This window comes from Pseudophryne corroboree, chromosome 9 (assembly GCF_028390025.1).
Source record: "Pseudophryne corroboree isolate aPseCor3 chromosome 9, aPseCor3.hap2, whole genome shotgun sequence".
In the NCBI taxonomy this organism is placed as follows: domain Eukaryota; kingdom Metazoa; phylum Chordata; class Amphibia; order Anura; family Myobatrachidae; genus Pseudophryne; species Pseudophryne corroboree.
The window spans coordinates 166318966-166463144 of record NC_086452.1 but is presented as its reverse complement, the minus strand read 5'-3'; the positions used below and the strand labels follow the sequence as shown (position 1 = coordinate 166463144).

Sequence of the window (144179 nt, the reverse complement as noted above, 5' to 3'; positions counted from 1 at the left end):
ATTCATCTTTATATACATCAACCTGCTTCTGTAGTTTAGTAATCCAACTCTCAGTCTTATCATTCGTCAATGTTTGCATAGACTGTGATTCAAATTTTTTTATCTCATCACGTATTTGAGTTAATTCAGACCCTACTTGTTCAATAACAAGCAACATAAGGTCAAATGCACATTTGTTTAGCACACCACACCATTTGCTACAGAAGGTGGCGCTGTTTCTTCCAATAGTTGGAACATTATTGACTCGAAAACCACGTGGTATTTTCTTTGATCTAAAATACTCTGAAAGAAACTGGCCATGTAGTACCAGGTCAGTTTCACGTCTTTTAAGACGTAACAATCTATAAAATAGATCCACGGGTTTTTCACTTGGCAAGGTACCAAATTCAGTTTTCTCAAAAAGAACTTTTTCAGCGTCATCATCTGTTAGCGAAATTAGTGTGTGCTCTGCTTCAAATAACAAACCCTCATCAAATGCTATATGGGTTTGTGACATTTTTGTATATATAACCAGCAATTTATCACATGTACAGTATATAAGGAGACCCAGCAAGACGGTGACCACAACAAATAATCAATTCAGCTCCACCACATAAATATTAAAAATAGGTATGACCAACCATAAATAACAGTTGCTCATTGGAAAAAAGAAAAACAATATTTACACCAAAAATGCAAAACATTCAATGGGTGCAGGAAAAATATGCCTTTCAGCATATCATATCCAGGAAGAAAAAGTCCACCAAGTGGTTTTTTAGACAAACAAGGTGGGAATGGAGAACAACCTCACTCCGTAAGAGGAAGAGGCCGCACCCAAGGGGACGAAGGGGACGAAGGAAGCGGAAATGAATCTAATCTTTAACTTATCTGATCATGAACTGACCCCTGATGAGACTTCATTGTTGGCAAAAGGGCTGAGCTTCATTCCTACAGTTAAACATGATGACTTTGATTTTTGTATTGACCAGTTTAAATTTGGGCGTAAACTTCGCCTTAGGGAATTTTTTGGTGATGGCAATCAGACAACAGTCCCTGATGATTTTAAGAAACCCAGTCAATTTGACCCCCCATCTGTAAACCCGAGCATTAAGGCCTTTTCTAGGGTTGTTGAGAAAGAGGTAAGAACAGGAATTAGGACCATGGGTTTTGACAACCTTAGTAAGGGTGAACGTATAGCTCTGAGGACATTGAGAGAAAATGAAAATGTGGTTGTACGTCCCGCAGATAAGGGTGGGGCGATTGTCCTACAGAACTGGTCATCCTACGACAAGGAGGTCAGGCGACAATTGGGAGATGAGTCTGTATATAGTCTATGTGATATTAATCCAATGGCTAAGGTGAAAAAGAAGATTGATTCATGTATTTCACATGGACTGCAAAATTATTGGATTGATGATAAGATTGCTGAATATTTGAAAGTAGATCACCCAAAATGTCCTTACTTGTATACCCTGCCCAAGGTCCACAAGACCCTTGTGGACCCACCGGGTCGTCCTATAATCTCGGCCCAGGACTCGGTATTACAACCTGTTGCGAGATATGTTGATAAGTTTTTGCAACCAGTTGTTTCTAAAATTCCTGCATGTTTAAGGGATACTGGGGATTTCCTATTGAGATTAAAGCAAATAGATGTGTCTGATGTGGAGGATATTTATCTGGTTACATTGGATGTGGTATCGTTATATACCATCATCCCCCATGATGATGGTATTAGGGCAGTACGTGAGGCACTTGTGGCCTTTGGACATCAGGGCCCTCCAGTGGAATTTATTTTGGACCTGTTAGGGTTGGTATTGAAGGAAAATCATTTCCTATATGCTGGTGCATATTATAGGCAGGTGTCAGGGACCGCGATGGGTTCTAACCTGGCACCTGCCTATGCTAATATTTATATGCATGATTTTGAAACCACACACATATTGCCTACATTTAGTGATTATATTAAATGTTATTACAGATTCATTGATGACATATTTTTGCTTTGGTCCGGTGGACTAGATGAGTTTTGGCAGATGGTGACCACCCTAAATAGTCTAGGGACGCCTGTTAAATTTTCAGCCAGGATAGAGGATGCTAAAATTGACTTTCTTGATGTCACTGTTTATAAGGATGTCAGTGGGTTGTGCACTACACTTTTTCGAAAAGAGACCGACAGGAATAGTATTCTCTATGCCACAAGCCACCATGCACCGAGCCTGAAGGCAAGCTTGCCTATTTCACAATTTATGAGAATACTACGGATCAATACTGATGTTACACTTGCAGAGCAGCAAATTAATGAAATGAAAATACGTTTCAAGGAACGCGGGTATGCCCATAAGATGATTGAAGATTGTCTTTACAAGGCACGCAGAAATATTATACAGCATTCTGGTTCATCTGAAAAGTGCATGAATAATCGGATGATATACTGCAGTAAATACGATGACAAAGCCGGCTGTGTGAAACGAGCCTTCAGACGAAATTGGAGGATTGTGGCCTCGGACCCCAAGCTGGGGCGGGATCTACAACAACAACCAATGATGGCATATCGCCGTGGTGCGAATTTGAAACAGCTCCTTATGCGCCCCTTGCTAAATCCCGGAAAAGCTAATAGGGATACATGGTTGAAATCCGCACGCAAAGGTTGCTTCAAGTGCTCTGACTGCACGACATGTAGATCTCTGATTCCAGGTGCCTCCTTTCCCCACCCGCATAGTGGGCGTCCAATATACATCAAACATCGGCTGCATTGCCTTATGGATCATGTGATCTACCTGATTATATGCCCATGTGGGCTAGTATATGTTGGTTTGACACAACAGTGTTTTAGAGAACGAATGGCGAATCACCGATATTCAATAAGACAGGCAATCATGACGGGACAGTCGGATAAACCAGTGGCAAAACATTGGCTGGAGATGGGACATCAGATTCCTATGCTACGTTGTCGTATTATTGATTGGATCCCCCCATCGATTAGGGGAGGGAATAGAATTTTGGAATTGCACAAACGTGAATCTGAATGGATTTTCCGTCTTGATACACTAGCTCCTAGGGGCTTGAATGAGCAAATGAATCTAAAAATTTTTTTAGGCTAGTGAAAATGGCGTCCCTATAGTGAAATATCTCTATATCAATTTTTTATTTGATATTTAATTTTGGTTACAGCTCCACCGCATTTTTTATGTATGCACCTACATATGTATGTGAGTACCCAATTTTGGGTGTACATATGCGTAGGGGTGCATATATTTTTAATTATATGTTATGTATGTGTGTGCTTTATATGTTTTTTAAAAAAAAAGTATGGAATATTAAGCTTTGCTGGTTGTCATTGGCTAGCCCTGGAATGCCCATAGATGTCTATTAATGTCTGCCATACTGTTCAGGTATATTGGCGGTGTTGTTATTAATTTTTTCCTTGAAGATACTTTTATTATATGTACCTAGTGATGCAGTAATGTATCGCTGATGGTATCATGGATAAACGGTCACGTGATACTGTGAGACGTGTATGTAGGAGTCCGGTATCAATATGCGTTTCATGCCGGTGGTTGAGACGCATAGATCACGTGACCGGAACCGGAACTAGACGCGGATGCGTTCCACTTGGTGTTTGAAACGCACGCCGCGCCTGTGATTGATTTTGGCGGCATTCAGGGCACATAAAAGACAGCCAGCAATGGGGTATGACACTTCCGCTGTGAATAACTCTGCTGTTGTGGATTCTAAATGGGCATACTTTGCTGTAAAGCTTGAAAATGGTCCGGATGGACCGAAACGTCGCTGCTGCTACCTTATTGCCATGCAAGTGATTACACCTTGCATTTCTATGTTGTGAGTACCAAATAAAATCCCTTGTTGAAGCTTGTATAAGCCTGGAGAGTGCCTACTTTTTGGACAATATCAAATTATATATATATATATAAAATAAGATTTTAAACCTACCGGTAAATCTATTTCTCCTAGTCCGTAGAGGATGCTGGGGACTCCGTAAGGACCATGGGGTATAGACGGGCTCCGCAGGAGATAGGGCACCTAAAAAGAACTTTGACTATGGGTGTGCACTGGCTCCTCCCTCTATGCCCCTCCTCCAGACCTCAGTTAGAGAACTGTGCCCAGAGGAGATGGACAATACAAGGCAGGATTTAGCAATCCAAGGGCAAGATTCATACCAGCCCACACCAATCATACCATGTAACCTGGAACATACATAACCAGTTAACAGTATGAACAAACGACAGTAACGGTCCAAGACCGATGTCAACTGTAACATAACCCTTATGTAAGCAACAACTATATACAAGTCTTGCAAAGTTTCCGCACTGGGACGGGCGCCCAGCATCCTCTAAGGACTAGGAGAAATAGATTTACCGATAGGTTTAAAATCTTATTTTCTCTTACGTCCTAGAGGATGCTGGGGACTCCGTAAGGACCATGGGGTTTATACCAAAGCATCCAATCGGGCGGGAGAGTGCGGATGACTCTGCAGCACCGACTGAGCAAATGCTAGGTCCTCATCAGCCAGGGTATCAAACTTGTAGAATTTAGCAAAAGTGTTTGACCCCGACCACGTCGCCGCTCGGCAAAGTTGTAAAGCCGAGACGCCTCGGGCAGCCGCCCAAGAAGAGCCCACCTTCCTAGTGGAATGGGCCTTAACCGAATTTGGTACCGGCAATCCAGGCGTAGAGTGAGCCTGCTGAATCGTATTACAGATCCAGCGATCAATAGTCTGCTTTGAAGCAGGAGCGCCAATCTTATTGGCCGCATACAGGACAAACAGAGCCTCTGTTTTCCTAATTTTAGCCGTCCTGGCAACATAAATTTTTAAGGCCCTGACTACGTCCAGGGATCTGGAATCCTCCAGGTCACCAGTAGCCACAGGCACCACAATAGGTTGATTCATATAGAACGACGAAACCACTTTAGGCAAAAATTGCGGACGTGTCCTCAATTCAGCTCGATCCACATGAAAAATCAAGTAGGGGCTCTTGTGTGATAGAGCCGCCAATTCTGACACTCGCCTTGCTGATGCTAAGGCCAACAACATTACCACCTTCCAGGTAAGAAATTTCAATTCAACCTTGTTAAGCGGTTCAAACCAGTGTGATTTTAGGAACTGCAACACCACGTTCAGGTCCCATGGTGCCACTGGAGGCACAAAAGGTGGCTGGATGTGCAGCACTCCCTTTACAAACGTCTGGACTTCTGGAAGAGAAGCCAATTCCTTCTGAAAGAAAATCGAGAGGGACGAAATCTGTACCTTAACCGAGCCTAATTTCAGGCCCATATCCACTCCTGTCTGTAGGAAGTGGAGAAGACGACCCAAATGAAAATCTTCCGTAGGTGCATTCTTGGTCTCACACCAAGACACATACTTTCGCCAGATACGGTGACAATGTTTTATCGTCACATCCTTCCTAGCCTTCATTAAAGTAGGGATGACCTCTTCCGGAATCCCCTTTTTTGCTAGGATTCGGCGTTCAACCGCCATGCCGTCAAACGTAACCGCGGTAAGTCTTGAAATACACAGGGCCCCTGCTGCAACAGGTCTTCCCTCAGGGGAAGAGGCCAGGGGTCTCCTGTGCGCATCTCTTGTAGATCCGAGTACTAAGCCCTTCGAGGCCAGTCTGGGACAACGAGTATCGTCTGTACTCTTCTTCGTCTTATGATCCTCAACACTTTCGTGATGAGAGGAAGAGGAGGGAACACGTAGACCGAGTCGAACACCCACGGTGTTACCAGTGCGTTTACTGCTACTGCCTGAGGGTCCCGAGACCTGGCGCAATACCTACGAAGTTTTTTGTTGAGGCGTGACGCCATCATGTCTATTTGAGGAGTTCCCCAAAGACGTGTTACGTCTGCAAAGACTTCTTGATGAAGTCCCCACTTTCCCGGATGGAGATCGTGTCTGCTGAGGAAGTCTGCTTCCCAGTTGTCCACTCCCGGAATGAAGACAGCCGACAGAGCGCTTACATGATTTTCCGCCCAGCGAAGGATCCTTGTGGCTTCCGCCATTGCGACTCTGCTTCTTGTCCCGCCTTGGCGGTTCACATGAGCCACTGCTGTGACATTGTCTGATTGAATCAGAACTGGTAGGTTTCGAAGAAAACTCTCCGCTTGTCGAAGGCCGTTGTAAATGGCCCTGAGTAACAACACATTGATGTGTAGACCGGACTCCTGGTCTGACCAAAGACCCTGAAATTTTTTTCCCTGTGTGACCGCTCCCCATCCTCGGAGGCTCGTGTCCGTGGTAACCAGGATCCAGTCCTGAATCCCGAACCGGCGACCCTCCAGCAGGTGAGCACTCTGCAACCACCACAGGAGGGACACTCTGGTTCCTGGGGACAGAGTTATTTTCCGATGTAAATGCAGATGGGACCCGGACCACTTGTCCAGAAGGTCCCATTGAAAAGTCTTTGCATGGAACCTTCCGAAGGGAATGGCCTCGTAGGCCGCCACCATTTTCCCCAGAACTCGAGTGCATTGGTGAACTGACACCCTTTTCGGTTTTAGCAGGTCTCTGACCATGTTCTAGATGTCTTGGGCTTTCTCTATTGGGAGGAAGACCCTCATTTGTTCTGTATCCAGTATCATACCTAGGAACGGTAGACGAGTTGTCGGAATCAACTGTGACTTCGGTAGATTAAGAATCCAACCGTGTTGCTGGAGCACTCTCAGAGAGAGCGCCACACTGCTCAGTAATTTCTCTCTTGATCTCGCTTTTATCAGGAGATCGTCCAAGTATGGGATAATTGTGACTCCATGCTTGCGCAGGACCACCATCATTTCCGCCATTATCTTGGCGAAAATCCTCGGGGCCGTGGAAAGTCCAAACGGCAACGTCTGAAATTGGTAATGACAATCCTGTACAGCGAATCTCAGGTATTCCTGATGGGGGGCATATATGGGGACATGAAGGTACGCATCCTTTATGTCCAGAGACACCATAAACTCCCCCTCCTCCATGTTGGCTATTATCGCTCTGAGTGATTCCATTTTGAATTTGAATCTTTTTATGTACAGGTTTAGGGATTTCAGATTCAAAATCGGTCTAACCGAACCGTCCGGTTTCGGGACCACAAATAGGGTTGAGTAGTAACCTCTTCCCTGCTGGTGCAGGGGAACCTTGATTATCACTTGCTGTATACACAGCGTTTGAATTGCAGCTAACACTACATCCCTTTCCGATGTGGAAGCTGGTAGGGCCGACTTGAAAAATCGGCGCGGGGGCACCTCCTCGAATTCCAGTTTGTAACCCTGTGAAACTATTTCCAACACCCAGGGATTCAGGTCCGATCTGACCCAGGCCTGACTGAAAAGTCGAAGACGTGCCCCCACCGATGCGGACTCCCTCAGGGGAGCCCCAGCGTCATGCTGTGGGTTTTGGAGCAGCCGGGGAGGACTTTTGTTCCTGGGCACCTGCCGGAGCAGGTGCTCTCTTGCCTCTTCCCTTACCTCTGGCGAGGAAAAAGGATCCCCGACCTCTTTTGGACTTGTGCGACCGAAAGGACTGCATCTGATAAGGTGTTGCTTTATTTTGCTGTTGGGGAATATATGGTAAAAAATTTGATTTACCTGCTGTAGCTGTGGAAACCAGGTCCGTCAGCCAATCCCCAAACAATACATCACCCTTATAGGGTAGTACTTCCATATGTTTTTTGGAATCCGCATCACCCGTCCATTGGCGAGTCCATAAGGATCTTCTCGCGGAGATAGACATGGCATTGGCCCTAGAAGCTAGCAATCCAATGTCCCTTTGAGCATCCCTCATAAATAAGACTGCGTCTTTTATATGGGCTAGAGTTAGGAATATAGTATCCTTATCCATAGTATCAAATTGATCTGTCAGCTCATCTGTCCAAGCTGCAATTGCGCTACACACCCATGCCGACGCAATCGTCGGTCTTAGCACAGCACCCGTATGAGAATAAATACCCTTTAAGGTAGTTTCTTGCCTGCGATCTGCAGGGTCCTTAAGGGCCGCTGTGTCAGGAGACGGTAGCGCCACTTTCTTGGACAAGCGCGTCAGGGCCTTGTCCACAGTGGGGGGTAATTCCCAAATCTCCCTGTCCTGCTTAGGGAAAGGGTATGCCATAAAAAATAAGATTTTACTTACCGATAAATCTATTTCTCGTAGTCCGTAGTGGATGCTGGGACTCCGTCAGGACCATGGGGAATAGCGGCTCCGCAGGAGACAGGGCACAAAATTTAAAAGTTTGACCACTAGGTGGTCTGTACTGGCTCCTCCCCCTATGACCCTCCTCCAAGCCTCAGTTAGGATACTGTGCCCGGACGAGCGTACACAATAAGGAAGGATTTTGAATCCCGGGTAAGACTCATACCAGCCACACCAATCACACCGTACAACTTGTGATCTGAACCCAGTTAACAGTATGACAAACGTAAGAGCCTCTGAACAGACGGCTCACAACAATAACAACCCGATTTTTTTGTAACAATAACTATGTACAAGTATTGCAGACAATCCGCACTTGGGATGGGCGCCCAGCATCCACTACGGACTACGAGAAATAGATTTATCGGTAAGTAAAATCTTATTTTCTCTGACGTCCTAGTGGATGCTGGGACTCCGTCAGGACCATGGGGATTATACCAAAGCTCCCAAACGGGCGGGAGAGTGCGGATGACTCTGCAGCACCGAATGAGAGAACTCCAGGTCCTCCTTAGCCAGGGTATCAAATTTGTAGAATTTTACAAACGTGTTCTCCCCTGACCACGTAGCTGCTCGGCAGAGTTGTAATGCCGAGACCCCTCGGGCAGCCGCCCAAGATGAGCCCACCTTCCTTGTGGAATGGGCCTTGACAGATTTAGGCTGTGGCAGGCCTGCCACAGAATGTGCAAGTTGAATTGTGCTACAAATCCAACGAGCAATCGTCTGCTTAGAAGCAGGAGCACCCAGCTTGTTGGGTGCATACAGTATAAACAGCGAGTCAGATTTTCTGACTCCAGCCGTCCTTGAAATATATATTTTCAATGCTCTGACAACGTCCAGCAACTTGGAATCCTCCAAATCGCTAGTAGCCGCAGGCACCACAATAGGCTGGTTCAGGTGAAACGCTGAAACCACCTTAGGCAGAAAGTGAGGACGCGTCCGCAGTTCTGCCCTGTCCGAATGGAAAATCAGATATGGGCTTTTATACGATAAAGCCGCCAATTCTGACACTCTCCTGGCTGAAGCCAGGGCCAGTAGCATGGTTACTTTCCATGTAAGATATTTCAAATCCACCGATTTGAGTGGCTCAAACCAATGGGATTTGAGAAAATCCAAAACTACATTAAGATCCCACGGTGCCACTGGGGGCACAACCGGGGGCTGTATATGTAGTACTCCTTTTACAAAAGTCTGGACTTCAGGAACTGAAGCCAATTCTTTCTGGAAGAAAATCGACAGGGCCGAAATTTGAACCTTAATGGACCCTAATTTGAGGCCCATAGACAATCCTGTTTGCAGGAAATGTAGGAATCGACCCAGTTGAAATTCCTCCGTCGGGGCCTTCCTGGCCTCACACCACGCAACATATTTTCTCCAAATGCGGTGATAATGTTGTGCAGTCACCTCCTTCCTGGCTTTTACCAGGGTAGGGATGACCTCTTCCGGAATGCCTTTTTCCCTTAGGATTCGGCGTTCAACCGCCATGCCGTCAAACGCAGCCGCGGTAAGTCTTTCCACTCCCGGGATGAACACAGCTGACAGTGCTAACACATGATTTTCTGCCCAGCGGAGAATCCTTGCAGCTTCTGCCATTGCCCTCCTGCTTCTTGTGCCGCCCTGTCTGTTTACGTGGGCGACTGCCGTGATGTTGTCCGACTGAATCAACACCGGCTGACCTTGAAGCAGAGGTTTTGCCAGGCTTAGAGCATTGTAGATTGCTCTTAGCTCCAGTATATTTATGTGAAGAGACGTCTCCAGGCTTGACCACACGCCCTGGAAGTTTCTTCCCTGTGTGACCACTCCCCAGCCTTTCAGGCTGGCATCCGTGGTCACTAGGACCCAGTTCTGTATGCATGGAATCTGCCGAATGGAATCGCTTCGTAAGAAGCTACCATTTTTCCCAGGACTCTTGTGCATTGATGCACAGATACTTTTCCTGGTTTTAGGAGGTTCCTGACTAGATCGGACACCATAAAATCCCCTTCTTCCAGATTCGCTATCACTGCTCTGAGTGACTCCATCTTGAACTTGAATTTTTGTATGTACAGGTTCAGAGATTTTAGATTTAGAATCGGTCTTACCGAGCCGTCCGGCTTCGGTACCACAAATAGCGTGGAGTAATACCCCTGTCCCTGTTGTAGGAGGGGTACCTTGACTATCACCTGCTGAGAATACAGCTTGTGAATGGCCTCCAATACCGTCGCCCTGTCGGAGGGAGACGTTGGCAAAGCAGACTTTAGGAAACGGCGAGGAGGGGACTTCTCGAATTCCAACCTGTAACCCTGAGATACTACCTGCAGGATCCAGGGGTCCACCTGCGAGCGAGCCCACTGTGCGCTGAAATGTTTGAGGCGACCCCCCACCGCCCCTGAGTCTGCTTGTAAGGTCCCAGCGTCATGCTGACGCCTTTGTAGAAGCCGGGGAGGGCTTCTGCTCCTGGGAAGGAGCTGCTTGTTGCAGTCTCTTACCCTTTCCTTTGCCTCTGGGCAAATAGGAATGTCCTTTTGCTCGTTTGTTCTTATAGGAACGAAAGGACTGCGGCTGAAAAGCCTGCGGCTTTTTCTGCTGGGAGGTGACCTGGGGTAAAAAGGTGGATTTTCCGGCCGTTGCCGTGGCCACCAGATCCGATAGACCGACCCCAAATAATTCCTCCCCCTTATACGGCAATACTTCCATATGTCGTTTGGAATCCGCATCACCTGACCACTGGCGCGTCCATAAACTTCTTCTGGCAGATATGGACATCGCACTTATTCTTGATGCCAGAGTGCAAATATCTCTCTGTGCATCTCGCATATAAGAAATGCATCCTTTAACTGCTCTATAGTCAGTAAAATACTGTCCCTATCCAGGGTATCAATATTTTCAGACAGTGACTCCGACCAAGCCACGCCAGCACTGCACATCCAGGCTGAGGCGATTGCTGGTCTCAGTATAACACCCGAATGTGTGTATATACTTTTTAATGTATTCTCCAGCCTCCTATCAGCTGGATCCTTGAGGGCGGCCGTATCAGGAGACGGTAACGCCACTTGCTTTGATAAGCGTGTGAGCGCCTTATCCACCCTAGGAGGTGTTTCCCAGCGCGCCCTAACCTCTGGCGGGAAAGGGTATAATGCCAATAACTTCTTTGAAATTAGCAGTTTTCTATCTGGGGTAACCCACGCTTCATCACACACTTCATTCAGTTCCTCTGATTCAGGAAAAACTATCGGTAGTTTTTTCACACCCCACATAATACCCCTTTTTGTGGTACTTGCAGTATCAGAGATATGCAAAGCCTCCTTCATTGCCGTGATCATATAACGTGTGGCCCTACTGGAAAATATGTTTGTTTCTTCACCGTCGACACTGGATTCAGTGTCAGTGTCTGGGTCTGTGTCGACCGACTGAGGTAAAGGGCGTTTTACAGCCCCTGACGGTGTCTGAGACGCCTGGACAGGTACTAACTGGTTTGCCGGCTGTCTCATGTCGTCAACCGACTTTTGTAGCGTGCTGACACTATCCCGTAATTCCATAAACAAAGCCATCCATTCTGGTGTCGACTCCCTAGGGGGTGACATCACCATTACAGGCAATTGCTCCGCCTCCACGCCAACATCGTCCTCATACATGTCGACACACACGTACCGACACACAGCAGACACACAGGGAATGCTCTGATAGAAGACAGGACCCCACTAGCCCTTTGGGGAGACAGAGGGAGAGTTTGCCAGCACACACCCAAGCGCTATAAATATATATAGGGACAACCTTAATAAGTGTGTTCCCTTTATAGCAGCTCAAATATTATAAATATCGCCAATAAGTGCCCCCCCCTCTCTTTTTTACCCTGTTTCTGTAGTGCAGTGCAGGGGAGAGTCCTGGGAGCCTTCCTTGCAGCGGAGCTGGGCAGGAAAATGGCGCTGTGTGCTGAGGAGAATAGGCCCCGTCCCCTTTTCGGCGGGCTTCTTCTCCCGGTTTTTTTGGAACCTGGCAGGGGTTAAATACATCCATATAGCCCCAGGGGCTATATGTGATATATTTTAGCCAGAATAGGTATATTACATTGCTGCCCAGGGCGCCCCCCCCAGCGCCCTGCACCCTCAGTGACCGCTGGTGTGAAGTGTGCGGAGAGCAATGGCGCACAGCTGCAGTGCTGTGCGCTACCTCATGAAGACTGAGACGTCTTCTGCCGCCGGTTTCTGGACCTCTTCTCTATTCGGCATCTGCAAGGGGGTCGGCGGCGCGGCTCCGGTGACCCATCCAGGCTGTACCTGTGATCGTCCCTCTGGAGCTAGTGTCCAGTAGCCTAAGAAGCAAATCCATCCTGCACGCAGGTGAGTTCACTTCTTCTCCCCTAAGTCCCTCGTTGCAGTGAGCCTGTTGCCAGCAGGACTCACTGAAAATAAAAATCCTAACAAACTTTTTCTAAGCAGCTCTTTAGGAGAGCCACCTAGATTGCACACTGCTCGGACGGGCACAAAAACCTAACTGAGGCTTGGAGGAGGGTCATAGGGGGAGGAGCCAGTACACACCACCTAGTGGTCAAACTTTTAAATTTTGTGCCCTGTCTCCTGCGGAGCCGCTATTCCCCATGGTCCTGACGGAGTCCCAGCATCCACTAGGACGTCAGAGAAATTATTTTGGGGATCTGCGGTCTCTTATCCGGAGTCTCCCAAGCTTTTCCAAAGAACTCATTTAATTCATGAGATGTGGGAAAATTAATAATCTGTTTCTTTTCCTTAAACATGTGTACCCTTGTGTCGGGGACCGAGGGTTCATCCACAATATGCAACACATCCCTTATTGCCACAATCATACACTGAATAGTTTTAGTCACCCTAGGGTGCAATTTTACTTCGTCATAGTCGACACTGGAATCAGAATCCGTGTCGGTAGTAGTGTCTTGTGTTAAGGGACGCTTTTGAGACCCCGACGGGCGCTGAGACGGTCCAATTTGAGGATTGACCGCCTGATGTCCCCCCTAAACCAGCCTTATCAAGCCTTTTATGTAAAGATGCCACACTTGCATGCAACGTATGCCACATGTCCATCCAATCTGGAGTCGGCACAACCGACGGGGACACACCACTCATTTGCTCCACCTCCCCCTTGGAGAAGCCTTCCGCCTCAGACATGTCGACACACACGTACCGACACCCCACACACACAGGGAGTTACCTATAAGGGGACAAAACCCCAACCAGGCCCTTAGGAGAGATAGAGTATGCTAGCACACACCCAGCGCTTAAAAACACTGGAATATATGACCAGATAGCGCTGTTCTATGTTTATAATTGTAATCTCCACTCACTGCGTCGCCAAAGTGCCCCCCTCCTCCTTTTTCCAACCTGTGAAGCTCAGCAGGGGAGAGAACAGGGAGCCAGCGTTTTCTCATGCAGCCTCTGTGGAGAAAATGGCGCTGGTTAGTGCTGAGGATCAAGCCCCGCCCACCCGACGGCGGGCTTCGGTCCCATCATCATATACTAATAAAATGGCGGGGGTCCGCGGATTTACTGTCCCACAGCCTAATCCATCGTATTTATGGCCAAATTGAGGTTTATTGCTGCCCAGGGCGCCCCCCCCCCCCTGCGCCCTGCACCCTTCAGTGCCTGCTTGTGTGTGTGCGACTGGGAGCAATGGCGCGCAGCTTACCGCTGCGCGCTTACCTCATGAAGATCTGATGTCTTCTGCCGCCTGAAGTCTTTTTCTCAATACTCACCCGGCTTCTATCTTTGGCATCTGTGAGGAGGACGGCGGCGCGGCTCCGGGATGAACCCCAGGTGAGACCTGTATTCCGACTCCCTCTGGAGCTAATGGTGTCCAGTAGCCTAGAAGCAGTGCCCAACTTTACAAGCCAGCTCTGCTTCTCTCTCCTCGGTCCCACGATGCAGGGAGCCTGTTGCCAACAAGACTCCCTGAAAATAAAAAACCTAACAAAATTCTTTTTCCACAGAAAACTCTGGAGAGCTCTCTGCAGTGCACCCATTCTCCTCTGGGCACAAGATCTAACTGAGGTCTGGAGGAGGGGCATAGAGGGAGGAGCCAGTGCACACCCATAGTCAAAGTTCTTTTTAGGTGCCCTATCTCCTGCGGAGCCCGTCTATACCCCATGGTCCTTACGGAGTCCCCAGCATCCTCTAGGACGTAAGAGAAATATATATATATATATAGTGAACCTTGGTGAACCTATTGTATCAGGCAATGCGGTACCTCAAGTAACTAGAACTTTGCATTTTGTCTTAACTTAGTTGTACTTATTCAGTAACAAATTTTAAACTTTGGGTCATTCGTGCCCATGGCCTGATTAAGGGTTCCAGCCACCCTAGGCTAATACAGAAGTGGCTGCCCCTCTCCTTTCTCCATCCCCACCACCTATTTTTTCACTCATATTCAGCTAAAAATCACCCCTTACGCACTACACCACTACACCAATAACACACAACACCACATTATTTCACACTGCAATGCCTCTTACAAGTTATGCACAACACCATAATGCCCCTTACAGATTTTCTCACACATATTTTTCACATATATATATATATATATATTTATATATACACACACACATGTATAATAAGAATTTACTTACCGATAATTCTATTTCTCGTAGTCCGTAGTGGATGCTGGGGACTCCGTCAGGACCATGGGGAATAGCGGGCTCCGCAGGAGACAGGGCACATCTAAAAAGCCTTTTAGGTCACATGGTGTGTACTGGCTCCTCCCCCTATGACCCTCCTCCAAGCCTCAGTTAGGTACTGTGCCCGGACGAGCGTACACAATAAGGAAGGATCTTGAATCCCGGGTAAGACTCATACCAGCCACACCAATCACACCGTACAACTTGTGATCTGAACCCAGTTAACAGTATGATAACAAAACGAAGTAGCCTCTGAAAAAATGGCTCACAACAATAGTAATAACCCAATTTTTGTAACAATAACTATGTACAAGCATTGCAGACAATCCGCACTTGGGATGGGCGCCCAGCATCCACTACGGACTACGAGAAATAGAATTATCGGTAAGTAAATTCTTATTTTCTCTAACGTCCTAGTGGATGCTGGGGACTCCGTCAGGACCATGGGGATTATACCAAAGCTCCCAAACGGGCGGGAGAGTGCGGATGACTCTGCAGCACCGAATGAGAGAACTCCAGGTCCTCTTTAGCCAGAGTATCAAATTTGTAAAATTTTACAAACGTGTTCTCCCCTGACCACGTAGCTGCTCGGCAAAGTTATAATGCCGAGACTCCTCGGGCAGCCGCCCAGGATGAGGCCACCTTCCTTGTGGAATGGGCATCTACATATTTCGGCTGTGGCAGGCCTGCCACAGAATGTGCAAGCTGAATTGTACTACAAATCTAGCGTGCAATAGACTGCTTAGAAGCAGGAGCACCCAGCTTGTTGGGTGCCTACAATATAAACAGCAAGTCAGACTTTCTGACTCCAGCCGTCCTAACTATATATATATATATATATATATATATATATATATATATATATATATATATTTTTAGGGCCCTGACAACGTCTAGTAACTTGGAGTCCTCCAAGTCCCCAGTAGCCGCAGGCACCACAATAGGTTGTTTCAGGTGACAACGCTGACACCCCTTTAGGAAGAAACTGGAGACGAGTCCCAGTTCTGCCCTGTTCAAATGGAAAATTCTAATATGGGCTTTTGTAAAACAAAACCGCCCATTCTTTTTGACAATCGCCTGGCCGAGGCCAGGACTAACAACATGGTCACTTTCCATGTGAGATATTGGTCAACAGCATGGTCACTTTCCATGTGAGATATTTCAAATCCACAGATTTGAGCGGTTCAAACCAATATGATTTTAAGGAATCCCAACACTATGTTGAGATCTCACGGTGCCCCTAGAGGCACAAAAGAACTGTATATGGAATACACCCTTTACAATCTGGACTTCAGGAACTGAAGTCAATTTTTTCTGGAAGAAAATCTACAGGGCCGAAATTTAAATCTTAATGAACCCCAATTTGAGGCTCAAAACACTCCTGTTTTCAGGAAGTGCAGAATCGACCTAGTTGAATTTCCTTCGTGGAGCCTTCCTGGCCTTACCCACGCAACATATTTTCACCACATGTGGTGATGACGTTGTGCGGTCACCTCCTTCCTGGCTTTGACCAAGGTAGGTATGACCTCTTATGGAATGCCTTTTTCCCTTCAGAATCCGGTATTCAACCGCCATGCCGTCAAACGCAGCCGCGGTAATTCTTGGAAAAGACATGGTACTTGCTGAAGCAAGTCCCTTCTTAGCTCCCCAGGCCCTTAGTCCTCTGTGAGCATCTCTTGAAGCTCCGGGTACCAAGTCCCTCTTGGCCCATCCGGAGCCACTAGTATAGTTCATACTCCTCTATGTCTTATAATTCTCAATACCTTGGTTATGAGAAACAGAGGAGGGAACCCATACACTGACTGGTACACCCACGGTGTTACCAGAACATCCACAGCTATCGCCTGAAGGTCTCATGACCTGGCGGAATACCTGTCCCGTTTTTCGGGCGGGACGCTATCATGTCCCCCTTTGGTCTTTGCCAACGGTCCACAATCATGCTGAAAAACTTCCCTATGAAGTTTCCACTCTCCCGGGTGGAGGTCATGCCTGCTGAGGAAGTCTGCTTCCCAGTCGTCCACTCCCGGAAAGAACACTGCTGACAGTGCTATCACATGATTTTCCGCCTAGCGAAAAATCCTTGCAGTTTTGTCACTGCCCTCCTGCTTCTTGTGCCGCCCTTTCTGTTTACGTGGGCGACTGCCGTGATGTTATCCCACTGGATCAATACCGGCTGACCTTGAAGCAGAGGTCTTGCTAAGTTTAGAGCCTTATAAATTTGCTCTAAGCTTATTTATGCAGAGAGAATTCTCCAGACTTAATCACACTTCCCTGGAAATTTTTTCCCTGTGTGACTGTTCTCCAGCCTCTCAGGCTGGCCTCCGTGGTCACCGGCATCCAATCCTGAATGCCAAATCTGCGGCCCTCTAGAAGATGAGCACTCTGTAATCACCACAGGAGAGACACCCTTGTCCTTGGATATAGGGTTATCCGCTGATGCATCTGAGGATGCGATCCGGACCATTTGTCCAGCAGATCCCACCTAAGAGTTCTTGCGGGAAATCTGCCGAATGGAATTGCTTCGTAATAAGCCACCATTTTTACCAGGACTCTTGTGCAATGATGCACTGACACTTTTCCTGGTTTTAGGAGGATCCCGATTAGCTCGGATAACTCCCTGGCTTTCTCCACTGGGAGAAACACGTTTTTCTGGACTGTGTCCAGAATCATCCCTATGAACAGTAGACGTGTCATCGGAAAAAGCTGCGATTTTGGAATATTTAGAATCCACTCGTGCTGACGTAGAACTACTTAAGATAGTGCTACTCCGACCTCCAACTGTTCTCTGGACCTTGCCCTTATCAGGAAAGCGTCCATGTTTCCTTTTAAGAAAAATCATCATTCCGGCCATTACCTTGGTAAAGACCCGGGGCGCCGTGGACAACCCAAACGGCAGCGTCTGAACTGATAGTGACAGTTCTGTACCAGGAACCTGAAGTACCCTTGGTGAGAAGGGCAAATTTGGACCTGTAGGTAAGCGTCCCTGATATCCAGTGACACCATATCGTCCCCTTCTTCCTGGTTCGCTATCACTGCTCTGAGTGACTCCATCTTGATTTGAACGCTTGTATGTAAGTGTTCAAATATTTCAGATCTCACCGAGCCGGTTGGCTTCAGTACCACAATATAGTGTGGAATACTACCCCCTTCCATGTTGTAAGAGGGGTACTTTGATTATCACCTGCTGGGAATACAGCCTGTGAATTGTGTGAGGGGGAGATGTCTCGAATTTCCAATGTACACCTGGGATACTACATGTAGGATCCCGGAGTTCCCTTGCGAGTGAGCCCCCTGCGTACTGAAACTCTTGAGATGACCCCCTACCGCACCTGAGTCCGCTTGTACGGCCCCAGCGTTATGCTGCGGACTTGGCAGAAGCTGTGAGGGGCTTCTGTTCCTGGGAATGGGCTGCTTGCTGCAGTCTTCTTCCCTTTCCTCTACCCCTGGGCAGATATGACTGGCCTTTGCCCGCCTGCCCCTATGGGGACGAAAGGACTGAGACTGAAAAGACTGTGTCCTTTTTTGCCGATATGTGATTCGGGGTAACAAAAAGTGGATTTTTCAGCTGTTGCCATGGCCACCAGGTCCGATGGACCGCCCCTTTATACGGCAATACTTCCACATGCCGTCTGGAATCTGCCTCACCTGACCACTGTCGTGTCTTCGTCTGGCAGATATGTAAATCACATTTACTCTTGATGCCAGAATGCAAATATCCCTCTGCGCATCACGCATATATAGAAATGCATCCTTAAAATGCTCTATAGTCAATAAAATCTTGTCCCTGTCAAGGGTATCAAAATTTTCAGTCAGGAAATCCGACCAAGCCCCCTCAGCGCTGCACATCCAGGCTGAGGCGATTGCTGGTCGTAGTATAACACCAGTATGTGTGTATATACTGTCATGATATTTTTCAGCTTCCTATCAGCTGGCTTCTTGAGGGCGGCCGTATCTAGAGACGGTAACGCCATGTTTTTATAAGCGTGTGAGCGCCTTATCCACCCTAAGGTGTGTTTCCCAACTCGCCCTTACTTCTGGCGGGAAAGGGTATACCGCCCATAACTTTCTATCGGAGGAACCCCACGTATCATCACACACTTCATTTAATTTATCTGATTCAGGCAAAACTACAAGTAGTTTATTCACACCCTACAAAATACCCTTATTTGTGGTACTTGTAGTATCAGAAATATGTAACAGCTCCTTCATTGCCCTTAACATGTAACTCGTGGCCCTAAAGGAAAATGACGTATGTTTCTTCACCGTCGACACTGGGGTCAGTGTCCATGTCTGTGTCTGTCGACCGACTGAGGTAAATGGGCGTTTTTACAAGCCCCTGACGGTGTCTGAGACGCCTGGACCGGTACTAATTTGTCCGCCGGCCATCTCATGTCGTCAACCGTCTTGCAGCGTGTTGACATTATCACGTAATTCCATAAGTAGACCATCCATTCCGGTGTCGACTCCCTAGAGAGTGACATCAACATTACAGGCAATTTGCTCCGCCTCCTCACCAACATTTTCCTCATACATGTCGACACACACGTACCGACATACAGCACACACACAGGGAATGCTCTGATAGAGGACAGGACCCACTAGCCCTTTGGGGAGACAGAGGGAGAGTTTGCCAGCACACACCAAAAGCGCTATAATGTATATAACAACCCTAGAAGGTGTTGTTTCTATATATGCGCTCTTAATATATCATTATATCGCCAATTTATGCCCCCCTTCTCTTTTAACCCTGTTTCTGTAGTGCAGTGCAGGGGAGAGTGGGAGTCTTCCTCACCAGCGGAGCTGATCAGGAAAATGGCGCTGAGTGCTGAGGAGAATAAGCTCCGCCCCCTTTTCGGCGGGCTTTTCCTCCCGGTTTTTTAATAACTGGCCTGGGTTAAAATACATACATATAGCCTTAATGGCTATATGTGATGTATTTATTTGCCAAATAGGTATTTATATTGCTGCCCAGGGCGCCCCCAGCAGCGCCCTGCACCCTCCGTGACCGTGTCAGTGAGCCGTGTGACAACAATGGCGCACAGCTGCAGTGCTGTGCGCTACCTCTCTGAAGACTGTGCAGTCTTCTGCCGCCTGTTTCCGGACCTCCGTTCCGCCGTCTTTCTTCAGCGTCTGTAAGGGGGATCGGCGGCGCGGCTCCGGGACGAACCCCAGGCTGACCTGTGTTCCGACTCCCTCTGGAGCTCAGTGTCCAGTAGCCTAAGACTTCAATCCTCCTGCACGCAGGTGAGTTGCCAGTCTCTCCCCTAAGTCCCTCGTTGCAGTGATCCTGTCGCCAGCAGGAATCACTGATTAGAAACCTAAAAAAAAACTTTACTAAATAGCTCCTTAAGAGAGCCATCCAGTTTGCACCCTTCTCGGACGGGCACAAAAACCTAACTGAGGCTTGGAGGAGGGTCATAGGGGGAGGAGCCAGTACACACCATGTGACCTAAAAGGCTTTTTAGATGTGCCCTGTCTCCTGCGGAGCCCGCTATTCCCCATGGTCCTGACGGAGTCCCCAGCATCCACTAGGACGTTAGAGAAATATACAGTATATATATTTTTAATACATATTTTTATCATACAGATTACATAATGATTGTGTAGGGCTGTCATGTCTCCTCAATATGCGAGACCTTGGCGAGGAGCTGCTGGTTACGTACAGGAGCGGAGGTGGAACAGGGGGAGTTGGGCTGAAGCTGTGACAGAGGGGAAAAGGAGGTGGAGGACAACTGAGAAGGGAGAGCGGAGTGGGAGGCATGGAGACTTCGGTGACCCGGCAGCGGTTACCCTAGTGTGTGTGTGTATATCTGTGTATCTATCTATCTATCCATCTATATATACATGCACACCACACATATATAATTATACTTACATAAGCACACATATGTATGTATATACATACACAAACATCATAGCAACATTCACCTTTGTGCTGCAGTAGTGGCACTGGGTTTGGTCGGTCTAACTGGCTGGTGGCTGCAGTGCTGGGGCTAGCCTGGCTGGGAGCAGCAGATACTGTTACTCCTCGGCCTCCCTGCTTGGTGCAGGCCTGGCTGGGCGCGTCAGCAGATGATGTCCCTCCCCGGCCTCCCCGCTCATATGTCTGCAGGCTCTGGGAACACAGGCGGGTATGGTGCGTGATGTCACGATGCACGTGACCTTTTTGGGGTGAGTCCGCAGGCGAGGTTGCCTTGCGTGAAATCCAGCCCTGGTGCCGGTGCTGAGGCCCCCCCCAGTACCTAGCGCTCCAGTCAGCAGCCTGATCAGCCTATTGGTTGCCCTGGTCTCACACATTATTAAAAACAATACCTTGAGGGCTAAAACACACGAGCCGGCTTTTGCTGGATGGCTTTTTCCCGTGCCGGCATTGTAATGAACAGTGGGGGTAATTCCAAGTTGATCGCAGCAGGATATTTTTTAGCAGTTGGGCAAAACCATGTGCACTGCATGGGGGACAGATATAACATGTGCAGAGAGAGTTAGATTTGGGTGGGTTATTTTATTTCTGTGCAGGGTAAATACTGGCTGCTTTATTTTTACACTGCAATTTAGATTGCAGATTGAACTCACCACACCCAAATCTAACTCTCTCTGCACATGTTATATCTGCCTCCCCTGCAGTGCACATGGTTTTGCCCAACTGCTAAAAAATTTCCTGCTGCAATCAACTTGGAATTACCCCCAGTGTGAGGAGTAGTGTCCTTACACACTGCACGGCCCCGGCTGCCGGGTTGCAGCCAGAACTATCCACTGGAAGGTCCGGCTGCCAGGCCGGCGCCGGGCCTTCTTTGCAGTCAGTGAACCGTGTGTGTGAAGGGGAGCTTTCACACACAACGGTTTTTTTCCAAGCCGTGTCTAATGCTGCGCATGCGCACATCATCACACACGGCTCAAAGCTGTTGTGTGTGAGAGACTCCGCCGGTTTCTCCCGGATGGCAAAAAGCCGGACAAAGTTTGTCAGGCTTTGTGTCATCCGGGAGAAACCGGCGTGTGTGTTACAGCCCTGAGGCCTCACTCGTCTCAAATGACTGCCCTATGGCGGTCATTCCGACCCGATGGCTTGCTGCAGTTTATCGCAGTGCAGTGATCGAGTCGGAATTGCGCATGCTGGACGGTCGATGGCCATCGTTCTGCCTGATTGACAGGCAGAGGCGGTCGCAGGGCGTGAGGGGGCTGGACGGCGGCGTTAAGCTGCCGTTTAGGGGGCGCGTTCCGGCCAACGCAGGCGTGGCCGGACCGTTGGGGGGGATGGGCGGGCCGCTGCAGCTGCGTGACTTCTCATGCAGTCGCTGCGGCCAGTGGCAGCGACGATCAAGTATCACTATTATTCATGTACAATGCAAAATAGTCTTATTCTAACCTGACTGAAGACTATTTTGCGCTGACACCCTGTATGCAATGAGGCCACGAACCCTTCCCATTTCTGTGCACGCAGAGTCTCTATTTTGGGGGTCTGGGAAGTGATTGGGATGGTGGGAGCCCAAAGCAAACTGTTGTACCTGAGGCCACCACTCACTAGTTCGCCCACCGGCCCTGTACTTGATATCATGCCGAAACTATAGTGGTTGATACATTTGGCCCATCACATTTAAATAAAAAAAAAAATAGAAAACATCTGCTACGTATTTGTAGTTATTAGCTCCTACCCAAAGCTTAAAAACCTGCAGAGCCGGCCAAAATACAAGTAACTTAAATGCGGAGGAAGTGGAACCCTGTTATTCCCATCTCCCGCACACACTGCAATCACTTATGTAAATCGCTGCTGCACCCTGCTGCTCTCCCGCGCTCAGGCGGCTACACCGGCGTATTCTCAGACAGTCACACTCAGTACAGTGACAAAGAGAATGCTGTGGGGGCGGAGAAATGAGACACCCACGTGACATCGCTATTTCATCGCCGCCAATAGCGTTAAGGGCGGGGACACCGTGACGTCACCCTGCCGCCATTTCTTCAGCCTGTAAGAGGAAGTAGCTCCTCCATTTGCTTCGCACTTCTCACAGGACAGGCAGGCAGCTGAAGAGCTCGGACTAGACCGCACTGCGCCCATCCATTCAGGAAACTCAATCAGCCCCGCACAACGTCTGCTTCAGGTGAGTACCGGCCCCATACTGTTCCGTGTTCCCCGGCGGTTAGCGCGGCTACAGGCGAGGCAGCTTATCTAACATGGCGGCTGGGTTCGCGCCCTGTCCTTGCGCAGCGGTCGGTGACTTATGAGGCCGCCGCCTGGCATTTCATTTCGTTTTGAGCCACCTTGTTGGGGAGCTGTCCGCTGGAATGTCCTTATGCCCCGTGTTAATACCCAAGTCATCTCCCCGCTTGGCGCCTGTTTTCCCGCTGAAATGTGCGCGCTCAGTTTCTGTGCTGGCCTGATGGGCGCCACGTTTTCCCCCCGTCTCCACCGCATTTATCATTCGGACTGTGGATTCACCCGCGCCGAGTAGCCTTGTGCGTGCACGGTGCGCCATTGTGTACTGCGTGTCCCCTGGTAAAATGGCGGCCGGGCCTGTAGTACGCCCTTGCGGTTTTCTTTCGATTTCGGTGGACGCTAGTGATAAATCGCGCGCCTAAAAAAAAAACACCGCCCTCTGTACCCGCATCGCTGTGTGCGCGGTGATCCGCTCCCGGCAGTCTCCTCTGCGCTCGTAGGACGCCCACACATTCTTGCCGTAGGGGGATGTAACGGTGCTGTGCAATCGGCATGTGCACGTGGTGCGTGGCCATTGTCTGTCTTCCCTTCCCCCACTAATGACTCTTACCATGTGACGCCTGTAAAACATCCTATCTTCTTTCTATATCAATGTTTTTTTCTATAATCTGCCTTCTTTCCTCCTCAAAATTGCATCAGCCACAAGTAAATTACCTTAAGGATGGATGGTTTTCAAAGTAGGAAAGTGTGGCCCTTGAGTGCAGGTAATGGGGATTTTTAATATCCTTTTTCTTTGAGTTTCCCAATTTTTGCACATAAAACCTGATACCCTTGGTATTCTATACTCTGGCTGTACTCCCATAGTGTTGATTTAAATTACATATTTACCTGCCTGATTTCCATTTTAAAGTGAAGGAAATTGCAGGGCGATACACAGTATTTATAATTTGATCCAGTTTGGGTACAAATGTGAAAAGTGCTGACCCAACAGACATTTTACACCTTTCAGGTCTCAACTTCAGGAGGTAATGTGTCTTCGTGTGGTTATTTATGCCACTCATTTCAAGTGCCCCATTGGGTGCGATCTAGTTGCAGCTTTGGGGAAAAATCAGTTGGCAACCACCCCCATAAGTAAGAATTTCATTTCCCTCTGCTCTTTAGGAGGCTCTTGGAACCTCTGTTAAATGTTCAATCTCTTCTCTTTTTTTTTTTTTTTGGGGGGGGGGATAAATATCCTAGTGGTGGTTAGCACCCTTCACTTACCATAGGCCCCTATAGTAATACTTCACCTGCCTCTGCAGTGGCATTTGATCTGTCTACCCCATCCCTCCATTTAAGAATAGGCAGAATGTATCTCCTTACCTAAAATCACAGGGAGACTGTCGGCGACAATAAAACTGGCTGCAGTTCCAGAAGGCTTAAGGACCCCCACTCTTATTTGGTCTTTAAAATACATATATATATTTTTTTAAAGACACCTCTCCACTTGCATTTATTCCTCATAGTCCACATATGCCTATTTGCTGCCATGACATGTCTTCATGCCCTCAGCCCTCCAGGGGGTTTTAATTGTAAACGTTGCATTTGTTTCTGACTTAACACTACCTCTTGACAAGTTTGCCTTTCGAATACTGTTGGCTAGCAGGTTTGCTTTGCTGGTATAGTCCTCTGATTTCCAGTTGATTTTATGTTCAAGACTGCTTACTGAGTTACTAAAGACTTGTTAATCCTTGTTTTCAGGCATGGAACGTGAATATGGGCATGGCTCTTATGGCCGTAGTATGGACAGCTTTGCAATGGATAACTCCGGTGACAGGTAAATGTTCTACATTTGTAGCCCTAGGAATTCTGTGGTTCTTGACAGCGCTATATCCCCCTAGATGTGTAGCTATGACTTACAAGTGGCAACGGCCATATAAATATTTCAGTTTGTTTTGCATTTATGTAAAAAAGCATTTGTTTCTTCTAGTTACACCTGCCATAGGCACACAATGCATGTGCTTTTTACTTGATACTTTGTCACTTTATTTTTGGTTTATCTGTTACAGCATTACTTAAGCCGTATATATCTGAATTTGGCATAAAAATGCTGAGTATTTTTACACTTAACAATGCAAGCCTAATAAGCTGCAGTACACTGTCTTAAGATACTTCAGGGTTTGTAGCTAAAACTAACTGAATATGATGAGTGTGGTAAGATGTTAAAGGGTCTACAGGATACAAATGGTAATTGAGGTGATATATAAGAAACTGTTAAAAAAACTATCATAAATAGCTGCCGCCTGCGACCCCCCCCTCTCCCCGTGATGTGCCTGCTTAGCATCCTTATGATTTCTTTATATTGCACATAGTACTTTATGGTGAAGGTTTGGTTCACATCAGACTCTGCCCCATTGGAGCTTATAGTTTTTAATAATTGCTACAACATAATAGCTTAATAGCAATAACATAATAGCCAAACAACTTCATCTATAATTTTTCAAATTTTCATGAAGTGGTTATTTTTAAACTGCTGCTAGGTAGCATAATGTTTCGTTTGTTGCAGACCCTCCTGTATTGGTGCTACTGCTCATGTTTAAAATAACCGTAAAAGCTTGACTGCATAATTTGCTATTAACAAATATAATATTATGGGGTTTACTGCTTGCTTTGAGTTGTCTGAACAAGCGGTAAAGTCCTCTAAGCAAATCATTATTCTACATATTGACTCTGGCACTGCCAAGATGTACACTTTTTTTATAAGTAATCCAGGTTACTTGAGCATTTGTATGGTATTTATAATAGTGTTGCTGAATTTCAATCTTGCACACCTCTTTTGCTAGCTTTGGGGCCAATTCAGATTTGTTGTGTCTAAAAATCCTGTCTAAACAAGACAATTCAGGTGTGTCTGAGCACCCATGAGCATTGCGCATGTCTTGCCCAAACTCCATGCTTTGGATGCCCAAAGTGTGGCGTTAACCCATTTAATTTATCCCCCCCCCCACCTCAGGGTGCTGCGAGAGAGTGTTCTCCTACAGCCCAGGGGCCCAGCGGCCATGAACACTTGAATTGCTGACGTTGATGGCACCCTCTTGTGGTGGCCACGCAATAAGCAATTGAATCTGCCTCTTAGTGTCTTTATAGGCAGTTATAAATTGGGATAGCTTAAAATTGCCCGCTTTATTTTTTATTTGTAGTGCTAGCTATCCTGTTAGAATTACATAGTTAAATTCCTACAGTAGTTAAAAACTGCAACTCTTTACTATAAAATATTCTTTCTCTCCAGTAACTTTAACTGCAAAAACTCTGAGTTCAGTACTGGCTTATCTTCATAAAATTTTCTTGGCATATATTAACTAACATGTTTTAGCTAGAGTTTTAAACAATGTTACTTACAGTATAAATTTTGTGCACCTGCTTTATAATGTATGTATTGCATAATATTTTTAAAATTGCTTTTAGGTACACTACATACGCCTACAAATTTGTCTTTTATAGAAGGAAACTGGAGCTTCTTTTGATGCATTAGGGTGTGTACACATGGTGAGATTTTCTTTCGATTTTGACTATATAGTCAAAATCGCAAGAAAAGTTAGTGCAGATCGCAAGGTGAAAGTCACCTTGCGATTCCGATGCGTGGTCCCGCCAGGTCAGCATCGCAAGAAAAGATCGACTGCAGGCAAGTCGATCCTTGCTAGATCGGTGTACTATCTAGTTCATCTCGCATGTCAATGACATCTCACATAAGCCAAAATCGTAAGCACACAGTCCATATCTCAGTTAGTCAAAATCGGTGGTGCTGTGCTTCGCAAGTGAAAATCGGGCATAGCAAGGATCTCACCGTGTGTACACACCCTTAGAATGAAAATGATAGTAATGTGATACATTGTGTATTTTGAGTGTACATTGAGTTGTCAACTATCTTGGCTATTTCTAAATAGACTCCCCAAATCTGGACGTGCTGTAACATTTACCTTGGCAATATGACTGCCTGAGGATAATGTATCAGGCAAAACTTAAGATGTCTTATTCCTTTATACAGACTCTGCAATATGTCAAAATTATTTTGGTGTATCAATATTCTGATGCATCTAATCTGTCCTCGGTTCATTCCTAATGACAAACTTTCCAGATTTTGGGAGGTTATCTTAACATGAACTGCCTAAATATATTAGGTTAGTTAATGTACTTAATGTTTGAGATTTTACTGTAAAGTTGATAGATGTCAACTGATGCTTTGTGTTCTGCTTTGTTTAACTCTGGTAAGCTTACATCTATTTTTCTCCTCACGTCAATTTTTCCAGGTTTGGACCTTATGAGTCTTTTGACTCCAGGTCTTCTGTGGGTGGGCGAGATCTGTACAGATCTGGCTATGGTTATAATGAATCCGATCAAGGCTACGGAGATAGTTATGATGATCGATATGAGAACCCGTACCGGAGTAGCGTTGACTCTTTTGAAGGTAGAAACCAGGGCGGGTCTAGCTGGGATCCGTCTTTCACACGAGCAAAAGTGAGGACTGGGTTTATGGAGGACAGAGGAAGAGACACTTACTCTTCCTACGGTGGTTTTTCTTCACCCTATATGAAGCCTGCAGCAGTAGGCTCTCGGGGAAGAGGAATGCCTGCTTACCCCGACGGTGCATTTGGCGGCAGAAGCAATGATGCTTTTGGAGGACCAGCAGCAGGCAGAGGCCGTGGCAGAGGAGGAGTAAGTACAGAATCTTCTCAGATTCTTTTTGACAGTCACTTTGAATTATTTCCAGACCAGAACTTTAAAATGGCATATTGTCCATATTATTGTATTGCAAATATGCTTAGAAGCTGATAATGTTCTCCCAGTCTAAATGTTGACTTTTAAAGAAGTAATGCTTTAAAGGTTAAATTGGGAGTTTTGCCAGTTCGGTAAATTCTTTCCATGTGAAAGAAAAATTAAAGTACTATATAATATTATGTTCTAGACATTTACAAGGAAACATCTTCCTTATTAGAGCATAACTAAAATTTGTGAAAGGTTACAAGTAGACCTTTTTGAAGTTCTGAGTAGGTTAAAGGTGCAATGTATTATGACTTATAATCAGAAATTGTTGTACAGTAGTCCGAGTTTCACTGAGGGCTATTTTTTCCTCTGAAAATATCACTGTTTTTTTTTTTTAAGTGGAGCCGTATAAAAAATGAACACCTAAAATTAATATATTTTGGTGTAAATTGACAAAGTCCCACTTGTATATACAGTTCTTGTGGGATCTCTGATGGCTGTTGGTCTGCTGCTCTCTGAAAAGTGATCTCATTAGGGACTTCATTGCGATGGGAGAAATTCTAATTTTGCATGAAAGCAGCCATTGGACACCCCTGCAGATCTGGCAAAAGAGTAGGATATGTTTATCCTTAAACACAACCTGCAGTTTTAAATGATCCTTTTTGAGTTAACCTATAGTTGTGGTTAATCATCTTAGATTCTTGATATTTGACTTAGTATTTATTTTTATTTTTTTTTCTCAGTTTGAGGTACACATCCCTCTAGGAACTGCAAAGTACAAGTACTTTCATTCCATGGTAGTGTTTCCAAGCTAGCCCTACATTCTGATCCTTGTTTATTGCTCGGGTTAACTATTTCAGTATGTAAAATGCATTGCACCTTTAATAAGTTTGCTAAACTTGTAATGTATATTTTTATCTTTCCCCCCCCCCCCCCCCCCCCCCTTTCCTGGATTATTTTTGGGGGCATGTATGGAGACTTTGGGTTTTTATTTTGTTGATTTGATTCCCTCCTCCTGGGTTCTTAATTTGCTTAAATGTTTCTTTTCTATAGCCCCCTTTAATGACTAGAGTGGTTTGGCACATTTCCAGTGCCACTCTGTTACTTTAAAGGGGTGACTTGGAAAAACAAGTTTCACCTGTGTAACATTATTACACCCTATTTTCAGCAAACTGGTCGTGGTATGCGCAGACCTGGGGGGGCTGATTATAAAGCCCAGTCTATGTCTGGTGGAATGGCAAGAGGTTTAAAGAGAAAGATGGGGCAACCTTTCAAGCAGCCTGTAGGCTTTAACAAAAAACAGAAACTCTCAAAGCCTGGAGGAAATCCAAATGCTAAAGCTACACCTGCCCCCGGTAAGTTCAGGTTTTAGCTAAGTTATTAATTTTTAAATTACTTAAATGGATGTTAAACTTGCTAGTGATTTCTACATGATTCTATCTTATTAAACCAGCTTTGCTGTCTGTACAGGTATGGCTAGTTTCTCATAGGTTAGTCTTCACACTAGGCTTATTTTTAGCTGTGCCCTGCCTGATTCTTTTTTTTTTTTTTTTTTTTTTTTTTTTTAGGGCAAAATGCCCCCTGGCCTTTTATCGGTGCCCTGCTAAAACAGCCTTCTGTTGCTATGCTGCCACCATGTGCATGGCATCTATTCACATTAAAGGGAGAGTTTGTGGGAAGCCCAGTACCTTCATAAGTGCTGGGCACTCCCCCTTTAGTGACATTGATGGCAGTGCATGATGCTAATGGGGCTGCACTGCCCCTAATGGTGGGGCTGCACCCCCTTTTCACGTGCATGTTGCCCCTGTGCCCAACCTTCATCCTAGTGGTGACACTAGATGGTTATAGTGGATTGCAATTCTGTCAGTATGGGAAGGGTATGATATACTGCTTAATACAAACTATTAAAGTTTGTACTTCTAAAGGAGTCCATGCTTAAATTGCACTGCAGATATGAAATGTGTATTAAACCGAAACCCTTTCTCCAGAGCCTGTTGATCCTGAAGAGGAAGAAAAGCGACGAACAGAAGCAAGAAGAGAGAAGCAAAGACGTAGAAGAGAGAAAAACAGTGAAAAATACGGAGATGGGTACAGGTCTGCCTTTACTACTTAGCTATGTGTTTAGTTTAATGGGGAATTCAAAGTTTAAATAGTAATATGCAGCTGTTGCTGCTAAATAAATCATTGGTAATGCCATTTACTTGGTGGTTCTGCAAACGCCGTTCCAGTTTGGTGGCATTTCCTTTGTTTAGAATTTCTACTGATTATCCCCTTTAAGCTATACACATCATTTCTAAAGAGGCATTAACACCTGTCCTTCATAGTACATGAATGTGGTTAATCTTGGTAGTTTAGCATTTTAAAGCAAACATAATTGGTCAAGTGAGAAGCTGTGGCTTGGGTCCCCCCCCCCCCCCTCTCTTAAAACTAGTTTTGTTGAACAGTCAAAATAAAAACCTTGTAGGTTGTGTATCCTGTTGGCAATCCATGTTGGCGAAGCTCCAGTCAGTAAAGCACAGCAATCCTAGAATACTGGTGTTACTGTCTCTTTAGAGTGAACCTTTCAAATCTTAAAGCTGCCCCCAAAATTTACCAATCTACACAAACTTTAAATGTGTTACTGTCATTATTTGAGAGAACAAATCTGAATGCAGCTTTGACAGGTTCACATTAAGGCTAGCCTTGTTTGTACCATGTCTTTGCAGTGCTTACCTGTATGATTCTCTTTTACTAACCAAATGCTTTTTTTTCAGAATGGCCTTCACATGTTCATTCTGCAAGTTTAGATCATTTGATGAAAAGGGTATTGAAGAGCATTTGGAGAGCCCAGCTCACCAGGAGATGCTGGATCATATTCAAAAACAAACCAAATTTGACAAACCTGTTATGGAGTTCTTGCATGTAAGTCATATAACAATTTTCAATGAAGACTCTTGTGGTTTTTAATAAGTAAAGAACATGTGAATACACTACAAATTGTAATAGCATGTACATCTTGCATTCGAGGCACTTTGACTTATTGGTATAAAAGGGCTATACAACTCCATAATTCAGTATTTAGGGTAATGGGCATTTGCTCCTACCTGTCTGTCCCCCAGTTTTGTTCTGTTACTGTAGTTCTAATTTTAAAGCGCAACAGAATATGCTGCTCTATATACGACTGTAAATAAACATGGTAAATCTTCATCATGTAATCTGCAATGAATGTACAAGCATTCCATACAACATTGAACAAGGTTTAATTATATTAAAGCCCCACGGCTCAAGTCTATTATTTCTCAGATCTATGGGTGGCTTGTGACTAGGTTTGTACTATTTCCCCAATGACTAGGGTAAATGTCTGATGCCTACAGGAAACATGTAAGGGATGGGTCAGGAAAAGCTCCCCCCCCCCCCCCCCCTCCTTTTTGAAGTCTTGATGGACAAATTGTGACAATATAGTAACAGTCCAGGGTCTGATATAACATGTATCTGAGTCTTAAGGTGTGCAAACTAAACATTGTTTGCATCCTGATGCGACGGGAGCCAGCACTGGCAAGTGCATACACACTTGCTGGAGGGTGGCAGTCCTTGTTAGTGATGTCTTCTGTTGGCCAATACATTGTACTGCTGCTAATTGAGGCAATATATTGGCTGATGTATCTAAGTGCGTACCTAGCTTTATAGTAACCTAGTGAGGTTGAAAAGAGACAAAATAAAATGCCCATCAGGTTCAATTTATATTCTAGATTAAGCTGAGCTCATTGTGTCCCTGCTGAAGTAAACTTTTTCGGATTCATTCACTATAATTCATATACCTCCTAGATTATAAATATTTTTATTTTTTTATGCTATAACATTGGTCATCTTAATTAGAAATGTATCCAATCCGATTATTGAATGTATTTACAGAGTCTGCCATTACCACCATCTCTGGCAGTGAGTTCCAAATCTTTATTGCCCTAACTGAAGAACCCTTTCCTATGTTTATGGAATTTTCTCTCCTTTAGCCTGCATGCCCATGTGTCCTATACAGAGTTTTATTAAGCAAATCCCCTGATATCTCCTTGTATTGACCCTTTAAATATTTGAAGATATTACTAATGTCTCCTCTTAGACACCTATTTTCTTATAATCTAGTGCCTCTAGCCCTTTAATCAATTTAGTAGCTCACCTTTTGAAGTCTTTCAATTTCCATATTTTTTTTATTTTTTTATAATGTGGTGCCAAAAATTGAACACTATATTCCACATATTCCAGGTGAAGTACCAGTGACTTGTACAGCGGCAGGAGTTCACTCGTCCCTTGTCTCAATTCCGTTTAATGCATGCTAGGGCCATACTTAAATATAAGCTGCCTTCTGTTAAGTCGTGCTATTCTTCCTTTAGTCAAGTAGCAGTTGGTAGGGTTATAACTCAATATTGCTTTGAAACTGTGCCTGTTTGGCTTTATAAATAGCTAATGAACTTTTTTTCTTATGTAGGAGTGTATTGTAAACAAGTTCAAGAAGACTGCAGCACGTAAAGCACAGTCCACCCAAAATGAGGCCGCAAAAGCTCCAGAGAAAGATATTATGGAAGGTAACACCAGCTAATTGATCTCTTCAAATTGTGCCAGTTGTAGCACAAAACTGCAACATGCAGTAACTTTTCTATGAGTAATAACATTCATACTAAGGCAGATTCTTCATTATTTATACAATTTTTATTTTCCCCGCAGCATTTCAATTGTTATACTGTTCAAGCACCCAGCAGCTGCGGAGGCCTGAGGTTTAGCTAGTTAAACCCGGTCTCTTTGGACGCTCATTCATATCACGCCCAAACAATTGAACAGTGACCATTGAATTGGCCCTTAAGAGACGGGCTGTTTAACCTGTATTTAACACTTTACTACTGAACCAACTTGTTAAACGGTTTGCCTACTTCTTGCAATGTGTCTTATAGCGTGACCTCTTTTCTTCTAGGAGTTACTGCAGATGACCACATGATTAAAGTTGAAACTGTGCACTGCAGTGCTTGCAGCATCTACGTTCCTGCTTTGCATAGTTCTGTGCAGCTGCACCTCAAATCTGTTGATCACTCAAAGAGCAAATTGGTAAGACTTTCTCATTTGTCCACTAGGGGACACTGGCAGATAACACTAGGGATATACTGTAGAGCACAGGTTCTCAAACTCTGTCCTCAGGACCTCACACGGTGCATGTTTTGCAGGTCTCCTCACAAAATCACAAGTGAAATAATTAGCTCCACCTGTGGACCTTTTAAAATGTATCGGTGGGTAATTAATACACCGATACACCTGCAAAACATGAACTGTGTGGGGTCCTGAGGACAGAGTTTGAGAACCACTGCTGTAGATGGTGGCTGGTAGGGAGCTTGCACTTTGAATTAAGAAGTGAAAAATGCACATTCCCATATCCCAATCACCTCTCACTTTTTACCTCTGTAGTCAAAGGAAACCTTGAAGTTACTGTAATACCTAGCTAATGTGCATGATTTCAACAAGACAATGGTTTGCTGGGGGGAAATTTTACCACTTTAACCCCCTTAGGAGAAACTTTTGAGAATCCCTGCTTAGTGGGTGGCTGCAAATAACTTGTTTCTAGGCCACCCAGTAGATATACAGGGGGAGTTCACAAACTGCCACATTTTCCTGAGCACAATGGTGATGCACTGTAAATGGCAGTCTGACAAACATTCTGCCTCATAACTCCGAAACGAAAGAACCAATTACAACACCAATATTCTGCAAATCTACGGACAAAGACCTTTAATTTGGTAGGACTTGCCCTGCCTAGATGGCTGCGTCATAGAAATATCTCAGTCCTCCAGCTATCAAATTATACATGTAGCTCATACATGAGATGAAACTGTACCTTTGAGTTTGCTTTCTAAGTGCAAAACACTAAAAGAAATGAGTTTTGTTTTACCTCTGATCTTGCTTTAGAAGTAAGGTAATGTGCCACTACAGCATTCTTGGTGCCTATGCATACATTGCATTTGCCAGAATGTTTAATGGAGCCTAACTTTGCAGTTTACAATGTTTCAATATTTTTGCATTTTGGGAAGATAACTGAACTAGTATGTGTTTTCAATATACACTGGGCAGTGTAACGTGGTTTCCTGCTGGAGGGTATTTAAGCTTCCTATTGTAAAGCATTTTAAGGAATTAACATGATAATGTACTATAGATGTTGGAGTAGCAACTGTAGTGCATTCTATTGCACGAGTTAAATGTCCACATGTTCCTGTAACTTTTTTTTTTCTCTCTCTCAGGCATATAAAGATCAAATAAAAAGAGAGAGCATTTTGACTGCAACAAGCATACTGAACAACCCACTTGTGAAGGCAAGATATGAACTTTATTTGAAGGTAAGCTAAAATACTTAACTATCCCAAAATAGTCACTTGTATGAGTTATTTTGTATGTACCGTGGAAGTCTGTATAACTGTTGGGGAGAGGTGAGGGATTTGACACTAAAATTCCTTCCTTGGTGAATGTACAAAGTTATTGCTGTGGCAGTGTTGCCAGGGAGAATATTGATGGGTTGCTGTCTGGCCAATCGGACAATATCTTATGCCAGGCCGTTCTGTGTAATGAAGGTCTGAATGAGGTGTCGATCTGTCCTTTTACATGTGTACGGCCAATTTTGCATGGTACTGGCTGAAGAGAATTCGGCCTGACCATCAGGATGATTGGTTGTCTTTCTAATGTGCAGCTAGTCTTAAAGAACTGAAGCTTTCTTTGGTACTTTGTTTCAAATGTCCTGTCTGGCATAAGAACTAATAAAAAAATTTTCTCCAGGGTGAAAATCCATTTGAGATTCAGACTGAGGAAGCCGCCCAAGCTGAATCTGCTGCTGAGGAAGCTGCTGAAGAGGTCCCTGTCGATACTGGTGCAACTGAAATTACAGGAGAACAAGAAACTGAAGACTTTACTGCAGACCCACTGTCGACTTCTGATGATATATAGTGATCGAACACTACTTGATGGCTGAAAGATCCCTCCTTTTTAAACTGTTGTGCCATCCTATTTTTAAATCTGGGCTTGTGGGCAATGAGTTTAAAGTTTTGTATTTGCAAAGAAAATACTTATCCTTGTTTAAATTTCTGCATATTCATAAAGAATTTAATTTCTTTCAACTTTTAAGCTGTTAATCTTATGTTTGTTGATTGCCCACCCTGATGTTAAAATATCAGTTTTAGTTTCAGTTACCTAGGTCCTAGTATTTTTTTAACCTGAAAATGCTGTGAAGTCTTGAAATGAATTTGTACAATGTTGGACAGTTAGTGTTTATCTTGTAGTTTGTGACACCAAAGTAATGTGGCAGTGTAAAATTTCTTTTTTACATTTTATTTTTTTTCTATTTTTGTTTGCTACTTAGATCATTGTGTCTGAGAACAAAATAAATCTCAACCCTAAACCTAAGTTACTTTATAGCTTGTACAAAATTCTTCATCTTTAAATACTTTGATCAAGAGGTACATGAAAAGGGGGTGGTAATGAACAAACATTCATGCATTGACAATGTAGCATCTGTTGCAGTGAATCAGACCTAATTTTTAACTAAGGCCCTTCACACCTAACATCCATGTCATGGTAACCACTTGAGTATGATGCAAACCACAGGGGGGAGGGGGCTGGGACATGGCCAAAACCAACATCCTAAGGGCTAATGGTTCATAATACCAGCTGACAGGACATTAAGCTCCTGAGGCACTGTTTCACAAACCACATAGTGTGCACACTGGCAGCTAGTTGCCACCTCTTAACAGATGCTGAAGAGATGCAGGTACGGTGAGTATTACACTGGGGTCCCGATTAGCGGGTCCCCAGTGACTAATGGCAACATGACAGATGCAACGGTCACAGGCTGCGGTGCCCACTGCATACCTCACTGGCAGTTAAAAAAAAAAAAAAAAAAACTTCCACAAGGTGTGTAAACATAATACTGCTGCTGCGGATAACAAGGCTGCATAGACTGCTCCTCAAGACCTGACTGAACCTGTTGTACTGGTACCAGGGGCCTCATAGAATGGGGGGTAGTGGATCAGTGGTAGCAACACTGTTACCAAGCAAATTAATAAAAATTACAGTGTGGTTCTGCTTTGCTGTGTACTGGTCCCTTCTTTCTCACACCAGGGGCTGTCTGGTTGGTGTGTACTACAGTGTGGTTTATTTCAATTTCCACAACAATGTCTAGAGAAGGTTGTGTACTTCATGTAACTTTACACATTCCTCTGATCTCTTGTGAACAATGGGGCAGATGTATTAACCTGGAGAAGGCATAAGGAAGTGATAAACCAGTGATATGTGCAAGGTGATAAAGGCACCAGCCAATCAGCTCCAATATGTAAATTAACAGTTAGGATCTGATTGGCTGCTGCCTTTATCACCTTGCACATATCACTAGTTTATCACTTCCTTAACCTGGAAAAGGCATAATACATCTGCCCCAATGTTCCTTGTCCTCTCAGGGTATTAGTATACAGGCACCTGACCGGTTAGAATCATTTTAAAGGCATTCATAATATAAATACAGAACTAGCTGCAGCTAGACCAGAACGACTGGTACCTAAACAATCTTTCTCATACGTCCTAGAGCACAGGTTTGCAAACTGGGCAGCAATAAGTATACCTTTTGGCAATATATACACATAATACAGTCTGGAAAACTATCTGTGTAAACCCCCCGCCATTTTTAGTCAAACAGGACAGGGGGGGGGGGGACACATAAATTTAGGCGCAAAATTTGTATATACAGCAGCTACTGGGTAAACACTGAGTTGTAGTGTAATCCCTGGGTTATATAGCACTGGGGTGTGTGCTGGCATACTCTCTCTCTGTCTCTCCAAAGGGCCTTGTGGGGGAACTGTCCTCAAATAGAGCATCCCCTGTGTGTGTGGTGTCGGTACGCGTGTGTTGACATGTCTGAGGTAAAAGGCTCCTCTAAGGAGGTGATAGAGAGGATGTGTGTGAGAGGGTGTCTCCGTCGACAACGCCGACACCTGTTTGGATATGTGTAAGTGCTAAGGTGAATTTATTGCACAAAAGGTTAGGGAACAGACAGGAAATCTACCCATGTCTGTCCCTATGTCACAGAGACCTTCAGAGTCTCTCAATGCTCACTATCCATAATAACAAACACTGGTATCGACATGGAGTTTAACTCCACTGTCGACTACGATAATGCAAAGTTACAGCCAAGATGGCTATAAGGTATTCAATATATGATTATTGAAATAATAGATGATTTGCATATCACTGATGACTCATCTGTCCCTGACACAAGAGTACACATGTTTAAGGGGAAGAATGCTGAGGTAAATTTCCCTCCTCTCATGAGGGAAAAAAAGCGGGAATCTCCAGACAAGAGACGGCAGCTTCCCACAAGAGAATTCTCGGGCTGTATCCTTTCCCCACTAGGGCCAGGATATGTTGAGAATCTTCCCCTGGGGTGTCCTGTTTGCACAGACGGTAGCACTTGCTATTCTCAGGGATCCTGCAGATAGCATGCACATTCTAGTATACTACCCAGACCGGCGATTGTGTCGGCATGGGTTTATAGCGCTGTGGCAGCGTGGACAGAGATGAGACCCTAGTATGCAATATAAATATATTAAAGATGATGTCTTAAGTGATAGATATATAGTTATAAAGCATGCCCAAAGAGACATGAGTATACTGGGTCCTAGAGTCAAAGCTATGTCGATCTCTGCTTGACGTGTCCTGTAGAATATGCATTGGACAGATGATGCCGACTTAAGAGGCATATGGAAGGCTTAGGTTTGTGTGGAGAAGGGTTCTCGGGCCTGGTCTCCACAGCTATAGCTGGTAATTCTGCTAGTTTGCCTTATAGTCCTGCACAGCCTAAGAAAGCATGACATTATTAAATGCAGCCTTTCGTATAGAGAAACAAGAAAGTCTGTGGGGCGTCCTTTCTCGTCAGAGCCGGGCAGCTAGTTCCCAAGAACAGAAGTCCTCCCCGGCCCCTACAAAAATCCACCAATGTCGCTGGGGCTCCACAGGCGGAGCTAGGCCCGGTGGGGACACGCCTTCGTAAGTTCAGCCACAAGTGGGTTCACTCCCTGTTCGATCCCTGGGCAATAGATATTGTGTCTCAGGGATACAAACTGGACTGTGAGAAGATGCCCCCTCACCGACGGCCCTGCGGGCTTCCCCCCAAGAGAGGGAGCCAGTGTTATCTGCAATTCACAAATTGTATCTTTAACAGGTGGTGGTCAAGGGTCCCCTCCTTCAACAAGAGGGTGTTATTATTGACCATGTTGTAATCCCGAAACCAGACGGTTCGGTCAGACCCATATTGAATTAAAAATCCCTGAACATATACCTGAGAAGGTTCAAGTTCAAGATGGAATCGCTAAGAGCGGTCAGTGCAAGCCTAAAAAGGGGGAGACTTTATTGTGAATCGGGACATAAGGGATGCATACCTTCAGGTCCCCATTTATCCACCTCATTAGGCGTACCTCAGAATTGCGGTACGGGATTGTCATTACCAATTTCAGATGTTGCCGTTTGGTCTCTCCACGGCCCCGAGAATATTCACCATGGTAATGGCGGATATGATTGTGCTATTGCGGAAGCAAGGTGTCACTATTATCACGTACTTGGACGATCTCATAAAAGCGAGATCAAGAGAGCAGTTGCTGAACAGCGTATCACTTTCTCTGGAAGTGTAACGGCAACACGGCTGGATTCTATATATTCCAAAGTCGCAGTTGGTTCCTACAGCTCATCTGCCTCTCCTAGGCACGATCCTAGACACAGACCAGAAAAGGGTTATCTCCCGATAGAGAGAGCTCAGGAGCTCATGACACTGGTCAGGAAACTATTAAAACCAAAACAGGTGTCAGTGCATCACTGCACTCGAGTCCTGGGAAGGATGGTGGCATCATACGAGGCCATCCCCTTAGGCAGGTTCCATGCGAGGACCTTCCAATGGGACTTACTGGACAAGTGGTCCGGATCACCCCTTCAGATGCATCGGTTAATCACCCTATCCCCCAGGGCCAGGGTGTCTCTCCTGTGGTGGCTGCAGAGTGCTCACCTTCTCGAGGGCCGCAGATTCGGCATTCAGGACTGGATCCTGGTGACCACGGATGCAAGCCTCCGAGGGTGGGGGGCAGTTACACAGGGAAGAAATTTCCAAGGTCTGTGGTCAAGTCAACTGACTTGCCTTCACATCAATATCCTGGAACTAAGGGCCATATACAACGCCCTAAGTCAAGCGGAGATCCTGCTTCGTGACCAACCGGTTCTGATCCAGTCAGACCGCAGGGGTTCATGTAAACCGCCAAGGTGGCACAAGGAGCAGGGTGGCGAGGGTAGAAGCCACCAGAATTCTTCGCTGGGCGGAGAATCAAGTAAGCGCACTGTCAGCAGTGTTCATTCCGGGAGTAGACATCTGGGAAGCAGACTTCCTCAGCAGGCACGACCTCCACCCGGGAAAGTGGGGACTTCATCAGGAAGTCTTCACGCAGTTTGCAAATTGATGGGAACTGCCTAAGGTGGACTAGATGGCGTCCCACCTCAATAAAAAGCTAAAAAAGGTTTTACGCCGGGTCAAGGGACCCTCAGGTGATAGCTGTGGTCGCACTAGTAACACCGTGGGTGTTCCAGTCGGTCTCTGTATTCCCTCCTCTTCCTCTCATACCCAAGGGCTGAGAATTGTAATAAAAGGAGGAGTGAAAACAATATTCTTTGCTCCGAATTGGCCAAGAAGGACTCGGTACCCGGAGCTGCAGGAAATGCTCTCAGAGGACTCAGGGCTTCTGCCTCTCAGACAGGACATGTTGCAACAGGGGCCCTGTCTGTTCCAAAATTTACCGCGGCTGCATTTGACGGCATGGCGGTTGAACGCCGGATCCTAGCGGAAAAGGGCATTCCGGATGCAGTTATTCCTACGCTGATAAAGGCTAGGAAAGACGTGACAGCAAGACTTTTTCACTGTTTATGGCGAAAATAGGTTGCTTGGTGTGAGGCTGGGAAGGCCCTACAGAGGAATTCCAGCGGGGTCAATTCCTGCACTTCCTACAGTCAGGAGTGACTATGGGCCTAAAATTAGGATCCATAAAGGTCAAGATTTCGGCCCTATACATTTTCTCTAAAAATGAACTGGCTACACTGCCTGAAGTTCAGACGTTGTTCCGGGGGTGCTGCATATTCAGCCTCCTTTTGTGCCACCGGTGGCACCTTGGGATCTTAACGTTGTGTTGGATTTCCTGAAATCCCACTGGTTTGAGCCACTTAAGACCTTGGAGCTAAAATATCTCACGTGGAAAGTGGTCATGCTATTGGCCTTAGCTTCGGCTAGGCGTGTGTCAGTATTGGCGGTTTTGTCATGTAAAAACCCTTATCTGATCTTCCATATGGACAGGGCAGAATTGAGGACTCGTCCCCAATTTCTTCCTAGGGTGGTATCATCGTTTCATTTGAACCAGCCTATTGTGTTGCCTGCGGCTACTAGGGACTTGGAGGATTCCAAGTTGCTGGACGTAGTCCGGGCTTTGAAAATTTATGTTTCCAGAAAGGCGGGAGTCAGAAGGTCTGACTCGCTGTTTATTCTGTATGCAGCCAACAAGATTGGCGCTCCTGCTTCGAAGCAGACTATTGTTCGCTGGATCTATAGCACGATTCAGCTGGTTCACTCTGCGGCTGGATTGCCGCATCCAAAATGGTGAAAGCTCATTCCACAAGGAAGGTGGGCTCTTCTTGGGCGGCTGCCCGAGGGGTCTCTGCTTTACAGCTTTGCCGAGCTGCTACTTGGTCGGGGTCAAACAAGTTTGCTAAGTTCTACAAGTTTGATACCCTGGCTGAGGAGGACCTTGAGTTTGCTCATGCGGTGCTGCAGAGTCATCCGCACTCTCCCGCCCGTTTGGGAGCTTTGGTATAATCCCCATGGTGCTTACGGAGTTCCCAGCATCCACTAGGACGTCAGAGAAAATAAGAATTTACTCACCGGTAATTCTATTTCTCGTAGTCCGTAGTGGATGCTGGGCGCCCATCCCAAGTGCGGACTCTCTGCAATACATGTATATAGTTATTGCTTAACTAAAGGGTTATTGTTATGAGCCATCTGTTACTGAGGCTCAATTGTTGTTCATACTGTTAACTGGGTATGGTTATCACGAGTTGTACGGTGTGATTGGTGTGGCTGATATGAGTCTTACCCTGGATTCCAAATCCTTTCCTTGTTATGTCAGCTCTTCCAGGCACAGTTTCCTTAACTGAGGTCTGGAGGAGGGGCATAGAGGGAGGAGCCAGTGCACACCAGATAGTACCTAATCTTTCTTTCTCTATCGTCCTAGTGGATGCTGGGGTTCCTGAAAGGACCATGGGGAATAGCGGCTCCGCAGGAGACAGGGCACAAAAAGTAAAGCTTTAGGATCAGGTGGTGTGCACTGGCTCCTCCCCCTATGACCCTCCTCCAAGCCTCCGTTAGATTTTTGTGCCCGGCCGAGAAGGGTGCAATCTAGGTGGCTCTCCTAAAGAGCTGCTTAGAAAAGTTTAGCTTAGGTTTTTTATTTTACAGTGAGTCCTGCTGGCAACAGGATCACTGCAACGAGGGACTTAGGGGAGAAGAAGTGAACTCACCTGCGTGCAGGATGGATTGGCTTCTTTGGCTACTGGACATTAGCTCCAGAGGGACGATCACAGGTACAGCCTGGATGGTCACCGGAGCCTCGCCGCCGGCCCCCTTGCAGATGCTGAAACAAGAAGAAGGTCCAGAATCGGCGGCATGAAGACTCCTCAGTCTTCTTAAGGTAGCGCACAGCACTGCAGCTGTGCGCCATTTCCTCTCAGCACACTTCACACGGCAGTCACTGAGGGTGCAGGGCGCTGGAAGGGGGGCGCCCTGGGAGGCAATGAAAACCTATTTTTGGCTAAAAATACCTCACATATAGCCTCCGGGGGCTATATGGAGATATTTAACCCCTGCCAGAATCCGTTAAGAGCGGGAGACGAGGCCGCCGAAAAAGGGGCGGGGCCTATCTCCTCAGCACACAGCGCCATTTTCCCTCACAGAAAGGCTGGAGGGAAGGCTCCCAGGCTCTCCCCTGCACTGCACTACAGAAACAGGGTTAAAACAGAGAGGGGGGGCACTAATTTGGCGTTAGAAATATATAAAAAAGATGCTATAAGGGAAAACACTTATATAAGGTTGTCCCTATATAATTATAGCGTTTTTGGTGTGTGCTGGCAAACTCTCCCTCTGTCTCTCCAAAGGGCTAGTAGGTCCTGTCCTCTATCAGAGCATTCCCTGTGTGTGTGCTGTGTGTCGGTACGTGTGTGTCGACATGTATGAGGACGATGTTGGTGAGGAGGCGGAGCAATTGCCTGTAATGGTGATGTCACTCTCTAGGGAGTCGACACCGGAATGGATGGCTTATTTAGGGAATTACGTGATAATGTCAACACGCGGCAAGGTCGGTTGACGACATGAGACGGCCGACAAACAATTAGTACCGGTCCAGACGTCTCAAAAACACCGTCAGGGGTTTTAAAACGCCCGTTTACTTTAGTCGGTCGACACAGACAGGGACACTGAATCCAGTGTCGACGGTGAATAAACAAACGTATTCCTTATTAGGGCCACACGTTAAGGGCAATGAAGGAGGTGTTACATATTTCTGATACTACAAGTACCACAAAAGAGGGTATTATGTGGGATGTGAAAAAACTACCGTAGTTTTTCCTGAATCAGATAAATTAAATGAAGTGTGTGATGATGCGTGGGTTCCCCCCGATAGAAAATATGGGCGGTATACCCTTTCCCGCCAGAAGTTAGGGCGCGTTGGGAAACACCCCTTAGGGTGGATAAGGCGCTCACACGCTTATCAGAACAAGTGGCGGTACCGTCTATAGATAGGGCCGTCCTCAAGGAGCCAGCTGACAGGAGGCTGGAAAATATCATAAAAAGTATATACACACATACTGGTGTTATACTGCGACCAGCGATCGCCTCAGCTTGGATGTGCAGAGCTGGGGTGGCTTGGTCGGATTCCCTGACTAAAAATATTGATACCCTTGACAGGGACAGTATTTTATTGACTATAGAGCATTTAAAGGATGCATTTCTATATATGCGAGATGCACAGAGGGATATTTGCACTCTGGCATCAAGAGTAAGTGCGATGTCCATATCTGCCAGAAGATGTTTATGGACACGACAGTGGTCAGGTGATGCAGATTCCAAACGGCACAAAGGTGTATTGCCGTATAAAGGAAGAGGAGTTATTTGGGGTCGGTCCATCGGACCTGGTGGCCACGGCAACTGCTGGAAAATCCACCGTTTTTTATCCTAAGTCACATCTCTGCAGAAAAAGACACCGTCTTTTCAGCTTCAGTCCTTTCGTCCCTATAAGAGTCATATCTGCCCAGGGATAGAGGAAAGGGAAGAAGACTGCAGCAGGCAGCCCATTCCCAGGAACAGAAGCGTTCCACCGCTTCTGACAAGCTCTCAGCATGACGCTGAGACCGTACAGGACCCCTGGATCCTACAAGTAGTATCCCAGGGGTACAGATTGGAATGTCGAGACGTTTCCCCTGCGCAGGCTCCTGAAGTCTGCTTTACCAAGGTCTCCCTCCGACAAGGAGGCAGTATGGGAAAAAATTCAGGAGCTAAATTATGGCCTCTGCCGCTAAGAAGGGACTTGTTTCAGCAAGTACCATGTCTGTTCCAAGACTTACCGCAGCTGCGTTTGACGGCATGGCGGTGGAACGCCGGATCCTAAGGGAAAAGGCATTCAGGAAGAGGTCATTCCTACCCTGGTCAAAGCCAGAAAGGAGGTGACCGCACAACATTATCACCACATGTGGCGAAAATATGTTGCGTGGTGTGAGGCCAGGAAGGCCCCACGAAGAAATTTCAACTCGGTCGATTCCTGCATTTCCTGCAAACAGGAGTGTCTATGGGCCTCAAATTGGGGTCCATTAAGGTTCAAATTTCGGCCCTGTCGATTTTTCTTCCAGAAAGAATTGGCTTCAGTTCCTGAAGTCCAGAAGTTTGTCAAGGGAGTATTGCATATACAACCCCCTTTTGTGCCTCCAGTGGCACTGTGGGATCTCAACGTAGTTCTGGGATTCCTCAAAACACATTGGTTTAAAACCAGTCAAATCTGTGGATTTGAAGCATCTCACATGAAAAGTGAACATGCTCTTGGACCTGGCCTGGACCAGGCGAGTGTAAAATTGGTGGTTTTTTTTTCTCAAAAAAGACCATATCTGTTTGTCCATTCGGACAGGGCAGAGCTGCGGACTCGTCCCCAGTTCTCTCCCTAAGGTGGTGTCAGTGTTTCACCTGAACCAGCTTATTGTGGTGTCTTGCGCCTACTAGGGACTTGGAGGACTCCAAGTTGCTAGATGTGGTCAGGGCCCTGAAAATATAGGATCCAGGACGGCTGGAGTCAGGAAAACTGACTTGCTGTTATCCTGTATGCACCCAACAAACTGGGTGCTCTTGCTTCTAAGCAGACTTTTGCTAGTTGGATGTGTAATACAATTCAGCTTGCACATTCTGTGGCAGGCCTGCCACAGCCAAAATATGTAAATGCCCATTCCACAAGGAAGGTGGGCTCATCTTGGGCGGCTGCCCGAGGGGTCTCGGCTTTACAACTTTGCCGAGCGGCTATTTAGTCAGGGGCAAACACGTTTGTAAAATCCTACAAATTTGATAACCTGGCTAAGGAGGACCTGGAGTTCTCTCATTCGGTGCTGCAGAGTCATCCGCACTCTCCCGCCCGTTTGGGAGCTTTGGTATAATCCCCATGGTCCTTTCAGGAACCCCAGCATCCACTAGGACGATAGAGAAAATAAGAATTTACTTACCGATAATTCTATTTCTCGGAGTCCGTAGTGGATGCTGGGCGCCCATCCCAAGTGCGGATTATCTGCAATACTTGTACATAGTTACAAAAATCGGGTTATTATTGTTGTGAGCCATCTTTCAGAGGCTCCGCTGTTATCATACTGTTAACTGGGTTCAGATCACAGGTTGTACAGTGTGATTGGTGTGGCTGGTATGAGTCTTACCCGGGATTCATAAATCCTTCCTTATTGTGTACGCTCGTCCGGGCACAGTATCCTAACTGAGGCTTGGAGGAGGGTCATAGGGGGAGGAGCCAGTGCACACCACCTGATCCTAAAGCTTTACTTTTTGTGCCCTGTCTCCTGCGGAGCCGCTATTCCCCATGGTCCTTTCAGGAACCCCAGCATCCACTACGGACTCCGAGAAATAGAATTATCGGTAAGTAAATTCTTATTTTTAGGGTGCCCAGTCTCCTGTGGAGCCCGTCTATTCCCCATGGTCCTTACGGAGTTCCCAGCATCCACTACGGACTACGAGAAATAGAATTACCGGTGAGTAAATTCTTATTTTTTTAGTGAACTGGCTCCTCCCTCTATGCCCCTCCTCCAGACCTCAGTTTAGAAATTGTGCCCGGTGAAACTGGAGGCATGCTAGTGGAGATCTACAGAGTTCTGCTGGAAAAGACTTTGTTAGGTTTTTATTTTCAGGGAAGCTGCTGACAACAGCTTCCCTGCTTTGTGGGACTGGGGGGGGGGGGGGGGAGATGGAGTAGGAACCAACTTCCTGTGTAGTTCCATGGCTCTGCTCCCGCTGACAGGACACCATTAGCTCCAGAAGGGTACTGAACCTAGCCTGTGCCTGGCTCCCGCTCACTCCCACAGCACTGCTGCCACCCCGTAACAGAGCAAAAAGTCAGAGTGGTGAGTATATCACCAGAGACCTGCAGAGAGGGGCCCTCTGCTCATTGTTGGCGGCAAAAGGTACAGCACAGCGGTGGGATGGCTGCGCTGACATGCATCTCCATAACACTATAAGCCCTTTGTGTGCAGGGTGGGGGCGCCCTGAGCTGCATGATAAATCCTACTCTTACTGGCAAAATATAAAACACAAGTACAGCCTCTGGTTTTACACAACTCCAGCCAGTATAAAAATAATTGTTTCTGAGGCAGAATCGTGCCAATACAAGGGCGGAGCTTCTCAGGCTTGCCAGCACTCACTCAGCGCCATTTTATCTTGCAGATACAGAGAAAAGACTGAGATGCTGTTTTCCTCCTCCACAACGCTGCTGAACAAGTACCAGGGTGTTATAGATAGGGGGGGGTGTATAGTAAATTAGGTGAGCGAGCCTAATATTGAATTTCTCTTACGTCCTAGAGGATGCTGGGGTCCACATTAGTACCATGGGGTATAGACTGGTCCACCAGGAGCCATTGGCACTTTAAGAGTTTTTAAGAGTGTGGGCTGGCTCCTCCCTCTATGCCCCTCCTACCAGACTCAGTTTAGAAAATGTGCCCGGAGGAGCCGGTCACAGCTAGGGGAGCTCCCCTCAGCTTTCCTAATGAAGTTTAGTTTAGAGTTTTTTATTTTACAGGGAGGCTGCTGGCAACAGCCTCCCTGCAGCGTGGGACTAAGGGGATGGGGGGGGAGTGCAGTGTCCACCCTGCGGGGTCTGAGCTGCTGACTGGACACTGAGCTCCAGAGGGGCTGATCGGTAGCCGCCGCAGGGGAACCGCTCACCCCAGCAGCATGCCGCCGACCCCTTACAGAGCTGAAGCAAGTGGTGAGTTAGTCACCGACCCCCCTAGCAAGCGGGGGGCCGGCGTGAAGATGGCGGCAACGGGACGGTACCAGAGGCACACTGTGAGGGGTGCCCTGGGCCAGTGCTTACCCCTCACACTGGTCAGCAAGCCTGTCGGGGTCCAGCACAACTCCTCAGGCCAGTTTAAAATTCAGAAAAGCGGGAAGTTGGTGCCATGAAGGCGGCGGAGCTTCTCAGAGCGGACCCTGCAGCGTTCCAGCGCCATTTTCCTGCATGCTGTAGCTGAAGGAAGATCCTGGTCCCTCCACAGCAGCTCCAGATTATTGTAATACGGTACCAGTGGGTTGTAGAAGGGAGAAGAGGCTGATTGTTTGACTGTGTGTCGTATTAAGGAGCACAAGTCAGCGCAGATAAGGGGTTTCTCCTTGTGTTAAGGGCTGGTGTGGGTTGGCTCCAATCTCTGTCTTTCTCTTGCCATTCTTGGGGGGGGGGGGGGGGGGGCACTCTGTCTTACCCCAACCTGTGGGTGTTTGGTGGTCACCAGCAGCAATGTCCAGGGATACAGTGTCATATGCTGCAGAGGATTTATCCTCACAGGATGATCCCATTCCATGTAATCAGGTTAGCACTGGTTTAGCACAGATTCCAGCAAGGGAACCAGAGTAGTTTTCCTCTATCAAGACTTGGATTTCCCAGATTTCTGACAGGGTTGCCAGTAATGAGTGCAACCCAGGTATTGCAGTCCTCTATGGCTGTATGGCCCTTGTCTGGTACCTTCGGTGACCCCACTATATTCCCCCACAAACGTGCGCTTGTGCAGATAACACATGACGACACGAATACCGATTCTGACACTACAGATGGTGATGGGGATGTATTGCGGGGGTCCTCATCTCTTGCAAGGGCGGTACAGTTGTTGACAGAGGCTATCAGGGATGTGTTAAATGTTAATGATACCACACTTGAGCAGGTTGAGGAGGCTTTCTTCACTGAAAACAAGAAAGTCTCGCTAACCTTCCCTGCGTCAAAAGATCTGAATGCTATATATGAAAAGGCCTGGGTGAATCCTGAAAACAAGTTTCAGATCCCTAAGAGGATTCTGGTAGCTTTTCCTTTCCCTGAGGAGGATAGGAAAAAGTGGGAAAACCCGCCAATTGTTGACGCATCTGTATCCAGACTCTCCAAGAAGGTGGTTTTACTGGTGCCGGGATCTACCGCCTTAAAAGAGCCAGCAGATAGGAAAATTGATAATACTCTGAAATCAGTGTACACTGCTTCAGGGCCATATTACTTCCCACTATCGCTAATGCATGGATTGCGAAGGCAATAGTGAAGTGGTCGGCTACCTTAATTGAGGATTTTGATACAATAGATAGGGATGACGTTGCATTGTATTTACGCAACATTCATGATTCTGCAGGTTTTATGGTTGAATCCGTGAAAGACCTGGGTTCCATGGCTGCGGGAATTTCTTCCATGTCTGTTTCAGCTCGTCGGGGACTGTGGCTCCGCCAGTGGTCGGCCGACGCGGAATCCAGTAGGAGTGTGGAGTCGCTGCCCTATACAGGCCAAGCTCTCTTTGGGGAAGCCCTAGACGCGTGGATATCTACCGCTACAGCGGGTAGGTCTCCGTATCTTCCCTCAGCAGCACCTGCTCCGAAGAGATCCTTCTCCTCAGCTACGCAGCAGTCCTTTTGGCCCAACAAGACCAGAAAGGCCAAGTGATCCAATACCTTCTTCAGGGGAGGTAAGGTTAAATCCAAGAAGCCTTCCGCCGCAGGTTCCCAAGAACAAAAGCCTGCTCCAGGTACTCCAAAGTCCTCCGCATGACGGTGGACGGTAAGGCCTGAAGGTGGGGCCTGTGGGAGCGAGACTCAAACAGTTCAGTCATGTCTGGGTATCGTCCGGCCTGGATCCCTGGGTATTGTGTCTCAGGGATACAAGCTGGAATTTCAAAGTCTCCCTCCTCACCGTTATTTCAAGTTGGGCTTACCAACTCTGTTGGAGGACAGCACTGTGCTTCAAGACGCTGTCCAAAAGCTGGTGGAGGCACAGGTCATTGTGCCGGTACCACCGCACATGCTGACAAAGGGTTACTATTCGAACCTTTTCCGGGTACCAAAACCGGATGGTTTGGTCAGGCCCATTCTGAACCTAAAATCATTGAACCCCTTTCTAAAGGAGTTCAAGTTAAAGATGGAGTCTCTCAGGGCGGTGATATCAGGTCTGGAAGACGGGGAATTCCTGGTGTCATTGGATATCAAGAATGCGTACCTTCACATTCCGATCTGGTTGCCGCATCAGGCTTATCTCCGCTTCGCATTGCTGGACTGTCATTTTCATTTCCAGGCCCTGCCATTCGGCCTCTCAACAGCACCATGGGTGTTTACCAAGGTGATGACGGAAATGATGATGCTACTCCGCAAGCAGGGTGTGAACATCATTCCTTATCTGGACAATCTCCTGATAAAGGCATCGTCCAGGGAGAAGCTGTTGCAGTCCATTGTTCTCACAACACGACTGCTCCAGAGTCACAGGTGGATTCTGAATTTCTCTGACGTCCTAGTGGATGCTGGGAACTCCGTAAGGACCATGGGGAATAGACGGGCTCCGCAGGAGACTGGGCACTCTAAAAGAAAGATTAGGTACTATCTGGTGTGCACTGGCTCCTCCCACTATGACCCTCCTCCAGACCTCAGTTAGATTTCTGTGCCCGGCCGAGCTGGATGCACACTAGGGGCTCTCCTGAGCTCCTAGAAAGAAAGTTTATTTTAGGTTTTTTATTTTACAGTGCGACCTGCTGGCAACAGGCTCACTGCATCGAGGGACTAAGGGGAGAAGAAGCGAACCTACCTGCTTGCAGCTAGCTTGGGCTTCTTAGGCTACTGGACACCATTAGCTCCAGAGGGATCGACCGCATGGAACTGGCCTTGGTGTTCGTTCCCGGAGCCGCGCCGCCATCCCCCTTACAGAGCCAGAAGCAAGAAGAGGTCCGGAAAATCGGCGGCAGAAGACATCAGTCTTCACCAAGGTAGTGCACAGCAGGGACGTGCAGTCAGGGGAGGCAGTGCCTCCCCTGTCATGATTAAAATAATATAAAGAAGATGCAAATATCACATTCTACTTTGTATTATTTTAATCATTTAATAATTTTTACCTGACACTGCAGCTAAATCTGTATGGGAGGCAGCGCTCTCGCTGCCTCCCAGTGACAATGATAAAGTGTCTGAAGAGGGGGGCGGGCAGGGGGCGGAGCCAAGTCACGGGCTGGAAAAGCCCATTGAAAAATGACAGGACAGCGGCACCAGCACAGTTGCCTCATTGACAGGGGCTGTGCCTTCAGGCTACATGAAGGCACACCCCTGGCAATCATTGGACAGCGGCAGGGGGTGGGCTGGGACGGACGTGCAGGGAGCCAGTTGCCTCCATTCCGTTTGGCCGCATGTCCCCGCTGCTCACAGCCGCTTCTCGCTTAGCAGGATCCGACAAGCGGGAGCTTCTGTGTGCTTCTCAGCCCCGGCCCTCTGTCTTGGTCCCCCCTGTGCTGGACAGTCTGACTTCCCTCCTGGCTGGCCCCCGTGCTGATCTCCAGCGCCCCCCCCCCCCCCCCCGCTCCTCTTGGCCTGCAGTCACAGTGTACAGACATGGAGCACCGGGTCAGGAGCCTGCAGCAGCGGCGGAAGATGGAATCATGTAAGTGGCTGCACTAAATTACACTACATTACAGTACACTATACTACACTACATTACACTACATTACAGTACACTATACTACACTACATTACACTAACTTACAGTACACTATACTACACTACATTACAGTACACTATACTACACTACATTACAGTACACTATACTACTCTACGTTACACTACAGTACACTATGCTACACTACATTACACCCTAAGGGTAGAGGGGGGATGTAAAGTGCTCTACCTGCCGTTATGTGTAAAAAAGAGACACAGGCTGCCGTAATGTGTAAAAAGGGGGAATCTGTCCGCCGTAGTGTGTAAAAAGGGGACTCTGTCCACCGTAATGTGTAAAAAGGGGATGCTGGCTGCCGTAATGTGTAAAAAGGGGAAATCTGTCCGCCGTAGTGTGTAAAAAGGGGACGCTGTCCACCGTAATGTGTAAAAAGGGGACGCTGGCTGCCGTAATGTGTAAAAAGGGGACGCTGTCTGCCGTAATGTGTAAAAAGGGGGGGCGCTGTCTGTCATAATGTGTAAAAAAGGGGACACTGTGTTCCGTAATGTGCAAAATGGGGAGCGCTGTCTGCCGTAATGTGTAAAAAGGGGACGCTGTCTGCCGTGGAGTGTAAAAAGGGTATGCTGTCTGCCATTATGTTTAAAAAAGGGGTCGCTGCCTACCGTAATGTGTAAAAAAGGGGAATCTGTCCGCCGTAATGTGTAATAAGGGGGACGCTGTCTGCCACAATGTGTAAAAAGGGGGATGCTGTCTGCCGTAATGTTTAAAAAGGGATCTCTACCTGCCGTAATGTGTAATAGGAGGCTGTACCTGCCGTAATGTGTAAAAGGGAGCTCTGCCTGGCGTAATTTGTCTAAGTGGCGCTACTGTGCAGCGTAATTTGACTAATGGAAGCCCTGGACAACAAAATTGCATTCATGTCCTCCTCCCACTCCCAGTCCCAAACATTTATTATTATATTTTTTTCTATAAAAATGTACAATATATCCCAAGTATGATGAGCAGGCAGGCAGCGGGCATTGGCGGTAGTGGCGGCATCGGACTGAGATGCAAATTAGTGGCGGAGGACTGGGTCAGTTGATGGTGGGCGAGTTTGTAAGCCATTGGCGGTGGCAGCAGGCATCGGCGCAGGGGCAGTAGCGGGCATTGGCTCAGCGGCGGTAGGGGTCATCGTCAGGATTCGGCGGACATTATTGCTGTAGTGCCTCACCAGCCACTGACATCACCGCACGCCACTGGCGCACAGCACTGCAGCTGTGCGCCATTGCTCCTCATACACACTTCACACTCTGGTCACTGAGGGTGCAGGGCGCTGGGGGGGACGCCCTGAGCAGCAATAAAAACACCTTGGCTGGCAAATATATCACAATATATAGCCCCAGAGGCTATATATGTGATAAATACCCCTGCTAGAATCCATAAAAAAGCGGGAGAAAAGTCCGCAAAAAAGGGGCGGAGCTATCTCCCTCAGCACACTGGCGCCATTTTCTCTTCACAGTGCAGCTGGAAGACAGCTCCCCAGGCTCTCCCCTGTAGTTAGCAGGCTCAAAGGGTTAAAAAGAGAGGGGGGGGCACTAAATTTAGGCGCAATATTGTATATACAAGCAGCTATTGGGAAAAATTCACTCAATATAGTGTTAATCCCTAAATTATATAGCGCTCTGGTGTGTGCTGGCATACTCTCTCTCTGTCTCCCCAAAGTGCTGTGTGGGGTCCTGTCCTCAGTCAGAGCATTCCCTGTGTGTGTGCGGTGTGTCGGTACGGCTGTGCCGACACGTTTGATGAGGAGGCTTATGTGGTGGCAGAGCAGATGCCGATAAATGTGATGTCGCCCCCTGTGGGGCCGACACCAGAGTGGATGGATAGGTGGAAGGTATAAACCGACAGTGTCAACTCCTTACATAAAAGGCTGGATGACGTAACAGCTGTGGGACAGCCGGCTTCTCTGCCCGCGCCTGCCCAGGCGTCTTAAAGGCCATCAGGGGCTCAAAAACGCCCGCTCCCTCAGATGGCAGACACAGATGTCGACACGGAGTCTGACTCCAGTGTCGACGAGGTTGAGACATATACACAATCCACTAGGAACATCCGTTACATGATCCCGGCAATAAAAAATGTGTTACACATTTCTGACATTAACCCAAGTACCACTAAAAAAGGGTTTTATGTTTGGGGAGAAAAAGCAGGCAGTGTTTTGTTCCCCCATCAAATGAGTGAATGGAGTGTGAAAAAGCGTGGGTTCCCCCGATAAGAAACTGGTAATTTCTAAAAAGTTACTGATGGCGTACCCTTTCCCGCCAGAGGATAAGTTACGCTGGGAGATATCCCCTAGGGTGGATAAGGCGCTCACACGTTTGTCAAAAAAGGTGGCACTGCCGTCTTAGGATACGGCCACTTTGAAGGTACCTGCTGATAAAAAGCAGGAGGCTATCCTGAAGTCTGTATTTACACACTCAGGTACTAGACTGAGACCTGCAGATAGTGCTGCTGCAGCCTGGTCTGTGACCCTGTCAAACAGGGATACTATTTTGCGAACATAAGAGCATATTAAAGACGTCGTCTTATATATGAGGGATGCACAGAGGGATATTTTACCGGCTGGCATCCAGAATTAATGCAATGTCCATTCTGTCAGGAGGGTATTAGAGACCCGACACTGGACAGATGATGCTGACTTTAAAAGGCACATAGAGCCTTATAAGGGTGAGGAATTGTTTGGGGATGGTCTCTGGGACCTCGTATCCACAGCAACAGCTGGGAAGAAAATTTTTTTACCTCAGGTTTCCTCACAGCTTAAGAAAGCACTGTATTATCAGGTACAGTCCTTTCGGCTTCAGAAAAGCAAGAGGGTCAAAGGCGCTTCCTTTCTGCACAGAGACGAGGGAAGAGGGAAAAAGCTGCACCAGTCAGCCAGTTCCCAGAATCAAAATTCTTCCCCCGCTTCCTCTGAGTCCACCGCATGACGCGGGGGCTCCACATGCGTAGCCAGGTACGGTGGGGGGCCGCCTCAAAAATTTCAGCGATCAGTGGGCTCGCTCACAGGTGGATCCCTGGATCCTTCAAGTAGTATCTCAGGGGTACAAGCTGGAATTCGAGGCGTCCCCCCCCCCCGCCGTTTCCTCAAATCTGCCTTGCCGACAACTCCCTCAGGTAGGGAGGCTGTGCTAGAGGCAATTCACAAGCTGTATTCCCAGCAGGTGATAGTCAAGGTGCCCCTACTTCAACAAGGACGGGGTTACTATTCCACACTGTTTGTGGTACCGAAACCGGACGGTTCGGTGAGACCCATTTTAAATTTGAAATCCTTGAACACATACATAAAAAAATTCAAGTTCAAGATGGAATCGCTCAGGGCGGTTATTGCAAGCCTGGAGGAGGGGGATTACATGGTATCCCTGGACATCAAGGATGCTTACCTACATGTCCCCATTTACCATCCTCACCAGGAGTACCTCAGATTTGTGGTACAGGATTGCCATTACCAATTCCAAACACTGCCGTTTGGACTGTCCACGGCACCGAGGGTCTTTACCAAGGTAATGGCAGAAATGATGATACTTCTTCGAAAAAAGGGAGTTTTAATTATCCCGTACTTGGACGATCTCCTTATAAAGGCGAGGTCCATGGAGCAGTTGTTGGTCGGAGTAGCACTATCTCGGGAAGTGCTACAACAGCACGGATGGATTCTATACATTCCAAAGTCACAGCTGGTTCCTACCACACGCCTACTGTTCCTGGGGATGGTTCTGGACACAGAACAGAAAAAAGTGTTTCTCCCGCAGGAGAAAGCCAAGGAGCTGTCATCTCTAGTCAGAGACCTCCTGAAACCAAAACAGGTATCGGTGCATCACTGCACACGAGTCCTGGGAAAAATGGTAGCTTCTTACGAAGCAAAATTCCATTCGGCAGGTTCCATGCAAGAACCTTTCAGTGGGACCTCTTGGACAAGTGGTCGGGATCGCATCTTCAGATGCATCGGCTGATAACCCTGTCTCCAAGGACCAGGGTATCTCTACTGTGGTGGCTGCAGAGTGCTCATCTTCAAGAGGGCCGCAGATTCGGCATACAGGACTGGGTCCTGGTAACCACGGATGCCAGCCTTCGAGGCTGGGGGGCAGTCACACAGGGAAGAAATTTCCAAGGACTTTGGTCAAGTCAGGAGTCGTCCCTACACATAAATATTCTGGAACTGAGGGCCATTTACAATGCCCTAAGTCTGGCAAGGCCTCTGCTTCAAAACCAGCCGGTACTGATCCAATCAGACAACATCACGGCAGTCGCCCATGTAAACCGACAGGGCGGCACAAGAAGCAGGATGGCGATGGCAGAAGCCACAAGGATTCTCCGATGGGCGGAAAATCACGTCTTAGCACTATCAGCAGTGTTCATTCCGGGAGTGGACAACTGGGAAGCAGACTTCCTCAGCAGACACGACCTACACCCGGGAGAGTGGGGACTTCATCCAGAAGTCTTCCAACTGTTGGTAAACCGTTGGGAAAGGCCACAGGTGGACATGATGGCGTCCCGCCTAAACAAAAAACTAGATATTGCGCCAGGTCAAGGGACCCGCAGGCAATAGCTGTGGACGCTCTAGTGACACCGTGGGTGTACCAGTCGGTTTATGTATTCCCTCCTCTGCCTCTCATACCAAAGGTACTGAGAATAATAAGAAAACGAGGAGTAAGAACGATACTCGTGGTTCCGGATGGGCCAAGAAGAGCTTGGTACCCAGAACTTCAAGAAATGATATCAGAGGACCCATGGCCTCTACCGCTCAGACAGGATCTGCTACAGCAGGGGCCCTGTCTGTTCCAAGACTTACCGCGGCTGCGTTTGACGGCATGGCGGTTGAATTCCGGATCCTAAAGGAAAAGGGCATTCCGGAGGAAGTCATTCCTACGCTGATAAAAGCCAGGAAAGAAGTAACCGCAAACCATTATCACCGTATTTGGCGAAAATATGTTGCGTGGTGTGAGGCCAGGAAGGCCCCAACAGAGGAATTTCAGCTGGGTCGTTTTCTGCACTTCCTACAGTCAGGAGTGACTATGGGCCTAAACTTGGGTTCCATTAAGGTCCAGATTTCGGCTCTGTCGATTTTCTTCCAGAAAGAACTGGCTTCACTGCCTGGAGTTCAGACATTTGTAAAGGGAGTGCTACATATTCAGCCCCCTTTTGTGCCTCCTGTGGCACCTTGGGATCTCAACGTGGTGTTGAGTTTCCTAAAATCACATTGGTTTGAGCCACTTAAAACTGTGGATTTGAAATATCTCACGTGGAAAGTGGTCATGTTATTGGCCTTGGCTTCGGCCAGGCGTGTGTCAGAATTGGCGGCTTTGTCATGTAAAAGCCCTTATCTGATTTTCCATATGGATAGGGCAGAATTGAGGACTCGTCCCCAGTTTCTCCCTAAGGTGGTATCAGCTTTTCACTTGAACCAACCTATTGTAGTGCCTGCGGCTACTAGGGACTTGGAAGATTCCAAGTTACTGGACGTAGTCAGGGCCTTAAAAATGTATATTTCCAGGACGGCTGAAGTCAGGAAAACTGACTCGCTTTTTATCCTGTATGCACCCAACAAAATAGGTGCTCCTGCTTCTAAGCAGACTATTGCTCGCTGAATTTGTAGCACAATTCAGCTGGAGCATTCTGCGGCTGGATTGCTGCATCCTAAATCAGTAAAAGCCCATTCCACGAGGAAAGTGGGCTCATCTTGGGCAGCTGCCCGAGGGGTCTCGGCTTTACAACTTTGCCGAGCTGCAACTTGGTCAGGGGCAAACACGTTTGCTAAATTCTACAAATTTGATACCCTGGCTGAGGAGGACCTTGAGTTCTCTCATTCGGTGCTGCAGAATCATCCGCACTCTCCCGCCCGTTTGGGAGCTTTGGTATTATCCCCATGGTCCTTACGGAGTTCCCAGCATCCACTAGGACGTCAGAGAAAATAAGATTTTACTCACCAGTAAATCTATTTCTCGTAGTCCGTAGTGGATGCTGGGCGCCCATCCCAAGTGCGGATTGTCTGCAATACTTGTATGTAGTTATTGCCTAACTAAGGGTTATTGTTGAGCCATCTGTTGAGAGGCTCAGTTATATTTCATACTGTTAACTGGGTATAGTATCACGAGTTATACGGTGTGATTGGTGTGGCTGGTATGAGTCTTACCCGGGATTCAAAATCCTTCCTTATTGTGTCAGCTCTTCCAGGCACAGTATCCTAACTGAGGTCTGGAGGAGGGTCATAGTGGGAGGAACCAGTGCACACCAGATAGTACCTAATCTTTCTTTTAGAGTGCCCAGTCTCCTGCGGAGCCCGTCTATTCCCCATGGTCCTTGCGGAGTTCCCAGCATCCACTACGGACTACGAGAAATAGATTTACCGGTGAGTAAAATCTTATTTCTCTATCGTCCTAAGTGGATGCTGGGGTTCCTGAAAGGACCATGGGAATAGCGGCTCCGCAGGAGACAGGGCACAAAAGTAAAGCTTTTACAGGTCAGGTGGTGTGTACTGGCTCCTCCCCCTATGACCCTCCTCCAGACTCCAGTTAGATTTTTGTGCCCGGCCGAGAAGGGTGCAATTCTAGGTGGCTCTCATAAAGAGCTGCTTAGAGAGTTTAGCTTAGGTTTTTTATTTTACAGTGATTCCTGCTGGCAACAGGATCACTGCAACGAGGGACAGAGGGGAGAAGAAGTGAACTCACCTGCGTGCAGGATGGATTGGCTTCTTGGCTACTGGACATGAAGCTCCAGAGGGACGATCACAGGTACAGCCTGGATGGTCACCGGAGCCACGCCGCCGGCCCCCTCACAGATGCTGAAGCAAGAAGAGGTCCAGAATCGGCGGCTGAAGACTCCTGCAGTCTTCTTAAGGTAGCGCACAGCACTGCAGCTGTGCGCCATTTTCCTCTCAGCACACTTCACACGGCAGTCACTGAGGGTGCAGGGCGCTGGGGGGGGGGCGCCCTGGGAGGCAAATGAAAACCTTTAAAAAAGGCTAAAAATACCTCACATATAGCCCCAGAGGCTATATGGAGATATTTACCCCTGCCTAAATGTACTAAATAGCGGGAGACGAGCCCGCCGAAAAAGGGGCGGGGCCTATCTCCTCAGCACACGGCGCCATTTTCTGTCACAGCTCCGCTGGTCAGGAAGGCTCCCAGGTCTCTCCCCTGCACTGCACTACAGAAACAGGGTATAACAGAGAGGGGGGGCAAAATAAATGGCAATATATTAATATAAAAGCAGCTATAAGGGAGCACTTAATCATAAGGCTATCCCTGTCATATATAGCGCTTTTTGGTGTGTGCTGGCAGACTCTCCCTCTGTCTCCCCAAAGGGCTAGTGGGTCCTGTCTTCGTATAGAGCATTCCCTGTGTGTCTGCTGTGTGTCGGTACGTGTGTGTCGACATGTATGAGGACGTTATTGGTGTGGAGGCGGAGCAATTGCCAAATATGAGGATGTCACCTCCTAGGGGGTCGACACCAGAATGGATGCCTTTATTTGTGGAATTACGGGATAGCGTCAACTCGCTTAAGCAGTCGTTTGCCGACATGAGGCGGCCGGACACTCAATTAGTGCCTGTCCAGGCGCCTCAAACACCGTCAGGGGCTGTAAAACGCCCCTTGCCTCAGTCGGTCGACACAGACCCAGACACAGGCACTGATTCCGGTGGTGAAGGTGACGAATCAACCGTATTTTCCAGTAGGGCCACACGTTATATGATTTTGGCAATAAAGGAGATGTTACATTTAGCTGATACTACAGGTACCACTAAACAGGGTATTATGTGGGGTGTGAAAAAACTACCAGTAGTTTTTACCGAATCAGAAGAATTAAATGACGTGTGTGATGAAGCGTGGGGTGCCCCGATAAAAAACTGCTAATTTCAAAGAAGTTATTGGCTTTATACCCTTTCCCGCCAGAGGTTAGGGAGCGCTGGGAAACACCTCCTAGGGTGGACAAAGCGCTAACACGCTTATCAAAACAAGTGGCGTTACCCTCTCCTGAGACGGCCGCACTTAAAGATCCATCAGATAGGAGGATGGAAAATATCCAAAAAGGTATATACACACATGCAGGTGTTATACTACGACCAGCTATTGCGACTGCCTGGATGTGCAGTGCTGGGGTAGTTTGGTCAGAGTCCCTGATCGAAAATATTGATACCCTGGACAGGGACAATATTTTACTGTCGTTAGAACAAATAAAGGATGCATTTCTTTATATGCGTGATGCACAGAGAGATATCTGCACACTGGCATCACGGGTAAGTGCTATGTCCATTTCGGCCAGAAGAGCTTTATGGACACGACAGTGGACAGGCGATGCGTAGAGGAGTTATTTGGGGTCGGTCTATCGGATTTGGTGGCCACGGCTACGGCCGGGAAATCCACCTTTCTACCTCAAGTCACTCCCCAACAGAAAAAGGCACCGACCTTTCAACCGCAGCCCTTTCGTTCCTTTAAAAATAAGAGAGCAAAGGGCTATTCATATCTGCCACGAGGCAGAGGACGAGGGAAGAGACAGCAACAGGCAGCTCCTTCCCAGGAACAGAAGCCCTCCCCGGCTTCTACAAAAGCCTCAGCATGACGCTGGGGCTTCGCAAGCGGACTCGGGGGCGGTAGGCGGTCGTCTCAAGAATTACAGCGCGCAGTGGGCTCACTCGCAGGTAAATCCCTGGATCCTGCAGATAATATCTCAGGGGTACAGGTTGAAATTAGAGACAGAGCCACCTCGCCGTTTCCTGAAGTCTGCTTTACCAACGTCCCCCTCAGAAAGGGAGACGGTTTTGGAAGCCATTCACAAGCTGTATTCTCAGCAGGTGATAGTCAAGGTACCTCTTCTACAACAAGGGAAGGGGTATTATTCCACTCTTTTTGTGGTACCGAAGCCGGATGGCTCGGTAAGGCCTATTCTAAATCTGAAGTCCTTGAACCTGTACATAAAGAAGTTCAAGTTCAAGATGGAGTCACTCAGAGCAGTGATAGCGAACCTGGAAGAAGGGGACTTTATGGTATCCTTGGACATCAAGGATGCGTATCTCCACGTTCCAATTACCCCTCACACCAGGGGTACCTCAGGTTCGTTGTACAAAACTGTCACTATCAGTTTCAGACGCTGCCGTTTGGTTTGTCCACGCCACCTCGGGTCTTTACAAAGGTAATGGCCGAGATAATATTTCTTCTTCGAAGAAAAGGCGTATTAATTATCCCATACTTGGACGATCTCCTAATAAGGGCAAGGTCCAGAGAACAGCTAGAGATGGGTTTAGCACTATCTCAAGAGGTGCTAAAGCAGCACGGATGGATTCTGAATATTCCAAAATCCCAATTAATGCCGACAACTCGTCTGCTGTTCCTGGGGATGATTCTGGACACAGTTCAGAAAAAGGTTTTTCTTCCCGAAGAAAAAGCCAAGGAGTTATCTGACCTGGTCAGGAACCTCCTAAAACCAGGAAAGGTGTCTGTACATCAATGCACAAGAGTCCTGGGAAAAAATGGTAGCTTCTTACGAAGCAATCCCTTTCGGCAGATTCCATGCAAAGGGATCTGTTGGACAAATGGTCAGGGTCGCATCTTCAGATGCACCTGCGGATAACCCTGTCGCCGAGGACAAGGGTATCCCGTCTGTGGTGGTTGCAGGAGGCTCATCTATTGGAGGGCCGCAGATTCGGCATGCAGGATTGGATCCTGGTGACCACGGATGCCAGCCTGAGAGGCTGGGGAGCAGTCACACAGGGAAGAAATTTCCAGGGAGTGTGGTCGAGCCTGAAAAAGTCTCTTCACATAAGCATTCTGGAACTAAGAGCAATCTACAATGCTCTAAGCCAGGCGGAACCTCTGCTTCAAGGAAGACCGGTGTTGATCCAGTCGGACAACATCACGGCAATCGCCCATGTAAACAGACAGGGCGGCACAAGAAGCAGGAGGGCAATGGCAGAAGCTGCCAGGATCCTTCGCTGGGCGGAGAATCACGTGATAACACTGTCAGCAGTATTCATCCCGGGCGTGGGCAACTGGGAAGCAGACTTCCTCAGCAGACACGACCTTCACCCGGGAGAGTGGGGACTTCATCCAGAAGTTTTCCACATGCTATTAAACCGTTGGGTAAAACCAATGGTGGACATGATGGCGTCTCGCCTCAACAAAACACTGGACAGGTATTGCGCCAGGTCAAGAGATCCGCAGGCAATAGCTGTGGACGCGCTGGTAACACCTTGGGTGTACCAGTCGGTATATGTGTTTCCTCCTCTGCCTCTCATACCAAAGGTATTGAGGATTATACGGCAAAGAGGAGTAAGACTAGTGGCTCCGGATTGGCCAAGAAGGACTTGGTACCCGGAACTTCAAGAGATGGTCACGGACGATCCGTGGCCTCTACTTCTGAGAAGGGACCTGCTTCAGCAGGGTCCTTGTCTTTTTCAAGACTTACCGCGGCTGCGTTTGACGGCATGGCGTTTGAATGCCAGATCCTAAAAGGAAAAGGCATTCCAGAAGAAGTCATTCCTACCTTGATAAAGGCAAGGAAGGAAGTCACCGCGAAGCATTATCGCCGTATTTGGCGAAAATATGTTGCGTGGTGCGAGCAGCGGAGTGCTCCGATGGAGGAATTTCAACTGGGTCGTTTTCCTACATTTCCTGCAATCAGGATTGTCTATGGGTCTCAAATTGGGATCTATTAAGGTTCAAATTTCGGCCCTATCAATAGTCTTCCAAAAAGAATTGGCCTCAGTCCCTGAGGTCCAGATTTTTATCAAAGGAGTACTGCATATACAGCCTTCTGTGGTGCCTAAGGTGGCACCGTGGGATCTAAATGTAGTTTTAGATTTCCTCAAATCCAATTGGTTTGAACCACTAAAGAATGTGGATTTGAAATATCTCACATGGAAAGTGACTATGTTACTGGCCCTGGCTTCGGCCGGGAGAGTATCTGAACTGGCGGCTTTGTTTTATAAAAGCCCTTATTTAATTTTCCATTCGACATAGGGCAGAGCTGCGGACGCGTCCGCATTTTCTCCCTAAGGTGGTATCAGCGTTTCACCTGAACCAGCCTATTGTAGTGCCTGCGGCTACAGACGACTTGAAGGACTCCAAGTTGTTGGACGTTGTCGGAGCCTTAAAAATATACATTTAAAGGACGGCTGGAGTCAGAAAATCTGACTCGCTGTTTATACTGTATGCACCCAACAAGTTGGGTGCACCTGCTTCTAAGCAGTCGATTGCTCGTTGGATTTGTAACAAAATTCAACTTGTACATTCTGTGGCAGGCCTGCCACAGCCTAAATCTGTTAAGGCCCATTCCGCAAGGAAGGTGGGCTCATCTTGGGCGGCTGCCCGAGGGGTCTCGGCATTACAACTCTGCCGAGCAGCTACGTGGTCAGGGGAGAACACGTTTGTAAATTTTTACAAATTTGATACCCTGGCAAAGGAGGACCTGGAGTTCTCTCATTCGGTGCTGCAGAGTCATCCGCACTCTCCCGCCCGTTTGGGAGCTTTGGTATAATCCCCATGGTCCTTTCAGGAACCCCAGCATCCACTTAGGACGATAGAGAAAATAAGAATTTACTTACCGATAATTCTATTTCTCGGAGTCCGTAGTGGATGCTGGGCGCCCATCCCAAGTGCGGATTATCTGCAATACTTGTACATAGTTATTGTTAACTAATTCGGGTTATTGTTTAGGAAGCCATCTTTCAGAGGCTCCTCTGTTATCATACTGTTAACTGGGTTTAGATCACAAGTTGTACGGTGTGATTGGTGTGGCTGGTATGAGTCTTACCCGGGATTCAAAATCCTCCCTTATTGTGTACGCTCGTCCGGGCACAGTACCTAACTGGAGTCTGGAGGAGGGTCATAGGGGGAGGAGCCAGTACACACCACCTGACCTGTAAAAGCTTTACTTTTGTGCCCTGTCTCCTGCGGAGCCGCTATTCCCATGGTCCTTTCAGGAACCCCAGCATCCACTACGGACTCCGAGAAATAGAATTATCGGTAAGTAAATTCTTATTTTTTCCAAAGTCACATTTGGAACCAACCCAGAGATTGTCTTTTCTGGGACTGATCCTGGATACGGAAGTGCAGCGGGTGTTTCTTCTGCGGGACGAGACGTTGGTGATCCAATCCATGGTCCGGGATGTATCGAAGCCACCCCGGGTGCCGTTGCATCAATGCATTCGCCTATTGGGAAAGATGGTGGCCTCCTACGAGGCTCTCCAGTACGGGAGGTTTCATGCTCGGTCCTTCCAACTGGACCTCCTGGACAAGTGGTCGGGATCTCACCTCCACATGCATCAGAGAATTTGTCTGTCACCAAAGGCAAGGATTTCACTCCTCTGGTAGCTCCAATTGCCTAACCTCCTGGAAGACCGCCGGTTTGGGATTCAGGACTGGGTCCTGCTAACAACAGATGCGAGCCTCCGGGGCTGGGGAGCAGTCACTCGGGGTGACCTTCCAAGGATGGTGGTCAAGCCTGGAAGCCGACCTGCCCATCAACATTCTGGAACTAAGAGCCGTCTACAACGGTCTTTTCAGGCGGCCCCTCTTCTAAGAAGCCGGGACATTCAAGTGCAGTCAGACAACGTAACAACAGTGGCTTACATAAACCGACAGGGCGGAACGAAGAGCAGAGCGGCAATGTCAGAGGTCACAAGAATACTCCTCTGGACGGAAAAGCACGCGCTGGCCATCTTCATTCCGGGAGTAGACAACTGGGAAGCAGACTTCCTCAGCAGACACGATCTCCATCCGGGAGAGTGGGGTCTCTATCCGGAGGTGTTCCAGGAGGTAACAGATCTTTGGGGCCTACCCCAAATAGACATGATGGCCTCTCGTCTCAACAAGAAGCTTCGGCGCTATTGTTCCAGCTTGAGGGACCCACAGGCAGTGGCAGTGGACGCACTGGTGTCTCCGTGGGTGTTCCAGTCAGTGTACGTGTTTCCACCTCTCCCACTGATCCCAAAAATCCTAACGCTCATAAGGAGAACAAGGGTTCAAGCGATTCTCCCCCCAGTTCATGACCAGTTTCCGAGCGTCTCCCGCCATTAACTGATTGCCTCACTTCCATCTCAGACGCTACCACGAGGGAACTCGGTCGCAGCATGGCGCTGCGTCTGTATACACTAAAGTTTGACCGCTAAGAGACTGGGTCGCAGACAGAGCGTATGCATGCACTAACGTTCACTGAGCGTCTGTGTCCAATAAAAATACCGGAGCAGCAGTGTACACTAGTAGCGTCTGGATCCACTCAGCGGTTTGCTAACGTATTGATCGATCCTGGAAGTGGGGTGAGTCTCCCTGTATCCCACTCTACAGAGTAAGGGTTATACAGCACTAAAATTCTATCTACATTTTTAGTATGAATAGTTAACTTTAGTGCCAATTGCATATGAGTTTATGTACAATACTGTGGTTTCTTCGCAATGCGTCTGAATACTTTAAAGATCTGTATAGAACAGAACCAGTAATATGTACTCCTACATGCTTTGAGATGTGTTCATAGTTGATAATCTGCTCATATGATGTGTGTGTGTATATATAGATATATATGTATAATATGTGACTGACTGCTAGTGTGATGCTGACTTAATAATAATAAATGATTGTCGGTTGATACTTCTGATCCTTAATGCAGGTACATTGGAAGGGTCACACATATCACTTTAGAGAAAGGTGATTACAGTCACAAAATTGTGTAGTACACTGTGAAAGTGCTGAGTATTTATCATATCTAAGGACAGCAATGTTGTGGTTCGGTTAAAACTGTATTATCCTATATGATTACAGGATGTTTATGTGTAAAAATGATTTGCTGTTTAGCATAATACATTCCTGATTATGGCCCTCATTCCGAGTTGATCGGTCGCAAGGCGAATTTAGCAGAGTTACACACGCTAAGCCGCCGCCTACTGGGAGTGTATCTTAGCATCTTAAAATTGCGACCGATGTATTCGCAATATTGCGCTCACAAACTACTTAGCAGTTTTAGAGTAGCTCCAGACTTACTCTGCCTGTGCGATCAGTTCAGTGCTTGTCGTTCCTGGTTTGACGTCACAAACACACCCAGCGTTCGCCCAACCACTCCCCCGTTTCTCCGGCCACTCCTGCGTTTTTTCCGGAAACGGTAGCGTTTTCAGCCACACTCCCATAAAACGGCCTGTTTCCGCCCAGTAACACCCATTTCCTGTCAATCACATTACGATCGCCGGAGCGATGAAAAAGCCGTGAGTAAAAATACTATCTTCATAGCAAAGATACTTGGCGCAGTCGCAGTGCGAATATTGCGCATGCGCACTAAGCGGAATTTCACTGCGATGCGATGAAAAATACAGAGCGAACGACTCGGAATGAGGGCCTATATCAGGTATAGATAGACCCATTGAGGCGATGTTCGCACAGACCTTGTACAGTTTAGCTGAAATGTTAATTCTTACAATATTAACACATGCTGCTCACTGATTGTGGTATATCCCCAACAGCGTCTTCAATAAGACAAGCTGATGAACCGAATGTAAATAGATTATCGACTTCACATACTACACATGAAATCATCAGACGATGAAAGCTCCTTATACTCTACTTCAACATATGAAGAACAGGTAAAAGATATCAGCTAAATGAATAAGCTGAGTAAATGAGAGCAAAAATAGGCTATCTGTCAACAAGGCAGCAAAGCCTGGGGTAAAAATAAGGCACTTCTGTTTAAACGTCCCAAAAGGGTTTCTGCACGAGAGCAGAATTCTGGAAAAAGGTTTCTCTATCGTCCTAAGTGGATGCTGGGGTTCCTGAAAGGACCATGGGGAATAGCGGCTCCGCAGGAGACAGGGCACAAAAGTAAAGCTTTTACAGGTCAGGTGGTGTGTACTGGCTCCTCCCCCTATGACCCTCCTCCAGACTCCAGTTAGATTTTTGTGCCCGGCCGAGAAGGGTGCAATTCTAGGTGGCTCTCATAAAGAGCTGCTTAGAGAGTTTAGCTTAGGGGAAAAAGCCAAGGAGTTATCCGAGCTTGTCAGGAACCTCCTAAAACCAGGAAAGGTGTCTGTACATCAATGCACAAGAGTCCTGGGAAAAATGGTGGCTTCTTACGAAGCAATTCCATTCGGCAGATTCCACGCAAGAATTTTCCAAAGGGATCTGTTGGACAAATGGTCAGGGTCGCATCTTCAGATGCACCTGCGGATAACCCTGTCGCCGAGGACAAGGGTATCCCTTCTGTGGTGGTTGCAGGAGGCTCATCTATTGGAGGGCCGCAGATTCGGCATGCAGGATTGGATCCTGGTGACCACGGAGGCCAGCCTGAGAGGCTGGGGAGCAGTCACACAGGGAAGAAATTTCCAGGGAGTGTGGTCGAGCCTGAAAAAGTCTCTTCACATAAGCATTCTGGAACTAAGAGCAATCTACAATGCTCTAAGCCAGGCGGAACCTCTGCTTCAAGGAAGACCGGTGTTGATCCAGTCGGACAACATCACGGCAGTCGCCCATGTAAACAGACAGGGCGGCACAAGAAGCAGGAGGGCAATGGCAGAAGCTGCCAGGATCCTTCGCTGGGCGGAGAATCACGTGATAGCACTGTCAGCAGTATTCATCCCGGCCGTGGACAACTGGGAAGCAGACTTCCTCAGCAGACACGACCTTCACCCGGGAGAGTGGGGACTTCATCCAGAAGTTTTCCACATGCTATTAAACCGTTGGGTAAAACCAATGGTGGACATGATGGCGTCTCGCCTCAACAAAACACTGGACAGGTATTGCGCCAGGTCAAGAGATCCGCAGGCAATAGCTGTGGACGCGCTGGTAACACCTTGGGTGTACCAGTCGGTATATGTGTTTCCTCCTCTGCCTCTCATACCAAAGGTATTGAGGATTATACGGCAAAGAGGAGTAAGACTAGTGGCTCCGGATTGGCCAAGAAGGACTTGGTACCCGGAACTTCAAGAGATGGTCACGGACGATCCGTGGCCTCTACTTCTGAGAAGGGACCTGCTTCAGCAGGGTACTTGTCTTTTTCAAGAATTACCGCGGCTGCGTTTGACGGCATGGCGTTTGAATGCCAGATCCTAAAAGGAAAAGGCATTCCAGAAGAAGTCATTCCTACCTTGATAAAGGCAAGGAAGGAAGTCACCGCGAAGCATTATCGCCGTATTTGGCGAAAATATGTTGCGTGGTGCGAGCAGCGGAGTGCTCCGATGGAGGAATTTCAACTGGGTCGTTTTCCTACATTTCCTGCAATCAGGATTGTCTATGGGTCTCAAATTGGGATCTATTAAGGTTCAAATTTCGGCCCTATCAATATTCTTCCAAAAAGAATTGGCCTCAGTCCCTGAGGTCCAGATTTTTATCAAAGGAGTACTGCATATACAGCCTCCTGTGGTGCCTAAGGTGGCACCGTGGGATCTAAATGTAGTTTTAGATTTCCTCAAATCCAATTGGTTTGAACCACTAAAGAATGTGGATTTGAAATATCTCACATGGAAAGTGACTATGTTACTGGCCCTGGCTTCGGCCGGGAGAGTATCTGAACTGGCGGCTTTGTTTTATAAAAGCCCTTATTTAATTTTCCATTCGACATAGGGCAGAGCTGCGGACGCGTCCGCATTTTCTCCCTAAGGTGGTATCAGCGTTTCACCTGAACCAGCCTATTGTAGTGCCTGCGGCTACAGACGACTTGAAGGACTCCAAGTTGTTGGACGTTGTCAGAGCCTTAAAAATATACATTTAAAGGACGGCTGGAGTCAGAAAATCTGACTCGCTGTTTATACTGTATGCACCCAACAAGTTGGGTGCACCTGCTTCTAAGCAGTCGATTGCTCGTTGGATTTGTAACAAAATTCAACTTGTACATTCTGTGGCAGGCCTGCCACAGACTAAATCTGTTAAGGCCCATTCCGCAAGGAAGGTGGGCTCATCTTGGGCGGCTGCCCGAGGGGTCTCGGCATTACAACTCTGCCGAGCAGCTACGTGGTCAGGGGAGAACACGTTTGTAAATTTTTACAAATTTGATACCCTGGCAAAGGAGGACCTGGAGTTCTCTCATTCGGTGCTGCAGAGTCATCCGCACTCTCCCGCCCGTTTGGGAGCTTTGGTATAATCCCCATGGTCCTTTCAGGAACCCCAGCATCCACTTAGGACGATAGAGAAAATAAGAATTTACTTACCGATAATTCTATTTCTCGGAGTCCGTAGTGGATGCTGGGCGCCCATCCCAAGTGCGGATTATCTGCAATACTTGTACATAGTTATTGTTAACTAATTCGGGTTATTGTTTAGGAAGCCATCTTTCAGAGGCTCCTCTGTTATCATACTGTTAACTGGGTTTAGATCACAAGTTGTACGGTGTGATTGGTGTGGCTGGTATGAGTCTTACCCGGGATTCAAAATCCTCCCTTATTGTGTACGCTCGTCCGGGCACAGTACCTAACTGGAGTCTGGAGGAGGGTCATAGGGGGAGGAGCCAGTACACACCACCTGACCTGTAAAAGCTTTACTTTTGTGCCCTGTCTCCTGCGGAGCCGCTATTCCCCATGGTCCTTTCAGGAACCCCAGCATCCACTACGGACTCCGAGAAATAGAATTATCGGTAAGTAAATTCTTATTTTGGGTCACAACCAATAAAGTAGAATACCCAGTAAATGGGATTCCGATATCTTTTTCAAGATAGGGACGGTTTTAAATAGGGAAGTGCCTCCCAAAAATTAGATATGCACATCTTTGGATAATGCAAAAATATATGGGGCCTCTGCCATCAAAAGAATAAGACCATATTGTCTTTGGGGCAGTTACAAGGCCAGCCAGGACTTTACCTTGTAGTCTACAGCTACACCACACTGGATAGGCTCAATCTCAATAGATTTGGAGCTAGGCAGTGCTCGGCCTGATTAAGTTCTTCGATGGGAAACCATCTTGAAATACCAGGTGCTGTATGTACATTGGGCTGAGGTACTGGAAAACAAGTTACAGCACCGGCAAGGGAGAGAATCCCATGTAGCGCATATGGACACTAACGTTCTAGGGCATCAGCAAAACAATCGCTGTTCTAGAACAGCTTGGTTCACGTATAGAGGGGGCCACGGCTATCTTGAATAGTTCTGTGCCTAGGCACAACATAAACCCTTCATCTGTACATGGGAAGCTGATGCAGAATTAAGGAAGGTTCTGAAATTTCTTGCTTTGGCTGGGAGTTTCTGGTTGAATTAAGTTATTCTGGAGTCAGAAACAGACTCCAGGAAGGTCACGTTCCCTTCCACATATAACCCCAAATATACGGGTCTGAATTGGCCTTGTCGGTCATAAAAGAACGTGACAGCCTTAATACAAATAGTTTTGTAAGGCAAAGAAGCAAAAGTAACCACAGGTCAGCTTCGAAACCAGAAGCCATCAGTATGATGGTGCAGGTCTCCTTCTGGTGGATTCCAGAAGGATGGGGGGCCGACTTCTTCAGGCACAGATCTGATAGCAGTTTACAAATAGATGTCTGGGTGCAAGAAGCGGTATCTCTAGGGCTATACTTTCCCTTCTGGAACCATTCTCCTAAATGGTATTCGGTTTCAGCCCGTCTCGGGTAGAGACGTAGGCGAGGGATTTGCATGAAGCAATTCAGAAAACGTTTTATCAGCAATTGTCATTCCAGTAATCCATGCACAATGGAGGGTTTATTCCCACCTGGGGCAAAAATCCCTCGCCTCATCATTTTCAAAGAAATTTTGGTAATACAGTTCACGTGGAGGCAGCTCCATACTTGGGTGAGGAGCCAATATAATACATGGTATTCCTGGATAAGTCAGGGACTTTACCTTCAGGCTCCTATAACACTGTCATTCAGTGTTATCTAAAAGTTACCATTCTTCAGCAAAAAATTCAGTTAGGCCTTACCCTTTGGGTTAGCCCCAGCCCCAGAGTACCAAAATGATTATGGTAATTCATCTCCGTTAGTAGAGATAAGAAAGTTTGCCATACCTGGACCACCTTCCTATCCTGACACAAATACAGGAAAGGTTCTGTGTCATCTACAACATACAAATAACTTGTCTGCAGAGGCACGGGTGGTTCATAAATGGGATCATCTCTGGTTCCGTAACATAACTCATGGTGGGGTTATACTGAATTCGAGTTTGCAGAAAGTAGTTACCTCGGAACAAGATATCCAAGGCAAAACTAGGAGATGATTACAATGTCAAACAATATTGATTCACGCAGCAATGCGAATGGTGGGTTTGATGGTGTTAACAATACACATGATGGAGTGGGCATATTTCCACTAAAGACTTTTTCAGCATCTCCTCCATCTAAGGCCGCATCACACTGGATATGTCCAATCTTAATGAGGTTGGAAGTTAAGCAGTGTTGTACCGGGTTAAAATCTCCGGACGCAAGACCGTCTGTGAATACCAGGTGGCGAAGACGGGCCAGTTGAACAGTGCACAAACAAGTATGTGGTACTGGTAGAAAAAGGTGAGAAGTAGCCTGGGGGCTACAGACATTCCATCTAGATGAGAGGATACCTTTTTCTTTTTGGATATCAGGTGGAGAAATTCTGACAACAAATACAAGTTGTTTCGACTATTGAGGCCAATTTTTCTGAAAAATATGATTCCGGGGATTATGGACCACAGAAAAAACGTGCCTGCTAATAAATCTGTTAGCACTTCAGGCCATATACTGAGTCCTGATTCAGGCACGGGACATTCCTAAAGGAAGATCGGTCCAGATCCGCAAGGACAAGGAAAGGACAGTAGTGTACCCTTACTTTCAGACAAGAACACGCAGATAAATAGCGAGGAAGGAGGTAAATCACATACTAAAATGTGCAGAACTCCATCTTCCAGCCTTGTCCTCAGGGTTTGTTCCAGAAGTCCTAAACGGAAGAGCTGATTTCTCAGTCGACACGCCATTCAGGTAAATGAATGGGCTTGCACCCTAAAGTCATTTCAGACTCGGGTAGACAAATGGGCTTGGCCAGAGATAATTCTCATGAAGTCCCATCTGAACAACAAAAGCCATAATCGGGTCAGGAACAAAAGAGGTGATCTTGTGAATATCTTTTTAATGGGAATTTTATTTCCCTTATGTGTTTCTCAAATCATTCTGTTACTCAGGATAGTGAGGAAAACACAATAAAGATGCCGGGAGTCTAATAATCCCCGGCTTGACCCAGAAGGGGTTGGTACACAGATCCACAGAAAATGTTGAATACCTTTTCTGTTCCCCTACGTCCAGACTAAGACAGGGTCCTTGATTATCACAGATATCTGGATCAACGGTTTTAATGGCATGGCTTTTGAAATATATATACTGAGATCCAGAAGATTCTCACAAGGACTCAGAGCAAGGAAAAACTTCCTTAACTCATATTTATCACCAAATATGGCAAGCTTATATGCATTGGTGCAATAAGTGAGGTATGGACCCGAAATCTTGCAGAGTTTCCAGGGTTTTTGCCATTTCCTTTAAACAGGAATAAATGAAGGTTTAGCGGTGGCCTCTTTTGGATATACAAGTGTCAGCATTGACGGTATGGTTCCGAAAGAGAAATGCAAAATTGCAGAATGGGTGCACTTTTCCCCAGGGAATGCTACGCACTCAACCTTCCCCTTTTCCTACTACAGGGTCAGGGAATCTAAATCTAGTCGTCAAAGCCTGTCAAGTTGCTCTGTTTAAACCACTAAGTGAAGTGGATTTTAAAGGGTTGACAGCAAAAGTTCTCATTCAGCTGACTATGGCATCAGTTAGAAGAAAGTCAGATTTAGGAGCACTTTCATGCTAATCTCCTTTCTCTAACGTCCTAAGTGGATGCTGGGGACTCCGTAAGGACCATGGGGATTAGCGGCTCCGCAGGAGACTGGGCACAACTACAAAGAAAGCTTTTAGACTACTGGTGTGCACTGGCTCCTCCCACCAAGACCCTCCTCCAGACCTCAGTTAGATTCTTGTGCCCGGCCGAGCTGGATGCACACTAGGGGCTCTCCTGAGCACCTAGAAAGAAAGTATATTTAGGTTTTTTATTTTCAGTGAGATCTGCTGGCAACAGACTCACTGCAGCGAGGGACTAAGGGGAGAAGAAGCGAACCTACCTAACAGGTGGTAGTTTGGGCTTCTTAGGCTACTGGACACCATTAGCTCCAGACGGATCGACCGCAGGACCCGACCTTGGTGTTCGTTCCCGGAGCCGCGCCGCCGTCCCCCTTACAGAGCCAGAAGCACGAAGAAGGTCCGGAAAATCGGCGGCAGAAGACTTCAGTCTTCACCAAGGTAGCGCACAGCACTGCAGCTGTGCGCCATTGCTCCTCATACTTCGGTCACTGATGGGTGCAGGGCGCTGGGGGGGGCGCCCTGAGGGCAATAGATAACACCTTGGCTGGCAAAATATACATCATATATAGTCCCAGAGGCTATATGGATGTAAAATTACCCCTGCCAGTATCACAGAAAAAGCGGGAGAAAGTCCGCCGAAAAGGGGTCGACACCTGAGTGGATGGTGCTGTGGAAGGAATTACGTGATAGTGTCGACTCCTTACATAAAAGGTTTGACGACATACCTAATGTGGGACAGCCGGCTTCTCAGCCTGTGCCTGCCCAGGCGTCTCAAAAACCATCAGGGGCTCTAAAACGCCCGCTACCTCAGATGGTTGACACAGATGTCGACACGGATACTGACTCCAGTGTCGACGACGAAGAGACTAATGTAACTTCCAGTAGGGCCACACGTTACATGATTGAGGCAATGAAAAATGTGTTGCACATTTCTGATGTTACCCCCGGTACCACAAAAAAGGGTATAATGTTTGGAGAGAAAAAACTACCAGTAGCTTTTCCTCCATCTGAAGAGTTAAATGAAGTGTGTGAAGAAGCGTGGGCTTCCCCTGATAAAAAGATGGTAATTTCTAAGAGGTTACTAATGGCGTACCCTTTCCCGCCAGAGGATAGGTCACGCTGGGAAACATCCCCTAGGGTGGATAAAGCGCTCACACGCTTGTCGAAGAAGGTGGCACTACCGTCTCCGGATACGGCCGCCCTGAAGGAACCTGCTGATAGAAAGCAGGAGGCTATTCTGAAATCTATATATACACACACAGGTGTGATACTGAGACCGGCTATAGCTTCAGCCTGGATGTGCAGCGCTGCTGCTGCGTGGTCAGATTCCCTGTCAGAAAATATAGATACCCTAGACAGGGACACTATTTTGCTGAACGTGGAGCATATAAAAGACGCACTTTTATACATGAGGGATGCACAGAGGGATATTTGCTGGCTGGCATCCAAAATTAGTGCAATGTCCATTTCTTCCAGGAGAGGGTTATGGACTCGACAGTGGACAGGTGATGCAGATTCCAAACGACACATGGAAGTTCTGCCTTATAAGGGTGAGGAATTGTTCGGGGATGGTCTCTCGGACCTCGTTTCCACAGCAACAGCTGGGAAGTCTACATTTTTGCCCCATGTTCCCTCACAACCTAAGAAAGCACCGTATTATCAGGTACAGTCCTTTCGGCCCAATAGGGGCAAGCGGGTTAAAGGCGCGTCTTTTCTGCCCAGAGGCAGAGGAAGAGGGAAAAAGCTGCAGCATACAGCCAGTTCCCAGGAGCAAAAGTCCTCCCCCGCTTCCTCTAAGTCCACAGCATGACGCTGGGGCTCCACAGGCAGAGCCAGGTACGGTGGGGGCCCGTCTCAAGCATTTCAGCAAGCAGTGGGCTCGCTCACGGGTGGATCCCTGGATCCTTAAAATAGTATCTCAGGGGTACAAACTGGAATTCGAGACGTCTCCCCCCCGCCGTTTCCTCAAATCTGCCTTGCCAACCACTCCCTCAGGCAGGGAGGCAGTGTTACAGGCAATTCAAAAGCTGTATTCACAACAAGTGATAGTAAAGGTGCCCCTACTTCAACAAGGAAGGGGTTACTATTCCACAATGTTTGTGGTACCGAAACCGGACGGTTCGGTGAGACCCATTTTAAATTTGAAATCCTTGAACACATATATCAAAAAATTCAAGTTCAAGATGGAATCGCTCAGGGCGGTTATTGCGAGCCTGGACGAGGGAGATTACATGGTATCGCTGGACATCAAGGATGCTTACCTACATGTCCCCATTTACCATCCTCACCAGGAGTACCTCAGGTTTGTGGTACAAGATTGTCATTACCAATTCCAGACGTTGCCGTTCGGTCTCTCCACGGCTCCGAGGGTCTTTACCAAGGTAATGGCGGAAATGATGATACTCCTTCGAAGGAAGGGAGTTTTAATTATCCCGTACTTGGACGATCTCCTGATAAAGGCGAGGTCCAGAGAGCAGTTGTTGGTAGGGGTAGCACTATCTCGGGAAGTGCTACAACAGCACGGCTGGATTCTAAACATTCCAAAGTCACAGCTGGTCCCTACGACACGCCTGCTGTTCCTAGGGATGGTTCTGGACACAGAACAGAGAAAAGTGTTTCTCCCGGAGGAGAAGGCCAAGGAGCTGTCATCTCTAGTCAGAGGCCTCCTAAAACCAAAACAGGTGTCGGTGCATCACTGCACGCGGATCCTAGGAAAAATGGTAGCTTCCTACGAAGCGATTCCATTCGGCAGGTTTCATGCAAGAACCTTTCAGTGGGACCTATTGGACAAGTGGTCCGGATCGCATCTTCAGATGCATCGTCTGATAACCCTGTCTCCGAGGACAAGGGTGTCTCTGCTGTGGTGTCTGCAGAGTGCTCATCTTCAAGAGGGCTGCAGATTCGGCATACAGGACTGGGTCCTGGTGACCACGGATGCCAGCCTTCAAGGCTGGGGAGCAGTCACACAGGGAAGAAACTTCCAAGGACTATGGTCAAGTCAGGAGACTTCCCTGCACATAAATATTCTGGAACTAAGGGCCATTTACAATGCCCTAAGTCAGGCAAAACCCCTGCTTCAAAACCAGCCGGTACTGATCCAGTCAGACAACATCACGGCGGTCGCCCATGTAAATCGACAGGGCGGCACGAGAAGCAGGACGGCAATGGCAGAAGCCACAAGGATTCTCCGATGGGCGGAAAATCACGTGTTAGCACTGTCAGCAGTGTTCATTCCGGGAGTGGACAACTGGGAAGCAGACTTCCTCAGCAGGCACGACCTCCACCCGGGAGAGTGGGGACTTCATCCAGAAGTCTTTCAAATGATTGTAAACCAGTGGGAAAAACCACAGGTGGTCATGATGGCGTCCCGCCTAAACAAAAAGCTAGAAAAATATTGCGCCAGGTCAAGAGACCCGCAGGTGATAGCTGTGGACGCTCTGGTAACACCGTGGGTGTACCGATCGGTTTATGTGTTCCCTCCTCTTCCTCTCATACCAAAGGTACTGAGGATAATAAGGAGAAGAGGAGTAAGAACTATGCTCATTGTTCCGGATTGGCCAAGAAGAGCGTGGTATCCGGAACTTCAAGAAATGATGTCAGAGGACCCATGGCCTCTACCGCTCAGACAGGACCTGCTGCAGCAGGGGCCCTGTCTGTTCCAAGACTTACCGCGGCTGCGTTTGACGGTATGGCGGTTGAACACCGGATCCTGAAGGAAAAGGGCATTCCGGAGGAAGTCATTCCTACGCTGATAAAAGCTAGGAAAGAAGTAACTGCGAACCATTATCACCGCATATGGCGAAAATATGTTGCATGGTGTGAGGCCAGGAAGGCCCCAACGGAAGAATTTCAGCTGGGCCGGTTCCTGCACTTCCTACAGTCAGGGGTGACTATGGGCCTTAAATTGGGTTCCATTAAGGTCCAGATTTCGGCTCTATCGATTTTCTTCCAGAGAGAATTGGCTTCACTACCTGAAGTTCAGACTTTTGTTAAGGGAGTGCTGCATACTCAGCCCCCTTTTGTGCCTCCAGTGGCACCTTGGGATCTCAACGTGGTGTTGGATTTCCTAAAGTCACATTGGTTTGAGCTACTGAAAACCGTGGATTTAAAATATCTCACGTGTAAAGTGGTCATGTTGTTGGCCTTGGCTTCGGCCAGGCGGGTTTCAGAATTGGCGGCTTTGTCATGTAAAAGCCCTTATCTGATTTTCCATATGGATAGGGCAGAATTGAGGACTCGTCCCCAGTTTCTCCCCAAAGTGGTATCAGCTTTTCATCTGAACCAACCTATCGTGGTGCCTGCGGCTACGAATGACTTGGAGGCTTCCAAGTTGTTGGATGTAGTCAGGGCCCTAAAAATGTATGTTTCCAGGACAGCTGGAGTCAGGAAAACTGACTCGCTTTTTATCCTGTATGCGCCCAACAAGTTGGGTGCACCTGCTTCTAAGCAGACTATTGCTCGCTGGATCTGTAGTACGATTCAGCTTGCACATTCTGCGGCTGGACTGCCGCATCCTAAATCAGTAAAAGCCCATTCCACAAGGAAAGTGGGCTCTTCTTGGGCGGCTGCCCGAGGGGTCTCGGCTCTTCAACTTTGCCGAGCTGCTACTTGGTCAGGGGCAAACACGTTTGCTAAATTCTACAAATTTGATACACTGGCTGAGGAGGACCTTGAGTTCTCTCATTCGGTGCTGCAGAATCATCCGCACTCTCCTGCCCGTTTGGGAGCTTTGGTATAATCCCCATGGTCCTTACGGAGTCCCCAGCATCCACTTAGGACGTTAGAGAAAATAAGAATTTACTCACTGGTAATTCTATTTCTCATAGTCCGTAGTGGATGCTGGGCGCCCATCCCAAGTGCGGATTGTCTGCATTACTTGTATATAGTTATTGCTTAACTAAAGGGTTATTGTTGAGCTATCTGTTGAGAGGCTCAGTTGTTATCATGCTGTTAACTGGGTATTGTATCACGAGTTATACGGTGTGATTGGTGTGGCTGGTATGAGTCTTACCCGGGATTCAAAATCCTTCCTAATTGTGTCAGCTCTTCCGGGCACAGTATCCTAACTGAGATCTGGAGGAGGGTCTTGGTGGGAGGAGCCAGTGCACACCAGTAGTCTAAAAGCTTTCTTTGTAGTTGTGCCCAGTCTCCTGCGGAGCCGCTAATCCCCATGGTCCTTACGGAGTCCCCAGCATCCACTACGGATTATGAGAAATAGAATTACCGGTGAGTAAATTCTTATTTTTTCTGATGTTATTCAGATAAAGTAGTTCTCAGAACTAGGTCTGGATATCTTCCTAAAGGGTGATCTACATTCCACCTTACCGAAGATATTATAGTACTGGTTTTCAGTAATTTGGATTTTCTGCGGGAGATGTGTCGCTGGACGTAATCCGGGCATTAAGTATTTACATGGATTGTACCAGTGCCATTAGAAATACAAATTTTCTTTTTATCCTCTACGGTTTTCACACGAGGAGATGGCCTGCTACTAAACAGACGCTAGCAAGATGGCTTCGAATGATTATTTCAGAATCATATTCTTAAGCTGATCTCCCTGTCCTGGCTAATGTCTCTGCTTACTGCAGGGAAGATCTTTCATGGTTAGCACAATATTGTGCTTGAGCAGAACAGATATGTAAGGTAGCCACATGGCTTCCAATAAACACATTCAATTAGACATTATGCCTGGGATATCTTTGCGTCTCATGATGCTCAGTTCAGGCACAGGGTTCTCCTATTGATCAGGAGCGTCCCCACCACTAAAAATTGCTTTGGGAAATCCCAATTTTATCTTGTGGATAACCTGTGGACCCTGCTGGAGAAATATACGTTATGGTAAGAACTTACCGTTGATAATGATATTTCTCCTAAGTCCACAGGTATCCACAGGGATCCCACCCTGACGCACCTGATTTGAGAATCTGTATACTCACTAAACTCTTCGCTCTTGCATGGAAGAGTGTGCATGTGGGTTTTTCGCCTGAATAGGGTTCTACATAATGCTCCTGCCTATATGCTTTGGAAACAACTGATTTGACTGAGTCAGTGGGCGGGATTATATGGACGAGCCCGGTGCATCCTGGGAGGCCTGAAAGCTTGTGATTGTTTGGTGCCAATCCGCTGTCGCTCCATCATATCCCAATGTTATTCTGTGGATACCTGTGGACTTAGGAGAAATACCATTTTCTTTTTCATCCACTAGGGGTCACTGGAGTTCTCTTGGGATATGAACGGGGCGTAGCCAGAAATGGTACATTTAAATATTTAAATTAGTAACTGGTCACCCCCTCCATACTCCCATAGAGACTTCAGTATTTTTCTGTGCCTCTTGTCGGAAGGTACAAGTGGACAGAATGTCCTTAGACTCTTCAAACAAGATTATTTTTTAATTTTTTCTACCCGATCCCTTCCCAGCTTATCAAAAAGCGTGGGTCCGGGATCGTTGGTGCTGCAGAAGGCAGCAGATGGTCTGCCGGTGCTCATAAAAGGAGCCCCGCCATTGACAAACATCAGCAGAGCTGATGGCAGCCTCAGGCTGCACAAGGAAGCAGGACGGAGCTTAGCAGAGAAGCCCCGTCATGGCCTCCACAGGTGGTGTAGGTACTGAGCGGTTTGGCAGCTCTCACTGCCGCCGCTCACTTACTTTCTATTACTGTTTATTGCGGGCGGTCAGCTCACGCTGCCGCCCTCTATGTGGGGACTGTATTTTATTTATACATATATACAACCCCTGCTGCCTGCCACTCGTCGCTCCCCAGCGCTCCCTCGCCGCTCGCTCTAGCCGCGCTCCCTACCCGCCGCCCAGTTTGAGGATCCGGTGGGCTGGGCGCTTGCAGTGCAGAGGGAGCCAGCGAGCAGTCCCCGGCACTGCCGCAGGGCCGCTCGCCGCTCCACGGCTCTCAGACGCCGGACTAGGGGCCAGACATCCCTCCTCCCTCCCGCCGTTACCAGCGCCTCTGGAGGGGGGAGCGGCCGCGGACAGCTCTCCCTGCTGCCGCGGCACGCTCTTTGATACGCTCCCCAGTCTCAGCGCTCAAGCCGCTCCCTGCACCGTGACTTCTCTGCTCCCGCCGCTCTCTGGCTCCCGTCCGCTGAAATAGACGGAGCTCGAGGGGGGGAGGCAGTGGAGGGAAGTCTGCCGCTTACACAGATGACCGCGGACAGCTCTTCTTGCTGCCGCGGTCCGAAGCTACAGAGGAGATCAGAGAGAGAGAGAGGGGGGGAGGAATGCCCGCATGGAGGCCCCAATAACTATATACAAGTAATGCAGACAATCCGCACTTGGGATGGGCGCCCAGCATCCACTACGGACTATGAGAAATAGAATTACCGGTGAGTAAATTCTTATTTTTTCTGATGTTATTCAGATAAAGTAGTTCTCAGAACTAGGTCTGGGTATCTTCCTAAAGGGTGATCTACATTCCACCTTACCGAAGATATTATAGTACTGGTTTTCAGTAATTTGGATTTTCTGCGGGAGATGTGTCGCTGGACGTAATCCGGGCATTAAGTATTTACATGGATTGTACCAGTGCCATTAGAAATACAAATTCTCTTTTTATCCTCTACGGTTTTCACACGAGGAGATGGCCTGCTACTAAACAGACGCTAGCAAGATGGCTTCGAATGATTATTTCAGAATCATATTCTTAAGCTGATCTCCCTGTCCTGGCTAATGTCTCTGCTTACTTTACATGCAGGGAAGATCTTTCATGGTTAGCACAATATTGTGCTTGAGCAGAACAGATATGTAAGGTAGCCACATGGCTTCCAATAAACACATTCAATTAGACATTATGCCTGGGATATCTTTGCGTCTCATGATGCTCAGTTCAGGCACAGGGTTCTCCTATTGATCAGGAGCGTCCCCACCACTAAAAATTGCTTTGGGAAATCCCAATTTTATCTTGTGGATAACCTGTGGACCCTGCTGGAGAAATATACGTTATGGTAAGAACTTACCGTTGATAATGATATTTCTCCTAAGTCCACAGGTATCCACAGGGATCCCACCCTGACGCACCTGATTTGAGAATCTGTATACTCACTAAACTCTTCGCTCTTGCATGGAAGAGTGTGCATGTGGGTTTTTCGCCTGAATAGGGTTCTACATAATGCTCCTGCCTATATGCTTTGGAAACAACTGATTTGACTGAGTCAGTGGGCGGGATTATATGGACGAGCCCGGTGCATCCTGGGAGGCCTGAAAGCTTGTGATTGTTTGGTGCCAATCCGCTGTCGCTCCATCATATCCCAATGTTATTCTGTGGATACCTGTGGACTTAGGAGAAATACCATTTTCTTTTTCATCCACTAGGGGTCACTAGAGTACTCTTGGGATATGAACGGGGCGTAGCCAGAAATGGTACATTTAAATATTTAAATTAGTAACTGGTCACCCCCTCCATACTCCCATAGAGACTTCAGTATTTTTCTGTGCCTCTTGTCGGAAGGTACAAGTGGACAGAATGTCCTTAGACTCTTCAAACAAGATTATTTTTTTATTTTTTCTACCCGATCCCTTCCCAGCTTGGGTCCGGGATCGTTGGTGCTGCAGAAGGCAGCAGATGGTCTGCCGGTGCTCATAAAAGGAGCCCCGCCATTGACAAACATCAGCAGAGCTGATGGCAGCCTCAGGCTGCACAAGGAAGCAGGACGGAGCTTAGCAGAGAAGCCCCGTCATGGCCTCCACAGGTGGTGTAGGTACTGAGCGGTTTGGCAGCTCTCACTGCCGCCGCTCACTTACTTTCTATTACTGCTTATTGCGGGCGGTCAGCTCACGCTGCCGCCCTCTATGTGGGGACTGTATTTTATTTATACAATGTATTATGTGTTTATACAACCCCTGCTGCCTGCCACTCGTCGCTCCCCAGCGCTCCCTCGCCGCTCGTTCTAGCCGCGCTCCCTACCCGCCGCCCAGTTTGAGGATCCGGTGGGCTGGGCGCTTGCAGTGCAGAGGGAGCCAGCGAGCAGTCCCCGGCACTGCCGCAAGGCCGCTCGCCGCTCCACGGCTCTCAGACGCCGGACTAGGGGCCAGACATCCCTCCTCCCTCCCGCCGTTACCAGCGCCTCTGGAGGGGGGAGCGGCCGCGGACAGCTCTCCCTGCTGCCGCGGCACGCTCTTTGATACGCTCCCCAGTCTCAGCGCTCAAGCCGCTCCCTGCACCGTGACTTCTCTGCTCCCGCCGCTCTCTGGCTCCCGTCCGCTGAAATAGACGGAGCTCGAGGGGGGGAGGCAGTGGAGGGAAGTCTGCCGCTTACACAGATGACCGCGGACAGCTCTTCTTGCTGCCGCGGTCCGAAGCTACAGAGGAGATCAGAGAGAGAGAGAGGGGGGGGAGGAATGCCCGCATGGAGGCCCCAATAACTAAGCTGCGTTTTATGCAGCAGACAGCTCAAGCTTTTAAGCCTATGAGGGGGTTAAAGTAGGGCACTATAACAGCCTCTGTTTCCTGTACAGTGTACAATGTGTATATAGATATATATATATGATTTTAGAAATATATATGTATCTTGCTGTGTGTGTATATGAGTACATATATATATATATATATATATATATGTGTGTGTATATGGGTACATATATATGTGTGTGTATATGGAATATAATATATATAGAGATTGGTGTATCGGCTAACATTGAAATCTATTCTTGTCATAGCAAGCACATGGCGGACACCATTTTGACGTTACTTCCTGGTTCTTCCCCAGAAGTTGCTGCCCTACAACACTCAGCCTCTGGAGGAGCCGGGGTGTTGTTAGGAATGTTTAGTTGTTTTGTACAGCAGCTGTTTTCACGTGCACTGTAATGCAGATTTATACACGTTACTTATGTGGTCCTACGTCACGGTACGGGTCTGTCCTTCCATTGTTGCTGGTCGGTGTACATAATCAATAAGTTTAATACAAAGTCAAACTAGCAGCTTCGCTGCAAAGTCGGTTAGGCAGTGTGTCGGACAAATACGACTGCACAAACGGACCCTTGCCGATCCTCTTTGGAGGAATGCGGGCGCATGTACTGCCTGGGGGGACAAATTGTGATTATTTGTCTTATAAATTGTCTGTTTCAGGGATTGTTTGCGGTCGATTCACCGCCAGCCTTCATATGAACAGGCCCGTATGTCCAGTTCTCAACTGTTATCCCTTGTCAGTTTCAGCATACAACGTTTATTTACCCGTCGGACCGGATCCTACAGTATTCAGCAGTAGGGGTGTTGTTTTCCCCTGCTTTGGTGGGAGTTTCGGTTAAAAAGGCTGTAGGGGCATGGCACTCAAGTCACGTTTGCCCTACAAGAAGAACGCTTTACACTTCCCGCTGATTACTGCTTCTGCGGACGTTGGCCAGTTTGTTCTCGCTTTTCAGCTTCACTAGTGGTGGCACAATGTCCACTTTGGCTACATTCTTACCAGGCGAGGACGGATTTCAAACGAGAATAGAGACATTACCTTGCGCTGGCTAGAGGTTTGGTCCTGTCTTGGACACCTGCCTTTCGCAGACCACTAGGGGGAATATCTGATTTCCTACCATTGTCTACGCAAATTCCTGAATAGAACTACTCAGGATATTGTCTTTACACCTCGGTCCATTCGGCGCCGTGCTACAGGACATGTGGTGGACTGCGGTTATGGTACTGCCACCTACTTCGAGAGGTCTCTATCCAAGTTTCAGTGGCCTTTACATCTAAGCCACTATCAAGCCAATGCCATAATGGCGTTCCAGCATCTCCGATCGTCAGTTGTGGACATCCACAGTTAGGTGGATCCGCAGAGTTGGATTCACAGATTATGAAAATACAGTCGACGGTTTCCCGTCATTGCCATTGGCTAGACAGGTCTGCCTAGATCACAGGACAAGACGGCGGTGCTACAGAGACACAGGCTATAGTAGGCTCAGTAGTTTGATGCCGCAGTCAACACCCGAGTCGCGGTTATATTTCGGTTTGGGATAGTTCCAAAACTGAATGACTCTGTCAGTCAGATACTGACCATGAGGTCGCTTGCTACAGATTCATCATGGAATACTTACAGTCGGTGACGGCAGCTTGGGATCCGCAGTAATACTGGATTACAGTGGATCTCGTATTTACACGAATCACGCCTACTTGCGGTTTGCTGTAAAATTCCATTCTTACTTTCAAATGCTACCGTTTGGCTACTTATCGTAGCCTCGGGTAGTCACAAGTAAAAGCTGGCATGATAGCTCATCCCAGATCCCTAAGAAGGATAACAGTTCCGTACTTTGGAGATCTGCTCATCAATGCTCCGTTTCAACGATTATTCCTGCAACGTGCATTACTAACGTACACTGGCGTCGTTCAGCCCGGTTAGATTGTCAACCTCAAGAAATCAACCCTCATTCCGTTACAAATGATTCATGTAGAACACTGATTCCGTGGATAAACGGATTTCCCTGCCTGAACACAACACAAAGTGTTCGTTATCGCGTACAGTTAGTACGCAATCCACGGACTATCTTGGTGCATTTGGGGTATTCGACTACTAGGAAGGAGGGTGGCGTCTTTTGACGCACTCCAGTTCGCAGGAGTTCACTCAGGTCATTTTCACCTGAATGTTATTGCACGCATCTACAAATTCATCAGATAGTGCGGTTGGCTCCACGGTCCAGAGTATCACTACTCTGGTGGCTCCATGTACACAATCTCACCGCAGAAAGAATGTTCGGCGTCTGGAATTAGATAATTCTTACAACGGACGCGAGTCTCAGAGGTTGGGGAGCTGTGGTCCAAAATTGTCAACTTCAGAGTCTCTAGTCAGATCACGGAAGATTGCTGTCAATTAAATGACCTGGAATTCAGGGCAATTTCCAACGCGCTGCAACAAGCAGTGCACATGCTCCGGTATCAGACTGTCCAGATGCCGCCACACAACGCGACGGCGGTCGCATACAGAACAAGGAGGAATTCGAGGTTGCATGGCATGCGGGAAGTTGCTCGAATCCTCAATTGTGCCGAGCGTCACCAGGTGATATTGTCGGAAGTGTTTTTTTTTGGAGTGGACAACTGGGAGGCAGATTATCCCAGCTGTCAGAATTTTCATCCAGGAAACTGGATGAAAATTCAGGGGATCTAATGGCATCTAGCAAAGAATAAAAAATAATAATAATAATAAAAAAAAAAAAAACATTCCAGTATGTGTCCAGAGCAAGCGCTCCAAAGGCAGTGGATGCTCTCACGATCACGTGGCCGTACAGTTTTGTATCTGTGTCCACCGTTTCCGCTGCTTCCTTGGTTGCTAAAGCGTACCATACGAGAGTCCACGACGGTCATACTAGTGGTGCCTTATTGGCCTCGGAAAGCATGATTCTCGGATTTCCGCAAACTACTCGCAGCCGATCCTTGCCCGCTTCTGCAACGTCCGGACCTGTTACAACAGGGTTCGTTCCTTTACCCCGATTTAGCGCGCCTGCATTTGACGGGGTGGCTGTTGAAACCGCCCTCTTACGAAGGAAGGGCGTTCCAGAATCTGTTCTACCAACCAGGTTACGTGCTAGGAAGCCAGTTACAGCAGCTCATTATCACAGGATAGCGTGCCTGTATCGGTTGGTGGCAAGCTCGGACGTTTCCGACATCTTTTAATTTTTTTTTACAGACTAGATTAGGTGGAGGCATACATTTCTACACTCAAGGTGCAGGTCTTTCCCTTGTCAATTTATTTTCAAAGGTGTTTGGCTCCTTTGCCGACTGTACACACCTTCCTGCAAGGTGTCCTCAGAGTACAATCTCCATTTATACCACCTACTACGCCATGGGACTTGAATCTGGGTTTAGATTTAATTTTTTTCTTACAATCTTCATGTTTTGAACCCTTACAACAAGTGGAGGTTTTTCACTTGGAAAAGAGTTTCTCTTAGCCTTAGCCTCAGCAAGGCGTGTTTTAACATTGGGTGCATTGTCATGCAAGCCACCGTATCTGGTGTTTTATGATCATAGAGCGGAACTTCGCACAAATTCCGTTTTATTACCAAAAATGTTACACATCACTTAATCAATCATAGTTCCTGTGTTATCAGTAGGTTCAGGAACTTCAGTTACTTAAGATGTGATACGCGAATTACGCGTTTATGTAGGCCAAACATTAACTGTACGTAAAACAGACACACAGTTTGTTCTCTCTAATGTAGTTAACTTGGATTTGCCAGATTCCAAGCAGACCTTATACCATACGTCAGGCTCATAGGCTACAACCGCCTCCATCAGTGTCAGACCTTTCCACACGTTCTTACGAACGTCATGGGCAGGCTACAACCGCCTGCATCAGTGTCAGACCATTCCACACGTTCCTTGTGAACGTCATAGGCAGCAGGTCGTTAACCTTCTAAAAAACAACTTAGACGAGCTGCTACATGGTCATCGGTGCATGAGCATCAGTGCACACGTTTGTGCGCTTTTACAAGTTTGCTACGTTTACGGCATCAGCATATAGCTTTGGCCGTCTAGTGTTACAGGTGCCAAACAGCTCTCCCGCCCAAGGGGGAAATTTTGGTACGTCCCAAGAGTACTCCAGTGACCCCTAGTGGATGAAAAAGAAAATAGGATTTTGGTACTTACCAGGTAAATCCTTTTCTTTGAATCCATAGGGGGCACTGGACGCCCACCCAGAGCAGTTTTACCTGGCTTGTGGTAAGCTCAGTGGATCTTATGAAAACACATTATCACCAATGGATACGATGTTACGGTGATATCTCTTGTGGTGTCAACTGCTTGGTTGTCAGTTACGTTATGTGTCAACTTTAGTGTTGACCGTTATTATTTACGTTATGTGTCAACTTTAGTGTTGACCGTTATAGGTTCATCCTCTCTATCGCTCCTGTTCGGTTCAGTAAAAATACTGAAGTCTCTATGGGAATATGGAGGGGGTGACCAGTTACTCATTTAAATATTTAAATGTGCCATTTCCGGCTACGCCCCGTCCATATCCCAAGAGTACTCCAGTGCCCCCTATGGATTCAAAGAAAAGGATTTACCTGGTAAGTACCAAAATCCTATTTTCTCTAACGTCCTAAGTGGATGCTGGGGACTCCGTAAGGACCATGGGGAATAGCGGCTCCGCAGGAGACTGGGCACAAAAGTAAAGCTTTAGAACTACCTGGTGTGCACTGGCTCCTCCCCCTATGACCCTCCTCCAAGCCTCAGTTAGATTTTTGTGCCCGAACGAGAAGGGTGCACACTAGGTGGCTCTCCTGAGCTGCTTAGTGAAAAGTTTAGTTTTTTATGTTCAGTGAGACCTGCTGGCAACAGGCTCACTGCATCGAGGGACTAAGGGGAGAAGAAGCGAACTCACCTGCGTGCAGAGTGGATTGGGCTTCTTAGGCTACTGGACATTAGCTCCAGAGGGACCGATCACAGGCCCAGCCATGGATAGGTCCCAGAGCCGCGCCGCCGGCCCCCTTACAGAGCCAGAAGACAGAAGAGGTCCGGAAAATCGGCGGCAGAAGACGTCCTGTCTTCAACAAGGTAGCGCACAGCACTGCAGCTGTGCGCCATTGCTCTCAGCACACTTCACACTCCGGTCACTGAGGGTGCAGGGCGCTGGGGGGGGGCGCCCTGAGACGCAATAAAAACACCTTGGATGGCAAAAAATGCACCACATATAGCTCCTGGGCTATATGGATGAATTTAACCCCTGCCAGAATACACAGAAAAACGGGAGATAAGGCCGCCGAGAAGGGGGCGGAGCCTATCTCCTCAGCACACTGGCGCCATTTTCCCTCACAGCTCCGTTGGAGGGAAGCTCCCTGGCTCTCCCCTGCAGTCACTACACTACAGAAAGGGTTAAAAAAGAGAGGGGGGCACTAATTACGCGCAGTATTAAAAATACAGCAGCTATAAGGGGAAAAACACTTATATAAGGTTATCCCTGTATATATATAGCGCTCTGGTGTGTGCTGGCAAACTCTCCCTCTGTCTCCCCAAAGGGCTAGTGGGGTCCTGTCCTCTATCAGAGCATTCCCTGTGTGTCGGTACGTTTGTGTCGACATGTATGAGGAGAAAAATGATGTGGAGACGGAGCAGATTGCCTGTAATAGTGATGTCACCCCCTAGGGGGTCGACACCTGAGTGGATGAACTGTTGGAAGGAATTACGTGACAGTGTCAGCTCTGTATAAAAGACAGTGGTTGACATGAGACAGCCGGCTACTCAGCTTGTGCCTGTCCAGACGTCTCATAGGCCGTCAGGGGCTCTAAAGCGCCCGTTACCTCAGATGGCAGATATAGACGCCGACACGGATACTGACTCCAGTGTCGACGGTGAAGAGACAAATGTGACTTCCAGTAGGGCCACACGTTACATGATTGAGGCAATGAAAAATGTTTTACACATTTCTGATAATACGGGTACCACCAAAAAGGGGTATTATGTTCGGTGAGGAAAAACTACCTGTAGTTTTCCTGAATCTGAGAAATTAAATGAGATGTGTGATGATGCGTGGGTTTCCCCCGATAACAACTGATAATTTCTAAAATGTTATTGGCATTATATCCTTTCCCGCCAGAGGTTAGGGTGCGTTGGGAAACACCCCCTAGGGTGGATAAAGCGCTCACACGCTTGTAAGAACAAGGGCTCTACCCTCTCCTGAGATGGCCGCCCTTAAGGATCCTGCTGATAGAAAGCAGGAGGGTATCCTAAAATGTATTTACACACATACTGGTGTTATACTGCGACCAGCAATCGCCTCAGCCTGGATGTGCAGTGCTGGGTTGGCGTGGTCGGATTCCCTGACTGAAAATATTGATACCCTAGATAGGGACAGTATATTATTGCCTATAGAGCATTTAAAAGATGCATTTCTATATATGCGTGATGCACAGCGGAATATTTGCCGACTGGCATCAAGTCTAAGTGCGTTGTCCATTTCTGCCAGTAGAGGGTTATGGACACGACAGTGGTCAGGTGATGCGGATTCCAAACGGCATTTGGAAGTACTGCCTTATTAAGGGGAGGAGTTATTTGGGGTCGGTCTTTCAGACCTGGTGGCCACGGCAACAGCTGGGAAATCCACGTTTGTACCCCAGGTCGCCTCTCAACATAAGAAGTCGCCGTATTATTAGGCGCAGTCTTTTCGTGGGCAAGCGGGCAAAAGGTTCCTAATTTCTGCCCCGTGACAGAGGGAGAGGAAAAAGGCTGCAGAAATCAGCCAGTTCCCAGGAACAGAAGCCCTCTCCCGCCTCTGCCAAGCCCTCAGTATGACGCTGGGGCTTTACAAGCAGAATCAGGCACGGTGGGGGCCCGTCTCAATGAATTTCAGCGCGCAGTGGGCTCACTCGCAAGTAGACCCCTGGATCCTTCAGGTGATATCTCAGGGGTACAAATTGGAATTCGAGACGTCTCCCCCTCGCCGTTTTCCTAAAGTCGGCTTTACCGATGTCTCCTTCTGACAGGGAGGCAGTTTTGGAAGCCATTCACAAGCTGTATTCCCAGCAGGTGATAATCAAGGTAACCCTCCTGCAACAGGGAACGGGGTATTATTCCACACTGTTGTGGTACCGAAGCCGGACGGCTCGGTGAGACCGATTCTAAATCTAAAATCTTGAACACTTACATACGGAGGTTCAAATTCAAGATTGAGTCACTCAGAGCAGTGATTGCGAACCTGGAAGAAGGGGACTACATGATGTCTCGGGACATCAAGGATGCTTACCTTCATGTCCCAATTTACCCTTCTCACCAAGGGTACCTCAGGTTTATGGTACAGAACTGTCACTATCAGTTTCAGACGCTGCCGTATGGATGGTCCACGGCACTCCGGGTCTTTACCAAGGTAATGGCCGAAATGATGATACTCCTTCGAAGGAAGGGAATTTTAGTTATCCCTTACTTGGACGATTCCCTGATAAGGGTAAGATCCAGGGAACAGTTGGAGGTCGGTGTAGCACTATCTCAGGTAGTGTTGCGGCAGCACGATTGGATTCTCAATATTCCAAAATCGCAGCTGATTCCGACGACTCGTCGTCTGTTCCTAGGGATGATCCTGGACACAGTCCAGAAAAAGGTGTTTCTCCCGGAGGAGAAAGTCAGGGAGTTATCCGAGCTAGTCGGGAACCTCCTATAACCGAGCCAAGTCTCAGTACATCAATGAAAGGATTCTGGGAAAAATGGTGGCTTCCTACGAAGCAATCCCATTCGGCAGATTCCACGCAAGAACTTTCCAGTGGGACCTGCTGGACAAATGGTCCGGGTCGCATCTTCAGATGCATCAGCGGATAACCCTGTCACCAAGCACAAGGGTGTCTCTCCTGTGGTGGTTGCAGAGTGCTCATCTTCTAGAGGGCCGCAGATTCGACATTCAGGACTTGGTCCTGGTGACCACAGATGCCAGCCTGCGAGGCTGGGGAGCAGTCACACAGGGAAGGAATTTCCAGAGCTTATGGTCAAGCCTGGAGACATCACTTCACATAAATATCCTGAAGCTAAGGGCCATTTACAATGCTCTAAGCTCAGCAAGACCTCTGCTTCAAGGTCACCCGGAGTTGATCCATTCGGACAACATCACGGCAGTCACCCACGTAAACAGACAGGGTGACACAAGAAGCAGGAGGGCAATGGCAGAAGCTGCAAGGATTCTTCGCTGGGCGGAAAATCATGTGATAGCACTGTCAGCAAGTGGGGACTTCACCCAGAAGTCTTCCACATGTTTATAAAACTCGACAAGTATTGCGCCGGGTCAAGGGACCCTCCGGCAATAGCTGTAGACGCTCTGGTAACACAGTGGGTGTACCAGTCAGTGTATGTGTTCCCTCCTCTGCCTCTCATACCCAAGGTACTGAGAATTATAAGATGGAGAGGAGTAAGCACTATATTCGGGCTCCGGATTGGCCAAGAAGGACTTGGTAACCGGAACTTCAAGAGATGCTCGCGGAGGATCCGTGGCCTCTACCTCTAAGAAGGGACCTGCTCCAGCAAGGACCCTGTCTGTTCCAAGACTTACCGCGACTGCGTTTGACGGCATGGCGGTTGAACGCCAGATCCTGAAGGAGAAAGGCATTCCGGATGAAGTCATTCCTATCCTGATCAAAGCCAGGAAAGATATAACCGCAAAACATTATCACCGCATTTGGCGAAAATATGTTGCGTGGTGCGAGGCCAGTAAGGCCCCGACGGAGGAATTTTCAACTAGGTCGATTCCTACATTTCCTGCAAACAGGAGTGTCTATGGGCCTGAAATGGGGGTCCATTAAGGTTCAAATTTCTTCCAAAAAGAACTAGCTTCAGTCCCTGAAGTTCAGACGTTTGTGAAAGGGGTACTGTATATACAGCCTCCTTTTGTGCCTCCAGTGGCACCTTGGGATCTAAATGTAGTTTTTGGGTTCCAAAAGTCACATTGGTTTGAACCACTTAAATATGTGGAGTTAAAATATCTCACATGGAAAGTGGTCATGCTGTTGGCCCTGGCCTGGGCCAGGTGCGTGTCAGAATTGGCGGCTTTATCCTGTAAAAGCCCTCATCTGATTTTCCATTCGGACAGGGCGGAATTGAGGACTTGTCCTCAGTTTCTCCCTAAGGTGGTTTTCAGCGTTTCACCTGAATCAACCTATTGTGGTGCCTGCGGCTACTAGGGACTTGGAGGACTCCAAGTTGCGAGACGTTGTCAGGGCCCTGGAAATATAGGTTTCCAGGACGGCTGGAGTCAGAAAATCTGACTCGTTGTTTATTCTGTATGCACCCAACAAGCTGGGTGCTCCTGCTTCTAAGCAGACTATTGCTCGTTGGATTTGTAGTACACTTCAGCTTGCACATTCTGTGGCAGGCCTGCCACAGACAAAATCTGTAAAAGCCCATTCCACAAGGAAGGTGGGCTCATCTTGGGCGGCTGCCCGAGGGGTCTCGGCTTTACAACTTTGCCGAGCAGCTACTTGGTCAGGAGCAAATACGTTTGTAAGATTCTACAAATTTGATACCCTGGCTGAGGAGGACCTGGAGTTCTCTCATTTGGTGCTGCAGAGTCATCCGCACTCTCCCGCCCGTTTGGGAGCTTTGGTATAATCCCCATGGTCCTTACGGAGTCCCCAGCATCCACTTAGGACGTTAGAGAAAATAAGAATTTACTTACCGATAATTCTATTTCTCGTAGTCCGTAGTGGATGCTGGGCGCCCATCCCAAGTGCGGATTGTCTGCAATACTGGTACATAGTTATTGTTACCAAAAAAATCGGGTTATTGCTGTAGTGAGCCATCTTTTCTAGAGGCTCCTCTGTTATCATGCTGTTAACTGGGTTTAGATCACAAGTTATATGGTGTGATTGGTGTGGCTGGTATGAGTCTTACCCAGGATTCAAAATCCTTCATTATTGTGTACGCTCGTCCGGGCACAGTATCCTAACTGAGGCTTGGAGGAGGGTCATAGGGGGAGGAGCCAGTGCACACCAGGTAGTTCTAAAGCTTTACTTTTGTGCCCAGTCTCCTGCGGAGCCGCTATTCCCCATGGTCCTTACGGAGTCCCCAGCTTCCACTACGGACTACGAGAAATAGAATTATCGGTAAGTAAATTCTTATTATCAACGGTAAGTTCTTACCATAACGTATATTTCTCTATCGTCCTAGTGGATGCTGGGGTTCCTGAAAGGACCATGGGGAATAGCGGCTCCGCAGGAGACAGGGCACAAAAAGTAAAGCTTTTCCAGATCAGGTGGTGTGCACTGGCTCCTCCCCCTATGACCCTCCTCCAGACTCCAGTTAGATTTTTGTGCCCGGCCGAGAAGGGTGCAATCTAGGTGGCTCTCCTAAAGAGCTGCTTAGAAAAAGTTTAGCTTAGGTTTTTTTATTTTACAGTGAGTCCTGCTGGCAACAGGATCACTGCAACGAGGGACTGAGGGGAGAAGAAGTGAACTCACCTGCGTGCAGGATGGATTGGCTTCTTGGCTACTGGACATCAGCTCCAGAGGGACGATCACAGGTACAGCCTGGATGGTCACCGGAGCCGCGCCGCCGGCCCCCTTGCAGATGCTGAAGTCAGAAGAGGTCCAGAATCGGCGGCTGAAGACTCCTGCAGTCTTCTAAAGGTAGCGCACAGCACTGCAGCTGTGCGCCATTTTCCTCTCAGCACACTTCACACGCAGTCACTGAGGGTGCAGGGCGCTGGGGGGGGGCGCCCTGGGAGGCAAATGTAACCTATATAAAGGCTAAAAATACCTCACATATAGCCCCCAGAGGCTATATGGAGATATTTAACTCCTGCCTGGATTCACTAAATAGCGGGAGACGAGCCCGCCGGAAAAGGGGCGGGGCCTATCTCCTCAGCACACGGCGCCATTTCCTCTCACAGCTCCGCTGGTCAGGACGGCTCCCAGGTCTCTCCCCTGCACTGCACTACAGAAACAGGGTAAAACAGAGAGGGGGGGCAAATTTATGGCGATATTTTGATATATATAAAGCAGCTATAAGGGAGCACTTATTATAAGGCTATCCCTGTTATATATAGCGCTTTTGGTGTGTGCTGGCAAACTCTCCCTCTGTCTCCCCAAAGGGCTAGTGGGTCCTGTCTTCGTTAGGAGCATTCCCTGTGTGTCTGCTGTGTGTCGGTACGTGTGTGTCGACATGTATGAGGACGATATTGGTGTGGAGGCGGAGCAATTGCCAAATATGAGGATGTCACCCCCTAGGGAGTCGACACCAGAATGGATGCCTTTATTTATGGAACTACGGGATAGTGTCAACACGCTAAAGCAGTCGTTTGACGACATGAGACGGCCGGACAATCAATTAGTGCCTGTCCAGGCGACTCAAACACCGTCAGGGGCTGTGAAACGCCCTTTGCCTCAGTCGGTCGACACAGACCCAGACACAGGCACTGACTCCAGTGGTGACGGTGACGAATCAACCGTATTTTCCAGTAGGGCCACACGTTATATGATTTTGGCAATGAAGGAGGCGTTACATTTAGCTGATACTACAGGTACCACTAAACAGGGTATTATGTGGGGTGTGAAAAAACTACCTATAGTTTTTCCTGAATCAGAAGAATTAAATGACGTGTGTAATGAAGCGTGGGTTGCCCCTGATAAAAAGCTGATAATTTCAAAGAAATTATTGGCATTATACCCTTTCCCGCCAGAGGTTAGGGAGCGCTGGGACACCTCCTAGGGTGGACAAGGCGCTAACACGCTTATCTAAACAAGTGGCGTTACCCTCTCCTGAGACGGCCGCACTTAAAGATCCATCAGATAGGAGGATGGAAAATATCCAAAAAAGTATATACACACATGCAGGTGTTATACTACGACCAGCTATAGCGACTGCCTGGATGTGCAGTGCTGGGGTAGTTTGGTCAGAGTCCCTGATTGAAAATATTGATACCCTGGACAGGGACAATATTTTACTGTCGTTAGAACAAATAAAGGATGCATTTCTTTATATGCGTGATGCACAGAGGGATATCTGCACACTGGCATCACGGGTAAGTGCTATGTCCATTTCGGCCAGAAGAGCTTTATGGACGCGACAGTGGACAGGCGATGCGGATTCAAAACGACATATGGAAGTTTTGCCGTACAAAGGGGAGGAGTTATTTGGAGTCGGTCTATCAGATTTGGTGGCCACGGCTACAGCCGGGAAATCCACCTTTCTACCTCAAGTCACTCCCCAACAGAAAAAGGCACCGACTTTTCAACCGCAGCCCTTTCGTTCCTTTAAAAATAAGAGAGCAAAGGGCTATTCATATCTGCCACGAGGCAGAGGTCGAGGGAAGAGACAGCAACAGGCAGCTCCTTCCCAGGAACAGAAGCCTTCCCCGGCTTCTACAAAAGCCTCAGCATGACGCCGGGGCTTCTCAAGCGGACTCGGGGACGGTGGGTGGTCGTCTCAAAAATTACAGCGCGCAGTGGGCTCACTCGCAGGTAGATCCCTGGATCCTGCAGATAATATCTCAGGGGTACAGGTTGGAATTAGAGACAGATCCACCTCGCCGTTTCCTGAAGTCTGCTTTACCAACGTCCCCCTCCGAAAGGGAGACGGTTTTGGAAGCCATTCACAAGCTGTACTCTCAGCAGGTGATAGTCAAGGTACCTCTTCTACAACAAGGGAAGGGGTATTATTCCACTCTTTTTGTGGTACCGAAGCCGGATGGCTCGGTAAGGCTTATTCTAAATCTGAAGTCCTTGAACCTGTACATAAAGATGTTCAAGTTCAAGATGGAGTCACTCAGAGCAGTGATAGCGAACCTGGAAGAGGGGGACTTTATGGTATCCTTGGACATCAAGGATGCGTATCTCCACGTTCCAATTTACCCCTCACACCAGGGGTACCTCAGGTTCGTTGTACAAAACTGTCACTATCAGTTTCAGACGCTGCCGTTCGGATTGTCCACGGCACCTCGGGTCTTTACAAAGGTAATGGCCGAGATGATGATTCTTCGAAGAAAAGGCATATTAATTATCCCATACTTGGACGATCTCCTAATAAGGGCAAGGTCCAGAGAACAGCTAGAGATGGGATTAGCACTGTCTCAAGAAGTGCTAAAACAGCACGGGTGGATTCTGAATATTCCAAAATCCCAGTTAATGCCGACAACTCGTCTGCTGTTCCTAGGGATGATTCTGGACACGGTTCAGAAAAAGGTTTTTCTCCCGGAGGAAAAAGCCAAGGAGTTATCCGAGCTTGTCAGGAACCTCCTAAAACCAGGAAAAGTGTCTGTACATCAATGCACAAGAGTCCTGGGAAAAATGGTGGCTTCTTACGAAGCAATTCCATTCGGCAGATTCCACGCAAGAATTTTCCAAAGGGATCTGTTGGACAAATGGTCAGGGTCGCATCTTCAGATGCACCTGCGGATAACCCTGTCTCCAAGGACAAGGGTGTCTCTTCTGTGGTGGTTGCAGAGTGCTCATCTATTGGAGGGCCGCAGATTCGGCATACAGGATTGGATCCTGGTGACCACGGACGCCAGCCTGACAGGCTGGGGAGCAGTCACACAAGGAAGAAACTTCCAGGGAGTATGGACGAGCCTGGAAACGTCTCTTCACATAAACATTCTGGAACTAAGAGCAATATACAATGCTCTAAGCCAGGCAGAACCTCTGCTTCAGGGAAAACCGGTGTTGATCCAGTCGGACAACATCACGGCAGTCGCCCATGTGAACAGACAGGGCGGCACAAGAAGCAGGAGTGCAATGGCAGAAGCTGCAAGGATTCTTCGCTGGGCAGAGAATCATGTGATAGCACTGTCAGCAGTGTTCATCCCGGGAGTGGACAACTGGGAAGCAGACTTCCTCAGCAGACACGATCTTCGCCCGGGAGAGTGGGGACTTCATCCAGAAGTCTTCCACTTGCTGGTAACCCGTTGGGAAAGACCAATGGTGGACATGATGGCGTCTCGCCTCAACAAAAAACTGGACAGGTATTGCGCCAGGTCAAGAGATCCGCAGGCAATAGCTGTGGACGCGCTGGTAACGCCTTGGGTGTACCAGTCGGTGTATGTGTTTCCTCCTCTGCCTCTCATACCAAAAGTATTGAGAATTATACGGCAAAGAGGCGTAAGGACGATACTAGTGGTTCCGGATTGGCCAAGAAGGACTTGGTACCCGGAACTTCAAGAGATGATCACGGAAGATCCGTGGCCTCTACCTCTAAGGAGGGACTTGCTTCAGCAGGGTCCCTGTCTGTTTCAAGACTTACCGCGGCTGCGTTTGACGGCATGGCGGTTGAACGCCGGATCCTAAAGGAAAAAGGCATGCCGGAAGAAGTCATTCCTACTTTGATTAAAGCAAGGAAGGAAGTAACTGTGCAACATTATCACCGAATTTGGCGAAAATATGTTGCGTGGTGCGAAGATCGGAGTGCTCCGACGGAGGAATTTCAACTGGGTCGATTCCTACATTTCCTGCAATCAGGATTGTCTATGGGTCTCAAATTGGGATCTATTAAGGTTCAAATTTCGGCCCTGTCGATTTTCTTTCAAAAAGAATTGGCTTCAGTCCCTGAAGTCCAGACCTTTGTTAAGGGAGTGCTACATATACAGCCTCCTGTGGTGCCTCCAGTGGCACCGTGGGATCTCAATGTGGTTTTGGACTTTCTAAAATCTCATTGGTTTGAACCACTAAAGAAGGTGGATTTGAAATATCTCACATGGAAAGTGACCATGCTTCTAGCCCTGGCTTCGGCCAGGAGAGTGTCAGAACTGGCAGCTTTATCTTACAAAAGCCCATATCTGATTTTCCATTCGGACAGGGCAGAACTGCGGACTCGTCCGCATTTTCTCCCTAAGGTGGTGTCAGCATTTCATCTGAACCAGCCTATTGTAGTGCCTGCGGCTACAAGTGACTTGGAGGACTCCAAGTTACTGGACGTTGTCAGAGCATTAAAAATATATATTGCAAGGACAGCTGGAGTCAGAAAATCTGACTCGTTGTTTATATTGTATGCACCCAACAAGATGGGTGCTCCTGCGTCTAAGCAGACGATTGCTCGTTGGATCTGTAGCACAATCCAACTTGCACATTCTGTGGCAGGCCTGCCACAGCCTAAATCTGTAAAGGCCCACTCCACAAGGAAGGTGGGCTCATCTTGGGCGGCTGCCCGAGGGGTTTCGGCATTACAACTTTGCCGAGCAGCTACGTGGTCAGGGGAGAACACGTTTGTAAAATTTTACAAATTTGATACTCTGGCTAAGGAGGACCTGGAGTTCTCTCATTCGGTGCTGCAGAGTCATCCGCACTCTCCCGCCCGTTTGGGAGCTTTGGTATAATCCCCATGGTCCTTTCAGGAACCCCAGCATCCACTAGGACGATAGAGAAAATAAGATTTTACTTACCGATAAATCTATTTCTCGGAGTCCGTAGTGGATGCTGGGCGCCCATCCCAAGTGCGGATTATCTGCAATAATTGTACATAGTTATTGTTAACTAATTCGGGTTATTGTTGAAGGAAGCCATCTTTCAGAGGCTCCGCTGTTATCATACTGTTAACTGGGTTTAGATCACAAGTTGTACGGTGTGATTGGTGTGGCTGGTATGAGTCTTACCCGGGATTCAAAATCCTCCCTTATTGTGTACGCTCGTCCGGGCACAGTACCTAACTGGAGTCTGGAGGAGGGTCATAGGGGGAGGAGCCAGTGCACACCACCTGATCTGGAAAAGCTTTACTTTTTGTGCCCTGTCTCCTGCGGAGCCGCTATTCCCCATGGTCCTTTCAGGAACCCCAGCATCCACTACGGACTCCGAGAAATAGATTTATCGGTAAGTAAAATCTTATTATTTCAGCCCTGTCTATTTTCTTTCAGAAACAATTGGCTGCCCTCCCTGAGGTTCAGACCTTTTTGTACCGCCTACTGCGCCTTGGGACCTTAATGTGGTGTTGCAGTTTGTCCAGTCGGATTGGTTTGAGCCTCTACAGGAGGTGGAGCTCAAATTTCTTACATGGAAGGCGGTCACCTTGTTGGCCTTAGCCTCTGCTAGGCGTGTCTCTGAGCTGGGGGTTTTATTATGCAAAAGCCCTTATTTGATCTTCCATGAGGATAGAGCGGAGCTCCGGACTCGTCAGCAGTTCCTTCCAAAGGTTGTGTCGGCATTTCATATCAACCAACCTATTGTGGTGCCAGTGGCTACTGACTCCTCAATTATTTCAAAGTCCTTGGATGTCGTGAGGGCTCTGAAGATTTATGTGAAGAGAACTTCTCGTCACAGGAAGTCGGACTCTCTGTTTGTCCTATATGATCCCAAGAAAATTGGGTGTCCTGCTACTAAGCAGACTATTTTTCGCTGGATTAGGTTCACTATCCAGCACGCTTATTCTACGGCAGGACTGCCGTGTCCAAAATCTGTTAAGGCCCACTCTACTCGTAAGGTGGGGTCTTCCTGGGCGGCTGCCCGGGGTGTCTCGGCATTGCAACTTTGCCGAGCTGCAACTTGGTCGGGTTCGAACACGTTTGCTAAGTTCTACAAGTTCGATACTTTGGCCTCTGATGATCTGAAGTTCAGTCAATCAGTTCTGCAGGAGCCTCCGCGCGCTCTCTCCCGTACTGGGAGCTTTGGTACATCCCCATGGTACTAATGTGGACCCCACATCCTCTAGGACGTAAGAGAAAATAGGATTTTGGTACCTACCAGTAAATCCTTTTCTCGTAGTCCGTAGAGGATGCTGGGCGCCCGCCCTGCGTTTCATTTCCTGCTGTTGTTATAGGGTTCAGTACAACTTCGTTTTAGTTGAGTACTGCATTGTTACTTGGTAAGTAATGTTTCAGCTGTTGCTGATTAGCTCAAGCTAGTTGTCTTGACGTGTCTTGTATGTGTGAGCTGGTATGAATCTCACCGCTATCTATGTTAAGTCCTTCTCTCGAAGTATGTCGTCTCCTCGGGCACAGTTTCTAGACTGAGTCTGGTAGGAGGGGCATAGAGGGAGGAGCCCGCCCACACTCTTAAACTCTTAAAGTGCCAATGGCTCCTGGTGGATCCGTCTATACCCCATGGTACTAATGTGGACCCCAGCATCCTCTACGGACTACGAGAAAAGGATTTACCGGTAGGTACCAAAATCCTATTATTACAGCGCTGAAGGTTTTGTCTATATTTTATACACAATTCACTTCATAGGGCGCGGTGTGTGAGCTGGCAAACACCTCTGACAGATTTTAGTGAGTCTGTCACCGATAGCTCCCTGTGTGACTGTGGTGTGAAAGTGCACGATAGTGTCATGTGGAATGTAAACATGTCAGACATTACAGAGAGCTCTTCCCCTGAGGAAGCCATTTTAGATATGCAGGAGTGTAATGTGGTGGCCCTTCCCACAGGGAAGGACCCAGTGTGGGTGGAAAATCTACAACAGATGATTTTCCAGCTTTCTAGAAAGTTCTCAGAGTCTGATCAAGAGACTAAATATTGGAGAAAATCCGTGGAAGATGTGCTGTATGCCGACCCCTCCACGTCATCCACACGTCCCCCTCTAGTTCCTAGAAGAGGTCACTTGCGCAAATTATGCAAGGTGACACATACACAGATTCCGACACAAGTGTCGACACTGGGGATTTGAGAGGGGTAGACGCCAAATTAGCAAAAAGCATTCAATATATGATAAAGTCTATTAAAGAGGTGTTAGAGATTACAGAGGCAACACCTGAATCAGAGGAAAAGGCTTATTTTAATTTAAATAAGAAATCTGTGGTATCTTTTCCTCCTTCAAAGGAATTGAATACATTCTTTGAAAAATCCTGGGCTAACCCAGAAAAGAAATGTCATATTCCCAAAAGAATACATTTGGCGTATCCTTTCCCTGAAGAGGATAGGAAGAGATGGGAATCGCCCGCCATGGTAGACACCTCCCTGTCTAGGTTGTCTAAGAAAATTTTCTCCGGCAGGGTCCACAGGTTATCCACAGGATAACATTGGGATATGATGGAGCGACAGCGGATTGGCATCAAACGATCACAAGCTTTCAATCCTCCCAGGATGCAACAGGCTCGTCCATATATCCCCGCCTACTGACTCAGGCAAATCAGTTTTTTGTTTGGTGCGGCAGGAGCCGGACCGTGGTCACAGGGCTGCTGCTCTTGGCAGCCCTAAGCTTTATTAATTTATTTTCATAGTCTTACTATGTTTTCTGAGTGATTTTTCCTAACAGCGTCTTACACGCACATTGGAAAGAGTCACTCCAACAACTCTCTGGCGGGTCGCAACAACGCTTACCCACGGTACAAGTGCTGTCTCGACGGGTGTCTGTTTCGGATATACTAGCAGGTCCAGCAGACGTTACCAGGTTGTGGCCGGAGCACGGGGAGAAGGTAAGGCATCGGTTCCACTTAGAAGGGAAAAACGGACACAGCCGCACTGTATTGGGAGGAGACTACCAAACAGTAGCTGGCGCGCTGTCACCACGGGTGCTCCAGGACTAGGGCTTAGGGATCATAAGGCACCAGGAATAGTATGAGGCTGCGATCCCTAGGGTTGCAGTCAGCAGTGGGGAATCAGACGCTCTCTTGGTCGCCCCTCCCCCCCAGTTCATGACCAGTTTCCGTGCATCTCCCGCCATGAACTGTTGCCTCACTTCCGTCTCAGACGCTACCACGAGAGGTTTCGGTTGCAGCATAGGCCGCTGCGTCTGTGTACACTAGGCTTTACCGCGAGGAGACCAGGTCGCAGACCGGTGCGTCTGCATACATACACAGTGTGTTCTCTGAGCGTCTGTGTTCACTAAAACTTCCGGGAGTAGACTACTGGGAAGCAGACTTCCTCAGCAGACACCGATCTCCATCCGGTAGAGTGGGGTCTCTATCCGGAGGTGTTCAAGGAGGTAACAGATCTTTGGGGCCTACCCCAAATAGACATGATGGCCTCTCGTCTCAACAAGAAGCTTCGGCGCTATTGTTCCAGGTCGAGGGACCCACAGGCAGTGGCAGTGGACGCCGTGGGTGTTCCAGTCAGTGTACGTGTTTCCACCTCTCCCACTGATCCCAAGAATCCTAAAGAATCCTAAAGCTCATAAGGAGAACAAGGGTTCAAGCGATTCTCATTGCCCCAGACTGGCCAAGAAGGGCTTGGTACGTGGACCTTCTGAATCTACTGCAAGAAGATCTGAGGCCTCTTCCTCTTCGAGAGGACCTGTTGCAGCAGGGGCCATTCGCCTATCAGGACTTACCGCGGCTATTTTTGATGGCATGGAAGTTGAGCGCCTGATTCTTGCTCGGAAAGGTATTCTGAAGAAAGTTATTCCTACCCTCATACAGGCTAGGAAAGGGATAATGTCTAAACATTACCATCGTATTTGGAAGAAATATGTTTCTTGGTGCGAGTCCAAGAAATTTCCTGCGGTGGAATTTCGACTGGGACGTTTCCGCCTCTTCCTGCAGGCAGGAGTGGATATGGGACTGAGATTGGGATCTGTAAAGGTCCAGATTTCTGCCCTGTCTATTTTCTTTCAGAAACAATTGGCTGCCCTCCCTGAGGTTCAGACCTTTTTGAAGGGAGTTCTGCATATCCAACCTCCCTTTGTACCGTCTATGGCGCCTTGGGACCTTAACGTGGTGTTGCAGTTTCTCCAGTCGGATTGGTTTGAGCCTTTACAGGAGGTGGAGCTCAAATTTCTTACATGGGAGGCGGTCACCTTGTTGGCCTTAGCCTCTGCTAGGCGTGTCTCTGAGCTGGGGGCTTTATCATGCAAAAGCCCTTACTTGATCTTCCATGAGGATAGAGCGGAGCTCCGGACTCGTCAGCAGTTCCTTCCAAAGGTTGTGTCGGCATTTCATATCAACCAACCTATTGTGGTGCCAGTGGCTACTGACTCCTCAATTATTTCAAAGTCCTTGGATGTCGTGAGGGCTCTGAAGATTTATGTGAAAAGAACTTCTCGTCACAGGAAGTCGGACTCTCTGTTTGTCCTATATGATCCCAAGAAAATTGGGTGTCCTGCTACTAAGCAGACTATTTCTCGCTGGATTAGGTTCACTATCCAGCACGCTTATTCTACGGCAGGACTGCCGTGTCCAAAATCTGTTAAGGCCCACTCTACTCGTAAGGTGGGGTCTTCCTGGGCGGCTGCTCGGGGTGTCTCGGCACTGCAACTTTGCCGAACTGCAACTTGGTCGGGATCGAACACGTTTGCTAAGTTCTACAAGTTCGATACTTTGGCATCTGATAATCTGAAGTTCAGTCAATCAGTTCTGTAGGAGCCTCCGCGCTCTCCCTCCCGTACTGGGAGCTTTGGTACATCCCCATGGTACTAATGTGGACCCCACATCCTCTAGGACGTAAGAGAAAATAGGATTTTGGTACCTACCAGTAAATCCTTTTCTCGTAGTCCGTAAGGGATGCTGGGCACCCGCCCAGCACTTCGTTTCCTGCTGTTGTTATTGGGTTCAGTACAACTTCATTTTAGTTGAGTACTGCATTGTTACTTGGTAAGTAATGTTTCAGCCGTTGCTGATTAGTTCAAGCTAGTTGTCTTGACGTTCCTTGTATGTGTGAGCTGGTATGAATCTCACCACTATCTGTGTTAAGTCCTTCTCTCGATGTATGTCGTTTTCTCGGGCACAGTTTCTAGACTGAGTCTGGTAGGAGGGGCATAGAGGGAGGAGCCAGCCCACACTCTTAAACTCTTAAAGTGCCAATGGCGCCTGGTGGACCCGTCTATACCCCATGGTACTAATGTGGACCCCAGCATCCTCTACGGACTACGAGAAAAGAATTTACCGGTAGGTACCAAATTCCTATTATTACAGCGCTGAAGGGTTTGTCTATATTTTATACACAATTCACTTCATAGGGCGCGGTGTGTGAGCTGGCAAACACCTCTGACAGATTTTAGTGGGTCTGTCACCGATAGCTCCCTGTGTGACTGTGGTGTGAAAGTGCACGATAGTGTCATGTGGAATGTAAACATGCCAGACATTACAGAGAGCTCTTCCCCTGAGGAAGCCATTTTAGATACGCAGGAGTGTAATGTGGTGGCCCTTCCCACAGGGAAGGACCCAGTGTCGGTGGAAAATCTACAACAGATGATTTTCCAGCTTTCTACAAAGTTCTCAGAGTCTGATCAAGAGACTAAATATTGGAGAAAATCCGTGGAAGATGTGCTGTATGCCGACCCCTCCACGTCATCCACACGTCCCCCCTCTAGTTCCCAGAAGAGGCCACTTGCGCAAATTATGCAAGGTGACACATACACAGATTCCGACACAGGTGTCGACACTGGGGATTTGAGAGGGGTAGACGCCAAATTAGCAAAAAGCATTCAATATATGATAACGTCTATTAAAGAGGTGTTAGAGATTACAGAGGCAACTCCTGAACCAGAGGAAAAGGCTTATTTTAATTTAAATAAGAAATCTGTGGTATCTTTTCCTCCTTCAAAGGAATTGAATACATTCTTTGAAAAATCCTGGGCTAACCCAGAAAAGAAATGTCATATTCCCAAAAGAATACATTTGGCGTATCCTTTCCCTGAAGAGGATAGGAAGAGATGGGAATCGCCCGCCATGGTAGACACCTCCCTGTCTAGGTTGTCTAAGAAAATTTTCTCCGGCAGGGTCCACAGGTTATCCACAGGATAACATTGGGATATGATGGAGCGACAGCGGATTGGCACCAAACAATCACAAGCTTTCAATCCTCCCAGGATGCAATGGGCTCGTCCATATATCCTCGCCCACTGACTCAGGCAAATCAGTTTTTTGTTTGGTGCGGCAGGAGCCGGACCGTGGTCACAGGGCTGCTGCTCTTGGCAGCCCTAAGCTTTATTAATTTATTTTTATAGTCTTACTATGTTTTCTGAGTGATCTTTCCTAACAGCGTCTTACACGCATATTGGAAAGAGTCGCTCCAACAACTCTCTGGCGGGTCGCAACAACGCTTACCCACGGTACAAGTGCTGTCTCGACGGGCGTCTGTGTCGGATATACTAGCAGGTCCAGCAGACGTTACTAGGCTGTGGCCGGAGCACGGGGAGAAGGTAAGGCATCGGTTCCACTTAGAAGGGGAATACGGACACAGCCGCACTGTATTGGGAGGAGACTACCAAACATTAGCTGGCGCGCTGTCACCACGGGTGCTCCAGGACTAGGGCTTAGGGATCATAAGGCACCAGGAATAGTATGAGGCTGCGATCCCTAGGGTTGCAGTCAGCAGTGGGGAATCAGACGCTCTCTTGGTCGCCCCTCCCCCCCAGTTCATGACCAGTGTCCGTGCATCTCCCGCCATGAACTGTTGCCTCACTTCCGTCTCAGACGCTACCACGAGGGGTCTCGGTCGCAGCATAGGCCGCTGCGTCTGTGTACACTAGGCTTTACCGCGAGGAGACCAGGTCGCAAACCGTCGCGTCTGCATACATACACAGTGTGTTCTCTGAGCGTCTGTGTTCACTAAAAATTTCCGGAGCGGCAGTATACACTAGTAGCGTCTGGATCCACTTAGCGTTTGCTAACGTATTGATTGATCTTGGAAGTGAGGTGAGTCTCCCTGTATCCCACTCTACTGAGTACGGGTTATACAGCACTAAAATTCTATCTGCTCTTGTTAGTATGAATAGTTAACTTTAGTGCCTATTACACATGAGTTTTGTGTACATTACTGTGGTTTTCTTCGCAATGCATCTGAATACGTAAAAAATCTGTATAGAACAGACTTCAGTAATATGTAATCCTACATGCTTGAGATGTGTTTGTAGTTGATAATTAATATGCTCATATGATATATATATATATATATATATATATATACATACATACATACCAAACTCCAAAAGCCGGCACTCCATGGATAGGTTTTCTATAACCTGCCAGGGTGCACTCAAGGGGCCTGCCAACCCCCCTCCAATATACTCCAAGAGACGGAGGCACTCCCGGACTTTAACCGAGTGAAAAATCGTGATTTATTTCAACGTTTTGGGGTACTGCCCCCCGTATCAGGACACACACACATCAGACAGTGCAATGCAAACAGTGCTTAAATACCTGAACTTACAGGTCTCCAGGTCACGCTGCAGCTCGCCATCGTGTGTCCCGGACGTCCGTGTTTCTACTTCCGGTCCCGACCGTGATGTCACACCGGAAGTGACGTACGCCGGGTCACAACAACAGTGCTGCTCAGGTTGCCATAGCGATGTGGCTGCAATAGCCGCATCTCTATGTGGCCTGAAAAATACATATACAACAAATAGAAACAGATAGTGAACATGATATAGTGCAGCCTTCATAGATAATCAACAATAGTGAGCATATATGACAACAAAACAAGCTATTTCATTCCCGTGTATAGCCATTAAATAAATACGAGGCTCATTATCGCCATCTGGTGACTAAAAACCATGTTGCTGGACAATTTCATAAAACACAATACTTAAATCAGTAATACATTCTATCTAAAGTGTCATGTGCGAAAAAAAATAATTATAGCAACCTCCTACACCAAGTTGCTGATATATATATATATATATATATATATATACACACAAACAAATATAGAAAACAACAGCACTCGCCACCCCAGAAGCGGGGTGCAGTGTCTGCACTCACCACTCATAGGGTGGGGTGCATGCAGCCCATGGCCACCTACCCAAATACATACAAAATAGAGAATTCAGCACTCACCATAGCAAGCTCACTTGTCCTCACAACATCAATAAATAAATGATGGGGGTTTAGTTGGTGGATTGGCCAATGCACGGAAGCCTGCATACCGATTTTCAAGGTACCCCACCTTCATGCAGGTCCTACACTATCACAAAGCCTAAAGAATTAAAACCTGGCAACTGTATCACATATAATATAACTGCAAATATGCCCACTAGGTTTAATGTATGCCTGCCACATATCTAGTATCAAGGTACCTCACCTTCATGCAGGTCCTACACTATCACAAAGCTTTGTGATAGTGTAGGACCTGCATGAAGGTGGGGTACCTTGAAAATCGGTATGCAGGCTTCCGTGCATTGGCCAATCCACCAACTAAACCCCCATCATTTATTTATTGATGTTGTGAGGACAAGTGAGCTTGCTATGGTGAGTGCTGAATTCTCTATTTTGTATGTATTTGGGTAGGTGGCCATGGGCTGCATGCACCCCACCCTATGAGTGGTGAGTGCAGACACTGCACCCCGCTTCTGGGGTGGCGAGTGCTGTGGTTTTCTATATTTGTTTGTATATTTTGGGGTTAATCTTTGGTTAACTCTTATTAACCATGGTCACAGGCCTTTTTCATGCACCCCTGTGTAATCTTAATTGTTCTAAACCTGTGTCAGCTGCTCCTTAGTAATTTACCGGCTGTGTCAGGTGACTAGTATGCCTTTAAAAGCCACTAGATATGTGGCAGGCATACATTAAACCTAGTGGGCATATTTGCAGTTATATTATATGTGATACAGTTGCCAGGTTTTAATTCTTTAGGCTTTGTGATAGTGTAGGACCTGCATGAAGGTGGGGTACCTTGAAAATCGGTATGCAGGCTTCCGTGCATTGGCCAATTCACCAACTAAACCCCCATCATTTATTTATTGATGTTGTGAGGACAAGTGAGCTTGCTATGGTGAGTGCTGAATTCTCTATTTTGTATATATATATATATATATATATATATATATATATAGATGAATAGCAAATTGGCCCGGCACTCCCTTGTACCTTAGTGTTGTAATTGCTGCTGTGCCCTCCTGGTGACAATAGCCACTATGTAGATTTGTTGGAAGAAGGCGGCACTCAAACAGGCTCTTGATAAAGAGTTTAGGTCATTTATTTAGACCATATAGGCCGACATGTTTCGGGGTGAACCCCCGTCCTCAGGGCCAAGTACAGCATATATACTGTTCCTAAAACTTACTCTTAAATGTGTCTATTTCACAGACTCTTATAGCAAAGCCCTGCCAGAAGGTAATCCCTAAAAAGATATGCCTCAACAAGGTTTTTTTTCAAAATCATGTGCCTTTCATAACAGGGGAAGTTTTGTTTATCCTAATCCTGTCATGCTGTGTGACAATACTGTCCTAAACCTCTAACTGTAATAACAGGACCCCACTTAAACTGCTTTATAGAAAGCAGCTAAGATTCAATGTCTCATTAAGGCCATATGGGGTTACTGTATTTAGGCGATGTATCCATTTACATTCTAGCTATAGCAACTGCCTATCCTGCAGCATGACCTGGAGACCTGTAAGTTCAGGTATTTAAGCACTGTTTGTTTTGCACTGTCTGATGTGTGTGTTAAAGTCCGGGAGTGCCTCTGTTTCTTGGAGTATATATATATATATATATATATATGTATAACATATGACTGACTGCTAGTGTGATGCTGATGCTATAAATGATTGTTGGTTGATCCTCAATGCAGGTGCATGGGGATGGTCACACATATCACTTTGGCAAAAAGTGGTTACAGTCACAAATTGTGTAGCACACTGTGAATGAGTTGAGATTTATCATGTCTAAAAGCGGCATACACTGACAGAAACACTCATATGTTGTTGTTTGGCAAAAACTGTATTATCCTCTATGATCTGGTACAGGATGGTTATGTGTAAAAATGATTTGCTGTTTAGCATAATACATTTCTGATCTACTTCAGGTATAGTTAGACCCATTGAGGCGATGTTTGCACAGACCTTGTACAGTTTAGCTGAAATGTTAATTCTTACATTATTAACACATGCTGCTCACTGCTTGTGGTATATCCCCAACAGCGTCTCCAGTAAGACAAGCTGATGAACCGAATGTAAATAAATCATCGACTTCACAGGCTACACATGATAATCATCAGACGATGAAAGCTCAATATACTCTACTTCAGCATACGAAGAACAGGTAAAGATATCAGTTGAATAAATAAGCTGAATAAATGAAGAGCAAAAAAGGCTAGTCTTTCAATAGAGGCAGCAGAGCCTGGGCTAAAAAATAAGGCACTTGTGTTTAAACGTCCCAAAAGAGCCTCTTCACGAGGGCAGAATTCAGGAAAAAGGTTTGGGTTACACCCAATAAAATAGAATGCCCGGTAAATGAGATTCCAATATCTTTTTCCAGCTAGGGACTGTTTAAAATAGAAAGTACCTCCCAAAATAGATATGCATGTCATTGATAATGCAAAAATCTATAGGGCCTCTGTCGTCAAAAGAATAAGACCATATTGTCTTTGTCTGGGGCAGTCATAAGGCCAGCCATGACTTCACCTTGCAATCTACAGCTACGCCACACTGGATAGGCCCAAGCTCACTAGATTTTGGAAGCTAAGCAGTGTTGGGCCTGGTTAATTCTAGGAGGGGAGACCACCTTGAAATAACAGGTGCTGTAGGTACATTGGGCGGAGGTACTGGAAGACAAGATTTCAGCGCCTGCAAGGGAGTAAGAAGCCCATATATCTCATATGGACACTAATGTTCTAGGGCATCAGCATAACAATAGTTGCTCGAGAGCAGCTTGGTGCACATACATGGGAAGCTGATTCAGAATCTAAGAAGGTTCTGGAAACTTTGCCTTGGCTGGAGGTTTCTGTTTGGGAAGGAGTTAACAGTTATTCCGGAGTCAGAAACAGACTCCAAGAAGGTCAGGTGTCCTTCCACATATAACCCCAAATGTAGGGGTCCGGTTCGGACTTGTTGGTCATAAAGGAACGTAACAGCCTTAATACAATAAGTTTGGTAAGGCAAAGAAGCAAAGGCAACCAGAGGCCAGCTTCCAAACCAGAGGCCATCAGTATGATGGTGCGGGTCTCCTTCTGGCGGATTCCAGAAGGATAAGGGGCCGACTTCTTCAGTTTGCATAGATTTGAGAGCAGTCTACAAATAGATGCCTTGGTGCAAGAAGCGGTATCTCTAAGGTTATACTTTCCCTTCTGGAACCATTCTCCTAAAAGATATTCGGTTTCAGCCCGTCTCGGGTAGAGGCGTAGGCGAGGGATTTGCATGAAGAAATTCAGAAAATGTTTTGTCAGGAATAGTCATTCCAGTAACCCATGCACAATGGGGGGTTTATTCCCACCTGGGTCAAAAACAATTACCCCATTATCAATTTCAAAAACAGAGAAATTTGGGTAACACTGTTCACGTGGAGGCAACTCCATAGTTGGGTGAGGTGCCAATATAATACATGGTATTCCTGGATAAGTCAGGAATTTTACCTTCAGGCTCCTATAACACTGTCCATCAGTGTTATCTCAAGGTTTACCATCCTTCAGCAAAAATTCAGTTAGGCCTTACCCTTTGGATTAGCCACAGCCCCAGAGTATTTACCAAAATGATTATACCAATTTATCTCCGTTAGTAGAGGTTAAGAAAATTGCCATACCTTGACCACCTTCTTATCCTGACACAAATAGAGGAAAGGTTCTGTGTCATCTACAACATACAAATAACTTGTCTGCAGAGGCACGGGTGGTTCATAAATGGGATCATCTCTGGTTCCGTAACATAACTCACGGTGGGGCTATACTGAATTCAAGTTTGCAGAAAGTAGTTACCTCGGAACAAGATATCCAAGGCAAAGCTAGGAGAGTTGTTACAATATCAAACAATATCAATTCACGCAGCATTGCGAATCATGGGTTTGATGGTGTTAACAATTGATGTTGGAAGTTAAGCAGTGTTGTACATGGTTAAATTCTCTGAGAGCAAGACCATCTGTGAATACCAGGTGGTATAGGTGGGCCAGATCGACAGTACACAAACAAGTATGTGGTACTGGCAAAAAAAAGGTAAGAAAGCGAGTAACCTGGGGGCTACAGACATTCCCTCTAGATCAGAGGATATCTTTTTCTTTTGGATATCAGGTGGTGAAATCCTGACAAAAAATGCAAGTCTTCACGGCTATGGGGGCCATTGTCCGGAAAATTATGATTCCGGGGATTATGGACCATAGAAGAAAGGTGCCTGCTAATAAATCTGTTAGCATTTCGGGCCATATACTGGGTTCTGATTCAGGCACTGGACATTCCTAAAGGAAGATCGGTCCAGATCTGCAAGGATAAGGAAATGGCAGTAGTGTACCTCATCTTTCAGAGAGGAATACGCAGATAAATAGCAAGAAAGGAGGTAAATCACATACTAAAGTCTGCAGAACTCCATCTTCCAGCCTTGTCTGCAGGGTTTGTTCCGGGAGTCCTAAACTGAAGAGCTGATTTCTCAGTCTGACATGCCATTCAGGTAAATGAATGGGCTTTGCACCCTAAAATTCGTTTCAGACTCGGGTAGACAAATGGGCTTGGCCAGAGATAATTCTCATGGTGTCCCATCTGAACAACAAAAGCCATAATCAGGTCAGAAACAAAGGAAGTGATCTTTGTGGATGTCTTTTTAATGGGATTTTTATTTCTCTTATGTGTTTCTCAAATCATCCTGCTACTCAGGATAGTGAGGAAAATACAACTAAGATGCCGGGATTCTAACAAGCCCCGTCTTGGCCCAGAAGGCGTTGGTACTCGGATCCGCAGAAAATGTTGAATACCTTTTCTGATTCCTCTACGCCCAGACTAAAACAGGTCCTTGATTATCATAGATATCTGGATCAACTGTTAGATGGCGTGGCTTTTGAAATCTATATACTGAGGTCCAGAGGATTCTCACAAATGCTCAGAGCAAGGAAAAACTTCCTTGACTCATATTTATCAACAAATATGGCAAGCTTATATTCATTGGTGGAATAGGAAGAAGTATGGACCTGAAAGCAGAGTTTCCAGGTTTTTAGCATTCCTTTAAACAGGAATAGATAAAGGTTTAGCAGTGGCTTCTTTGGAAATACAAGTGTCAGCAATGACTGTAGGGTTCCGAAAGAAAAATGCCAAATTGCAGGATGTGCGCAGTTTTTCCCAGGGAATGCTGTGCATTTAACCCTCCCTTTTTCCTACTACAGGGTCAGGGAATCTAAATCTAGACCTCAAAGCCTGTCAAGTTGCTCTGTTTAAACCACTAAGTGAAGTGGATTTTAAATGGTTGACAGCTAAAAAGTTGTTGTTTGGCTGACTATGGCATCAGCTAGAAGAGTGTCAGATTTAGGAGCACTGTCATGCTGATCTCCTTTTCTGATGTTATCCAGATAAAGTAGTTCTCAGAACTAGGTCTGGGTATCTTCCTAAGGGGTGAACTATATTCCACCTTAATGAAGATATTATGGTCCCGGTTTTTCAGGAATCAGGATTTTCTGCGGGAGATGCGTCGCTGGACGTAGTCTGGGCATTAAGTATCTACATGAATCGTACCAGTGCCATTAAAAAGACAAATTCTCTTTTCATCCTCTATGGTTTTCACAAGAGATGGCCTGCTACTAAACAGAAGCATATTCTTAAGTTGATCTCCCTGTCCCGGCTAATGTCTCTGCTCACGCTACATGTAAGGAAGGTCTATCATGGGTAGCACAATATTGTGCTTGAGCAGAACAGATATGTAAGGCAGCCACATGGCTTCCAATAAACACATTCAATCAGACATTATGCCTGGGATATCTTTGCCTCTCATGATGCACAATTCGCGGGTAAGGTTCTCCTATTAATCAGGAGCGTCCCCACCAAAAAAAATTGCTTTGGGAAGTCCCAATGTTATCCTGTGGATAACCTGTGGACCCTGCTGGAGAAATATACGTTATGGTAAGAACTTACCGTTGATAACGGTATTTCTCCTATGTCCACAGGTTTTCACAGGGATCCCACCCTGACGCACCTGATTTGAGAATCTGTATACTCACTAAACTCTTCCCTCTTGCATGGGAGAGTGTGCATGTGTGTTTTTCGCCTGAATAGGGTTCTACATAATGCTCCTGCCTAAATGCTTTGGAATACAACTGATTTGCCTGAGTCAGTGGGCGGGGATATATGGACGAGCCCGTTGCATCCTGGGAGGACTGAAAGCTTGTGATCGTTTGGTGCCAATCCGCTGTCGCTCCATCATATCCCAATGTTATCCTGTGGAAACCTGTGGACATAGGAGAAATACCGTTATCAACGGTAAGTTCTTACCATAACGTATATATTCTACCTGTCCCTGGGTCGGCTTCCTTAAAGGAGCCGGCTGACCGTAAAATGGAGACAACTTTAAAATCCCTTTATATGGCTAATGGAGCAGTACTCAGGCCCACCCTTGCATGCGCCTGGGTGGGAATTGCTATAGTAAAATGGTCAGAAAACTTGCTAGATAATCTAGACACAGTTGATAGGGATAATGTGGTCTTAACTCTCGGTCACATAAAGGATTTTGCAGGTTACATGGCGGAAGCCATGAAGGATATTGGTTTATTCTGTTCAAAATCCTCAGCTATGGCAGGTTCGGCTCACAGAGCACTGTGGATTCGCCAGTGGAATGCAGATGCAGAATCTAAAAAGAATATTGACGTTCTCCCCTATACGGGTGAGGCGCTTTTTGGGGACCTGGATTTCAACAGTTACCTCAGGTAAGTCAGCTATTATTCCTCATGCAGCAGCACCTGCAAAGAAGACATACTCTGCTCATCCGATGCAGTCCTTTCGGCCCAACAAGTACAAAAAGGCCACGGGTACCCGCTTCCTCGCAGGGAGAGGGCACGGAAGAGGTAAGAAACCTTCACCAGCATCAGGATCTCAGGAGCAGAAGTCAGCCGTTGCTTCTGCAAAAACCACAGCATGACGCTGGAGCTCCCCTGCGGGAGTCCGTTCAAGTGGGGGCGAGTCTGAAACTCTTCAGCCAGATCTGGATACAATTAGAACTGGATCCCTGGATATTGCAAATAGTATCTCAAGGTTACAAGTTGGAGTTTCAGGATCTCCCCCATGCAGATTTTTTAAATCAGCCTTACCAGCTTCTGTACAAGACAGAAAATAACGGAAGAGATACAAAAATTACGTCAGGACAAGGTAATCACCATAGTCCCATTGTTACAACGGGGAAAGGGATTTTATTCAAGCCTGTTTGTGGTACCGAAACCGGACGGCTCGGTCAGACCGATTTTAAACCTAAAACCGTTGAATCTTTATCTAAAAAGATTCAAATTCAAGATGGAGTCTCTAAGAGCAGTGATCTCCAGTTTGGAGGAGAAGGAATTCATGGTGTCGGTGGACATCAAGGATGCTTATCTGCATGTTCCCATTTACCCTCCACATCAAACATACCTGAGGTTTGCGTTTCAGGACTGTCACTATCAGTTCCAGACATTGCCATTCGGGCTCTCCACAGCACCGAGAGTGTTCACCAAGATGATGGCAGAGATGATGGTTCTCCTTCGCAAGAAAGGAGTCAACATATTTCCTTACCTAGACAATCCAAGGAAAAGTTAGTGCAGAGCATTGCACTATCCCTGACAGTACTTCAGAAACATGGTTGGATCATAAACTTTCCAAAATCACAGTTGGAACCGACGATGAGATTGTCATTTCTGGGAATGATACTGGACACCGAGGTACAGAAAGTATTTCTACCGGTGGAAAAGGTTCTGGAAATCCAGACAATGGTCAAACAAATTTTGAAACCAGCACGTGTGTCGATTCATCAGTGCATCCGCCTGCTGGGGAAGATGGTAGCGTCTTACGAGGCTCTACAGTATTGCCGATTCCATGCGAGGGTGTTCCAGGGGGATCTACTGGACAAATGGTCCGGATCGCATCTACACATGCACCAGAGAATAATTCTGTCGACGAAAGCCAGAATTTCGCTCCTGTGGTGGCTACACAGTTCTCACCTCCTAGAGGGACGCAGGTTCGGGATTCAAGCCTGGATCCTAGTGACCACGGATGCAAGTATCCGAGGTTGGGGAGCAGTCACGGAAGGGGAAAGCTTCCAAGGAAGATGGTCAAGTCAAGAAACACTTCTTCACATAAACATTCTGGAGTTGAGAGCCACTTACAACGGTCTTCTACAAGCGGCGCATCTTCTTCAAGATCGTCCCATACAGATCCAGTCAGACAATGTAACAGCAGTGGCTTACATAAACCGCCAGGGCAGAACAAAAAGCAGAGCGGCAATGGCAGAGGTAACAAGAATACTCCTCTGGGCAGAAAGACACGCACAAGCTCTGTCAGTAATCTTCATTCCGGTAGTGGACAACTGGAAAGCGGACTTCCTCAGCAGACACAATCTCCACCCAGGGGAATGGGGCCTCCACCAAGAGGTCTTTGCGGAGGTAGAAAATCGTTGGGGCGTTCCTCAAGTAGACATGATGGTATCTCGTCTCAACAAGAAGCTTCAGAAATATTGTTCCAGGTCGAAAGACCCACAAGCAATAACAGTGGATGCACTGGTAACCCAGTGGGTGTTCCAGTCGGTGTATGTGTTCCCTCCACTTCCGCTAATACCAAAGATTCTCAAGATCATAAGAAGAATAATGGTTCTGGCGATCCTCATTGCCCCAGACTGGCCAAGGAGGGCTTGGTATCCAGATCTTCAGGAGTTACTGATAGAAGATCCTCAGCCTTTTCCTCTTCGCAAGGACCTGCTTCTGCAGGGGCCGTTTGTTTATCAAGACTTACCGCGGCTACGTTTGACGGCATGGCTGTTGAGCGCCAGATCCTAGCCCGAAAGGGCATTCCCAACAAGGTCATTCCCACACTTATTCAGGCCAGCAAAGGAGTAACGTCTAGACTTTACCATCGTATTTGGAAAAATATGTATCTTGGTGTGAATCCAGGAATTCTCCAACGGTGGAGTTTCAATTAGGATGTCTTCTCCTATTTCTACAGGCTGGTGTGGATGCAGGTTTAAGATTGGGTCTATCAAGGTCCAAATTTCGGCCTTGTCCATTTTCTTTCAGAAACAATTGGCTTCCCTTCCTGAAGTTCAGAAGTTCCTGAAGGGGGTTCTGCACATCCAACCAAAATTCGTGCCTCCTACGGCACCATGGGACCTTAACGTTGTGTTGCAATTCCTTCAGTCGGATTGGTTTGAGCCTCTGCAAGAGGTTGAGTTAAAGTTTCTCACTTGGAAAGTGGTCATGCTGTTGACCTTGGCATCCGCGAGGCGGGTGTCTGAGTTGGGGGCCTTGTCTCACAAGAGCCCCTATTTGATCTTTCATGAAGATAGGGCTGAACTGAGAACTCGTCAGCACTTTCTTCCAAAGGTTGTGTCTTCATTCCATATTAACCAACCTATTGTGGTGCCAGTGGCTACTGATACCTCTGCTTCTTCAAAGTTCTTAGACGTGGTCAGAGCTTTGAAGATTTACGTTACGAGGACAGCTCGTATTAGGAAAACAGATGCATTGTTTATCCTGTATGATCCCAACAAGATTGGGTGTCCTGCTTCTAAGCAGACAATTGCATGATGGATCAGATGTACGATTCAGCATGCTTATTCCATGGCAGGATTGCCGGTACTGAATTTGGTTAAGGCCCACTCAACTAGGAAAGTGGGTTCTTCCAGGGCGGCTGCCCGGGGTGTCTCGGCTCTACAGCTTTGCCGAGCAGCTACTTAGTCAGGGGCAAATACGTTTGCTAAGTTCTACAAGTTTGACACCTTGGCCGCTGATGACCTTAAATTCGGTCAATCAGTTTTGCAGGAACATCCGCACTATCCAGCCCGTACTGGGAGCTTTGGTACATCCCCATGGTACTAATTGGACCCCAGCAGAACTGTCTTCAAAAAGAGCATCCCCTGTGTGTGTGGTGTGTCGGTACGCTTGTTTCGGCATGTTTGACGAGGAAGGCTATGTGGAAGCAGAGCGGGAGCAAATGAATGTGGGGTCGCCGCCGACGGCGCCGACACCCGATTGGATGGATATGTGGAAGGTTTTAAATGATAATGTTACTTCCTTGCATAAAAGGTTGGATAAAGCTGAAGCCTTGGGACAGCCGGGGTCTCAGCCCATGCCTGATCCTATGTCGCAGAGGCCGTCAGGGTCTCAGAAGCGCTCACTATCCCAAATTGTTTACACAGATGTCGACACGGATTCTGACTCCATCGATGGCGATGATGCAAAGTTATAGGATTAAATGGCTAAAGCTATCCGTTACATGATTATAGCAATGAAGGATGTGTTGCACATAACAGAGGAAACCCCAGTCCCTGACAAGAGGGTTTATATGTATGGGGAAAAAAGACAAGAGGTGACCTTTCCCCCTTCACATGAATTAAATGAGTTATGTGAAAAAGCTTGGGAATCTCCAGATAGAAAACTGCAGATTTCCAAACGGATGCTTATGGCGTATCCTTTCCCGCCAACGGACAGGTTACGCTGGGAATCCTCCCCTAGGGTAGACAAAGCTTTAACACGCTTATCCAAGAGGGTAGCCCTACCGTCACAGGATACGGCCACCCCAAAAGATGCTGCGGATAGAAAGCAGGAGGGTATCCTGAAGTCCATTTATACACATTCAGGTACCCTACTAAGGCCGGCGATTGCGTCGGCCTGGATGTGTAGTGCTGTAGCAGCATGGACAGATACCTTATCTGAGGAACTGGATACCTTGGACAAGGATACTATAGTGCTGACCCTGGGGCATATAAAAGACGCTGTCCTATATATGAGAGATGCTCAAAGAGACATTAGCCTACTGGGCTCTAGAATAAATGCAATGTCGATTTCTGCCAGAAGGGTACTGTGGACTCGGCAATGGACAGGCGATGCCGACTCAAAAAGGCACATGGAGGTTTTACCTTACAAGGGTGAGGAATTGTTTGGGGACAGTCTCTCGGACCTGGTCTCCACAGCTACGGCTGGAAAGTCAAATTTTTTGCCATATATTCCCTCACAACCTAAGAAGACACCGTATTATCAAATGCAGTCCTTTCGATCACAAAAAGGCAAGAAAGTACGAGGTGCGTCCTTTCTTGCCAGAGGCAGGGGTAGAGGAAAGAAGCTGCACAATACAGCTAGTTCCCAGGAACAGTAGTCCTCCCCGGCTTCCACTAAATCCACCGCATGACGCTGGGGCTCCACAGGCGGAGCTAGGCCCGGTGGGGGCGCGTCTCCAAAATTTCAGGCACAAGTGGGTACACTCCCAGGTGGATCCCTAAGCTATAGAGATTGTGTCTCAGGGATACAAGCTGGAATTCGAAGAGATGCCCCCTCACCGTTACCTCAAATCGGCCCTGCCAGCTTCCCCCTTAGAGAGGGAAATACAGTAGTGTTAGCTGCAATTCACAAATTGTATCTTCAGCAGGTGGTGGTAAAGGTTCCCCTCCTTCAACAGGGAAGGGGTTACTATTCGACCATGTTTGTGGTACCGAAACCGGACGGTTCGGTCAGACCCATATTGAATTTAAAATCCCTGAACATATACCTGAAAAGGTTCAAGTTCAAGATGGAATCGCTCAGAGCGGTCATCGCAAGCCTGGAAGGGGGGAATTTTATGGTGTCTCTGGACATAAAGGAGGCATACCTTCATGTCCCCATTTATCCACCTCATCAGGCGTACCTCAGATTTGTGGTACAGGATTGTCATTAGCAATTCCAGACGTTGCCGTTTGGTCTCTCCACGGCACCGAGAATATTTACCAAGGTAATGGCGGAGATGATGGTGCTCCTGCGGAAGCAAGGGGTCACAATTATCCCATACTTGGATGATCTCCTCATAAAGGCGAGGTCCAGAGAGCAGTTGCTGATCAGCGTAGCACGCTCTCGGGAGGTGTTACAACAGCACGGCTGGATTCTAAATATTCCAAATGCGCAGCTGATTCCTACGACTTGTCTGCCCTTCCTGGGCATGATTCTGGACACAGACCAGAAGAGGGTTTATCTCCCCATGGAGAAGGCTCAGGAGCTCATGACACTGGTCAGAGACCTATTAAAACCAAAACAGGTGTCGGTGCATCACTGCACGCGAGTCCTGGGAAAGATGGTGGCATCATACGAGGCCATTCCCTTCGGCAGGTTCCATGCGAGGACCTTTCAATGGGATCTGTTGGACAAGTGGTCCGGATCACATCTACAGATGCATCGGCTGATCACCCTATCCCCCAGGGCCAGGGTGTCTCTCCTGTGGTGGCTGCAGAGTGCTCACCTTCTCGAGGGCCGCAGATTCGGCATTCAGGACTAGGTCCTGGTGACCACGGATGCAAGCCTCCGAGGGTGGGGGGCAGTCACACAGGGAAAAAACTTCCAAGGTCTGTGGTCAAGTCAGGAGACTTGCCTTCACATCAATATCCTGGAACTAAGGGCCATATACAACGCCCTACGTCAAGCGGAGACCCTGCTTCGCGACCAACCGGTTCTGATTCAGTCAGACAACATCACCGCAGTGGCTCATGTAAACCACCAAGGCGGCACAAGGAGCAGGGTGGCAATGGCGGAAGCTACCAGAATTCTTTGCTGGGCGGAGAATCACGTAAGAGCGCTGTCGGCAGTGTTCATTCCAGGAGTGGACAACTGGGAAGCAGACTTCCTCAGCAGGCACGACCTCCACCCGGGAGAGTGGGGACTTCATCAAGAAGTCTTCACGCAGATTGCAAGTCGTGGGAACTGCCAAAGGTGGACATGATGGCATCCCGCCTCAACAAAAAGCTACAGAGGTATTGCGCCAGGTCAAGAGACCCTCAGGCGATAGCTGTAGACGCACTAGTGACACCGTGGGTGTTCCAGTCGGTCTATGTATTCCCTCCTCTTCCTCTCATACCCAAGGTGCTGAGAATCATAAGAAAAAGAGGAGTGAGAACAATACTCATTGTTCCGGATTGGCCAAGAAGGACTTGGTATCCAGATCTGCAAGAAATGCTCACAGAGGACCCGTGGCCTCTGCCTCTAAGACAGAACTTGTTGCAACAGGGGCCCTGTCTGTTCCAAGACTTACAGCGGCTGCGTTTGACGGCATGGCGGTTGAACGCTGGATCCTAGCAGAAAAAGGCATTCCGGATGAGGTTATTCCTATGCTGATAAAGGCTAGGAAGGACGTAACGGCTAAACATTATCACCGTATATGGCGAAAATATGTTGCTTGGTGTGAGGTCAGGTATGCCCCTACGGAGGAATTCCAGCTGGGCCGTTTCCTTCACTTCCTACAGTCGGGAGTGACCTTGGGCCTGAAATTGGGTTCCATTAAGGTCCAGATTTCAGCCCTATCCATTTTCTTTCAAAAAGAACTGGCTTCTCTTCCTGAAGTTCAGACGTTTGTAAAGGGAGTGCTGCATATTCAGCCCCCTTTTGTGCCTCCAGTGGCACCTTGGGATCTTAACGTGGTGTTGAGTTTCCTGAAGTCACACTGGTTTGAGCCACTCAAAACGGTGGAGTTAAAATATCTCACGTGGAAGGTGGTCATGCTACTAGCCTTGGCTTCGGCTAGGCGTGTGTCAAAATTAGCGGCTTTGTCACATAAAAGCCCCTATCTGGTATTCCATATGGACAGGGCAGAATTGCGGATCCGTCCACAATTTCTGCCAAAAGTGGTGTCATCTTTTCATATGAACCAACCTATTGTGGTGCCTGTGGCTACTCGGGACTTGGAGGATTCCGAGTTACTAGATGTGGTCAGGTCTTTGAAGGTTTATGTAGCCAGAACGGCTAGAGTCAGGAAAACTGAGTCGCTGTTTATCCTGTATGCATCCAACAAGCTGGGTGCTCCTGCTTCAAAGCAAACTATTGCTCGCTGGATCTGTAACACGATTCAGCAGGCTCATTCTACGGCTGGATTGCCGCTTCCAAAATCTGTAAAAGCCCACTCCACAAGAAAGGTGGGCTCTTCTTGGGCGGCTGCCCGAGGGGTCTCGGCATTACAGCTTTGCCGAGCAGCTACTTGGTCAGGTTCAAACACCTTTGCAAAGTTCTACAAGTTTGATACCCTGGCTGAGGAGGACCTTGTGTTGGCTCATTCGGTGCTGCAGAGTCATCCGCACTCTCCCGCCCGTTTGGGAGCTTTGGTATAATCCCCATGGTCCTTACGGAGTCCCCAGCATCCACTACGACGTTAGAGAAAATAAGATTTTACTTACCGGTAAATCTATTTCTCGTAGTTCGTAGTGGATGCTGGGCGCCCGTCCCAAGGTGGTCATTCCGAGTTGTTCGCTCGGTAATTTTCTTCGCATCGCAGCGATTTTCCGCTAATTGCGCATGCGCAATGTTCGCACTGCGACTGTGGCAAGTAAATTTGCTATGCAGTTAGGAATTTTACTCATGGCATTACGAGGTTTTTTCTTCGTTCTGGTGATCGTAATGTGATTGACAGGAAGTGGGTGTTTCTGGGCGGAAACTGGCCGTTTTATGGGTGTGTGTGAAAAAACGCTGCCGTTTCTGGGAAAAACGAGGGAGTGTCTGAAGAAATGGGGGAGTGTCTGGGCGAACGCTGGGAGTGTTTGTGACATCAAACCAGGAACGAAACTGACTGAACTGATCGCAGTTGCCGAGTAAGTGTGGAGCTACTTAGAAACTGCTAAGAAGTGTCTATTCTCAATTCTGCTAATCTTTCGTTCGCAATTTTACTATGCTAAGATTCACTCCCAGTAGGCGGCGGCTTAGCGTGTGCAAAGCTGCTAAAAGCAGCTTGCGAGCAAACAACTCGGAATGAGGGCCCAAGTGCGGACTTCTTCTGCAATACTTGTATATAGTTATTGCTTAAATAAGGGTTATGTTTGGTTGCATCAGGGTTGATCTGATGCTCCGTTGTTGTTTATACTGTTAACTGGGTAAATTTATCACGAGTGATTCGGTATGATTGGTGTGACTGGTATGAGTCTTGCCCTGGATTCTTTCCTTGTACTGTCAGCTCTTCCGGGCACAGTTTCTCTAACTGAGGTCTGGAGTAGGGACATAGAGGGAGGAGCCAGAACACACCAGAATCCAAATTCTTTCTTAAAGTGCCCTGTCTCCTGCGGAGCCCGTCTATTCCCCATGGTCCTTACGGAGTCCCCAGCATCCCCTACGGACTACGAGAAATAGATTTACCGGTAAGTAAAATCTTATTATTTTCCGGTGCATGTGCAGGTAAGACCCGGACCATATGTCCAACTGGTCCCGCAAAACAACTCTGGCATTTGACCTGCTCACCGAATGGCCTCGTAAGCCGCAACCATCTTCCGCATCAACGGAAGGTATCGACGGGTTTACACTGTTGCAAACCTGATCCGACTCTGGATCATCAGATCTCTCTCCACAGGAAAAAACAAACTCTTAACCGATCACTATCTACACTTATTCCCAACTCCGACCTCTGCGTCGTTGGTATCAACAGCGATTCTTTGTGTTGAAGAACTGTCAGAGAGAAACAACGAATTGTACCATTTGTTTCTTAACCTCGCCGTAGTCAGGAGAGCGTCCCAGTACAGAAAAATAATGGCTCTTACTATAGAAGGAAACCATCATACTACCATCACCCTGGTGAAATGGCAATGACAATCCTGAATAGCAAAACCAGGTAAGCTTAATGCGGATGACACCGCATTTAAACTCTTTTTCTTCTCTTACAGGTTGGAGATCCCAGCCCTGAGAGATTCCATCTTGTATTTCAACTTCTTGAGTAGAAATCTTTTTTGGGATTGTTCTGACCGAGCTGTCCGGGCTCAGAAGCACGAAAAAGCTTTTTTTTTTTTTTTGACAGGGACAGCAGGACAAAGGCCGATCCTGACCCAACTCTTGTATGGCGTCGCATACTACCTCTCCAGAGGAGAATCGGTAAGAGCTATTTAAAAACTCAGTGAGGGGAATCATTTGGAAAACTCAAGTATGTCCCCCTTTGGACTCTATTCTTAACTCACGGGCCAATATTTACTAAGATTTCGAGTTTGTCCGATTTGTGTTTTTTTTTCTAAGTCCCAAATCCGGGAATTCACTAAGCACCAATCTCAGCAGTGTTTGGACTATTCGTAATGGTTTGATTAGCAAAGTTCAGAAATACGAATGAATAGACCATCGGTCAAACACGGCTGTTATTTCATACAATACGGGCATTCACTATTCTTTCGTATTTGGGTGTTAGTCTCTGAGTGCTCAAGTGTGGGTCTGTTTTTTTTCGAATCGTTAAAAAAAGCAGCAAAAAAAATAGACCTGCTTTTTCCAGTCGAGTTTGGATAACCATGCACGGATCAGTGAGATCTGTGCATGGTTATCTATGGGAAAGGGTCTGTTTAGTGTTAAAACATAAAAAAAATTGCGTGGTGTCCCCCCTCCTAAGCATAACCAGCCTCGGGTTCTTTGAGCCGGTCCTGGTTGACCAAATATGGGGAAAAAAATTACAGGGGTTCCCCCATATTTCATCAACCAGCACCGGGCTCTGCGCCTGGTCCTGGTTCCAAAAATACGGGGGACAAAAAGCGTAGGGGTCCCCCGTATTTTTGAAACCAGCACCGGGCTCCACTAGCCAGGTACATAATGCCACAGCCGGGGGACACTTTTATACTGGTCCCTGCGGCCCTGGCATTACATACCCAACTAGTCACCCCTGGCCGGGGTACCCTGGAGGAGTGGGAACCCCTTAAATCAAGGGGTCCCCCCCTCCAGCCACCCAAGGGCCAGGGGTGAAGCCCGAGGCTGTCCCCCCCCATCCAAGGGCGGTGGATGGGGGGCTGATAGCCATGTGTAAAAAATGTGAATATTGTTTTTAGTAGCAGTACTACAAGTCCCAGCAAGCCTCCCCGCAAGCTGGTACTTGGAGAACCACAAGTACCAGCATGCGGTTGAAAACCTAGCCCGCTGGTACCTGTAGTACCACGACTAAAAAAATACCCCAAAAAATACAGGACACACACACCGTGAAAGTATAAGTTTATTACATACATGCACACCTACCTACATACATACATACATACTTACCTATGTTCCCATGAGGCTCGGTCCTCTTCTCCATGTAGAATCCTTGGGGGACCTGTGAAGAAAATTATACTCACATAATCCAGTGTAGATTGTGTCCAAAGTATAATCCACGTACTTGGCAAAACAAAAAAACGGGAACCCGACCACGCACTGAAAGGGGTCCCATGTTTACACATGGGACCCCTTTCCCCGACTGCCAGGACCCCCCCTGACTCCTGTCAAAGAGGGTCCCTTCAGCCAATCAGGGAGCGCCACGTCGTGGCACTCTACTGATTGGCTGTGTGCTCCTGTAGTGTGTGTGAGGCAGCACACGGCACAGATACAATGTAGCGCCTATGCGCTCCATTGTAGCCAATGGTTGGAACTTTGCGGTCAGCGGTTGACAGAAAGTAACCTCACCACTGACCGCAAAGTTCCCACCATTGGCTACAATGGAGCGCATAGGCGCTACATTGTATCTGTGCCGTGTGCTGCCTCACAGACACTACAGGAGCACACAGCCAATCAGGAGAGTGCCACGACGTGGCGCACCCTGATTGGCTAAAGGGACCCTCTTTGACAGGAGTCAGGGGGGGGGGACCCTGGAGCCCGGTGCTGGTTTCAAAAATACGGGGGACCCCTACGCTTTTTGTCCCCCGTATTTTTGGAACCAGGACCAGGCGCAGAGCCCGGTGCTGGTTGATGAAATATGGGGGAACCCCTGTCATTTCCCCCCCCATATTTTGTCAACCAGGACCGGCTCAAAGAGCCCGAGGCTGGTTATGCTTAGGAGGGGGGACCCCACGCAATTTTTTTTCAGTTTTTTTACATCTTTAAACACCTTTTTAAGGTACACAATGAAGCCCTGCACGGATCTCACAGATCCGGCCGGGATTCCTTGGGTTTTGTCAGGCAGTGTTTTACTCATCACTCCCGTAAAACACTGCCTAACATTACGAATCACATCGACATCGGAAAAAAACGCATTGGGAAAAGTCGGCAGCTTAGTGAATGATCGTATCAGGATTAAAAAAGTTGCAGTAAAATGCACCCGATACCATTCGAGTTCAAACACCCTTCAAAACGGCAAAAACACGAATCTTTGTAAATATACCCCACTGTGTCAAGTCCATTCCAGGACTGACTGAAGAGTATTAGACGAGTTCCCCCCGGTGTGGGCTCCAGCAAGAGAGATCCAGCGACCTGCGGTGGATGTGGTAGAAACAGAGGACGACATCAGGTTCTGCGAAGTTGAAAAGGCTGCAGACCTCTTACCTTTTCACCTCCCTCTACCTACAAAGAAGGGGAATAAAAACGGTATCCAACCAGTCAAAATGACTGCATCCCACAAAAAATGCGTCACCAACCATTGTGATGGAACATAACATAAGAAGGTAGACTTACCAGTGGTATCTGCCGAGATCAACTTAACCAAGTCATCTCCCAAACAGATTATACCTTCATAGGGAAGATACTCCTGTATTTCTCGGAGTCAGTGCATACCTCTTGTAGTCGCACGGCAGCAAGCTGCAATGTTGTAGATAAGACCCAAGGAATATCCTATTTCTCCCCAGGGTAATTATTAGAGATGAGCGGGTTCGGTTCCTCGGAATCCGAACCCGCCCGAACTTCATGTTTTTTTTCACGGGTCCGAGCGACTCGGATCTTCCCGCCTTGCTCGGTTAACCCGAGCGCGCCCGAACGTCATCATGACGCTGTCGGATTCTCGCGAGACTCGGATTTTATATAAGGAGCCGCGCGTCGCCGCCATTTTCACACGTGCATTGAGATTGATAGGGAGAGGACGTGGCTGGCGTCCTCTCCATTTAGATTAGAAGAGAGAGAGTGAGATTGATTTGAGACAGAGACACTTGATTTACTGGAGCTTAGGAGTACTGTAGAGAGTGCAGAGTTTAGTAGTGACTGACCACAGTGACCACCAGACAGTGCAGTTTTATTTAATATAATCCGTTCTCTGCCTGAAAAAAACGATACACAGTGACTCAGTCACATACCATATCTGTGTGCACTGCTCAGCCCAGTGTGCTGCATCATCTATGTATATATCTGACTGTGCTCACACAGCTTATAATTGTGGGGGAGACTGGGGAGCAGTGCCAGTTATAGGTTATAGCAGGAGCCAGGAGTACATATTATTAAAATTAAACAGTGCACACTTTTGCTGCAGGAGTGCCACTGCCAGTGTGACTGACCAGTGACCTGACCACACTGACCACCAGTATAGTTAGTAGTATACTATATTGTGATTGCCTGAAAAAGTTAAACACTCGTCGTGTGACTTGTGTGGTGTTTTTTTTTTTATTCTATAAAAAACTCATTCTGCTGACAGACAGTGTCCAGCAGGTCCGTCATTATATAATATATACCTGTCCGGCTGCAGTAGTGATATATATATATTTTTTATATCATTATTTATCATCCAGTCGCAGCAGACACAGTACGGTAGTTCACGGCTGTAGCTACCTCTGTGTCGGCACTCGGCAGTCCATCCATAATTGTATACCACCTACCCGTGGTTTTTTTTCTTTCTTCTTTATACATACATACTACATCTCTTTATCAACCAGTCTATATTAGCAGCAGACACAGTACAGTAGTCCACGGCTGTAGCTACCTCTGTGTCGGCACTCGGCAGTCCATCCATAATTGTATACCACCTACCCGTGGTTTTTTTTTCTTTCTTCTTTATACATACATACTACATCTCTTTATCAACCAGTCTATATTAGCAGCAGACACAGTACAGTACGGTAGTCCACGGCTGTAGCTACCTCTGTGTCGGCACTCGGCAGTCCGTCCATAATTGTATACCACCTACCCGTGGTTTTTTTTTCTTTCTTCTTTATACATACATACTACATCTCTTTATCAACCAGTCTATATTAGCAGCAGACACAGTACAGTAGTCCATGGCTGTAGCTACCTCTGTGTCGGCACTCGGCAGTCCATCCATAATTGTATACCACCTACCCGTGGTTTTTTTTTCTTTCTTCTTTATACATACATACTACATCTCTTTATCAACCAGTCTATATTAGCAGCAGACACAGTACAGTACGGTAGTCCACGGCTGTAGCTACCTCTGTGTCGGCACTCGGCAGTCCGTCCATAATTGTATACCACCTACCCGTGGTTTTTTTTTCTTTCTTCTTTATACATACATACTACATCTCTTTATTAACCAGTCTATATTAGCAGCAGACACAGTACAGTAGTCCACGGCTGTAGCTACCTCTGTGTCGGCACTCGGCAGTCCATCCATAATTGTATACCACCTACCCGTGGTTTTTTTTTCTTCTTTATACATACATACTACATCTCTTTATCAACCAGTCTATATTAGCAGCAGACACAGTACAGTACGGTAGTCCACGGCTGTAGCTACCTCTGTGTCGGCACTCGGCAGTCCGTCCATAATTGTATACCACCTACCCGTGGTTTTTTTTTTCTTTATACATACTACATCTCATTATCATCCAGTCTATATTAGCAGCAGACACAGTACAGTACGGTAGTCCACGGCTGTAGCTACCTCTGTGTCGGCACTCGGCAGTCCGTCCATAATTGTATACCACCTACCCGTGGTTTTTTTTTTCTTTCTTCTTTATACATACTACATCTCATTATCAACCAGTCTATATTAGCAGCAGACACAGTACGGTAGTCCACGGCTGTAGCTACCTCTGTGTCGGCACTCGGCAGTCCATCCATAATTGTATACCACCTACCCGTGGTTTTTTTTTCTTTCTTCTTTATACATACATACTACATCTCATTATCATCCAGTCTATATTAGCAGCAGACACAGTACAGTACAATAGTCCACGGCTGTAGCTACCTCTGTGTCGGCACTCGGCAGTCCATCCATAATTGTATACTAGTATCCATCCATCTCCATTGTTTACCTGAGGTGCCTTTTAGTTGTGCCTATTAAAATATGGAGAACAAAAATGTTGAGGTTCCAAAATTAGGGAAAGATCAAGATCCACTTCCACCTCGTGCTGAAGCTGCTGCCACTAGTCATGGCCGAGACGATGAAATGCCAGCAACGTCGTCTGCCAAGGCCGATGCCCAATGTCATAGTACAGAGCATGTCAAATCCAAAACACCAAATATCAGTAAAAAAAGGACTCCAAAACCTAAAATAAAATTGTCGGAGGAGAAGCGTAAACTTGCCAATATGCCATTTACCACACGGAGTGGCAAGGAACGGCTGAGGCCCTGGCCTATGTTCATGGCTAGTGGTTCAGCTTCACATGAGGATGGAAGCACTCAGCCTCTCGCTAGAAAACTGAAAAGACTCAAGCTGGCAAAAGCACCGCAAAGAACTGTGCGTTCTTCGAAATCCCAAATCCACAAGGAGAGTCCAATTGTGTCGGTTGCGATGCCTGACCTTCCCAACACTGGACGTGAAGAGCATGCGCCTTCCACCATTTGCACGCCCCCTGCAAGTGCTGGAAGGAGCACCCGCAGTCCAGTTCCTGATAGTCAGATTGAAGATGTCAGTGTTGAAGTACACCAGGATGAGGAGGATATGGGTGTTGCTGGCGCTGGGGAGGAAATTGACCAGGAGGATTCTGATGGTGAGGTGGTTTGTTTAAGTCAGGCACCCGGGGAGACACCTGTTGTCCGTGGGAGGAATATGGCCGTTGACATGCCTGGTGAAAATACCAAAAAAATCAGCTCTTCGGTGTGGAAGTATTTCACCAGAAATGCGGACAACATTTGTCAAGCCGTGTGTTCCCTTTGTCAAGCTGTAATAAGTAGGGGTAAGGACGTTAACCACCTCGGAACATCCTCCCTTATACGTCACCTGCAGCGCATTCATAATAAGTCAGTGACAAGTTCAAAAACTTTGGGCGACAGCGGAAGCAGTCCACTGACCAGTAAATCCCTTCCTCTTGTAACCAAGCTCACGCAAACCACCCCACCAACTCCCTCAGTGTCAATTTCCTCCTTCCCCAGGAATGCCAATAGTCCTGCAGGCCATGTCACTGGCAATTCTGACGAGTCCTCTCCTGCCTGGGATTCCTCCGATGCATCCTTGCGTGTAACGCCTACTGCTGCTGGCGCTGCTGTTGTTGCTGCTGGGAGTCGATGGTCATCCCAGAGGGGAAGTCGTAAGCCCACTTGTACTACTTCCAGTAAGCAATTGACTGTCCAACAGTCCTTTGCGAGGAAGATGAAATATCACAGCAGTCATCCTGCTGCAAAGCGGATAACTGAGTCCTTGACAACTATGTTGGTGTTAGACGTGCGTCCGGTATCCGCCGTTAGTTCACAGGGAACTAGACAATTTATTGAGGCAGTGTGCCCCCGTTACCAAATACCATCTAGGTTCCACTTCTGTAGGTAGGCGATACCGAGAATGTACACGGACGTCAGAAAAAGACTCACCAGTGTCCTGAAAAATGCAGTTGTACCCAATGTCCACTTAACCACGGACATGTGGACAAGTGGAGCAGGGCAGGGTCAGGACTATATGACTGTGACAGCCCACTGGGTAGATGTATGGACTCCCGCCGCAAGAACAGCAGCGGCGGCACCAGTAGCAGCATCTCGCAAACGCCAACTCTTTCCTAGGCAGGCTACGCTTTGTATCACCGCTTTCCAGAATACGCACACAGCTAAAAACCTCTTACGGCAACTGAGGAAGATCATCGCAGAATGGCTTACCCCAATTGGACTCTCCTGTGGATTTGTGGCATCGGACAACGCCAGCAATATTGTGTGTGCATTAAATATGGGCAAATTCCAGCACGTCCCATGTTTTGCACATACCTTGAATTTGGTGGTGCAGAATTTTTTAAAAAACGACAGGGGCGTGCAAGAGATGCTGTCGGTGGCCAGAAGAATTGCGGGACACTTTCGGCGTACAGGCACCACGTACAGAAGACTGGAGCACCACCAAAAACTACTGAACCTGCCCTGCCATCATCTGAAGCAAGAAGTGGTAACGAGGTGGAATTCAACCCTCTATATGCTTCAGAGGTTGGAGGAGCAGCAAAAGGCCATTCAAGCCTATACAATTGAGCACGATATAGGAGGTGGAATGCACCTGTCTCAAGTGCAGTGGAGAATGATTTCAATGTTGTGCAAGGTTCTGATGCCCTTTGAACTTGCCACACGTGAAGTCAGTTCAGACACTGCCAGCCTGAGTCAGGTCATTCCCCTCATCAGGCTTTTGCAGAAGAAGCTGGAGACATTGAAGGAGGAGCTAACACGGAGCGATTCCGCTAGGCATGTGGGACTTGTGGATGGAGCCCTTAATTCGCTTAACAAGGATTCACGGGTGGTCAATCTGTTGAAATCAGAGCACTACATTTTGGCCGCCGTGTTCGATCCTAGATTTAAAACCTACCTTGGATCTCTCTTTCCGGCAGACACAAGTCTGCTGGGGTTGAAAGACCTGCTGGTGAGAAAATTGTCAAGTCAAGCGGAACGCGACCTGTCAACATCTCCTCCTTCACATTCTCCCGCAACTGGGGGTGCGAGGAAAAGGCTCAGAATTCCGAGCCCACCCGCTGGCGGTGATGCAGGGCAGTCTGGAGCGACTGCTGATGCTGACATCTGGTCCGGACTGAAGGACCTGACAACGATTACGGACATGTCGTCTACTGTCACTGCATATGATTCTCTCAACATTGAAAGAATGGTGGAGGATTATATGAGTGACCGCATCCAAGTAGGCACGTCACACAGTCCGTACTTATACTGGCAGGAAAAAGAGGCAATTTGGAGGCCCTTGCACAAACTGGCTTTATTCTACCTAAGTTGCCCTCCCACAAGTGTGTACTCCGAAAGAGTGTTTAGTGCCGCCGCTCACCTTGTCAGCAATCGGCGTACGAGGTTACATCCAGAAAATGTGGAGAAGATGATGTTCATTAAAATGAATTATAATCAATTCCTCCGCGGAGACATTGACCAGCAGCAATTGCCTCCACAAAGTACACAGGGAGCTGAGATGGTGGATTCCAGTGGGGACGAATTGATAATCTGTGAGGAGGGGGATGTACACGGTGATATATCGGAGGATGATGATGAGGTGGACATCTTGCCTCTGTAGAGCCAGTTTGTGCAAGGAGAGATTAATTGCTTCTTTTTTGGGGGGGGTCCAAACCAACCCGTCATATCAGTCACAGTCGTGTGGCAGACCCTGTCACTGAAATGATGGGTTGGTTAAAGTGTGCATGTCCTGTTTATACAACATAAGGGTGGGTGGGAGGGCCCAAGGACAATTCCATCTTGCACCTCTTTTTTCTTTTCTTTTTCTTTGCGTCATGTGCTGTTTGGGGAGGGTTTTTTGGAAGGGCCATCCTGCGTGACACTGCAGTGCCACTCCTAGATGGGCCCGGTGTTTGTGTCGGCCACTAGGGTCGCTTATCTTACTCACACAGTCAGCTACCTCATTGCGCCTCTTTTTTTCTTTGCGTCATGTGCTGTTTGGGGAGGGTTTTTTGGAAGGGCCATCCTGCGTGACACTGCAGTGCCACTCCTAGATGGGCCCGGTGTTTGTGTCGGCCACTAGGGTCGCTTATCTTACTCACACAGTCAGCTACCTCATTGCGCCTCTTTTTTTCTTTGCGTCATGTGCTGTTTGGGGAGGGTTTTTTGGAAGGGCCATCCTGCGTGACACTGCAGTGCCACTCCTAGATGGGCCCGGTGTTTGTGTCGGCCACTAGGGTCGCTTATCTTACTCACACAGTCAGCTACCTCATCGCGCCTCTTTTTTTCTTTGCGTCATGTGCTGTTTGGGGAGGGTTTTTTGGAAGGGACATCCTGCGTGACACTGCAGTGCCACTCCTAGATGGGCCCGGTGTTTGTGTCGGCCACTAGGGTCGCTTATCTTACTCACACAGTCAGCTACCTCATTGCGCCTCTTTTTTTCTTTGCGTCATGTGCTGTTTGGGGAGGGTTTTTTTGAAGGGACATCCTGCGTGACACTGCAGTGCCACTCCTAGATGGGCCCGGTGTTTGTGTCGGCCACTAGGGTCGCTTATCTTACTCACACAGCTACCTCATTGCGCCTCTTTTTTTCTTTGCGTCATGTGCTGTTTGGGGAGGGTTTTTTGGAAGGGACATCCTGCGTGACACTGCAGTGCCACTCCTAGATGGGCCTGGTGTTTGTGTCGGCCACTAGGGTCGCTTATCTTACTCACACAGCGACCTCGGTGCAAATTTTAGGACTAAAAATAATATTGTGAGGTGTGAGGTATTCAGAATAGACTGAAAATGAGTGTAAATTATGGTTTTTGAGGTTAATAATACTTTGGGATCAAAATGACCCCCAAATTCTATGATTTAAGCTGTTTTTTAGGGTTTTTTGAAAAAAACACAGAATCCAAAACACACCCGAATCCGACAAAAAAAATTCGGTGAGGTTTTGCCAAAACGCGGTCGAACCCAAAACACGGCCGCGGAACCGAACCCAAAACCAAAACACAAAACCCGAAAAATTTCCGGCGCTCATCTCTAGTAATTATATCGGATAACAAGGTAACCGACCATTTCTGAATACAAGCACACCCCCATGCGTATGTAATGCAAATATCATCAAAGCATATAATTAAAAATATAACTGAGCTTCCTGTATACGATCCTTGGTGACAGGGCCCCGTGTAGACCAGGGGTAGACATTCACTTTATTCTATCCACGGTGGGAGAAGAATAAACACTCGGACTCCTCGTGAGGATTCGAGACCATCTTGTCACGGCTGACCTAGAGCTTCATCAACAGAGCGACCAGCACATGAGAAGCATTCACTGTAATATAAATGTACACATTTAAATACACATATGTACACATATATCTATCTATACCAGTTCTCTAGGATGGATTGCTGCTCCTCTCCATATTGCAACAAGAACCAGGCGGCACTCCACGGATTTTGAAAGCAAATAGGTGTGTATTGAAATACAAATCAACAAAACAAAACTGGCATAGTGACAACCGACGTTTCAACGCCTCTAGGGCGTTTTCTTCAAGGTGCTATGCTATATATATATATATAATATATAATCTGCCAGGAACATCAGGGTCCCTAGTGACATTAATGTGTTCTGAATGTGTATGAACATGTACTGAATGCCAATGTTGTGGATCTAATCAGGAAACATTATGGCCGACATAGAACATAGTATTCGTGTCGACAACAGGGAGTAGTAACTGGGCAAAATAAAATTTCTCTAACGTCCTAAGTGGATGCTGGGGACTCCGTAAGGACCATGGGGAATAGCGGCTCCGCAGGAGACTGGGCACATCTAAAGAAAGCTTTAGGACTATCTGGTGTGCACTGGCTCCTCCCCCTATGACCCTCCTCCAAGCCTCAGTTAGATCTTTGTGCCCGAACGAGAAGGGTGCACACTAGGTGCTCTCCTGAGCTTCTTAGTGAAAGTTTTAGTTTAGGTTTTTTATTTTCAGTGAGACCTGCTGGCAACAGGCTCACTGCATCGAGGGACTAAGGGGAGAAGAAGCGAACTCACCTGCGTGCAGAGTGGATTGGGCTTCTTAGGCTACTGGACATTAGCTCCAGAGGGACGATCACAGGCCCAGCCATGGATGGGTCCCAGAGCCGCGCCGCCGGCCCCCTTACAGAGCCAGAAGGCAGAAGAGGTCCGGAAAATCGGCGGCAGAAGACGTCCTGTCTTCAACAAGGTAGCGCACAGCACTGCAGCTGTGCGCCATTGCTCCTCAGCACACTTCACACTTCGGTCACTGAGGGTGCAGGGCGCTAGGGGGGGCGCCCTGAGCAGCAATAAAAACACCTTGGCTGGCGAAAATATATCACATATAGCCCCCAGGGCTATATGGATGAATTTTAACCCCTGCCAGAATCCATAAAAAAGCAGGAGAAAAGTCCGCAAAAAAGGGGCGGAGCCTATCTCCTCAGCACACTGGCGCCATTTTCCCTCACAGCTCCGTTGGAGGGAAGCTCCCCTGGCTCTCCCCTGCAGTCACTACACTACAGAAAGGGTTAAAAAAGAGAGGGGGGCACTAATTACGCGCAGTATTAAAGATACAGCAGCTATAAGGGGAAAAACACTTATATAAGGTTATCCCTGTATATATATAGCGCTCTGGTGTGTGCTGGCAAACTCTCCCTCTGTCTCCCCAAAGGGCTAGTGGGGTCCTGTCCTCTATCAGAGCATTCCCTGTGTGTGTGCTGTATGTCGGTACGTTTGTGTCGACATGTATGAGGAGAAAAATGATGTGGAGACGGAGCAGATTGCCTGTAATAGTGATGTCACCCCCTAGGGGGTCGACACCTGAGTGGATGAACTGTTGGAAGGAATTACGTGACAGTGTCAGCTCTGTATAAAAGACAGTGGTTGACATGAGACAGCCGGCTACTCAGCTTGTGCCTGTCCAGACGTCTCATAGGCCGTCAGGGGCTCTAAAGCGCCCGTTACCTCAGATGGCAGATATAGACGCCGACACGGATACTGACTCCAGTGTCGACGGTGAAGAGACAAATGTGACTTCCAGTAGGGCCACACGTTACATGATTGAGGCAATGAAAAATGTTTTACACATTTCTGATAATACGAGTACCACCAAAAAGGGGTATTATGTTCGGTGAGGAAAAACTACCTGTAGTTTTCCTGAATCTGAGAAATTAAATGAGGTGTGTGATGATGCGTGGTTTTCCCCCGATAACAACTGATAATTTCTAAAATGTTATTGGCATTTTATCCTTTCCCGCCAGAGGTTAGGGTGCGTTGGGAAACACCCCCTAGGGTGGATAAAGCGCTCACACGCTTGTAAGGGCTCTACCCTCTCCTGAGATGGCCGCCCTTAAGGATCCTGCTGATAGAAAGCAGGAGGGTATCCTAAAATGTATTTACACACATACTGGTGTTATACTGCGACCAGCAATCGCCTCAGCCTGGATGTGCAGTGCTGGGTTGGCGTGGTCGGATTCCCTGACTGAAAATATTGATACCCTAGATAGGGACAGTATATTTTTGCCTATAGAGCATTTAAAAGATGCATTTCTATATATGCGTGATGCACAGCGGAATATTTGCCGACTGGTATCAAGTCTAAGTGCGTTGTCCATTTCTACCAGTAGAGGGTTATGGACACGTCAGTGGTCAGGTGATGCGTATTCCAAACGGCATTTGGAAGTATTGCCTTAGTAAGGGGAGGAGTTATTTGGGGTCGGTCTTTCAGACCTGGTGGCCACGGCAACAGCTGGGAAATCCACGTTTGTACCCCAGGTCGCCTCTCAACATGAGAAGACGCCGTATTATCAGGCGCAGTCTTTTTGTGGACAAGCGGGCAAAAGGTTCCTCATTTCTGCCCCGTGACAGAGGGAGAGGAAAAAGGCTGCAGAAATCAGCCAGTTCCCAGGAACAGAAACCCTCTCCCACCTCTGCCAAGCCCTCAGTATGACGCTGGGGCTTTACAAGCAGAATCAGGCACGGTGGGGGGGCCCGTCTCAATGAATTTCAGCGCGCAGTGGGCTCACTCGCAAGTAGACCCCTGGATCCTTCAGGTGATATCTCAGGGGTACAAATTAGAATTCGAGACGTCTCCCCCTCGCCGTTTCCTAAAGTCGGCTTTACCGATGTCTCCTTCTGACAGGGAGACAGTTTTGGAAGCCATTCACAAGCTGTATTCCCAGCAGGTGATAATCAAGGTACCCCTCCTGCAACAGGGAACGGGGTATTATTCCACACTGTTGTGGTACCGAAGCCGGACGGCTCGGTGAGACCGATTCTAAATCTAAAATCTTTGAACACTTACATACAGAGGTTCAAATTCAAGATTGAGTCACTCAGAGCAGTGATTGCGAACCTGGAAGAAGGGGACTACATGATGTCTCGGGACATCAAGGATGCTTACCTTCATGTCAAAATTTACCCTTCTCACCAAGGGTACCTCAGGTTTATGGTACAGAACTGTCACTATCAGTTCAGACGCTGCCGTATGGATGGTCCACGGCACCCCGGGTCTTTACCAAAGTAATGGCCGAAATGATGATATTCCTTCGAAGGAAGGGAATTTTAGTTATCCCTTACTTGGACGATTCCCTGATAAGGGTAAGATCCAGGGAACAGTTGGAGGTCGGTGTAGCACTATCTCAGGTAGTGTTGCGGCAGCACGATTGGATTCTCAATATTCCAAAATCGCAGCTGGTTCCGACGACTTGTCTTCTGTTCCTAGGGATGATCCTGGACACAGTCCAGAAAAAGGTGTTTCTCCCGGAGGAGAAAGCCAGGGAGTTATCCGAGCTAGTCAGGAACCTCCTAAAACCGAGCCAAGTCTCAGTGCATCAATGCACAAGGGTTCTGGGTAAAATGGTGGCTTCCTACGAAGCAATCCCATTCGGCAGATTCCACGCAAGAACTTTCCAGTGGGACCTGCTGGACAAATGGTCCGGGTCGCATCTTCAGATGCATCAGCGGATAACCCTGTCACCAAGGACAAGGGTGTCCCTCCTGTGGTGGTTGCAGAGTGCTCATCTTCTAGAGGGCCGCAGATTCGGCATTCAGGACTGGGTCCTGGTGACCACGGATGCCAGCCTGCGAGGCTGGGGAGCAGTCACGCAGGGAAGGAATATCCAGGGCTTATGGTCAAGCCTGGAGACATCACTTCACATAAATATCCTGAAGCTAAGGGCCATTTACAATGCTCTAAGCTTAGCAAGACCTCTGCTTCAAGGTCAGCCGGCGTTGATCCAGTCGGACAACATCACGGCAGTCACCCACGTAAACAGACAGGGTGGCACAAGAAGCAGGAGGGCAATGGCAGAAGCTGCAAGGATTCTTCGCTGGGCGGAAAATCATGTGATAGCACTGTTAGCAGTATTCATTCCGGGAGTGGACAACTGGGAAGCAGACTTCCTCAGCACGACCTCCACCCGGGAGAGTGGGGACTTCACCCAGAAGTCTTCCACATGATTATAAACCGTTGGGAAAAACTCGACAGGTATTGCGCCAGGTCAAGGGACCCTCAGGCAATAGCTGTAGACGCTCTGGTAACACCGTGGGTGTACCAGTCAGTGTATGTGTTCCCTCCTCTGCCTCTCATACCCAAGGTACTGAGATTGATAAGATGGAGAGGAGTAAGCACTATATTCGTGGCTCCGGATTGGCCAAGAAGGACTTGGTAACCGGAACTTCAAGAGATGCTCACGGAGGATCCGTGGCCTCTACCTCTAAGAAGGGACCTGCTCCAGCAAGGACCCTGTCTGTTCCAAGACTTACCGCGGCTGCGTTTGACGGCATGGCGGTTGAACGCCGGATCCTGAAGGAAAAAAGGCATTCCGGATGAAGTCATCCCTATCCTGATCAAAGCCAGGAAGGATGTAACCGCAAAACATTATCACCGCATTTGGCGAAAATATGTTGCGTGGTGCGAGGCCAGTAAGGCCCGACGGAGGAAATTCAACTGGGTCGATTCCTACATTTCCTGCAAACAGGAGTGTCTATGGGCCTGAAATTGGGGTCCATTAAGGTTCAAATTTCGGCCCTGTCAATTTTCTTCCAAAAAGAACTAGCTTCAGTCCCTGAAGTTCAGACGTTTGTAAAAGGGGTACTGCATATACAGCCTCCTTTTGTGCCTCCAGTGGCACTTTGGGATCTCAATGTAGTTTTTGGGTTCCAAAAGTCACATTGGTTTGAACCACTTAAATCTGTGGAGTTAAAATATCTCACATGGAAAGTGGTCATGCTGTTGGCCCTGGCCTGGGTCAGGCGCGTGTCAGAATTGGCGGCTTTATCCTGTAAGAGCCCTTATCTGATTTTCCATTCGGACAGGGCGGAATTGAGGACTCGTCCTCAGTTTCTCCCTAAGGTGGTTTCAGCGTTTCACCTGAACCAACCTATTGTGGTGCCTGCGGCTACTAGGGACTTGGAGGACTCCAAGTTGCTAGACGTTGTCAGGGCCCTGAAAATATATGTTTCCAGGACGGCTGGAGTCAGGAAATCTGACTCGCTGTTTATCCTCTATGCACCCAACAAGCTGGGTGCTCCTGCTTCTAAGCAGACTATTGCTCGTTGGATTTGTAGTACAATTCAGCTTGCACATTCTGTGGCAGGCCTGCCACAGCCAAAAATCTGTAAATGCCCACTCCACAAGGAAGGTGGGCTCATCTTGGGCGGCTGCCCGAGGGGTCTCGGCTTTACAACTTTGCCGAGCAGCTACTTGGTCAGGAGCAAATACGTTTGTAAAATTCTACAAAATTGATACCCTGGCTGAGGAGGACCTGGAGTTCTCTCATTTGGTGCTGCAGAGTCATCCGCACTCTCCCGCCCGTTTGGGAGCTTTGGTATAATCCCCATGGTCCTTACGGAGTCCCCAGCATCCACTTAGGACGTTAGAGAAAATAAGAATTTACTTACCGATAATTCTATTTCTCGTAGTCCGTAGTGGATGCTGGGCGCCCATCCCAAGTGCGGATTGTCTGCAATACTGGTACATAGTTATTGTTACCAAAAAATCGGGTTATTGCTGTAGTGAGCCATCTTTTCTAGAGGCTCCTCTGTTATCATGCTGTTAACTGGGTTCAGATCACAAGTTGTACGGTGTGATTGGTGTGGCTGGTATAAGTCTTACCCGGGATTCAAAATCCTTCCTTATTGTGTACGCTCGTCCGGGCACAGTATCCTAACTGAGGCTTGGAGGAGGGTCATAGGGGGAGGAGCCAGTGCACACCAGATAGTCCTAAAGCTTTCTTTAGATGTGCCCAGTCTCCTGCGGAGCCGCTATTCCCCATGGTCCTTACGGAGTCCCCAGCATCCACTACGGACTACGAGAAATAGAATTATCGGTAAGTAAATTCTTATTTTTTGTGACCCCGAGGGATCTGAGGGAAACATATACCTAATTTCACTAGGACGCCCCCACAAATACTATCACGTCTGTGCTCGAGCTACAGCTCACTGCAAATGTACCATACATATATACACATACAGGTATAGGTTTTTTTAAATAATTTTACACCCAGTCATAATAGTTGGTGCCGACAGGGTCACACACATACGTCTGTGTTCCCCAAACAGTGCTTACTTTGGAAAAGCTTACAACTACTGACATGCTGACACTTAATCTCATGAATCAAGTACCATCTGGAGTCGGCAATGCCGACAGAGGGATATCCATATGTTTGTGGTAGAGCACTCACACATGTCGACACGTGTACTAAACACCCACCAACATTGCTAACATGGGCAGATTTCTGACAGAAAACACAGAAAACTCTAACCAACTCCTTGTACACACGCTCATTATATATATATATATATATATATATATATATATATATATATAGTGCTTCATGGTTGAACCTATATTGCACTACATAACTGTGCCCCCCCCCCCCTCATTTTACACTGTTAGGTGTTTAACAGTGTTTTGGCGGGCCCAGCATCTCTGTGAGGAGAAAATGGCGCTGTATAGGGGTGTGAGGGCTAAGCCACGCCCCCTTCTCGGCGTGCTTCAGCCCCGCTATCTTTTTACATTTTTATACTGGCGGGGGTCCGTATACAGTGCCTATGCACTGTATACATCTTTGCCAGGCTTATATTGTGAGGTATATTGCTGCCCAGGGCGCCCCCCCCCCCTGCGCCCTGCACCCTTGTAGTGCCGCTTGTATGTGGGAGCAATGGCGTGCAGCGCGACCGCTGCACATTACCTCTGAGTCTCTGAAGTCTTCTGCCGTCACTGAAGTCTTCTGTTCTTCTAAAACTCACCCGGCTTCTCTCTTCTGGCTTTGTGAGGGGGGTGACGGCGCGGCTCCGGGAACGAGCAGCTAGATGAACCAAGTTATCAGGCCCTCTGGAGCTAATGGTGTCCAGTAGCCTAAGAATCAGAGCCCTTGAACTCAGAAGAAGTAGGTCTGCTTCTCTCCCCTCACTCCCACGATGCAGGGAGCCTGTAGCCAGCAGGTCTCCCTGAAAATAATAAACCTAACATAAAGTCTTTTCAGAGAAACTCAGGAGAGCTCCCCTAGTGTGTGTCCAGTTTCTCTGGGCACAGAGTCTAACTGAAGTCTGGAGGAGGGGCATAGAGGGAGGAGCCAGTTCACACCCATTCAAAGTCTTATAGCGTGCCCATGTCTCCTGCAGATCCCGTCTATACCCCATGGTCCTTTTGGAACCCCAGCATCCTCTAGGACATATGAGAAATTAGAATACTTAGCCCCTATTAAGGGTACTTAGTTTGCGACCCAGGTAAGCTTGGCATTAGCTATAAGGGCACGGTGTGGCTGGCTCCATCATACTGTGTCGCCCTAGAGGGCTCTGTATCGGTTAACTGCTTATAACCTTTCTCCTGTGTGGGTGTGTATTTTCATATTTTACAATGTCAAAGGAGTGTGTCTCATCCACAGCAGAGTGTTTTTCTTCCCCAGGGGGATCACTACAGTGTACTCCGGATAGTACACATTCTCAGGCTGGTGGGTACGAACCAGTATGGTTGGATTCATTAAAAGGTATGATCTCAAATATTTCACATAAATTGTCCCAAAATGAGAAAGAGATGCAATACTTAAGACAGTCTGTGGATGACCTGATGAATAGAGATTCATTGTCCGTACCAGCGTCTCAGACCCCTACCATTTGTCCACAAAAGCGTACACTGGCCCAAATCCTGCAGGCTGACACTGATGATGATGTATCAGATGCAGAGGAGGGTGAGGTGGACTGGGGATGGGGGGATGCAGCTCTGTCACAAGGAATACAGGCCCTGATAGAAGCTATTAGAGACCTCCCGCACATTCCTGACAAAGTGACAGATTAAGATGAGGAATCTTATTTTAATGTAAAAAAGAAATCCTCTGCTACTTTCACTGCATCAATAGTTGGATTCCCTATTTGAAGAAACTTGGCTTAATCCTGACAAGAAGTTTCAAATCCCTAAAAGATTACTGGCATCCTTCCATTTTTCTCAGGATGATAGAAAAAAAATGTGAAAACCCACCAATTGTTGATGCATCGGTATCTGGGATGTCACGTAAGATAATCTTATCTGTCCCGGGGGCAGCCTTCTTACAGTTCACGGCTGACCGCAAGATTGAGACCACTCTCAAATCTCTGTACACAGCTGCGGGGGTGCCCCAAAGACCCACTATAGCTTGTGCATGGATCACTAGGGCCATTGCAAAATGGTCAGTTAACCTAATTGAGGGGTTAGTGTCCTTACCCAGAGGGGAGATAGTTTTACTCCTACAGCATATACAAATTTTATGGTGGATGCCATAAAAGAGATAGGCTTGCTCCATACACGCACCACGGCCATGGCAGTGTCAGCACGCAGGGGCCTATGGCTATGTCAGTGGACTGTGGATGCGGATTCCAGAAAAGGTGTGGAAAGCCTACCATTCACAGGTTAGGCCCTGTTTGGAGATGAACTGGATACGTGGATATCCAAGGCTATGACGGGTAAGTCTACATACATACCTTCCTTCCGCAGCCCCCCCAGCTAGGACGATCTACTCTGCTCCAACTGTGCAGTTCTTCTGGATAGCAAAATTTAAAAATAAAACCAGCCTTCAAAGGCAATAGAGGTAAACCCAGAAAACAAACAACTGCAGATCACAGGAACAAAACTCGGGTTCTGTTTCCTCAAAGCCTTCAGCATGAAGGTAGACCGCACTTCCTGGAAGACAGACAGGTGGGAGCCTGATTAAGAGATTTCAGTCACATATGGGCGACATCATGCCAGGATCCCTGGGTCAAAGAGCTCATTGCCCAGGGGTACAGACTGGAGTTTCAGGAACTCCCACCTCACAGATTCTTCAAATCAGGCTTACCAGCTTCTCAGGAGGCAAGTATAATTTTACAGTATGCAATTCAAAAACTGGTACAGACTTAGGTCATTGTTCCAGTTCCACCTCAGCTACAGAACAAAGGTTATTTCTCTTATGTCCTAGAGGATACTGTGGTCCATTTAGTACCATGGGGTATAGACGGGTCCACTAGGAGCCATGGGCACTTTAAGAATTAAAAGTGTGGGCTGGCTCCTCCCTCTATGCGGAAAACAGATTAAAACAAAAGAAACAGCTGCGCAATATACTGGGGGAAAAAAGAAGGGGTATGAGAGCCGATGTATAGGTCCCGCCTTCTTCAGCACACCTTGCAATGGTATCTACTTTTGGAAGCAACCTACAGTGATTGAATGAGCAGTTGCGGGTCCGTTCTCCCCGTCAGCCGTCCATATCAATATACGGCTTTAACTTCACAGTGAATTTACGACTCCTTCTCCTCTGCGGCATTCGCATCAGTGGGCACTGCAGGACACACAGCCGAGGACGCTCGGCTTTGGACCAGCCCACATAAGGAGAGGTATCAACTCACTTTCATCATCCTACTTTGTGCTTACAATCGGGACTGCCTGTTATAAATGCCTATAAGTCATACACTCAGCTGAGCTTTTTCACGATATCTCCAGCATCCAGCTTTGTGCCTATAATTTCGGGACTGCCCGTTATTAATTGCTCCACAATTAACATATCAGCTGGGCTTTATACTATGTGTGGACATTTACTCAGAGAATTGAAACAACTGTTACTCCATTGAGTGGGATATACTGATTCGAGGTGTGCTTTTTTATTTATGCATTTTTTATGTTTTATGTAGTGTTATAATTTGATTGTTAATCAATTGTCTTATTGCATTTATGGTTAATAAATTTATCCTATATACATCGGCTCTCATACCCCTTCTTTTTCCCCCCCAGTATATTGCGCAGCTGTTTCTTTTGTTTTAATCTGTTTTCCTTACAAACACCCACTTAGTGTTTTTCAGCTGCGCATCTACCAGGGAAATTTGCTGTTTTCTATTTATTAGTTATCTATTTCTGAGGCGCTGTGAAAGCAGTTTATTGGTCTTCTTCCTCCCTCTATGCCCCTCCTACCAGACTCAGTTTAGAAAATGTGCCCGGAGGAGACGGTCACACTGAAGGAAGCTTCTGAAGAGTTTTCTGCATTTATTTTCTATGTTGTTTTCAGGCAGGACTTTTTGGCACCAGCCTGCCTGCTTCGTGGGACTTGGGGGGGGCGGCCTCTTGAATGGTTAATGGTCCCGTTCCCCGCTGACAGGACACTGAGCTCCTGAGGGAACTATTCACAAGCCCCACCACGGCGAGTGTACATTCCCACAGCACGCCGCCACCCCTAACAGAACCAGAAGAATGAAGAGTGGTGAGTACTGAGCCGGCGTCCCGGTTAGCAAGGTGCCGGCCATTATGGCGGCATGAGGGTACGGAGGCGCACGGCTTCTAAACGTGGCGGAATGCGTCTCCAGACACAGTACACAACTGCGTCTCAGTACACTGTACACAGTACCCAGACTGGCAACGCAGCCATAAAACGGTTTTCTCTCCATTTTAAGCACCAGATTCCTCAGCCAGTATAAAAAAGTGCTAAGACCCGCGCCATTGAAGGGGCGGGGCTTCACTATGAGAGGATCCAGCAGCTCACCAGCGCCATTTTCTCTCTGCAGTGGACACAGACGCTGACAGGAAAGGGACACGTAGCTTCTCCGTTGTGACTCCAGATTACCTCAGTGGTACCAGGGGGTCACAGCAGCCGGTGGAGTGACTATTAGTGTACTAAGTCCCCTATCAGGGTACTTAGTCTGCGATCTGGCTAAGCTTGGCATTAGTGATAAGGGCTCGGTGGGGGCTGGCTCCAAACAACTCTGTCGCCCTGAAGGGCTCTTTGTGGGTTAATTGTGCTTAACCTTTTCCTGTGTGTGTGTGTGTGCTGTCACAATAGCATTATGTCAGGCAAAGAGTGTGTTTCTTGTACAGCGGAGTGTTCCTCTTCACCAGGGGGCTCACTACTGGGTACTCAGGGTTCACAAGCTAGCGGGGCTGAACCGGAGTGGGTTAATTCTCTCAAAGGAATGATTTCCACTCTTTCTACAAAACTATCCCGGAATGAGAAAGAGACGCATGATGGGTCAGACTTGGAGGAGGGTGAGGTAGATTTGGAGGGGGGGGGGGGGGGGAGATGTGGCTCTGTCACAGGGAATAGAAGCTCTTATAGAGGCTATCATAGATGTTCTGCATATTCCTGATAAGGTGTCAGAGGAGAGTGAGGAAAGTTATTTTCTTTTTCATCCACTAGGGGTCACTGGAGTACTCTTGGGATATGGACGGGGCGTTAGCAGGGATAGGCACATTTAAATATTTAAATTAGTAACTCTCCACCCCCTCCATACTCACAAAGATACCTCAGTGTTTTTTCTGTGCTCAGTCGGGATAGAGCACACGTGGAGAATTCTCCACTTTATTTCCAATTTTTACTATTAATTTTTTTTTTATTTTTTTTTACACTCAATCCCTTCCCAGCTTATAGAGAAGCTTGGGTCCGGGATTGTTGGTGCTGCTGACTGCAGCTATTGGCTTGTCGGCACTCAAGAGAGGAGCACCGCCATAAACCAACTTCAGTTGAGCTGATTGCAGCCTGGGGCTGCAGAAGGAGCTGGACAGAGCTTGGAAGAGAAGCCCCGTCATAGCCTCCTCCACATTCAGGTAATCAGCGGTGAGGCAGCTCACACTGCCGCCGCTCACTTGCTGTGTAATGCTGGGAGTGATGGGCGGTCAGCTCAAGCTGCCGCCCGCCATGTGGGGTCTGTCAAGTGTATTATGTGCTGCCTCCCTAGCGCTGGCCGCCAGCCGCCACCATCAGCTGCCGCTTCACAGCCCAGCCACGGACTGCCTAGCAGCCACCGCTGGGCACACTCTGCCTCTCCCCTGACCGCTCACCGGGTCTTACACAGCCGCGGACAGCATCCTCGCTGTCGCGGCTCCCCTCTCCCTTCCAGACCACAGATAGTGTATGCTGCTGGCGTGGTCTGCCAGCAATGGTCTGGGGGGGGGGGGGTGTTTTACTCCTGCAGCGGCACTGCAGCTATCAACAGGCATATAGGGGGAAGTGATTCAGGGTCTATAAGACAGAGAATCTATTGTATTTATATGTCAGGCGCTTCAGTTATAATCAATACTTGTTATAGGTGTTTATTTATTTTTTATTATGCATAGCTTTTCATGTATATACATATATATTGCTAAGCACATGGCTGGACGCCATTTTAACTCCACTTCCTGCTTCTTCTTGCAGGAAGTTTGCTGCCCTACAACACTCGGCCACCGGAGGAGCAGGGCTGTTAGTAGGAATTCTGTACATCACAGGTTTCATGTAGTGTGTCCCACGTGCACTGCACTTCCAGTTTATACACACTTTATTTACATTTTTACTGAATCGTGGGACTTGTCTGTCTTTGTCTACTTGTTTGTGTACAAAATGAGTAAGGCTAATGCAAAATCAAAAAAGCAGCTTAGCTGCAATGTCTGTGAGAGTGTGTTACCTGATGGAACTACCACATGCACAGTATGTCTTGCAAATACGGTTCCAAATACAAACCCTTACCCTGATCCTCCATGGGCAATTCTGGCGGATGTAATGACTGGTTTACAATCGGAGTTGGACGCTGCACGAAAGGAGCGTGAGGCTGCTAGATCTGAGGCTAGGGTAATACATCCTGAGATTCCAGTAGGGGCTCAGGAGATGTCTAGGACTTTGCAAGGGTTACAAAAGTCCAAGTCTAGCTCAATTCTGAAAAATAGTTATCATTTGTCTTAAAACTTACCAGTTTCAGCTGTGTTGCATTCTGACGATTAAATGCCAGACCTCATATCGCAAGAAGAACATGAGGAGGGTGAGTTGGGCCAGGAGTCAGATAGTGAGGTTACTGATAGCCCGGTCACTGATAATCTCATCAGGGCAGTACGTCAGGTTCTAGATTTTACAGAGACTGAAGAACCTATTTCAAATGATGAAGTGTTATTTGCTAAACAACAGAACACCGGTATGTTTTCCTTATTCAGATTCTCTTAAGCAGTTAACAGAGGCATGGAAGAATCCGGATAAACGGTTTTCTATACCTCGCCGGTTTCTGTCTAGTTACCCGTTCCCAGAGTGGGGGCGGGTGAGGGATATGGAGACACACACATAGTGGGGGGCGGGAGAGGGATATGGGGACACACATAGTGGGGGTGGGTGAGGGATATGGGGACACACACATTGTGGGGGAGGGTGAGGAATATTGGGACACAGTGGGGGTGGGTGAGGGATATGGGGACACACATAGAGGGGGGAGGGGGGAGGGCTATGGGGACACACAGTGGGGGGTGGGTGAGGGATATGGGGACACATACTGGGGGGTGGGTGAGGGATATGGGGACACATAGTGGGGGGTGGGTGAGGGATATGGGAACACACATACTGGGGGGTGGGTGAGGGATATGGAGACACACATACTGGGGGGTGGGTGAGGGATATGGGGACACACATACTGGGCGGTGGGTGAGGGATATGGGGACACACAGTGGGGGGCGGGTGAGGGATATGGGGACACACATAGTGGGGGGTGGGTGAGGAATATGGGGAAACACATAGAGGGGAAGGGATACGGGGACACACATAGTGGAGGGTGGGTGAGGGATATGGGGACACACATAGTGGGGGGGTGGGTGAGGAATATGGGGACACAGAGGGGGAGGGTTATGGGAACACACATAGTGGGGGGTGGGTGAGGGATATGGGTACACATAGTGGGGGGTGGGTGAGGAATATGGGGACACATAGAGGGGGGAGGGATATGGGGACACACATAGTGGGGGGTGGGTGAGGGATATGGGGACACACATAGTGGGGGTGGGTGAGGGTTATGGACACACAGTGGGGGGCGGGTGAGGGATATGGGGACACATACTGGAGGGTGGGTGAGGAATATGGGGACACACATAGTGGGGGGTGGGAGAGGGTTATGGGGACACATACTGGGGGGTGGGTGAGGGATATGGGGACACACATAGAGGGGGAGGGATACGGGGACACACATAGTGGGGGGTGGGTGAGGGATATGGGTACACATAGTGGGGGGTGGGTGAGGAATATGGGGACACAGAGGGGGGAGGGATATGGGGACACACATAGTGGGGGGTGGGTGAGGGATATGGGGACACACATAGTGGGGGTGGGTGAGGGTTATGGGCACACACAGTGGGGGGCGGGTGAGGGATATGGGGACACGCATAGTGGGGGGAGGGTGAGGGATATGGGGACACATAGTGGGGGGTGGGTGAGGGATATGGGGACACACATACTGGAGCGTGGGTGAATAGGGACACACTGGGGCCTGGGTGGGGGGGACCTGGTTACATGCACATTTGAGCCTGGTATGGTACAAGATCCGACACACACACAACACATACACAGGCTTTAGCTACAGTGATAATAGATGCTGGGGCAGAGCAGCATTGCTCCCCTCAGATTGTGACTTAGCTGCACCCAGCGGAGGAGGAGCTCAGTCAGCACACACAGGACGCAGCAGATCAGCTCCACTGTACTTTTTTCTGTTGACCAGCATCTTTTTTTTTTAAAT

At 47.6% G+C, this 144179-nt stretch overlaps 1 protein-coding gene and 1 long non-coding RNA gene across 2 annotated transcripts; both read left to right on the top strand.

Annotated features, from left to right (window-relative positions):
* The first annotated feature begins 22727 nt into the window (after window positions 1-22727).
* ZNF326 (zinc finger protein 326) lies at window positions 22728-35076 on the top strand. The gene is made up of 10 exons (XM_063939932.1): window positions 22728-22876; window positions 24673-24748; window positions 27216-27621; window positions 28838-29024; window positions 29658-29757; window positions 30423-30570; window positions 32132-32228; window positions 32612-32742; window positions 33924-34019; window positions 34453-35076. The coding sequence occupies exons 2-10, from the start codon at window positions 24675-24677 to the stop codon at window positions 34618-34620; spliced, it is 1407 nt and encodes a 468-aa protein (XP_063796002.1). The 5' UTR covers window positions 22728-22876; window positions 24673-24674; the 3' UTR covers window positions 34621-35076.
* A 29273-nt stretch (window positions 35077-64349) lies between these two features.
* On the top strand, window positions 64350-142749 carry LOC134956847 (uncharacterized). The gene is made up of 3 exons (XR_010186230.1): window positions 64350-64531; window positions 105845-105965; window positions 141854-142749. It is a non-coding gene; the product is annotated as an uncharacterized LOC134956847 (long non-coding RNA).
* Window positions 142750-144179: the final 1430 nt, after the last annotated feature.

What these genes read in the sequence shown, in the direction of transcription:
- ZNF326 (XM_063939932.1), top strand. Translation starts at nt 24,675, where the DNA reads ATGGAACGTGAATATGGGCATGGCTCTTATGGCCGTAGTATGGACAGC. An exon ending in ATCACTCAAAGAGCAAATTG is followed by an intron (nt 32,743 to 33,923) that starts GTAAGACTTTCT and finishes TCTCTCTCTCAG; the next exon opens with GCATATAAAGATCAAATAAA. An exon ending in GATATGAACTTTATTTGAAG is followed by an intron (nt 34,020 to 34,452) that starts GTAAGCTAAAAT and finishes AATTTTCTCCAG; the next exon opens with GGTGAAAATCCATTTGAGAT.